At 43.5% G+C, this 144179-nt stretch overlaps 3 protein-coding genes across 4 annotated transcripts in view; 2 read left to right on the forward strand and 1 right to left on the reverse strand.

Annotated features, from left to right (window-relative positions):
- Positions 1–36324: 36324 nt before the first annotated feature.
- Positions 36325–72618, forward strand: LOC133465348 (ADP-ribosylation factor-like protein 8A). The gene is made up of 7 exons (XM_061748044.1): positions 36325–36718; positions 48133–48213; positions 48281–48354; positions 48442–48535; positions 57332–57399; positions 57487–57557; positions 71703–72618. Exons 1-7 carry the CDS (start codon positions 36596–36598, stop codon positions 71753–71755), a joined length of 564 nt encoding a protein of 187 aa, XP_061604028.1. The 5' UTR covers positions 36325–36595; the 3' UTR covers positions 71756–72618.
- Positions 72619–81716: 9098 nt separating this feature from the next.
- On the reverse strand, positions 81717–91596 carry LOC133465351 (G-protein coupled receptor 37-like 1). Of its 2 annotated transcripts, XM_061748070.1 has the most exons (4): positions 90834–91595; positions 83036–83335; positions 82565–82936; positions 81717–82420 (listed from the first exon to the last, which is right to left on the reverse strand). In XM_061748070.1, exons 1-4 carry the CDS (start codon positions 91377–91379, stop codon positions 82247–82249), a joined length of 1392 nt encoding a protein of 463 aa, XP_061604054.1. In that variant the 5' UTR covers positions 91380–91595; the 3' UTR covers positions 81717–82246. The 2 variants fall into 2 exon arrangements, with proteins under 2 accessions (XP_061604054.1, XP_061604044.1); XM_061748060.1 differs by having other exon boundaries at positions 82565–83335; positions 90834–91596.
- A 10303-nt stretch (positions 91597–101899) lies between these two features.
- The window catches only part of itpr3 (inositol 1,4,5-trisphosphate receptor, type 3), a 243398-nt gene continuing 201118 nt past the window's right edge, over positions 101900–144179 (forward strand). Inside the window, exons 1-4 of the mRNA XM_061748450.1 lie at positions 101900–102205; positions 112634–112704; positions 134062–134183; positions 142099–142185. Of these exons, the coding sequence (XP_061604434.1) occupies positions 102114–102205; positions 112634–112704; positions 134062–134183; positions 142099–142185 (372 nt within the window). The 5' untranslated portion in view covers positions 101900–102113. The remainder of the gene's footprint in view (positions 102206–112633; positions 112705–134061; positions 134184–142098; positions 142186–144179) is intronic.

A 144179-nucleotide genomic window follows, 5' to 3' on the forward strand; every position in this document is an offset into this window, starting at 1 on the left:
AACTAAAAAAAACATAGGTTGAGGGAAAAAGAAAGTTGGTTGAGAAAGAACAAAGAATGTCAAGGATTTTGAACCTTTAGATAAAACTGTCAAAAGTATGGAAATGTGGTTGACTGTTAGATTTAGATGCAAACAGGGACAGAAGTTTTCTGACAAAACTATGTGTAGGGCAAATTACCGATCGCCTGTGGTCTAATCTGTCCGAGTTGGCCAAGGGGAGGATGTCAGGTTGTGGTTGCGAGCTGGGTTCCACAGTGGCCTCACCCTATGACAAAGATCAAGAAGAGTGCAATCTGGAAAAAGACCAACAATGCAACCGCATTAGATGTTGTAGATGTTTGGTCTGGGACCTAAGGTGTAGCAGTTTGGAACTGCTTGAACAAATCGACAGTAGACAGGAGATGGTGTAACTTGGATTGGGGCCTAAGAGAAGGTGATCGAGGAATCACCCAAAATGTAAGACAATTTGTAATTTTTCAAGGTGTCGAGAAACTATTCACTCATGGATAGTTGGTCTGGGAAAAAGAATTAAAAATGCATATTTTTAATTGATGATTGAATGATTGAAATTTTTAAATAAAACTCCACTGATATAAATAAACTAACACAAATGTGAAAAGCAAAATGTTAACTACTTACTGTGAGGGGTGGAATATCGGTTTTGGGGAAACTAATGTGACGCTATGATATTGTAGATCAAGAGTTTTGTTTTGTTTTTATGAAGTAGTGAGAGGCGGCACGGTGCACGACTGGTTAGAGCGTAAGCCTCACAGTTCTGAGGACCCGAGTTCAATCCCCGGCCCCGCCTGTGTGAAGTTTGCATGTTCTCCCCGTGCCTGCGTTGGTTTTCTCCTGGCATTCGTGTTTCCTCCCACATCCCAAAAACATGCATGAATTGGAGACTCTAAATTGCCCGTACGTGTGAATGTGAGTGCGAATGGTTGTTTGTTTGTATGTGCCCTGCGATTGGCTGGCAACCAGTTCAGGGTGTACCCGATGATAGCTGCGATAGGCTCCAGCACGCCCGCGACCCTCGTGAGGAGAAGCGGCTCAGAAAATGGATGGATGGATGGAAGTAGTGAGAATGAGGTCTCAAGACCCGAACGGGAAAAGCCTACTGATAACGAAATAGATTCCATTGGGGGGAGGAGAAAAGGAGGCTCTTGGAATAGTGCAACTCAACGTTCAGACAAAATAATAATATTGATTGGATTACGTTATTAGATTGGGATAATTATCAGTGTGCATTCAAAGTTAAATATAGTACAATTTTAACAATTTCAACATCAAACAGATATTTTATCTTTAAAAGGATTGTTATATGCTGCAACCTGCAGACATGACTCTGCGCAGATGTGTGGTTTATTTTATGTTGTGTTGTCTGTGTGTTTATGCAATGCAGCCCTATGGGGGGCACAAGTCACTGCAAACTGTAGGCCGGTCCCAAGCCCGGATAAATGCAGAGGGTTGCGTCAGGAAGGGCATCCGGCTTAAAACCTTGCCAAACAAATATGAGCGTTCATCCAAAGAATTCCATAACGGATCGGTCGTGGCCCGGGTTAACAACGTCCGCCACCGGCGCCGTCAACCTGCAGGGCGCTGTTGGAAATTCAGCTACTGTGGGTCGAAGTCGAAGTCAAAGAAGAAGAAGAAGAAGAGGTGGAAAGCGGGTTCTTCGGCAGAAAGAGAAGAGGAAAACACAGAGCCTAGAACTGAATGTGGGGACTTTGAATGTTGGGACTATGACAGGAAAATCTCGGGAGTACGTTGACATGATGATTAGGAGAAAGGTTGATATATTGTGTGTCCAGGAGACCAGGTGGAAAGGCAGTAAGGCTAGAAGTTTAGGGGGAGGGTTTAAATTATTTTACCATGGTGTAGATGGGAAGAGAAATGGAGTCGGGGTTATTTTAAAAGAAGAGTTGGCTAAGAATGTCTTGGAGGTGAAAAGAGTATCAGATCGAGTGATGAGGCTGAAATTTGAAATTGAGGGTGTTATGTGTAATGTGATTAGTGGCTATGCCCCACAGGTAGGATGTGACCTAGAGGTGAAAGAGAAATTCTGGAAGGAGCTAGATGATGTAGTTCTGAGCATCCCAGACAGAGAGAGAGTCGTAATTGGTGCAGATTGTAATGGACATGTTGGTGAAGGTAATAAGGGTGATGAAGAAGTGACGGGTAAGTACGGTATCCAGGAAAGGAACTTGGAGGGACAGATGGTGGTAGACTTTGCAACAAGGATGCAAATGGCTGTAGTGAACACTTTTTTCCAGAAGAGGCACGAACATAGGGTGACCTACAAGAGCGGAGGTAGAAGCACGCAGGTGGATTACATCTTGTGCAGACGATGTAATCTGAAGGAGGTTACCAACTGTAAGGTAGTGGTAGGGGAGAGTGTGGCTAGACAGCATAGGATGGTGGTGTGTAAGATGACTCTGGTGGTGGGGAGGAAAATTAGGAAGACAAAGGCAGAGAAGAGAACCATGTGGTGGAAGCTGAGACAGGACGAGTGTTGTGCAGCTTTTCGGGAAGAGGTGATACAGGCTCTCGGTGGACGGGAAGAGCTTCCAGAAGACTGGACCACTGCAGCCAAGGTGATCAGAGAAGCAGGCAGGAGAGTACTTGGTGTATCTTCTGGCAGGAAAGGAGAGAAGGAGACTTGGTGGTGGAACCTCACAGTACAGGAAATCATACAAGGAAAACGGTTAGCTAAGAAGAAGTGGGACACTGAGAGGACCGAGGAGAGGCGAAAGGAATACATTGAGATGCGACACAGGGCAAAGGTAGAGGTGGCAAAGGCAAAACAAGAGGCATATGATGACATGTATGGCAGGTTGGACACTAAAGAAGGAGAAAAGGATCTATACAGGCTGGCCAGACAGAGGGATAGAGATGGGAAGGATGTGCAGCAGGTTAGGGTGATTAAGGATAGAGATGGAAATATGTTGACTGGTGCCAGCAGTGTGCTAGGTAGATGGAAAGAATACTTCGAGGAGTTGATGAATGAGGAAAATGATAGAGAAGGGAGAGTAGAAGAGGCAAGTGTGGTGGACCAGGAAGTGGCAATGATTAGTAAGGGGGAAGTTAGAAAGGCATTAAAGAGAATGAAAAATGGAAAGGCAGTTGGTCCTGATGACATTCCTGTGGAGGTATGGAAGCATCTAGGAGAGGTGGCTGTGGAGTTTTTGACCAGCTTGTTCAATAGAATTCTAGTGCGTGAGAAGATGCCTGAGGAATGGAGGAAAAGTGTACTGGTGCCCATTTTTAAGAACAAAGGTGATGTGCAGAGCTGTGGCAACTATAGAGGAATAAAGTTGATGAGCCACACAATGAAGTTATGGGAAAGAGTAGTGGAGGCTAGACTCAGGACAGAAGTGAGTATTTGCGAGCAACAGTATGGTTTCATGCCTAGAAAGAGTACCACAGATGCATTATTTGCCTTGAGGATGTTGATGGAAAAGTACAGAGAAGGTCAGAAGGAGCTACATTGTGTCTTTGTAGATCTAGAGAAAGCCTATGACAGAGTACCCAGAGAGGAACTGTGGTACTGCATGCGGAAGTCTGGAGTGGCAGAGAAGTATGTTAGAATAATACAGGACATGTACGAGGGCAGCAGAACAGCGGTGAGGTGTGCTGTCGGTGTGACAGAAGAATTTAAGGTGGACGTGGGACTGCATCAGGGATCAGCCCTGAGCCCCTTCCTTTTTGCAGTGGTGATGGATAGGCTGACAGATGAGGTTAGACTGGAATCCCCGTGGACCATGATGTTTGCAGATGACATTGTGATCTGCAGTGAAAGCAGGGAGCAGCTGGAGGAACAGTTAGAAAGATGGAGGCATGCACTGGAAAGAAGAGGAATGAAGATTAGCCGAAGTAAAACAGAATATATGTGCATGAATGAGAGGGGTGGTGGGGGAAGAATGAGGCTACAGGGAGAAGAGATGGCAAGGGTAGAGGACTTTAAATACTTGGGGTCAACCGTCCAGAGCAATGGTGAGTGTGGTCAGGAAGTGAAGAAACGGGTCCAAGCAGGTTTGAACGGGTGGAGGAAGGTGTCAGGTGTGTTATGTGACAGAAGAGTCTCTGCTAGGATGAAGGGCAAAGTTTATAAAACAGTGGTGAGGCCAGCCATGATGTATGGATTAGAGACAGTGGCACTGAAGAGAAAACAGGAAGCAGAGCTGGAGGTGGCGGAAATGAAGATGTTGAGGTTCGCTCTCGGAGTGACCAGGTTGGATAAAATTAGAAATGAGCTCATCAGAGGGACAGCCAAGGTTCGATGTTTTGGAGACAAAGTTAGAGAGAGCAGACTTCAATGGTTTGGACACGTCCAGAGGAGAGAGAGTGAGTATATTGGTAGAAGGATGATGAGGATGGAGCTGCCAGGCAAGAGAGCTAGAGGAAGACCAAAGAGAAGGTTGATGGATGTCGTGAGGGAAGACATGATGGCAGTTGGTGTTCGAGAGGAGGATGCAGGAGATAGGCTCTCATGGAAAAGGATGACGCGCTGTGGCGACCCCTAACGGGACAAGCCGAAAGGAAAAGAAGAAGTTGTCTGTGTGTTTATGCGCAGCTGTGTGTCTTATGTGCACATTTCTCTGGCAGACAAACTTCAGCGCGATTGGAAGAATGTAAGCCTTTTGCTTATCTGTTGGCGCATGACTAATTGGGCACGTTTTTTGTTTAACTCTGTCAAAGATCACAGATTTTTCACAACACGCATACGTGCGTTGCATTGCGTCCTTACAAATTGAACTTCATGCGCAATGTTCTTTTCCACTTCCTTGTCATTTCCCAAGTCAAATCCCACCAATTGGGCTACCAGCAAATATAGGGTTAATCAGGAACTATCCACCAATTCGATTGAACCTAAACTGCCCATCCCCCAACAATGCCAGCATCCACTTCACACGGACGCTGTTGATGGTATTTTTCCAGGTTTTGAGTCGATACGCATTGGGCCAAATTCTGTCCGGTTTTAACCACTTTTTGGTTGTTGGGAAAGTTTATTAGTTTTTGTATTTGGCTAAAGTGACCATGGATGGGACCATGTGTCACTTTATCAAAAAAGGGGGGAGTTTGGTCTGGAATTGTTTGGTTTTTCGGGGGGGGGGGGGGTTGTCTTGTGCTCTGGAGTACAAAAGTCGCATCACACGTTGCATTATGTTTGACACATAAATGAATCACACAAAATCTGAATTTATAGATTCACTTAGAGCCAGTTCAACAGGCTGCAAACATAGCACCAATATTGGCATTATCATAGTGATACATATGATGACTGTTCTACAAACATTTGTCTATAATTTTGAACTCATTATGGAACATTCACCTATTTGGGTTGACATGAAGCAATATAGACTAAATTGTGCACATTTGTCATTAGGTCAACATGGTATGATATAGTGGCTTTCCACATGCGGTATCTTCTTTTCCTTTTGGCTTGTCACCTTAGGGGTCTGATGGAAAAATTGTATATATTATTGCATAAAAACGCATTGTTGCTGTAACTGCATTAAGATGATAGCACCCTTGTTCACTGGAAACAAGAGCAGTTTGGAAAAGTACTACAATGTAAATTCCACAAGTCACAAACCCCCACACCTCTCCACACTGACCACATCTTGATAACAAACAAGTCCTTGGAATGGTCATGGAATGTGATACCACCTACTCAAGCTTTAATAAAAAGGGCACAGGGGAGGCAGACGTTAGAAGATTCCAGAACGCTGAGAGAGCGACTGCTTCTTCTTTTGCCGCAAAAGATAAGTCCTGACTCAAGTTGTGTTTGGTGTGTCTCCTGTCTCCTTTCGGTGCATGCTAATTGAGAATATCTGTAGATATACAGGATAACCCTAACATAAAAGTTGGTCCCTCGAGACATAAGCCAATATATCTGCGATCATGGGGGTGTTGCTGACAGCGACTGAAGACTGTGCACAGCCAGATGAGAATATTGAAAAAGAAGTCCACTTTCCGTGGCTGGTTGCGTCAGCTTCCTCCCCAGGTTCGTGGATTGACAGCATCCAGAACTAACGGCGCCAATTGAGACGAGGAGAAACGCAAGCCGTGAGTGCAGTTTTGTTGTTCATGCCCTTAGAACAAAAAGGAGGGTTCGAGTCCCTGCCTAGAAGAGTGGGGTTTTAGTCTCGCACTCAATACAAAAACAGGGTTAAAGTCCCGTGTTAGGTACGTACGATATTGTGTGTGAGTTTGAGTGATTGTGTGATTGTCTGCAACGAGTCACCAAAGTCTGAAGCAGTGAGACAGCTGGGAACCGAACAGTGTTAACTTAAAGCTGTCTGATCAGTTGAAGTAAGTGAATGGTGACAACACAACATCAATTTTCACTCTGTTTGCTGCAAGTATTGTCATAGTTATCAGAAAATGGGAAATTGTTGTTGTAAGAATCAGAGTGGCGATGAGATCACAGAAGATGAAAAGTGTGAAAGCTCAACTGAGTATGTGCTCAGGTGGAAAAAAATATATAATTTGAATGGAAAATTGACAATACCAGGGACCAATGAATTGGGAAATTTTTTTTGAAGAGAAATTCAGAACATCCATTTTCTTAACCGCTTATCCTCACTAGGGTCGCGGGCTGCTGGAGCCTATCCCAGCTATCTTTGGGCAGGAGGCGGGGTACACCCTGAACTGGTCGCCAGTCAATCGCAGGGCACATAGAAACAAACAACCATACACACTCACATTCACACCTACGGGCAATTCAGAGTCTTCAATCCACCTACTACGCATGCTTTTGGGATGTGGGAGGAAACTGGAGTGCCCGGAGAAATCCCACCCAGGCACGGGGAGAACATGCAAACTCCACACAGGCGGGGTCGGGATTTGAACCCCGGTCCCCAGAACTGTGAGACAGATGTGCTAAGCAGTCATCCACCGTTCCAGTGAAATAAATAGCAGCAGCTATTAGATGGGCAAGAGAAGCGCAAAAAACGGAAAAAAGGTCAGTTAGATGATAAACAAAGATTGTTAAAAGAAATGAAGACAATGAGATGCAGCAGGGACGCAGACAGCAGGGAGGGGCACCCAATGCCTCTGCTCCTCTCTTAACTGGCCCTGCGGGGGAGGAGAACCATATACTGGCTCTCCTCCACCTTCTGTAAACAAGAATGCGATAAGCCTGTATCCGCCTCTGCCAGCCACACCAGCACATACAAGAAGTAAAACTGGTGGTGTGGGTAATTGGAGTAGAATGATAGGTGGAGTATTAAGCCCAGACTCCTCTCCCAATTTGAAAGATTTAACTGAAGGGGACCTGTATCCCATGATCGAAGTGGCAAATCCTGCATATGAAGGTGAAGGAGGCAGACAAGGCAGCACAATTCTTGTTTACAGACCCTGGTCAAAAGAAGAGTGTCTGAAAGTGATGGAAAGCTTAACACCTTACAAAAGAGATATAGAAGAGTGGTGCCGTGATATGCAACAACTGGCTAGCACATACCACTGAAATGGAATGAGATCAGAAGTAAAAGAGTGGATTAAGAAACATGATGTAAACCTGGCCACTCAAGGCTTGGATGAGTTCATGAATCATGCTAGACATGCTGAAAGTGTAGTACAAAATAAAAAGAAAAATAATGTAGTGAAGAAGACAGAGACATTCTGGTGTGATGAAGGAGAAGAGGAAGTAAATTATGATGGAAATAGGGGAAGAGATAGAGGACGCGGCAGAGGCCGTGGTCGTGGTAAAGGAAGAGGGGGTTGTAATAGTGGAAGAGAGAGTTGGAATCAGTCAAAACTGAATGCAGAAGGTTGCTGGAATTGTGGCAAAGAGGGACATTGGGGAAGAGATTGTCATGTCTAGATAAGTCTGAACACAGACAAAATGTAAAAGATGACTGTGTTAGCGATATACAAATAGAAAATGATATAAACCAATTAGAAAAAGTAGCTGGACAAAGTTACATGTCTTTGTGTGATTCAGGAGCATGTAGAATAGTATTAATAAAAGAAAAAAAAACACAATGTAGAACTGTCTAAAGAGAAAATCATTGTTAGAGTTGCTAGTGGAGCAATAAATATAGACACCCTGACAAAACCACTAGTTATCTATGATCCAGAAACAGGAAACCATGTTAGAGCACCCCTAGTAGTGGCCCCACAGTTCCCAGTAAATGTATTGGGCAGAGATTTAATGACAGTATTGAACATTGCAGTTGTTCCATTCAAAGATGGAATGATGGCAAAAAGACTGGGCAAAGAAAACAATATATATGTGCGTGAGGGCCATGGGACTCCACATTTTTATTGGACTTTGGATTTGGTGAATGCGCCCCCTGTATGGGCAGCGGAAGAATTGCTTAGATGTGCTGAAAGTAAGGTTAACAAGCCTGAAGATGAAATGGCAAAAAACAATTTGCATATCATATTGAGATACAAGGAGACCCCTGGTCCTGATGACAAATATGCACACGAAGTCATGAAATTTGGGCCACAAACAGTGCAATTGCTATATTTGTCCTGGAATGAGACTAGTGCAGTAGTAGCAGTCGCTTTAAGTGACGAGGCAGAAAGACTGTTTTGTAATCATACAATTTCACACGTGTCTCTAATGAAAACTAAACATGAGACATGGGGAAATTTAGGCCTTATGGCAGCTAGAGAGCAAAGAGCTACAGATCGGGAGCCAAGGTCTGGAAAAAGAACAGACTTTAGCAAAACATTGCAGATGTGGAGAATGTACCCAGGATGGCCTATAAGAATTATGCCAGCGCAGCACATTGCAGACACACAAATAGAAGAGGTATGACAGCAATTTTTTTATCACAGAGCAGCTAAACCAGCTTCGTGATGAATTATGGACAAAAAGCTGCTCTGATGTTAGTTTAATGACAAAATCTGAGCCAGTGGAAATTAGAGCCAAAAATGAATATCGTCCATGCCAAAGACAATATCCATTAAAGCAAGATGCTAAAGAAGGTATAAGACAAGTAATTGATAGCTTGCTAAAAGCAGGAGTGTTAATTGAATGTTCAGATTTACCATGCAATACACCAGTATTTGCAGTCAAGAAAGCACCCCCATCGGTAGGATAGAGGATAGTCCATGATTTGTAAGCAGTAAATGCAGCAGTAATTGCTAGAGCATCAAGAGAGAGTAAAACAAATTTCTGTTGTGGATTTAAGTAATACATTCTTCTTTATACCAGTAGACCCAGATAGCAGATTCTGGTTTGCATTTACATTTGAACGAAAAAGATACACATATACCCGGTTACCTCAAGGATATTGTGAAAGTCCAACAATATTCTCCCAAGCAATCAACACTTGCTTGGGCACATTTGATCCTCCATGTGGAAGTCAGATTTTGACTTACTTGGACGACATTCTTGTGGCATCAAAAAATGAACAGGACTGTGAAAAATACACATTGGCTCTCTTGCAACACCTTGCCAAAATGAGAAATAAAGTGAACAAAGCTAAATTACAATTTTGTGTGACAGAAGGGAAATATTTAGGTCATATGTTGACTGCAAGCGGTCGTCGTGTGGACCCAATGAGAAAAGAAGCCATCTTGTCAGCTCCACAACCTGAAACAAAACGACAGATGATGTCTTTTTTGGGGCTGGGCAATTAGTGCAGAAGTTGGGTAGCTAATTATGCAGAGATAACGACACTGTTGCAAATTTGATTTATGAAACACCGATGACGCGGCACGGTGGCCGACTGGTTAGAGCGTCAGCCTCACAGTTCTGAGGTGCGGGGTTCAATCCCCGTCCCCGCCTGTGTGGAGTTTGCATGTTCTCCCCGTGCCTGCGTGGGTTTTCTCCGGGCACTCCGGTTTCCTCCCACATCCCAAAAACATGCATTAATTGGGGACTCTAAATTGCCCGTAGGCATGACTGTGAGTGCGAATGGTTGTTTGTTTCGATGTGCCCTGCGATTGGCTGGCAACCAGTTCGGGGTGTACCCCGCCTCCTGCCCGATGATAGCTGGGATAGGCTCCAGCACGCCTGCGACCCTAGTGAGGAGAAGCGGCTCAGAAAATGGATGGATGGAAACACCGATGACAATGTCAGACAAAATTCAATGGACAGAGGAAGGAGAGAATTTTGTGAATTGGAACAAGAGTATTAGCATTACCAAATTATGAAAAAACATTTGAACAGACAGGTGGTTGTCGAAATGGTCACATGACCTCAGTTTTGTTGCAAAAACATGGAGCAAAACGCAGGCGAGTAGCATACTATTCAACTAGGCTTGATGCAGTTGCACGAGTAACGCCAATTTGTGTGCAGGCTGTAGTTGCAGCTGCAACGGCCGTGCAGGCATCAGCGGATATTGTGTTGTTTCATCAGCTGACACTCAAAGTTCCACATGCAGTCTCAGTTCTCCTCCTGCAAAGCAAAATGAGGTTCTAATCGACTGCTAGGCAATTGTCATGTATAGCAGTGTTGCTATCACAACCACACATAACATTACAGAGATGCACAACATTGAAATCCAGCCACATTACTGCCAACACCACTAGATGGCGTGGAACACAAATGTTTGGAAGAGAGGCAAGCCGCTAATCTACCAAGGGAAGGATTTATGTGGATGGCTCATCACAAAAAAAGACCAAATGGTACGACTGCTACGGGATATGCTGTAACTACGACAGATAAAGTTTTAAAAGCAGGACAATTACCGCCAAATTATTCAGCACAAGCAGCCAAACTAGTGGCATTAACAGAAGCACGCAAATTGATGAAAGATAAAAGCGTGACTATTTGGACAGATAGTCAATATGCATATGTAGCGGACATGCACGCCGCAACTTTGAGGCGTCACAGAGACTCGCGACCACCTGAGAACCCCCACTCTTCCACGCTGCCCTGCTGTGAGACGGCGACTACGACAGGGCCTGGTGCACATCAAGTGGACCTTAACCTAATTAGCAGCTTCCCGTCAAATCTTGATTCCTGTCTTCAAAAGACTCCTTCCCCGACCAAAAGATTGGAGGGACACTCCCTTCAAGCAGACTATGTGGTTAATATTCACCCACTGGCGTTGAGAGGAACTGCAAGCAGAACTTGTGGACGTGCCTTTGATGTTTGTTAACGAAAGATAAAATGTCTGTTTTTATATCTTGCAAACTCTGTAGAAATATTCCAAATGTATGCCTTGGTGTCTGTGTCCCCATTCTCACTTTGACAGGTCCTCTGCAAGATTTTGAAAGCTGTTCAAGATTTGAAATCAAACAGTACGAAATGTTGTATTGAACAATAAGCAACCCATCTGCCACGGCCAAAGTTTAAACAATGATTCTATGCGTGAGAGTACAAAGTTGGGAGTGTTTGAGATTAATATTATTTTAAAAACACATTTACTCAAATTTGCAGACAAGATTCAGGCTGGTGGGCATGGTCTTCTCAAAGTCGGCACTCCCTCTTCCTACGCCTCGCCCCTTGGGTATTGAACTCTAAACTCACACCTGTCTGAGGAGAACTGGAGTAGAGTTGAGCTGAGTTGAGGCTTCTTTTTCATTCTGTGCTAGTAGCTCGCCAGCTGGGTGGCCTCCGGCCACCCCTCCCCCTTCTTTTGTTCCCTTTTTGTCCTCGGGCACCTCTGGGTGCCACCACGTGCGTGAACGCCCGCCGCAACCAACCTGGCGCCGTTTTCGATTGAAGAAGTCGACCATGCGGCTCCGATGGCTTTCCCAAGCCACGATCGGTCGGCGGGGCCTCAACGAGCAGCTGCCGGCATCCCGGACGGATCCCGCACGCCTCTGAGGGCCAGAGCTCCGCTCGCCACCAGGTCAACTGGCAGGGAAGTTACGAGCGCATCCCAAATGGAACAACAACTTTCCTTTCCTACTTCTTTTTATTTTTGTGCATCTGGTTTTGTTCAACTGAACCTGCTTCTTTCCCGCCTGAGGTCCGGAGGAAGACCACCCCAAAGACCAGCTGATCTGCGTTTGTGAGTCGACACTGCAAACCTTACTACGATGTAGAACATCAGTGCGTAATAATTGTGGGGAAATTACGAGCTTAATACGAAATCCCAACTTTGCCTTCTCTTGCTCTGACTCAACGCATTAAACGCTCATTTAGTTTAGCCCAGCGACCACACACGATGCCCTCTTTTCCATTTTCCTACGCCTTATTTTCTTTCTTTCGTTCACCCTTAGTGTTATGTTCTTGTTGTAGTTTGTAGTTGTAGTTGTGTGTTTCATTAAATAAACCATAAAATTCCACTTGTCGTATTTTGTGTGTGTTCTGAATTTAAGTAAACCTCTGTAACCTAGGACTCAAAATGTCATAGAGTGTAGCAACTTCCAGATTCTGAGACTGATTAAAAAAGGTTTGTCGTCATTTCGCCTAAAGTTAAACTTGAAAAATTTGACGTGGTGCCCTTTTCGAGACATTAGTTTGATTTTTAACAATTAAATTAAACTTATGATAAACCGGAAGTAACGCAAACGTCGCTCCCAGCTTATTACTTTATCCTAAATTAATTACAATTATTATTTCATAAATAATCGCTACACATATTTTTCCTTACATGTGTTTGCTGCACAATGGAAAAATAAATATGTAATAACAGATAATGAAGGAATCATATTTAAATCCATCCACCCGAAAGGCTTGTTTAAGTGGGCAGCAATTATGACTCATGGGCCTTGCCATTTCTCAACAGGAGGGATGGTACAGATAGTGGAACAACACTTTACTACATATGGATTCAATAAATTCTCTAAAACTTATTGTCGAGCATGTGTGACTTGTGCAAAACATAATTCAAGAGGTAATATCAGGCCCAAGAGAGGCCAAAATCCACAAGCACAGTATCCTTTTTAAGCGATGCATATGGATTGTATTGAATTGAATAAAGTCGGACAATAAAAATGTTGCCTAGTGCTGATTGAAGTGTTTTCAAAATGGGTTGAAATTGTTCCAGCAAAACATCCAGATACTATTTCTGTGGCAAATGCATTGTGTAAATATATCGTGCCCCAGTGTAGCATACCACAAATCATTTGGAGAGACAACGGGAGTCATTTTCTAAATAATGAAAAACAGGACAAATTTAGACATCCAGTTGAAGCACCATTGTTCATATCATCCACAAAGTGCAGGATTGGTAGAAAGAATGAATGACAATGTAAAAAACAGATTTAAAAAATGCATGACCGAGACAGGAAGGTCATGGCCGGATTGTTACAATCTGGTCAAAATGTACATAAGAATTGTGAAAAGAGCAGGACAGTTAAGTTAAATTCTGTACGGAAGACCATTTAAATTACCCATTGTAAATAGCCCGTTAAGTCCTGAGCAAATGGAAGAAATTGATTTAAGTGACTATATGAGGGAAGTATTTAACGACAGGGAAGTGACAATGTCTAATCGAATGCCAGATGAATCTCTACCCCTGCAGGAAGGCCAAGCCCCCATCGAACCTGGAGAATGGGACCTGATCAAAGTGATCAAATGAAAGTGTTGGTCCAGTCCGCGGTGGGAAGATCCATTCCAAGTGTGGCTGACGACCCCAAGTGCTGTGAGGATCGCTGAACGATCTTCTTGGATCCATTTGTCACACTGCAAGAGACGGGTACCACTGACAAGCAGCTCACCCGGTTGTGGGGCGGAGTCTGACTACAAAGGGGGTTAGGTATATAGAGCCTATCCGTCTCAATGTCAGTGAAGAGGGGGGCTTGCTCCCTAGAACACCCCCAACTTCTTAGGAGCTGTGAAGTCGCAGGACCTGAGAATCGAGCAGGAAGTGACTGAGGGGGTATTCAGTGCCCCTCCCGCATTAAGAGGAGGGTAAAGTGCGATCCAAACCATCGTGGGCCGTCCTTCTTTTGTCCTTCCTGAAGGGGCGAGAGTGAGAAGTGGCACAGGAGCAGAATAAGACACACATTTGGTCAAGTACGGGACAAGAATACTGTTCGATACAAACAGAGAGGTGACGTGCTCGTAACCTCTCCATCTCAGAAGATAGAAAGATGATTGCTTTCTGGCTGAAGAAGAAACCAGGAATTGAAAAGACCATGCGACATCGCATTGACTGTATGCCAAGAGCAATATTATGTATAGTATTGTTGTGTGTGGTGTTAATGATTCCACCACTGATATGGCTTTTGCATAGAAGGGAAGAAAATGGTATTGATATTATTGCCAAAATACCACGATTTGTGTCGAAAGAACATCATGACATACTCCATGAAGGTTGGAATGTATCACATATATACTTAACGAATACATGGTACAGGTACGTTTCAGTGATTGTAAAAGTAAAAAATGTATCCAGTTGTTACGTATGTACAAAGATGCCTGCTTCCTCAATGCACCCTACACGAGATGCAATGTCTATTTTTATAAATACTAGCATTAAAGTATGGGAAGCAAATAATGAGGAAATGACTGACATCAGGATAATTGTTTTATAAAATCGAATAGTTCTTGATTTATTAACTGCGGCACAAGGAGGAGTTTGCGCCGTGATCAATGAAACATGTTGTACATATATCCCTGAAAATGCTGGAGACGGACATATAATTGCTGAAGCCATATAAAGAATGAAAAATATAAGAAATGCTCAATCCCAAGATTATGTGAACAAAAGTTGGAACCCTTTGACATGGTTTACATCTGGTAGATGGGCAAGTGTATTGGTGAAAATTATAAATAATTGTTATATTGTTGTTGTTTTGTTTATTTACTGGATGTATCTTGTCATGCCTTCGTAACATGATGTCCAAATTGGTATATGGCACTGTCACTGGATTGATGTTGAGTGATGAATATATGACTTTGTTGAAAGTAGAACAATATGTTGATTGTGAGACAAGAGCTTAAAGTACATCAATGACAAAATACATGTTATGGTTATTGTCGTGAAAATAATTGTGAAATGTGACAGTATGATGAGTAATGTATTTTTATTTGATGAACAGGAGGGAAATGATGGAAAATTTGTATATATTATCGCATAAAAACACATTGTTGCTGTAACTGCATTAAGATGATAGCACCTTTGTTCACTGGAAACAAGAGCAGTTAGGAAAAGTACTACAATGCACATTCCACACCTCTTCACACTGACCACATCTTGATAACAAACAAGTCCTTATAAGGTCATGGAATGTGATAACACCGACTCAAGCTTTAATTAAAAAGGGCACAGGGGAGGCAGATGTTAGAAGATTCCAGATCGCTGAGAGAGCGACTGCTTCTCCTTTTGCCGCAAAAGATAAGTCCTGACTCAGATTGTGTTTGGTGTGTCTCCGGTCTCCTTTCGGTGCATGCTAAATTGAGAATATCTGTAGATTTACAGGATAACCCTAACAGGGTTGCCACAGCGTGTAATCCTTTTCCATGTAAGCCTAACTCCAGCATCCTCCTTTCTAACACTGCCCTTAAGTCTTCCCTCACGACATCCATCGAGCTACAATCAGTGCTAGTAACTGCATGTAGGTCATAGAGGAACAGAAGACAGGTCATAAAAGCCGAGCAACAACCCATCATCTGTCTGAACTGACACGCACGCACACACGCACGCGCAACACTTGCATAACTCAACAGAAGAAAAGAAAACGATGATGACATCTTTCGGGGGTCTTGGTGGTTTGGCATTAATCGCCATGGTTATCATGATTAAATTGTGTATTGACGCTCCCCACCTTGACAGTTGACACAATTTTGTACCTTACGTGACAACTATGACGAGCTTCTTTGCTTCTATACGATCGCCACTACTTCTGCTAATTGCACCTTCTACAGCATGAATGTTTGGTTTCTGTATGCCCTTCATGTGGCATGCTCTCAAAATCGTTCTAACTGCTATGTTTGTTCTTTCATGCTGCATGCTGCTGCAAACCCACGTTGTACCTTCCCCACATCCTAATGCATCATCACGCTTTCCTCGCACCTTATTTTCTTTTGTCAGTCCACAATACCTTAATCAAACAGTCTTTGCTGAAACAGGTTCTTCTCTCCCCGACATCAATGTGACCCAAAATTTTGATGGTTTTAAACCCACTAATGATTCGGGTATGGTGCCTTTGTTTGGCCCAGTTCACATTCGCCCCGGAGTGAAATTCAACTGGTTTGCTGTGAACAAGACACTATTTGCCCAACATGTGTATGTTGGAAAGGTACCAAAATCTTCAATCTATATATGTACCATGCAAGACCTTTGTCTCTAATTCCTCTCTGAACAATTCCCAAACTCTTCTTTATACTACCTGTCTTCCCTAAATGTCAGCACCTGACCGGTTGGGCACGCTGCCTTTTTAGGCCGTGTACTGGCTTTGTGGACACAGTATCTAGACTAGACTCGTTCGCGATTTTTCAGGTCAGTGCGGCGCTATTGCTTTGACAGAACACTCATACATTCTCTCTGCCACAACCCGTTCCCGTCGTCGCAGTCAGGCCCAATTTAAAGAACACGATCCAGTTTGGGGTACAGATGTCCCCACCAATCACAAGGTTTGGAGAACAGGTACCAAGGTTCTATTTCCTCAAATTGGGGTGGGTAAATTGATGTTATGATATGAAACTCGCTTTTCTAGTTTTGTTAACACTACCCTGACCATTCTTGGTGCTTCACATGTGGAAATTAATGCAATTCGTGGAGTAGCCCTCCAAAACCGCATGACACTTGATCTACTATTGGCTTCTCAGGGCGGTATTTGTACTCTCTTGAACCAAACCTGTTGCACATACATTCTTGACAACGTTGGTGATGCAGGCGTCATAGCCAGTATTCACAATTTCACTATTCAGTCTCTGATCAACATTTTCCTGACCGTTTCCCTCAATTCGACTGCTTGGATGAACGTTTTCCTGACCGTTTCCCTCAATGCGACTGCTTGGATAACAATGACGACTCAAATGATGACCATGATTCATATTCCTCAGTCTAACTTTGTCGCATGACTGACTTACAACCCGCTTATAAAGGATTTTCTTAAACCTGATGTGTGCATTTCTGGATGACTGTAGGGTTGTTTTGTTAATACATATTATACTGTTATATCATTTTGATTGTTTAATGTTTTGATTACGTAATGTTTAGCAATATGTAGTAATATTTAGTTTTATTAACTTGTAATCTTTTGATTACTTAGTGTTAACTTTTAGGTACTTAGAATGTAATAATGTTTCGCAATTTTTCTTTTTTATGTGATTAATAGTAGATTGTGTGATATAATCAAAAGGGGAGAGCTGAGTTTCATACATACCAAATATTACTTTTATTAGTTTCTACAACCTTCACATGCGTTATTGTTCCATGTTGTGACTGCTAGCTGTTTTCCGGCCATGCTGTGCCTCCTAGTTGTTTCCAGTCATGTTGTGACTACTAGCTGTTTTTCGATAAAGATAAGTTGAGTGCAGCAGGACAAAGATAATTGTTTTGCTTTCCTTTTCTTCTCTGTCTCTCTCACTTCTGTATAAAAGATTGTTTGCTTGGACTTCAGTAAGCGGTGACAACTCGTAAGACTTGTACCTTTTCCTCTCTTGGCAAATACTTTTCTTTTTTTCCTTGTAATAAAAACCCATAAAGAATGCAGCCCTATGGGGGGCACAAGTCAGTGCAAACTGTAGGCCGGTCCCAAGCCCGGATAAATGCAGAGGGTTGCGTCAGGAAGGGCATCCGGCTTAAAACCTTGCCAAACAAATATGAGCGTTCATCCAAAGAATTCCATACCGGATCGGTCGTGGCCCGGGTTAACAACGTCCGCCACCGGCGCCGTCAACCTGCAGGGCGCTGTTGGAAATTCAGCTACTGTGGGTCGAAGTCGAAGTCAAAGAAGAAGAAGAAGAAGAAGAGGTGGAAAGCGGGTTCTTCGGCAGAAAGAGAAGAGGAAAACACAGAGCCTAGAACTGAATGTGGGGACTTTGAATGTTGGGACTATGACACGAAAATCCCGGGAGTTGGTTGACATGATGATTAGGAGAAAGGTTGATATATTGTGTGTCCAGGAGACCAGGTGGAAAGGCAGTAAGGCTAGAAGTTTAGGGGCAGGGTTTAAATTATTTTACCATGGTGTAGATGGGAAGAGAAATGGAGTCGGGGTTATTTTAAAAGAAGAGTTGGCTAAGAATGTCTTGGAGGTGAAAAGAGTATCAGATCGAGTGATGAGGCTGAAATTTGAAATTGAGGGTGTTATGTGTAATGTGATTAGTGGCTATGCCCCACAGGTAGGATGTGACCTAGAGGTGAAAGAGAAATTCTGGAAGGAGCTAGATGATGTAGTTCTGAGCATCCCAGACAGAGAGAGAGTCGTAATTGGTGCAGATTGTAATGGACATGTTGGTGAAGGTAATAAGGGTGATGAAGAAGTGATGGGTAAGTACGGTATCCAGGAAAGGAACTTGGAGGGACAGATGGTGGTAGACTTTGCAACAAGGATGCAAATGGCTGTAGTGAACACTTTTTTCCAGAAGAGGCACGAACATAGGGTGACCTACAAGAGCGGAGGTAGAAGCACACAGGTGGATTACATCTTGTGCAGACGATGTAATCTGAAGGAGGTTACCAACTGTAAGGTAGTGGTAGGGGAGAGTGTGGCTAGACAGCATAGGATGGTGGTGTGTAAGATGACTCTGGTGGTGGGGAGGAAAATTAGGAAGACAAAGGCAGAGAAGAGAACCATGTGGTGGAAGCTGAGACAGGACGAGTGTTGTGCAGCTTTTCGGGAAGAGGTGATACAGGCTCTCGGTGGACGGGAAGAGCTTCCAGAAGACTGGAACACTGCAGCCAAGGTGATCAGAGAAGCAGGCAGGAGAGTACTTGGTGTATCTTCTGGCAGGAAAGGAGAGAAGGAGACTTGGTGGTGGAACCTCACAGTACAGGAAATCATACAAGGAAAACGGTTAGGTAAGAAGAAGTGGGACACTGAGAGGACCGAGGAGAGGCGAAAGGAATACATTGAGATGCGACACAGGGCAAAGGTAGAGGTGGCAAAGGCAAAACAAGAGGCATATGATGACATGTATGGCAGGTTGGACACTAAAGAAGGAGAAAATGATCTATACAGGGTGGCCAGACAGAGGGATAGAGATGGGAAGGATGTGCAGCAGGTTAGGGTGATTAAGGATAGAGATGGAAATATGTTGACTGGTGCCAGCAGTGTGCTAGGTAGATGGAAAGAATACTTCGAGGAGTTGATGAATGAGGAAAATGATAGAGAAGGGAGAGTAGAAGAGGCAAGTGTGGTGGACCAGGAAGTGGCAATGATTAGTAAGGGGGAAGTTAGAAAGGCATTAAAGAGAATGAAAAATGGAAAGGCAGTTGGTCCTGATGACATTCCTGTGGAGGTATGGAAGCATCTAGGAGAGGTGGCTGTGGAGTTTTTGACCAGCTTGTTCAATAGAATTCTAGTGCGTGAGAAGATGCCTGAGGAATGGAGGAAAAGTGTACTGGTGCCCATTTTTAAGAACAAAGGTGATGTGCAGAGCTGTGGCAACTATAGAGGAATAAAGTTGATGAGCCACACAATGAAGTTATGGGAAAGAGTGGTGGAGGCTAGACTCAGGACAGAAGTGAGTATTTGCGAGCAACAGTATGGTTTCATGCCTAGAAAGAGTACCACAGATGCATTATTTGCCTTGAGGATGTTGATGGAAAAGTACAGAGAAGGTCAGAAGGAGCTACATTGTGTCTTTGTAGATCTAGAGAAAGCCTATGACAGAGTACCCAGAGAGGAACTGTGGTACTGCATGCGGAAGTCTGGAGTGGCAGAGAAGTATGTTAGAATAATACAGGACATGTACGAGGGCAGCAGAACAGCGGTGAGGTGTGCTGTCGGTGTGACAGAAGAATTTAAGGTGGACGTGGGACTGCATCAGGGATCAGCCCTGAGCCCCTTCCTTTTTGCAGTGGTGATGGATAGGCTGACAGATGAGGTTAGACTGGAATCCCCGTGGACCATGATGTTTGCAGATGACATTGTGATCTGCAGTGAAAGCAGGGAGCAGCTGGAGGAACAGTTAGAAAGATGGAGGCATGCACTGGAAAGGAGAGGAATGAAGATTAGCCGAAGTAAAACAGAATATATGTGCATGAATGAGAGGGGTGGTGGGGGAAGAATGAGGCTACAGGGAGAAGAGATGGCAAAGGTAGAGGACTTTAAATACTTGGGGTCAACCGTCCAGAGCAATGGTGAGTGTGGTCAGGAAGTGAAGAAACGGGTCCAAGCAGGTTGGAACGGGTGGAGGAAGGTGTCAGGTGTGTTATGTGACAGAAGAGTCTCTGCTAGGATGAAGGGCAAAGTTTATAAAACAGTGGTGAGGCCAGCCATGATGTATGGATTAGAGACAGTGGCACTGAAGAAAAAACAGGAAGCAGAGCTGGAGGTGGCGGAAATGAAGATGTTGAGGTTCGCTCTCGGAGTGACCAGGTTGGATAAAATTAGAAATGAGCTCATCAGAGGGACAGCCAAGGTTCGATGTTTTGGAGACAAAGTTAGAGAGAGCAGACTTCAATGGTTTGGACACGTCCAGAGGAGAGAGAGTGAGTATATTGGTAGAAGGATGATGAGGATGGAGCTGCCAGGCAAGAGAGCTAGAGGAAGACCAAAGAGAAGGTTGATGGATGTCGTGAGGGAAGACATGATGGCAGTTGGTGTTCGAGAGGAGGATGCAGGAGATAGGCTCTCATGGAAAAGGATGACGCGCTGTGGCGACCCCTAACGGGACAAGCCGAAAGGAAAAGAAGAAGAAGAATAAAAACCCATAAAGACAAGATTGCTTCCTTACTTATTCTGTCAGAAAATCCTTATCCTCACTAGCGTCACGGGCTGCTGGAGCCTATCCCAGGTATCTTCGGGCGGGAGGCGGGATACACCCTGAACCGGTCGCCAGCCAATCGCAGGGCACATATAAATAAGCAACCATTCGCACTCACATTCACACCTACGGGCAATTGAGAGTCTTTAATCAACTTACCACACATGTATTTGGGATTTGGGAGTAAAGCTGGAGTGCCCGGAGAAATATATATCAGAATCAGAATCAGAATCATCTTTATTTGCCAAGTATGTCTAAAACACACGAGGAATTTGTCTCCGGTAGTTGGAGCCGCTCTAGTACAACAGACAGTCAATTTACAGAACACTTTGGAGACATAAAGACATTGACAAAAAACAATTGTGCAAAAAGATGCAGAGTCCTCTAGCACTAAAGGGTTAATAGTTATCTGGTAATGCCGGTACATTTTATTTTTTATTTTTTTGACAATTGTGCAAAAGATGCAGAGTCCTCGAGCAGTTCGAATGACTAATATTGCAATAGTCCGGTGCAATGACCATTGTTCAAAGGGCGCTGAGACTTCAAGGAGTGTATGCGGTTTAAAGTGACGAGTAGTGCGATAATCTGGGACAATGGTTGTGCAAATGTTACAGATACTCCTCAATCAGTGTGCAAATGGAGCAGATGCTACTCTGGCATGAGTGGCCAGTATATGCAAATAGTGCAGCATGGCGAGACAACTACAGTGAGTGCACGAGTAATACATAATTGGCCCCACAGAAATGTGACAACGAACTCAAGTCAAAACATTGCCAGCTTGTTGTAATGGAATAATAGGTTAGGTGTTTAAGAAGTTGATTGCAAGAGGGAAGAAGCTGTTGGAATGTCTACTAGTTCTAGTTTGCATTGATCGGTAGCGCCTACCTGAGGGAAGGAGCTGGAAGAGCTGGTGACCGGGGTGCGGAGGGTCCGAGAGGATTTTGCACGCCCTTGTCTTAGTTCTGGCAGCGTGCAAGTCCTCAAGGGTGGGTAGGGGTGTACCGACAATCCTTTCAGCAGTTTTGATTGTCCGTTGCAGTCGGAGTTTGTCCTTTTTTGTAGCAGCACCAAACCAGACTGTGATGGAAGAACACAGGACTGATTCGATGACCGCTGTGTAGAACTGTCTCAGCAGCTCCGGTGGCAGACCGTGCTTTCTCAGAAGCCGCAGAAAGTACATCCTCTGCTGGGCCTTTTTGAGGACGGAGTTGATGTTGGTCGCCCACTTCAGGTCCGGAGAGATTGTAATTCCCAGGAACTTGAAGGTCTCGACGGGTGACACAAGGCAGCTAGACAACGTGAGGGGCAGCTGTGGCGAAGGATGCCTCCTGAAGTCCAGGATCATCTCTACAGTCTTGAGCGTGTTCAGCTCCAGGTTGTGTCGGCCGCACCACAGCTCCAGCCGCTCCGCTTACTGTCGATATGCAGACTCGTCACCGTCCTTGATGAGGCCGATGACAGTGGTGTCATCTGCAAACTTCAGGAGTTTGACAGTCGGGTTCGCTGAGGTGCAGTCGTTCGTGTAGAGAGAGAAGAGCAGCGGAGAGAGGACACAACCTTGGGGCGCCCCAGTGCTGATGCTGCGTGTGGATGAGGTGGCCTTCCCCAGCCTGATCTGCTGTGTCCTGCCCGTCAGAAAGCTGTAAATCCACTGGCAGATGGCAGGTGAGACGCTGAGCTGGAGAAGCTTGGATGAAAGGAGTTCAGGGATGATGGTGTTGAACCCTGAGCTGAAGTCCACGAACAGGATCCTCGCGTAGGTCCCTGCACTGTCGAGGTGTTCTAGGATGAAGTGCAGTCCCATGTTGACTGCATCATCCGCAGATCTGTTCGCTTGGTAGGCAAACTGCAGGGGGTCCAGCAGGGGACCTGTGACACTCTTGAGGTGGTCCAGCACGAGACGTTCAAAGGACTTCATGACCACAGATGTCAAAGCGACAGGCCTGTAGTCATTCAGACCCGAGATTGCAGGTTTTTTGGGGACTGGAATGATGGTGGAGCGTTTGAAACAGGATGTAACTTCGCACATTTCCAGAGATCTATTGAAGATCTGAGTGAAGACTGGAGCGAGCTGGTCCGCACAGACTTTGAGGCAGGATGGGGATACGTGGTCTGGGCCTGCCGCTTTGTTATTCTTTTGTTGTTTGAAGATGCGTCTCACATCCTGTTCATGGATGGTTAACGCAGAGGTCAGAGGTGTGATTGTGGTCGCGGGTGCGGCCGGGTGGGTGTGTGGTGTGAAACTGTCCTTTTCAAATCTGCAGTAGAAGATATTCAAGTCGTTGGCTAGTGTGCTATTGTTCTCAGCTTGGGGGGATCATCGCTTGTAATTAGTCAGCAATTGGAATGCATGCCAGACTGATTTAGAGTCGTTTGCGCTAAACTTATTTTCCAACTTTGCTGCATAGATCCTCTTTGCAATGTTAATTTCTTTAGTCAGCTGGTTTCTAGCTCGATTATACAGGGACCTGTCCCCGCTCTGATATGCGTCCTCCTTAGCTTGGCGAAGCTGCTTAAGTTTAGCAGTGAACCATGGCTTGTTGTTGTTGAATGTGCGAAATGATTTTGTTGGTACACAAACCTCTTCACAGAAACTGATATAGGATGTGACAGTGTCCGTATATTCATCCAGGCTGCCAGCTGAATTTTCAAAGACACTCCAGTCTGTGCAGTCTAAACAGCATTGAAGTTCCATCTTTGCTTCATTGGTCCACTTTTTCACTGTTTTCACAGTAGGCTTCGCGCATTTAAGTTCTTGCCTGTACGTCGGTATTAAGTGAATTAAGCAGTGATCAGACGAGCCCAGGGCTGCACGAGGTATAGCACGGTATGCGTTTTTTACCGTAGTGTAGCAGTGGTCTAAAGTAATATTTTCCCTGGTAGGACAGTCGATGTGCTGCTTGTATTTTGGGAGTTCGTGGTTGAGTTTAGCTTTGTTAAAGCTATCCCTAGTTAAAGTTATATATATATATATATATATATATATATATATATATATATATATATATATATATATATATATATATATATATATATATATATATATATATACATCCATCCATCCATCCATCCATTTTCTGAGCCGCTTCTCCTCACTGGGGTCGCGGGCTTGCTGGAGCCATATATCTATATCTATATATATATATATATATATATATATATATATATATATATATATATATATATATATATATTTTTTTTTTTTATTGATTGATTTATTTATCAGAATCAGAATCATCTTTATTTGCCAAATATGTCCAAAAACACACAAGGAATTTGTCTCCGGTAGTTGGAGCCACTCTAGTAAGACAACAGACAGTCAATTGACAGAGAACACTTTGGAGACATAAAGACATTGACAAAAAAACAGTCACTGAGCAGTAAAGGGTTGCTAGTTATCTGGTAATGCCGGTACATTTTTAAAAAAATATGTTTTATTGTGTAACTGGTCTGGGTGTGAAAATGTGTGTTTATTGCAGAAAGTATAAAATTTAAATCAGATAAGTGGCAGATAAGACTTCAAACCTATCATGGATCCCAGTTCTCCTTTCGAAAATTGCATAAGGATTTGGATAGATAAGACAGGGTCACATCCCTCCTGTCTTAGGGAGGCAAATGTTATTTATAGAATTGCTTTGCTTGACACATTGCCAGCTGAAGTTAAGACTGAATTTATTAAAGACCCTGACCTCATGAAAGGGGGAGATAGATACTTTGTCTCACCATTTGAAACTTTTTGTCGACAGACACCACAAATCATCAGACGAGGTAAAGGACATGCAGGAACAACTTTTGAAGTTACAATTAGCACAGGGGCACCTGAGGCCTCTGCTCCTCTCTTATCTGGCCCTGCGGGGGAGGAGAACCATATGCACCCTGCAAAATCCTGCATATGAAGGTGAAGGAGGCAGAGAAGGCAGAACAATTCTTGTTTACAGACCCTCGTCAAAAGAAGAGTGTGTGAAAGCGGTGGAAAGCTTAACACCTTACAAAAGAGATGTAGAAGAGTGGTGCCGTGGTATGCAACAACTGGTTAGATATATCACTGAAATGGAATGAGATTAGAAGTAAAAGAGTGGATTAAGAAATATGATGTAAACCTGGCTTGGATGAGTTCATGAATATTGCTAGACATGCTGAAAGTGTAGTATGAAATTTAAAAAAATTACAACTTTTTTTTTTTTTAAATGGAAGCAGAAAAGCAGATTTGGATGGCGTAGGGGTTAACAGGGGGACGAGGCGGGAGTCTTAATAGGGGATACACCAAGGGGGGCAGAGGAAGCGCTCGCCGACCTCCACCGGACCAAGCATGCTTCAACTGTGGTCAGTATGGACACTGGTATCGTCAATGTAATGCTCCTCCACTGATGCAACAGAGACCTCCAGGGGGACCCGCAGGGGCCCCACCTCAAGGAGGAGGGTACAGAGCTCCACGCGGGAGAGGTGGATGCCGCCCGGCACCCTGGCAACAGCATCCGCAGCAGGCTTCACAGCAACAACAGCCATTTAGCCAGTTCTACTGCGATGAGGACTGGTCCGAATACCCAATGAGCCCGGAGCCAGGGGACGGAGGAAAGGCAGAGCCTCTTATCCCCGCTAAGGTGGACAAGATGGACATCCACATGCTAGTGGACACAGGTGCCACATATTCGTCTGTATGTTTACCACTTTCCGCATCCAAACAGTCAAGACGACCATCTTAATGAGCTTTGCAGGAGTGCCCATGAGTCTGCCGATTTCGACACCATTAAAGACTGAAATTTCTGGACAGACACATGAACATCAGTTTTTCCTGATGAAAGGGGGACTCCAGTGAACCTGATGGGCAGAGATCTGCTTATCAAAACCAGGGCTACCATCCTTTGCGGCCCGGACGGACTGACGATACGGTTCCCAGATGGGACCGTGATGAACTGAGAGTGGGAAATTGTCCGCCGGATGGAACATGGTGCAACATGAACTTCCGGAAGCTACTGCTGGCATATATTGGGCCCGACTTAAACCAGAAACAAAGGCGGGAGGCGGCGTCTACTCGGCCTTCCTGCGGTGGAAGCCCTGGATCGACTCTCTTGAGAACTGGGACCATGGTAAGGAAATGCTATTTGGCAAATGATTGGCAACAAGGTCAAATACCCAATGTGTTGTACTCTCTTAGTACTGATTTTTTTTGTATTCACGGTCACGCGCTGGACGAGGGGGTGTTGGAGCAGGTGACATTGGCGCGATTCTATGGCAGAGAGCTCTCGGACCATGAGGACGCCGTACAGCTGTTGAACTCGCTGCTGGACTCACTGTGGTCCGAGGGGCCTGCCGATGCTGGACTATGTAAATCCGTGACTCTGGTAACGTTCGAGGTAGAACCGACTGCTTTTGTTAATGTGCCGTAGTATCCCTGTAAACAAGAGGCCGCTGAAGACATCCCAGAGACCCAAATTCTGACTTCCAAACGCTTTGGTCCACAAATAATAATGTGAAACCCTCCGCTCAAGCTGCAGAACTGCTTGCCATGTGCAGGGCCCTGGAGTTATCTGAAGGTCAGAGTGTTACTATTTATTAATGGTGCAGCTGATGCCGCGGCTAACAAAAGTAGCAGGCTATCAAATGGATGCTGAAGGAATATATTTTGTTAAACAGGATCAGTTGATTGACTTTCTCCCTGCAGTAACAGTTGATGTAGTGCGACCTCCAAGAGGAAGACAAACGTGAGTGGCAAAAGAAAGATGCTGAGTATGACGACAAGAAGAAGCTGTGGTTGGGCGCTAGGAGAGGCCCTAGAAGTTCATGTGGTTAGTGGTTGAGGAAGCACACCCCCGACACATGAAGAGTTATGTGTCACTGCTGTACAAGCTGCGCTTTTGGTGGCACCCTGATCTTCTGCGTAAGGTAAAAGATTTTTGTCTTTTTCGTGATATATGTCAGAATTTCAGTGTTGGCCCTAGAACGAAGAGGGAACTGCAACACACTGAGATGGGCCGAGGCCCGAATGATGTGGTGGTAATGGACTAAACCGACAATGGTGGTCCCAGTCCAATGCATAAGGTACTTAATGATTGTCGACACTTTTTCTGGATGGCCCAAAGCCTATCCTTGTGCAAAAGAGGACGTGCCGTCTGTCATCAAAGCGCTGGTTAACCATTATATCCCGACATGAGTTTCCACGAGTAATCAGATCGGTGGTTCTACGTGTCACAGACACGTCCTGCGCAGGCGTCTATTGTAGAGTAAAAAAAACGTGGACTAAGTGTGAATGGTATAAATATTCTGTGTTATATGTCTTATAAATTGTGTACACAATATAAAGTAAACCCTAGGACTTTGATAAATATAATTATATGAATATATATGTAAGTATTTATAAAGTGCTTTAAAGGGTACCCATTATATTTATTACATAAATAAATAAGGTATACGTATTGTATGCAAATGATATTCTGGCTGTTGAATTTGTGGAGCCGCGGATGCGTTATGGCGCCTTTACAACCCGATCGGAGAGGGGCGCTGTAAGTCGGGATGTTCCCGGTCCGCTTCAGGCTGCTCGCGGAGTTTGAATGAATGGCGTGCAAGTTATATCTGAGATGGCACCAAATTGTTTATGTCAGGACACAGCTGGGGGGGTGCAGTTTTACGACTGGGCGCATATGCAAATTTATGATCGGCAGAGCAGGTGGTTGAGCGACATTTAGCAAACCGCTTCTTTTACACTTGGATAGTGATAAAAATTAATTATTATTAGCCTGAGCTATTTTTAAATCGTCACTCTAGCAGGAATATTGCTTTACTGAGGAGGAAGACTTAGTGTAGTGATTGTAACATTTGTTTCAAACCTATCAACATTCGAATACAAGCTGCGTGGTTGCAGGAGATGAGTCAACTGTTTGCCCAAACAGGAACGAGGGAAGTTGGATATTAATTGCGTTAAAGAAGCCTCAGGAGGCTGCGCAAGTTTCATAACTCGCAAATTATGGATGTAGATCCGCAAACTGGGTAAGAATGTCATGGCCCTGTGTTTAAAGTTGTTTTTCTTTGTGTTGCAGTGTCTGGGTGAGCGAAGTTGGGCGTTGACATCGGTGACGCACCTGTCATGCATTGTAATCATCAGCCTTTTTAGGGGGCACCGTGACAGTGTGTGGGCATCGGAATATTCACTCGTTTTTGCCCCGTGTTTTCCCCCATTCTGACCGCTGTCCAAATTTAGGCTCAATACGATTATACCACACGGACCGTTTGTCGTGGCTCCCTGCGTTATCTGTTTTTGATTCTCTCTGGTTGTGAGTTCCTTTAGTTTCGTATGTCTCGCCATCACATGCTCTGCCATTTAATTAAAATTGTTCGGACCTCTTACCTGGAGTCTATTTTTTGGGATCTGCCCTTACGGCATTGCCGCTCGTGACAAAGAACACAAATGCTTCAAAATGGGATGGTTAGGTGTTATGGTTCAACCAATAAGTATACTGTATTCAGTTTTGTCTTGGTGGTGTAAGTGGGAATGGACATCCCCTCCTGGGTTCAGGTCAATGTGATTCTCTGAGAAGTCTCGTTTGTCATGTCATGTTCATTGTTTATGATTTGTGTTAAATGTTTATGTTTTGTGTTTACTGTTTATGTCCAGTGGAGCAGAAGTAATGAAGGATGTGATCACGTGCAAGAGTAAGTCTCATCCATATTAAATATAGCATACCAGGATGTTGGTAGTCTGAGTTCGAATTAAGTACTCTTGTGCCATGACCCTTTGTTAGGACTACAGACCTTTAGTTACCAAGGACAGTGTGACTGACAAGAGACTACGGTCTACACAGACTGTTGAATGACTGACCTTTGAGACTGTGTACATGATGAAGACTCTGATTTGTGGAAATAACATTATTTTTCAGGATGCCCAGGAGGATGCAGCTTGATTGTGTTGTTGGATTGCTGACTTAACGCTGATTTTTATGTGATTCTTGGTCTATTGACATTAACACTTTTGTGAAACAGGTTAACGATTAATTGGAGAATAATATCAATGTTGGGTGACAATTGCCGACTTGTCCCTTCTCTGCAGTATGTATACAGGAATGATGTAGTCCACCCCTTTGGCAGGAGTATCTTTTGCAGAGTTGTGACTAATTTATATAAGGGCTTGTTTGCAGGATTTGTCAGCTGGGCCTCTGCGACGGAGAAGACGACCTGTTTAATTGTGGATGGTGTTGTGTATGGATATTGTGTTTTGATGTTAAATTGGTCATTTAACATGGGGGGAAATATGTACATCCTGTATGTCTGGGCGAAGAAGGTCATAATCATGACTTTGGTGATCTCCCTGATTGTAGTTACAAGAATCTATTTCGGAATGCCCTCAAAACAAGAAGAACGAGTGGAAAAGAGGGCCGTGAAGCCAACAGGGGCCCTAGAGTTAAACTACACGCTGGGGGAAAGGACGGTATACCAATTTTATTTGTGTAAGGTGGTAGATTGTGTAAGCTGGGGCGATCCGGCGGGAAACGACTTTTACTTGTGCGCTTTGAGTATAGGACATGGAGGAGCTAACCGGTACCCAGTGAACCATAAGTTCAAAGCGAAACACCAGGTGGATTTGTGTTACAGCTGGAAGCAGCTGATGACTAATGACAATCTGGAGGGTGAGTGCCAACGCTGGGACCACGTGTATCCTCTAACTAAGGTAAAGGGCGCTCCCCTCTATGATGTCGAAATGGTCCCGTCCCAACCTTGCATCTCCCAAAATAAGAGTAAGGTAACTTTAGGCCTCAATAACAAACTTTCCCGATCAATTGGCCACCTGGATGCACAGTTTTGTAATTTCACACTTTTTATTGACTATTGTGATGAGTAAAATGAGGTCTGAGTTGTGGTGGATGTGTGGTGATGGTCTGTTGTGGGACTTCCTGCCCAGTGAATGGACAGGCACTTGTTCATTGGCTTCTATGATAATCCCCACAGTGATCAAGCCTCTCTCTGAGCAGGAAATCAACCATATGGCAGATTTTACCTGGGAGCGTGACTGGTGGAGTAGCTTAACCCGCTCCCGCCGTGTGGTCAGTGGCTTCAACGTGGGTGGTAATCCTTGGGAAGCAGGAGAGGACCCCACCTACCTTGACGCCATTGGAGTTCCCAAATTTCCGCAGGTCTTGAGAGTATTTTTATATGGGTAACCCTGAATAAAAATGTTGATTTTATAAATTACCATCATTACCAAATTCAAAGACTGGTGAATTTCACCTCCCAATTGGCAGAGGGCATCCATGAGCGACTATCAGCTACCGCTCTCATGGCATTCCAAAATAGGCTGGTCCCAGATAGTATGTTAGCGGATGAAGGAGGTGCCTGCTCTGGAATCAAGGGTCACTGTTGCACGATTATCCCCATTAATATGGCACCAAGCGGAAAAATCACCAGAGCCATGAAAGGTTTGCGAGCCATGTCTGTTAAACCTATATCAATGTCTGGAGTGGATGACAACCCATTCCATAGCCTGCTGAATAGGATGGAATAGATGGAAAGGTCTCATGCTGACTTTGGCAACTACCATCCTGGCTGTCATTCCCGTGCTTGCTTTGCGTGGGTGTTGTATTATTCCTTGTTTTAGGAGTCTAATCCTCCGGATTGTTCTCAAGGCATTTGAGGGGAAGGACCCCCACGGCCAATATCTGCTGCTGCCACTGAAAGAGGACGTGGAGACCATGAGTGTGCTCGCTCCGTTGAACGACATCTTTGTATCCTCTCCTTAAGTTCTTTGATATTGGCTCTATTTAGTTTGGGCTTATTGAGTATTGTAGCGAACTAGGCTGCATGTTTAGAGGGTATTGATCTCTGAATAACAGAGATCAAAAGGGGGATTAAAGGGTTTTATTGTGTAACTGGTCTGGGTGTGAACATGGGTGTTTATTGCAGAAAGTATAAAATGTAAATCAGATAAAGGTGTGGGAGTGTGATGCAGGAAAGCTCCCAGCAGGGTGCATGTGTAGTCCACAAAGAACATCTGTTGGAGACGACAATGGCTGCGGGGGGGGGGGGTTGCTGTAAACTCTGAGAAGCAAGAATGTGGGTTCCTCAGGTTCCTTCAATATCCATCCAGCCATCCATTTTCTTTATATATATATATATATATATATATATATATATTATTATATATATATATATACAGGGTGATTCAAAAAGAATGCGCCAAAAATCAGCACGCAATATTTCAAAAACGAAAAACAATAGAAAACTCCAGCTTGGACACATATGTTCTACATACCTTAAAGTTTTTATTTCATGTTTTACAAGTGGGCGGCACGGTGGGCGACTGGTTAGAGCGTCTGCCTCACAGTTCTGAGGAGCGGCGTTCAATCCCCGGTCCCGCTTGTGTGGAGTTTGCATGTTCTCCCCGTGCCTGCGTGGGTTTTCTCCGGGCACTCCGGTTTCCTCCCATGTTGGATTTATCTTACCCAACATTATCAAAAATAGACACAAAAGGAATGAAGACACTGGTTTCTTTTTCTCATGAGGAGGGTGTATGGGAGATTGTTCAGATCACAGTCTCTCAACACGCTCTAAAATATCCCCCCCCCCTCGCTCCTGTATTTATTTGAAATAGGAGGGATTTACAAATCATAATGTTCTAAGCAATAAGACACAACACAAAATATTTGATAATAAGAGGGTTTTTCCCAGACATAGTATTCTAAGTAATAAGACACAACACATAATATTGAACCAACACCTGTCACGACACGACCACATCCGATCACGTCCTTGGTCCAGGCGCCCTTCCATCGGATGATGCTGAGTCATCTTTTCGAAGGCGAGACATCTAAAATCGTCCATAATACTAATGCAAGCTAAGCAAATAAATGATAACTTCTACAATTTATCTAACATCCCACATCCCAAAAACATGCATGGTAGGTTAATTGACAACTCTAAATTGCCCGTAGGTGTGTATGTGAGTGCGAATGGTTGTTTGTTTGTATGTGCCCTGCGATTGGCTGGCAACCAGTTTAGGGTGTAACCCGCCTCCTGCCCGATGATCGCTGGGATAGGCTCCAGCACGCCCGCGACCTTAGTGAGGAGAAGCGGCTCAGAAAATGGATGGATGGCACCACCGGCAGCACGGACAACATCAAGCCGATATGAGAATTCTTCCCAAACGCGCCTCAAGGTGTCGCGGTCCACCGTGTTGATTGCAGCTGTTATTCAATCTTGTCATTGATATTTGCTGGAAGTGGTGGAACATAAACTTTGTCTTTAACCCCCACAAGAAAAAGTCTAAAAGCACGCTGCACTGTGACAATGGCATTTGTTTTCGCAAACTCAAGCACAGAAAACGCTTTCTGCTGAGGAGTCGCCATTTTTTATGTAAAAAAAAAAATATTTTTTTGACAATTGAACGGCGTCAGAGGAGTACGTCACCACAACGGTTACGTTCAGCCCCAATCCAACTTGGATAACTCCCCTATCAAATGACCACTGATTCAGTCCATTACAATGCTTTTAAAACTTAATAAATGCGTAATGATTTTGACGTATTATTTTTTAATCACCCAGTATATATATATATATATATATATATATATAAAATAATTTAAGTTAATTTTTTTCCCTCATTAATGTACACACAGCACCCCATTTTGACATAAAAAAAACTGAATTGTTGACATTTTTGCAGATTTATTAAAAAAGAAAAACTGAAATATCACACAGCTCAGTATTTAGTAGAAGCACCTTTTTGAGATAATACAGCCATGAGTTTTTTTGGGAGTGAAGTTTTTCACACCTGGATTTGGGATCCTCTGCCATTCCTCCTTGCAGATCCTCTCCAGTTCTGTCAGGTTGGATGGTGAACGTTGATGGACAGCCATTTTCAGGTCTCTCCAGAGATGCTCAATTGGGTTTAAGTTAGGGCTCTTGCTGGGCCATTTACGAACAGTCACAGAGTTGTTCTGAAGCCATTCCTTTGTTATTTTAGCTGTGTGCTTAGGGTCATTGTCTTGTTGGAAGGTGAACCTCCGGCCCAGTCTAAGGTTTTCGTCCAGGATATCCCTGTACTTGGCCCCATTCATCTTTCCTTCAATCGTCCTGTCCCTGCAGCTGAAAAACACCCAGACAGCATGACGCTGCCACCACCATGCTTCACTGTTGGGACTGTATTGGACAGGTGATGAGCAGTGCGTGGTTTTCTCCACACATGCCACTTAGAATTAAGGCCAACAATTTCCATCTTGGTCTCATCAGACCAGATAATCTTATTTCTCACCATCTTGGAGTCCTTCGGGTGTTTTTTAGCAAAGTCCATGCAAGCTTTCATGTGTCTTGCACTGAGGAGATGCTTCCGTTGGGCCACTCTGCCATAAAGCCCCGACTGGTGGAGGAGGGCTGCAGTGATGGTTAACTTTCTAGAGCTTTCTCCCATCTCCCGACTGCATCTCTGTTGCTCAGCCACAGTGATATTTGGGTTCTTCTTTACCTCTCTCACCAAGTCTCTTCTCCCCCAATTGCTCAGTTTGGCGGACGGCCAGCTCTTCCATTTGAGGATTATGGAGGCCACTGTGCTCTTAGGAACCTTAAGTGCAGCAGAACTTTTTTTGTAACCTTGGCCAGATCTGTGCCTTGCCACAATTCTGTCTCTTAGATCTTCAGGCAGTTCCTTTGACCTCATGATTCTCATTTGCTCTGACATGCACTGTGAGCTGTAAGGTCTGATATAGACAGGTGTGTGGCTTTCCTAATCAAGCCCAATCAGTATAATCAAACACAGCTGGACTCCAATGAAAGTGAAGAACCATCTCAAGGATGATCAAAAGAAATGGACAGCACTCGAGTTAAATATATGAGTGTCACAGCAAAGGGTCTGAATACTTATGGCTCTGTGATATTTCAGTTTTTCTTTTTTAATAAATCTGCAAAATGTTCAACAATTGCATTTTTTCCTGTCAATATGAGATGCTGTGTGTACATTAATAAGGGAGAAAAATAGCTTAAATGATTTTAGCAAATGGGGCGGCACGGTGAAGGACTGGTTAGAGCGTCTGCCTCACAGTTCTGAGGACCGTAATTCAATCCCCGGCCCCGCCTGTGTGGAGTTTGCATGTTCTCCCCGTGCCTGCGTGGGTTTTCTCCGGGTACTCCAGTTTCCTCACACATCCCAAAAACATGCATGAATTGGAGACTCTAAATTGCCCGTAGGCATGACTGTGAGTGCGAATGGTTGTTTGTTCCTATGTGCCCTGCGATTGGCTGGCAACCAGTTCAGGGTGTACCCCGCCTCCTGCCCGATGACAGCTGGGATAGGCTCCAGCACGCCCGCGACCCTAGTGAGGAGAAGCGGCTCAGAAAATGGATGGATGGATGGATGGATGGATGGGGCGGCACAGTGAAGGACTGGTTAGAGTGTCTGCCTCACAGTTCTGAGGACCGTAATTCAATCCCCGGCCCCGCCTGTGTGGAGTTTGCATGTTCTCCCTGTGCCTGCGTGGGTTTTCTCCGGGCACTCCGGTTTCCTCCCGCATCCCAAAAACATGCATGGTAGGTTAATTGAACACTCTAAATTGGCCGTAGGTGTGAATGTGAGTGCGAATGGTTGTTTGTTTGTATGTGCCCTGCGATTGGCTGGCAACCAGTTCAGGGTGTACCCCGCCTCCTGCCCGATGATAGCTGGGATAGGCTCCAGCACTCCCACGACCCTTGTGAGGATAAGCGGCTCAGAAAATGGATAGATGGATGGATGGATTTTAGCAAATGGCTGCAATATAACAAAGAGTGAAAAATTTAAGGGGGTCTGAATACTTTCCGTACCCACTGAATATGGTGTTTGAGTTCGGCTGTGCAAGGTACACACATTACTGTCCATTTCGCCAATGAACCGTCGAGCAACTTTTTAAAGAGAAACTTTTCCCCTAAAAGTACGTCTTTGTCTATTTTCCTCTGAATTTGGGTGCACATTGTTATGGCAAAATGACAAAATATAGTCTATATACTCTTTTATTGTATTATCCCATAGTTTACTTTGATAAATAGTATTTTGTTATTGTGTGGCCTTTTTTAAATGTACTGAGTAGCTTAATAGTTTGATGCAACATGTGGTAACTAGGACAGCAACGATGTACAGCATGTGACAGAAATGAACCTGAGGTGTGTTAGAAAAGTATTTTTCATTTTCACTGATGAGTGCACTTACTTCCCTTCTCTCATCCTGTCTTCAACCTCCCAAGGACAAGATAACTGTGTGAATAGGACTTTCTTCTTTTCTCATCTCCCTCCCATTTTTTCTTTGGTTTAATAAGACATTGTTTTTCCATATGTGTATCAGAGACTGGCAGAGATGCGAAGCAACTGTAAACTCTCTTGACTCTTTCTCTCTTTGCAAAGATATTAAAACTACGAAAGACAAGATTATTTCCTGATTTAATTTCCAAAACAACATATATCCATCCATTTTCCGTACCGCTTATCCTCACTAGGGTCGCGGGCGTGCTGGAGCCTATCCCAGCTGACTCTGGACGAGAGGTGGGGTAGACCCTGAACTTATCACCAGCCAATCACAGGGCACATATAAACAAACAACCATTTGCACTCACATTCACACCTATGGACAACTTAGAACAGGGGTGTCAAACTCATTTTTGTCACGGGCCACATCGTAGTTATGACTTCCCTTGGAGGGCCGCTACAACTGTGAACCCATATAAATTAAAGATTACCTCCTATACTGTAATTACATACAGTATACACAACACATTGATGAAAAGCCAGTTTTGAAAATCAGAAGCCTATAAAAACATGTTTTTCAACTATTACATTTCTTTTCAAAGGTGGATTGGTAACAAAAAAATGCTTGAAAATATCTCAATTATATTACACCAGAACACAATGAGCAATTTTGATTTGCTTTCGCGCGCCACATAATACAATGTGGCGGGCCGGATCTGGCCCCCGGGCCACCAGTTTGACACCTGTGACTTCGAGTCTTCAATTAACCGACCATGCATGTTTTTGGAAATAGGGAGGAAACCGGAGTGCCTGGACAAAACCCACACTGGCACGGCAAGAACATGCAAACCCAACACAGGCGGGGCAGGATTTGAAACCCGGTCCCTAGAACCTTAGAACTGTGAGGCAGACGTGCTAACCAGTAGTCCACCAAGCCGCCATTTCATAAAACCAGTAAATATATTTACATTCTCTTCTATAATACTTTTTTTTATCAGAATATACTGCCACCTGTCATTATAAAAGCATGTTTCAAAAATTGTGATGTCTTTTGTGGGACTAGAACGGATTAATTGCATTTATTTTGGTCACGGAACGAATTAAACACGCATCTCAAGGGAGCACTGTGTATAGATACTGCATAAATCAGGCGTGTAGCTAATATAGTTACCGCGACACATCCTTGTCGACATCACTTCCATAACGGTGGCCGCGGTGCGCTGAAGTTATTTTTTGATGAATATTTAAAGGTTTTTTGTTTTTTTTTGCCTTTGAGAAAAACTATGTGGTGACCATATGCTTGTGCGGCGCCTTGTATTGACCAGCCACCACTGGATGTTTCTTTTTTATATGTTACTTGTCCTGCTGGCCTTTTACTTTGAAATAGCCGGAAGTAGATTTACACACTTTATCGGTTTCCTGTTTGGCAGAAAAGGCGTCGTTAGTAAACAGCAGTGAAAAGGGGGAAAAAAAGACGGAGTCGCTTAGCGAGTGAGAACAACACGTCTTTTTTTTTTATCGGTGCCGCTAAAGGTCGACGGTGTAGTTCGGTTGTCGGTCGCTGGCTTAGGTTGTCACGTTGACAAATCCTCGTTAGGGGCGTCAGCCAGTTTGTTCGCTAGCTAGCGTTAGCATTTGCATTTGCATTAGCAGCGGACGACGAAGATGATAGCGCTCATTAACAAACTGCTGGACTGGTTCAAGGCGCTCTTCTGGAAAGAGGAGATGGAGCTGACCCTCGTGGGCTTGCAGTATTCCGGGAAGACCACATTCGTCAACGTGATAGCGGTAAGAAGGCTAATGTAGCTATTAGCAAGCAGTTGTTAGCATCTGGCTTCATCCATTGTTGAGTTGATGACCTCACTGTCTTCATATCCTCCTGCTTTGCAATCATGGTCATACATGTATCAAAAGTATAATCATTGAATTTCTTTTAATGCTTTAACGCGTCTTATAGTGGACGACAGCCGAGTCATGTTGTTCAAAGCTAAACATTAAGTGTTTAAAGTGTCCTCACATCAGGACCGGTGGATGATGGGAGCCGGTCACATGCTGTCTCTAGGTCCGCAAAGAACCTAGGCATCCTATATACACAGACCTCGCCTTGAGTGGGTTGACCCATAGAAATGGCATATAGAATTTCCACGTGACGTCACCTACTGCCATGTTGGAGGTTGATGCGTAGATTTGTTCAGGTGCTTATTGAGGGCGGCTCTCATTTTCCTTAACTGCAATGTTCCTAGCGCACCTGACGTCAATGCTTCGAAAGCGACTCTGAAGTTTTCACGTTACCCTATTAAAGGGAAAGAAAATATTAACAATTTGGGGGCAAGAATACTGGATGTTGTATGTTCCCCACACTGTATTCTGATTAAAATTGAGGTTGTGGAATAGGAATTAAACAGATAAATTCATCAATTTTCAATGAACTCAGGGGTTGGGCACGTTGGCCAATATCGATCTCTGCTGTCGATTGAAATTAATCTCACAAGTGCCCTCACACTCGCATTGTAAAGTTCACGTGACCAAACCTGGAAATCAGGATTAAGGGGTCCCTGTATATGCTGACATAACTAGCACAATTATGGGTTGCTTACATGATGGTTTGAACAATATTCTAAGAAGTTGGGTTCATCTCTGCATCTCTGTCTGTCTCTGCATATGCACTGAAAATATTGAATGTTTTCCACAGGACCTGAATCTATTTGCAGTGGTGGGTATCCGGGGGTGTTGTTAAATTTAAATAAGCACTTGCATAACAACTCACCTTATAATAAATTCAAACATTTACTTAAAAAAAAATGCAGTTGCTCACTTTAAGTAAATAAATGCAAATATGCGAAATGTCATGTGACCAAACCCGGAAAACGGGATCACCGACTTCCTGTGTATAGTACGCTAACTAGCATGATTACGGTGTGATTACATGATTGTTTGAAAACGAATTTGCTATAATTTTGTTTTCTCTATGGCTGGTGTCTTTGGACAAAAGTTAAATACACGTTTATAATATATTTTTACAAATATGAGCTATGGAAACATGAGCAAAGCCTAAACATTTGTCTTTGGTGGCTCTGTGGTGACATCTTGTGTTTAAAAAAAAAAAAAAAAAAGACATGGACGTTTAAAATTCCTACAGTTGCTTTGTCATGGCTCCCTTCGCCATTCACCTAAACGAGGAGGAAGTGCTTAGATCTGTTTTGCCAAATGCCGAAGTCGTTTGCGCATATACTGGATTAATATAAAATGTAAAATCAAACATTTACAGAACTCTACACTAACTTTTCCATTGGTAGTACTAGCGTGACCAACTTTCACAGTTGGTCGCAACATCACATGATTTGGTCACACTCTTTTTCGTGGGTGGTACAGCATGACCATGCATTATGTAGTCTTACGTAATTGGCATACCTTACCTTCGTATGAAATAAAGATTGACAGTGACTCGAGTTAGAGCTGCAAAAAATTTTACTTCCAATATGAAGTTTGTGTGGCGGCACAGTGATTGACTGGTGAGTACATCTGCCTCACAGTTCTGAGGACCAGGGTTCAACCCCGTCTGTGTGGAGTTTGCATGTTCTCCCAGTGCCTGTGTGGGGTTTCTCCGCGTACCCCAGGTTCTTCCCACATCCCTAAAACATGCATGGTAGGTTAATAGGGTGCAATGTGTGCTGGGCGGTGGCCAGAGGCGGGGACCTTGGCGATGTGGAATGTCACCTCTCTGGCAGCCCGAGCTGGTGTGTGAGGAGAGCGCTCCCGCTCGGGATGCCATCGTTCTGCTGGGGCACTTCAATGCTCATGTGGGAAATGACAGTGAGACCTGGAAGGGCGTAATTGGGAGGAACGGCCCACCCGATCAGAACCTGAGCGGTGTTCTGTTATTGGACTTCTGTGCTCATCATGGATTGTCCATAACGAACACCATGTTCAAGGATAAGGGTGTTCATACGTGCACTTGTCACCAGGACACCCTAGGTCGCAGTTCGATGATCGACTTTGTGGTCGTGTCATCGGATTTGCGGCCGCATGTCTTGGACACTCGGGTGAAGAGAGGACCGGAGCTGTCAACTGATCACCACATGGTGGTGAGTTGGCTCCGATAGTGGGGGAAGATGCCGGTCCGACCTGGCAGGCCCAAACGTATCGTGAAGGTCTGCTGGGATCGTCTGGCAGAATCACCTGTCAGAAGGAGTTTCAAGTCCCACCTCCTGCAGAACTTCACCCACGTCCCGGGGGAGGCGGGGGACATTGAGTCCGAGTGGACCATGTTCCGTGCCTCCATTGCTGAGGCGGGCGACAAGAGCTGAGGCCGTAAGGTGGTCGGTGCCTGTCGTGGCGGCGATCCCCGAACCCGTTGGTGGACACCAGCGGTGAGGGATGCCGTCAAGCTGAAGAAGGAGTCCTACCTACCTTTTTGGGCTGTGGGAGTTTTGAGGCCAAGCGGAATGCAGCTTTGGTGGTCGCTGAGGCAAAAACACGGGCGTGGGAAGAGTGAGTGAAGAGTGAGGCCATGGAGAACGACTTCAGGATGGTTTCTAGGAAATTCTGGTGCATCATCTGGCGTCTCAGGAGGGGGAAGCAGTGCACCATCAACACTGTGTATAGTGAGGATGGGGCACTGCTGACCTTGACTTGGGACGTCGTGAGCCGGTGGGGAGAATACTTCGAAGACCTCAATTCCACCAACACGCCTTCCCATACGGAAGCAGAGTCTGGGGTCTCTGAGGCGGGCTCTCCTATCTCTTCGGTTGAGGTCACCGAGGTGATTAAAAAGATCCTTGGTGGCAAGGCCCCGGGGGTGGATGAGATTCGCCCGAAGTTCCGAAAGGCTCTGGATGTTGTGGGGCTGTCCTGGTTGACACGCCTCTGCAACATCACATGGACATCGGGGATAGTGCCTCTGGATTGGCAGACTGGGGTGGTGGTGAATCTCAGATTCAGGAGGAACAGTGTGGTTTTCGTCCTGGCTGTGGAACAGTGGACCAGCTCTTCACCCCCGGCAGGGTCCTCAAGGGTGCATGGGAGTTCGCCCAACCAGTCTACATGTGTTTTGTGGACTTGGAAAAGGCACTCGACCGTGTCCCTCGGGGAGTCCTGTGGGGGGGGGGGGGGGTGCTTCGGAAGTATGGGTTCCCGAGCCCCCTGATACTGCTGTTCGTTCCCTGTACGACCGGTGTCAGAGTTTGGTCCACATTGCCGGCAGTAAGTCGGACTGGTTGTCTGTGAGGGTTTGACTCCGCCAAGGCTGCCCTTTGTCACGATTCTGTTCATAACTTTTATGGACAGACTTTCTTAGCGCAGCCGAGGCGTAGAGGGGGTCCGGTTTGGTGGCCTCAGTATTGCATCTCTGCTTTTTGCAGATGTGGTTCTGTTGGCTTCATTATGCCGTGATCTCCAACTCTTACTGGAGCGGTTCGCAGCCCAGTGTGAAGCGGCTCGGATGTAAATTAGCACCTCTAAATCTGAGACCATGGTCCTCAGTCGGAAAAGGGAGGCGCGCCCTCTCCAGGTCGGGATGAGATCCTGCCCCAAGTGGAGGAGTTCAAATATCTTTAGGTCTTGTTCACGAGTGAGGGAAGAATGGAACGGGAGATCGACAGGTGGATCGCTGCAGTGATGCAGTGATACTTTGTATCGCTCCGTTGTGGTGAAGAAGGAGCTAAGGCGAAGCTCTCTATTTACCGGTCGAGCTCCGTTCCTACCCTCACCTATGGTCACAAGCTGTGGGTCCTGACCGAAAGATCAAGATCCGGATACAAGCGGCCGAAATGAGTTTCCTCTGCAGGGTATCCGGACTCTCCCTAAGCTTCCCTGCTAAAACTACTGCCCCCGCGACCTGACCTTGGATAAGTGGAAGAAAATGGATGGCTGGATTCACGGAACACATGCCAATTTCTACCTAATTTAAATAATAACAATCCTTTGGATTGTTTCTTATGCAGAGCTGCCAGATGTTACGGAACAACTGTATTTTACAGAAATCACTGAACGTTGACTCTTTACAGCCGTAACAAAAATCCAGCATCTGACATTTCCAGCACTACACATAGAACAGCTGCTTGGTGCACGCCGTTTTATTACCCCCAAGCTGCGGAGGCGAACGTTCTCTTTGAGTCTGTTGTCAATGCAGTGAAGTCACTGATCTTCGCCTCCATGATGGCGAATAAGCGACACTTCTTACAAAAGTGTCATAAAGGGAGAAGATGATGTCAAAGCCATGCTAATTGCTAAGCTATCGTGTCATGTAGTCGCAAAACATCAAATTAAGTGATTTGGTGAAACAATAAACTTGTCACCCACGTCTGGCTGGAACTGCGTTTTCGCGGAGAGTAACCACCTTTGAACAACAAAATAATTATTACGTGTTTAGAGGTGAATATAAAATAATACACATCCACACAGGACACCACGTCTGAACCGGAAATGAATTAGTACGTCAAGACACGCATCACATCAGAAAGTGGGCAGGTTAAAAATATATTATTATTATTAATAGTTATAATATAACTTTTATTTGTTTCACAATGGGGACATTTGAATTGTTTCAGCAGCAATTGTGGATATAGGAAATATGATATAAATAGCCTGCGATTGGCTGGCAACCAGTTCAGGGTGTACCCCACCTCCTGCCCGATGACAGCTGGGGTTAGGCTCCAGCACGCCCGCGACCCTAGTGAGGAGAAGCGGCTCAGAAAATGGATGGATGGATGGATGGATATAAATAGCATGCAAGAGGAGATGTCATAAATTTGTTTCTTCTTACATGTACTACTTGTACGCATACAAGAAGTACATTGCACAAAATAGAGACCAAGACTATTGCCCAATCATCCATCCATCCGTTTTCTGAGCCGCTTCGCCTCACTAGGGTCGCGGGCGTGCTGGAGCCTATCCCAGCTATCATCGGGCAGGAGGCGGGTAACACCCTGAACTGGTTGCCAGCCAATCACAGAGCACATACAAACAAACAACCATTCACACTCACATTCACACTTATGGGCAATTTAGAGTTGTCAATTAACCTACCTTGCATGTTTTTGGGATGTGGGAGTGCCCGGAGAAAACCCACGCAGGCACGGGGAGAACATGCAAACTCCACACAAGCGGGGCAGGGGATTCAACCCCGGTCCTCAGAACTGTGAGGCAGACGCGCTAACCAGTCGGCCGCCTTGCCCAATCATAAACTATCCAATTGTCTATCAGCAATGTTATTTCTTTTATTTGCAAAATAGAATGCTAAGTTTAAATTTTCACATTTGAGATCTGTTTTGTAGACTTGTTTTATTTATTTTGAATTAATCCATAGACACAGATATTTTTGATGATGGAATGTCAAAATCTCATATACTGGTACTTTGATTCAGGATAGAACTGCATCCACCATGAGAAGGTTGATGTGATAAAAATTAGGCTTTACATGATCAGGATTTTTGGGGCCGATCAGCGAGCTTAAAAAACGATAACCGATCACCGATCCGATCACAACATGGAGGAATGTGTCTATTGTGTGTACTTAATTGGTCAAAAAATTATAGTTACAATAAATGTATCTTTGTTCCTCTATTTATGCCGGTGAGGCATAGTGATAGACAGAACAAATGAATGGTCTTCTATTAGATGGCAGGAAGTAAATACAGTAATTAATGTATCCACTTTTTGTGACATTTTTGTTTGTTGGTGTGCCGTGAGATTTTTCAATTGTAAAATATTTTCCTTGGCTCCATAAAGGTTGGAAATCACTGCTCTCGTCAGATCATGTATTCTAATCAGTCAGGTCAAACCAACATTACATAACAGAAATAATAGTTGCAAATTTACTGTAATTAAATTACTTGATTTATAATTAAATGACTTCACCCACACCGAAACTTTAGAGCATGATTCGACAGAACGGCGGTATGTTTACGTCCAAACGTTTGTGCTACCACTCGCTTGCTATGCTACATAACGTATGTTGTTGTTGCCTGCTTGCGAGCCGTATCGTATTAAATGTACGTGAACATACCTCAAGCAAGCCTTAAACGAACGTCCTCTGCTGTCCTGCGCACTGGTGACCACCAACACACGTTTCCCCCCATTTTGTCCTCCTAGTGGGCGCGATCCACTCTTGTTGTCGTCGCCATGGTAACGACAAGATAAAGCCCAATGATCGTAAAAAACGGGATGCGGTGGTATCAGAATATAGGATTTTATTGCAGTAGTCTGACAGAGTGCAACGTCGAAGGAGCAAATTTGTCATGTAGTCTGATCCGGGCATTATGTGTTGTCTGTTCAACACTGCCGACATGTTTTTTTTAAATAACTTTATTGGCCGTCAGATATTTACAGGACTATACCAAAAGACACGCGACAAGGCTAAAAATAAACTAGCTTTTGGATTCAAATATACTGTGCATGATGGCGACGCGGAGTAAATGTCTTTTGCGGAGCGGATCGGCGAATTATGACATTAAAGCCGATCAGCAGATAAGCATAAACTACTAATTATCGGCCGATACAGATAAGGCCGATAAAATCGGTGTAAAGTCTAATAAAAACATTAAAAAGACAGATATTACAGCCATAATACAGTGGGTATGGAAAGTTTTCCGACCCCCTTATTTTTCTTTATATTGCAGCCATTTGTTAAAATCATTTAAATTCATTTTTTTTCGTCATTAATGTACACACAGCACCCCATATTGACAGAAAAAAACGTAATTGTTGAAATTTCTACAGATTTATTAAAAAAGAAAAACTAAAATAATCACACAGCCATAAGTATTCAGATCGTTTGCTGTGACACTCATATATTTAACTTGGGTGCTGTCCATTTGTTCTGATCATCCTTGAGATGGTTCTACACCTTCATTGGAGTCCAGCTGTGTTTGATTATACCGATTGGGCTTGATTAGGTAAGACACACTCCTGTCAATATAAGACCTTACAGCTCAGTGCATGTCAGCGCAAATAAGAATCATGAGGTCAAAGGAACTGGCTGAAGAGCTCAGAGACAGAATTGTGGCAAGGCACAGATCTGGCCAAGGTTACAAACAAAATTCTGCTGCACTTAAGATTCCTAAGAGCACAGTGGCCTCCATAATCCTGAAATGGAAGACATTTGAGACGATCAGAACCCTTCCTAGAGTTAGCTGTCCGGCCAAACTGAGCAATTGGGGGAGAAGAGCCTTGGTGAGAGAGTTAAAGAAGAACCCAAAGATCACTCTGGCCCAAAACTTGCATGGTAGGTTAATTGAAGTCTCTAAATTGCCCGTTGGTGTGAATGTGAGTGCGAATGGTTGGTTGTTTCTATGTGCCGTGCGATTGGCTAGCGACCAGTTCAGGGTGTACCCTGCCTCGCCCAGAATCAGCTGGGATAGGCACCAGCACACCTGCGACCCTGGTGAGGATAAGCGGTATGGAAAATGGATTTTAAAAAAACAAAGAAAGTGCAAGGAGTTTCCAGGGTAAGCAGTATTTCTTCTAAAGTTTACTGCAAACTAAGAAAAATAGATCTCTAAACTTTTATCAAGTAAATAATAGAGAGTTCGAGCTGTCACTTCCACCCCCTCTGCACCTGTCAATCACTGGCTCTTTGAGGTACAGATGTAGCTCATCCTCAACGCAGCTACTGGCCAGCAGGTCACCAGTGTGAGCTGAAAGACTCATCAACACAACTGCGGAAGGATGCATGTTCTCTCATTGCCTATTGTGGGTGTTTCTGTCATTCTCGTGTGTTCGTATGCAGCTGCAGGCTCCTCGTGCAGCAGCAGAAATAGTTAAACGGCAGTTATTTCCCCAAAGTTTTTGATGTGAATGCTTTCCTGTCGCACACGTGCATAATTCTCAAGCCATCCCTCGCAACCGTGTGTGCTTTTCTGCAGTAAAACTCACTGAAGTTTTCTCGCTCTCTCTCTCTCTCTCTCTCTCTCTCTCTCTCTCTCTCTCTCTCTCTCTCTCTCTCTCTCTCTCTCTCTCTCTCTCTCTCTCTCTCACACACACACACACAATTGCTTCTTACTTTGATCACTGACTATTTCGTTATTAATATTATTTGCAACCATGTTTCAAGTGGTTATACCTCTCCCCGGGCCCACTAATATGGTTGACGTGGCAAATAAAAGCTGGAATTCTGAACTTTTGTCTTATATTAATCTTTTGATATGAAACCCAAATGTCTTCAAAAACAAAGGAATTGAGGTTGCCATTCCAATACTTTAAGAGGGGACCGTAGATATGTGGTGGCCACTGGCCAGACACAACCGTGTACTGGCCTCTCTGTAACGCACATATGTGGTGAGCATTTATGCAACAGCGCTGTGGATAATTGTGTATGCCATGAACACTAGATACGCCATCGCGGCGTTATTAGTATTCCCAACTAGTTTCTAGGCAGGATACGTCCTGCTCCAATATTACAGACACGAGCCACTGCACTACGATTGGCTGTTGTATCCCTGTAGAATATGTCCTACTGCTTCTAGACTGGGAAAAGAAGTATGTGATTTAAATGTGGCGCCTTTGTTTCCCACTAACCTAAACCCACCCCAATGGGTAAAGGTTAACCCATCCTAAACCACCTTAAGACTCAAGCCTAGCCCTTAACCTAACCATAACAAACTTCTTTGTTTTTATTTCGCACAAATGTGATACATGTTTGGGATGGTCATCTCGTTACATCTGCGTAGCCTGTCCTTTCCCGCAACGCATGAGCCAATCATGTTGCAGTGGGGCATGTCCTGCCTAGAAACTATGTGAGAATCCTCATAATGTGCCAGCATGCTGTAGTAGCCCAGCTCGCCAACATGCGTACATGGCAGCAATGTTGGGGAGGTTGTTGTTCTTACAGAAGGCAATGCATGGACACTAAAATGAAGTCGTAATTTGCTCATTTCGCCATCGATTTTCATGAGGGATTACTGTTTTGTCAACACCAAAGTGTATGCTATCAATACAGAACATTTGAAAAAAATATATATTTCAAATATATATTTTTACATGTGAAAGGGACTCCCAGTTCCCCTTTCGTAATTGTAAGGCGTTTTACACAACCATATGCAGCACAATGTATAGACATCCTTGGTCTTTTGGTTTTCTTGCCATCCACACACATGGAATGCGCTGACGGCTTGGATCTCTCTAGTAAATGGTAAATGGACTGCACTTATTTAGTGCTTTATCTACACCATCACAGTGCCCAAAGCACTTTACAAAGCCTCACATTCACCCACACACACACAGATTCATACACCAGTGGGTGACTGCTGCCATGCAAGGCGGTGCCAGGCCCACTGGGAGCAAATTAGGGTTCAGTGTCTTGCCCAAGGACACCTCGACATGCGGACAGTCGTAGCCGGGACTCAAACCAGTCTGCACGACCTGCTTTACCTACTGAGCCACAACCGAACTTCCCAACCAATGTAGCTCAGAATGGGTGTGTCGTATCTACCAATACATACTGTATCTGTTCGACTTTACACCGATTTTATCGTCCTGATCAGCTGATAATTAGCATTTTATGCTGATCAGCTTTGATGTCATAATTGCAGATCGATCGGCTCCGCAAAAGACATTTACTCCGTGTTGCCATCATGTACAGTATATTTGCATCCAAAAACTAGTTTCTTTTTAGCCTTGTCGTGTGTCTTTTGACGACGTACTGTAAATATCTGACTGCCAATAAAATTATTTTAAAAAAAACAAAAACATGTCAGCGGTATGGGACAGACAACAAGTCTGAGACAGACAACAAGTAATGCCTGGATCAGACTACAAGACAAATTTGCTCTTTCACAATTGCACAATGCTAGACGACTGTAATAAAATCTTGTATTTCGATACCACCGCATCACGTTTTTTACGATCATTGGGCTTTATTTTGTTAACTCAAATGCGACCGGATACACTTACCGTTACCGTGGCGACGACAACGAGTGGATCGCGCCGACTGTATTATAAGGACAAAATGGGGAAAAACGTGTGGTGGTGGTCACCGGTGCTCAGGACAGGAGAGGACGTTCGTTTCAGGCTTGCTTGAGGTATGTTCAAGTACTTTTAATACGATACGGCTCGCAAGCAGGCAACAAAACGTTATGTAGCCTAGCAAGCGAGTGCTAGCACTAACGCTTGTGTGTAAAAATGCTGCCGTTCTGTCGAATCATGCTCTAAAGTTTCGGTGTAGGTGAAGTAATTTAATTACAATAAGTTAGCACCCATTATTTCTGTCATGTTGTTATGTTGGTTTGACCTGACTGATTAGAATACATGACCTGACTAGAGCAGTGATTTCCAAACTTTATGGAGCCAAGGCATATATTTTACAATTGAAAAGTCTCACGGCACACCAACAAACAAAAATGTCACAAAAAGTGGCTACATTAATCACCGTATGTACTTCATACCATCTAATAGAAGACCATTCATTTGTTCTGTCTATCACTATGCCTCACTGGCATAAATAGATCAAAGATACATTATTTATTGTAAGTATCATTTTTGGAGTAATTAAGTACACAAGTATATACAGTAAATGAACAGGTCATTTAAATCGACACATTGCTCCATCTTGTGATCGGTTATCGTTTTTTTTTAAACTCGCTGATCAGTGATTGGCGCCAAAAATCCTGAGGTGGGTCTTCTCTGTTGAGTGATGTGCAAGTGAACGTATGATTATGTCCTGTAGATAGGCTTTTTTCTGGCTATAGCATTAGCTACTGTGGTTTACAGTGATGGTGTTAGATGAGGCTACCAGCAAGTGTACTTAGAATGTTTTTGAGTACTGTATTTTGTTACAGTTTGTTTAACAAAACGATGTTAAGTGCACCAGCGGCTGTTGTGCTAACTAGCGGGTGGTAGGCTATATTCAATTAGCTTACAATGTTTATCGGAGACATGCAGTTGAATAACTGCACTGTACTGTACAATTTTAAAAATTGCACTGAACCTGCAATGAGTTGTGAATTGTGATATAGCGAGGGACAATTGTACTTTGTTTGGACTTTATTATGCACATATGGCTTTGATTGTAAAATCGTTGGTACATCTTTAAAACAGCAAATGAATGAGGTGTCTTCACAGATCTCTCGGCAAGGCTGGGTCCATGTTTATGATGTCTATTGTAAAGATCGGTCACACACACACACAAATGCACGCACACACGATTCCAATCAATGACTGAATGATAGACTGACACATGAATGCTTTGGATGTTATAATTCTTCTAGTCAGGTCAGTTCAGTGAAGACATGATTCCCACGGTGGGCTTCAACATGAGGAAGATCACCAAGGGCAACGTCACCATCAAGGTGGGTCCTCGCTCTGTCACCATGACAACGTCCTCAATGGAAGTGTAATGTGCGCGTGTGTGTACAGCTGTGGGACATAGGCGGGCAGCCTCGTTTCCGGAGCATGTGGGAGCGTTACTGCCGAGGAGTGAGCGCCATAGTGTAAGCGTTCCTTAATGGTTCACGCTTTCTCCTCCTCTTTATCGTGTGTGTTGTTCTCAGAGAAAAAGGCTTGTATTGTGTTTGCAGATACATGGTGGATGCAGCTGATGCAGAGAAGATTGAAGCCTCCAAGAACGAACTCCACAACCTGCTGGACAAACCACAACTGCAGGGAATTCCTGTGAGTGTGTGACAGAACCTATCATGATGTATCGATGTTTGGACGTGTGCCGTACCTTTTAGCCACTTAGTTTTCCTAATACAGTGGAACCTTGGGTTACAAACTTCATTCGTTCCATGACCCCATTTGTAACCTGAAATGTTCTTAAACCTAGGTAATGTTTCCCATTGAACAGAAATGCAATTAATCCGTTGCAGCCTCAAAATTAAGTTATACTTAGCCTTTTTTATCAGTCTTTGTTTGAAAATAAATATAGTACAATATAGAAATAAGTGAAAACCCACTGTTATAAACAGGGATGTCCCGATCCAACTTTTTCACTTCCAATCTGTTATCGCAGAGTTGAATTTTGGCCGATATCGGTCCGTTCCGATATCAGCAATGATTATACATACTTTATTTATTTAGTAGTATAAAATGTTAGAAAAGGCATGATGAAGTGATATTACTCAGAACAATAATCCGCAAAGTAGGTACGAGAAAAACTGAACGATTTATTGTAAACCAATGGGTAACAAAAAGTAACTTTAAAAATGTCCTACAATTGAATAAAATGTATACAATGAAAGCTTCACGAAAAACTAACCCTAACCAATAAAACCAGTAACAAAATATATATTTAAATTACAACATAACCACTGCTGAACTTAAATGTAAGCATATTCTACATTTAAATAGATTAAATAAAAAAATAAATAAATACAAATTATACTTTTAAAGTGCAAAATAACAAAGTTCAAATAATTTTTTTTTTTTAACTTTCAGTGTATGATGGGAACATCATTTGCTTTCTCTACATGTGCGGCAATACACTTTTGAACTTCTGCACGCAACTGGGGTTTACCGTAATTTCTCGTGTATAATGCGCACCCAATGTATAATACGCACCCCCAAAGTTGACCTAAAAATTATGGAAAACCCTTCAACTTATGTATAATGCATTTTTACAATGCATGATTTTGCTTCTACCCATATGATCAAAACATGAAGTACTATCTGTATTTAGGTAGTTTTTTCAAAGAATTTTTCTGAAGTTAAACACTTTATTTGAACACATACTTTATTTTTATTTACTTGCTCTTATTTTGAAATTTACAGCCCTACTTTAATTTGGTAAATGAGAAAACACACAGTTGTGCTCATATGGGTAATTTTAATTACCCAGGCAGAATTTGTAAGATGGGTACAATTCTTTAAAGAAAACAAAGATTTAAATTTTATTTTGATGGGATTCAAGTTAAACGTTCAAGCATTTCAGAAAAGCATGATCATTTAAACATAACATAACCATAACCAAGATGGGGCCAGGTTCACCTCTTTGTCAACAAGTCTGTGAGAAAATAGTCGAACAGTTTAAGGACAATGTTCCTCAACGTACAATTGCAAGAAATTTAGGGATTTCATCATCTACGGTCCATAATATCATCAAAAGGTTCAGAGAATCTGGAGAAATCACTGCATGTAAGCGGCAAGGCCGAAAACCAACATTGAATGCCCGTGACCTTCGATCCCTCAGGTGGCACTGCATCCAAAACCGACATCAATGTGTAAAGGATATCACCACATGGGCTCAGGAACACTTCAGAAAACCAATGTCAGTAAATACAGTTCGGCGCTACAGCCGTAAGTGCAACTTGACACACTACTATGCAAAGCAAAAGCCATTTATCAACAACTCCCAGAAATGCCGCCGGCTTCTCTGGGCCTGAGCTCATCTAAGATGGAGTGATGCCAAGTGGAAAAGTGTTCTGTGGTCCGACGAGTCCACATTTCAAATTGTTTTTGGAAATTGTGGACGTCGTGTCCTCCGGGCCAAAGAGGAAAAGAACCATCCGGACTGTTATGGATGCAAAGTTCAAAAGCCAGCATCTGTGATGGTATGGGGCTGTGTAAGTGCCAATGGCATGGGTAACTTACACATCTGTGAATGCACCTTTAATGCTGAAAGGTACATACAGGTTTTGAAGAAACATATGCTGCCATTCAAGCAACGTCTTTTTCATGGACGCCCCTGCTTATTTCAGCAAGACAATGCCAAACCACATTCTGCACGTGTTACAACAGTGTGGCTTTGTAGTAAAAGAGTGCGGGTACTAGATTGGCCTGCCTGCAGTCCAAACCTGTCTCCCATTGAAAATGTGTGGCACATTATGAAGCGTAAAATACGTCAACGGAGACTCCGGACAGTTGAACAGCTGAAGCTGTACATAAAGCAAGAATGGGAAAGAATTCCACCTACAAAGCTTCAACAATTAGTGTCATCATTTCCCAAACGTTTATTGAATGTTAAAAGAAAAGGTGATGTAATACAGTGGTAAACATGACCCTGTCCCAGCTTTTTTGGAACGTGTTGCAGCCATAAAATTCTAAGTTGATTATTTGCTAAAAACAAGAGTTTGTCAGTTTGAACATTAAATATCTTGTCTTTGTAGTGTATTCAATTAAATATAGGTTGAACATGATTTTCAAATCATTGTATCTGTTTTGATTTGTTTAACACAACATCCCAACCTCATTGGAATTGGGGTTGTACATATATGCAGTCATATGTACCTCTGTCATATTGAAATGAAATTGTAGGCTACACCTTTTTCATAACCTCGAGGTGGCATGCTAGAATGAAAGGGTACAACATTTTCATAACCTCGAGACGGCGGTGGCATATTGGAATGAAAGTGTACAGCTTTTTCATAACCTAGATGGCGGCATACATTTAAAAAATGTAAAAGTCTTTCATTTTCTCCTATACCTATGTATAATGCGCACTATTGACTTGACTAATTTTTTTGAGGGGAAAAAAATGCATTATACATGAGAAATTACGGTAGTTTTATTGATAATCACTTTTTTTTGCTGTGCACGTCTTGGCCTCTGAGGGCCAGTGTGATGCATGCAATGAGCTACACACAGTAACAAAGAAATAAGAAGTCACGATAAAATATTATCATACCTAGTTTTTCACAGAATTTGAAGAATATATACCAGTGAGTTTTATGTTGCCTGTTGTATGTGGTTATACAGCGCTTGTGTACCAATATTGATTATTTTGAGAGATATGTGTCGTGAGTTCATTGCTAATTTTCGTTAGCTCGTTAATGGTGTTTTTCATTAATTTTGTGTATTAGCTTTGAGCTAGCGATTGCTGTCAACAAAAAGGATGGCTGTGATGCATTTGAACATTCAATAGGTGTAATTCATTTGTTATGTGAGAAAAAAATCTGAAAGTGGGACGTCACATTGTCATTTAAAAGATAAATTGCTCTGGGCCAATTTGTTGCACATTGCTTTTGTTCATTGTCAGTTGATTCATAGTGTATTTTTTTTTGTTAATTGCCCCAGTCACGCTATCACCAGCGAGCGCTTTCTCTTTTTTGTCAGTCAAACAAAGAGCAAAAAACAAGGAATGTATGCAGTTTAAAGTGACTAGTAGTGCGATAATCTGGGATAATGTTGATTGTGAGAATGTTGCATATACTCACTCCTCAGTCAGTGTGCAAGTGGTGCATATGGTACTCTGGCATGAGTGGTCAGTATTGGTCAACAACAGATATGCAAATAGTGCAGCGTGGCGAGATTACGACAGTGAGTGCACGAGTAATGTATAATTGGCCCGACAGAAATGTGACAACAAACTCAAGACAAAATTGGCAGCATGTTGCAATGGAATTGTAGGTTAGCTGTTTAAGAAGTTGATGGCAAGCGGGAAGAAGCTGTTGGAATGTCTGCTTGTTTTAGTTTATATTGTTTGGTAGCGCCTACCTGAGGGAAGGAGCTGGAAGAGCTGGTGACCAGGATGTGGAGGGTCCAAGAGGATTTTGCACGCTCTTGTCTTAGTTCTGGCAGCGTGCAAGTCCTCAAGGGTGGGTAGGGGGGTACCGAGTTTTTATTCTCCGTTGCTGTCGGAGTTTGCCCTTTTTTGTAGCAGCACCAAACCAGACTGTGATGGAAGAACACAGGACTGATTCGATGACCGCTGTGTAGACCTGCCTCAACAGCTCCTGTGGCAGGCCGTGTTTCCTCAGAAGCTGCAGGAAGTACATCCTTTGCTGGGCCTTTTTGAGGGCGGAGTTGATGTTGATCGCCCACTTCAGGTCCTGAAGTGACTGCAATTCAAGGAACTTGAAGGTCTCGACGGTTGATACAAGGCAGTTGGAAAGCGTGAGGGGCAGCTGTGGCGAAGGATGCCGCCTGAAGTCGACGATCATTTCTACAGTCTTGAGCATGTTCAGCTCCAGGTTGTGTCGGCCGCACCACAGCTCCAGCTGCTCCACTTCCTGTCGATATGCAGACTCGTCACCGTCTTTGATTAGGCCGATGACAGTGGTGTCATCTGCAAACTTCAGTTTTACAGCCGGGTGCGTTGCGATGCAGTCGTTCGTGTAGAGAGAGAAGAGCAGCGGAGCGAGGACACAACTTTGTCTCTACGAGCTTGGCACACCTGTTTTGGGGTCTTTTTTCCCATTCTTCTCTGCAGATCCTCTCAATGTCAGTCAGGGTGGATGGGCAACGTCATTGGACAGACATTTTTAGGTCCTTCCAGAGATGTTCGATTGGATTCAAGTGCAGGCTCTGGCTGGGCCACTCAATGACATTCACAGGCTGGTCCTGAACCCACTCCTTTGTCATCTTGGCTGTGTGATTTGGGTCATTGTCGTGTTGGAAGGTGAATCGACACCCTCGTCTGAGTTCCAGAACTCTGAAGCAAGTTCTCTTGAAGAATTTCTCTATATTTGGCAGCTGTCATCTTACCCTCTATGCGGACTAGTCGCTCAGTTCCTGCAGCAAAAAAACATCCCGCAGCATGATGCTGCCACCACAATGCTTCACAGTAAGGATGGTGTTAGCAAGGTAATGAGCAGTGCCTCTTCTTCACCAGATATGACGCTTGCAATTCAGGCCAAAACGTTCTATTTTGGTTTCATCAGACCAGAGAATTTTGTTTCTGAAGGTCTGAGAATCCTTAAGGTACCTTTTGGCAAACTCCAAGCGGGCTGCCGTGTGCCTTTTAGTGAGAAGTGGCTTCCGTCTGGCCACTCCACCATAAAGGCCTGATTGCGTTAGCAATGGTTGACCTTCTGGATAGTTTGCCTATCTCCGCAAGGGAAGGCTGCAGCTATGCCTTGATCATAGAGTTGTTCACCTCTCTGACCAAGGCCCTTCTTCCCTGGTTACTCAACTTGGTCGGACGGCCAGATCTGGGAAGGGTGATGGTGGTTCCAAACTTCTTCCATTTCCAAATAATCAAGACCACAGTGCTTTTTGGGACCTTCAATGCTGCTGAAATTCTTTTGTATCCTTCCCCAGTTTTGTGCCTTGACACAATCCAGTATCCGAGGTCTGCAGACAATTTCTTAGACTTCATTGCTTGGTTTCTGCTGTGATATGCACTGCCAACAATGAGACCTCATATAGACGGGTGTGTGCCATTCCAAATGATGTTCAATCAACTGAATTTACCACAGGTGGACTCCATTCGAGTTGGAGAAGCATCTCAAGTATGATCAGTGGAAATCAGATGCACCTGAGCTTAAGTTTGAGTGTCATAGTGTCATTTTTCTGATGAAAACTATACTGAAATGTGGAAAACGTGAAGAAGTGTAAATACTTTCTGGTGGCACTGTATATGTACCCTGTCATTTACTGTCGCAGAGCTGCCAAATGTTACGAAACTTACGTATTTTGTTACGGAAATCACAGAACGCTGACTCATTCTGACCATAGCACTGATTGTTTTGGATATTGGGGGGATAAAAATCCAACGTCCGACATTTGCGGCCAGTACTCCATTGTGTCAGGCCACTATGATGAAAATTTCATAAATGAATTAAATGAAATAAACACTGGCGGCACGGTGGCCGACTGGTTAGAGCGTCAGCCTCACAGTTCTGAGGTGCGGGGTTCAATCCCCGTCCCCGCCTGTGTGGAGTTTGCATGTTCTCCCCGTGCCTGCGTGGGTTTTCTCCGGGCACTCCGGTTTCCTCCCACATCCCAAAAACATGCATTAATTGGAGACTCTAAATTGCCCGTAGGCATGACTGTGAGTGCGAATGGTTGTTTGTTTCTATGTGCCCTGCGATTGGCTGGCAACCAGTTCAGGGTGTACCCCGCCTCCTGCCCGATGACAGCTGGGATAGGCTCCAGCACGCCCGCGACCCTAGCGAGGAGAAGCGGCTCAGAAAATGGATGGATGGATGGAAATAAACACTATACTACTTTATATATATAAAAAAAAAAAGAGGGGGTGTGGCTGCTTGGGGCATGCTATTTTATTATGCCTCCCTAACCACCGGCTGGCAAGTTGTAGAGGTAAAAGTTCTCTTTGCGTCTGGTGTCAACGCATTGTAAGTTACTAATCATCGCTTCTATGGTAGTGAATAAACTACGCTTTTTACCATGCATCTTACACGTATCGTTTTTGTTATCACGGAGGGCGAGGAGTTGGTAGGAAAAACGGAAAACCATGATGCTAATTAATAAGCTATCGTGTCATGAAGTTGCAACGCACCTAAATAAGTGATTGGGTGATTCAAATACACTTGTCACATTGGTCTGGCGGGAACTGTGTTGTAGCAGAGAGTAACCAAGTTTGAACAGCAAAATTACAAGCCAATGAATACACGAGAGATATAAGTGTAAAATAATTAGAGCTATAAGTGTAAAATAATTCACGGCTTCACAAGATGCCCACTGAACCAGAAATGAATTGTCACTGGAGATGTCATCTGAGAACGGGGTCAGGTTAAAAGTATATTATTATTAATAATAAATATTGGTAATATAAGATAGCCTTTATTAGTCCCTCAATGGAGAAATTTTCATTATTTCAGTAGCAATAGTGGATGTAGGAAATGTAAACATGCACGAAAAGACATCTATACAAGTACATTCACAAAATAAAGATCTAAACTATTGTCAATGCATAAACTATCCAATTCAATCCATGAGCAGTATTATTTATTTTTTTGCAAAGTGCTGAGTTTTCATTGATTTATGAGAGCTTATTAAATCTGATTTAATCGACCAAAGTTGAAATTGGTAAAGATGAATCAATCCATAGACACAGATATTTTTGACGAGGGCATGTCAAAATCTCATACTTTGATTCTGGCTGCAACTATGTCCGCCATTACAGGGTTGATGCAATGAAATCTTACATCCATCTTCCATACCGCTTATCCTCACTAGGGTCGCGCGCGCGTGCGTGCGTGCGTGCGTCTCTCTCTCTCTCTCTCGCTCGCTCTCCCTACACTCGCTCGACTCCCGGCTTCTGCTGTGCAGGAAGGCTGTGTGTCTCATCAGCGGTCCAAAAACCTTTGTTTTACATCTTTTACAAAAAAATAACAAACAAACACACAGTAACAACATTTGCACCCCACATTACATTACAGTTCTTCTTTAAATAATGTTTTGCATGCTGATCGATCTGCTCCGAGTGATTCCTCCACATCAAATGATCCTGTCTTCTACAGGCGTATCTCTTGTCCACGGCTTTAAATTGCCGTTAGCCCGCATGGCGGTTGTGTTTTCCATCGCATGCTTGAAGGAGGCTTTGGTTGTTTCAAATACACGTGTGATTCTCTTTGTTTTATAGTTAGTTTTGAAGTAATCTCAAACTGGTAGTGGCAATGTACAGCTTGAAGTGTCTTTTTTTTTAAAGAATGTTTACTAATTATATCAGCCAAAGTGGTGCTTGTTGTCAAGTCAGTGGAGACCCCTGCTGCCATACAGCACTCGTTTCTCAAGTTTGGGCTCGCGAGTCATAGCAAAAACTCGGCCAATGGACGGCTCGTATCTCGAAAAACCCATAAGACGAGTCACTCGTATCTCGAGGTACGACTGTATACTGTAATAACCTTCCCGAGTTAATGTTCTTGACAAAATATGGAAATTTGGACAAACTGTTCTGGAAGTGAATTTCTATAGGTTGGCAGCTCTGCTGTCGACCAGTCAAGGGTGGACTCTGCCTCTTTCCCAAAGTCAGCTGGGCTTGATTTCAGCTCACCCTGTGATAGGGACCAAGCCCTGGTGCGAATACAGAATATCCATCCATCCATTTTCTGAGCCGCTTCTCCTCACTAGGGTCGCGGGCGCGCTGGAGCCTATCCCAGCTATCATCAGGCAGGAGGTGGGATACACCCTGAACTGGTTGCCAGCCAATTGCAGGGCACATACAAACAAACACAGCTGAAATCTAGCCCAGCTGACTTTGGGAAAGAGGCAGAGTCCACCCTTGACTGGTCGACAGCAGAGCTGCCAACCTATAGAAATTCACTTCCAGAACAGTTTGTCCAAATTTCCATATTTTGTCAAGAACATTAACGCGGGAAGGTTATTGCAGTATACAGTCGTACCTCAAGATAACAACCATTTGCACTCACATTCACACCTACGGGCAATTTAGAGTCTCCAATTCATGCATGTTTTGGGGATGTGGGAGGAAACCGGAGTGCCCAGAGAAAACCCACGCAGGCACGGGGAGAACATGCAAACTCCACACAGGCGGGGCCGGGGATTGAACCCGGGTCCTCAGAACTGTGAGGCTGACGCTCTAACCAGTTGGCCGCCGAATACAGAATAAAGATACCACAAGACGGAGGCAAAGCAATACAGAGCACAAAAAAAGCGAATAGATTAGTTTTTCAACAAATAACAGAGGATAGGTTCCAAATAAAATCTGTTTGGTAAACTATGAATATGCGGAGGAACGCCGTTCCCCATCATTTCTAGAAAGCATGTGCTGCCCATCATGATGACTGTGAAGTAATGGACAGCTGTCACATGGTGTCATGTCTTCAGGTTCTGGTTCTGGGCAACAAGCGGGATCTGCCAGGAGCTCTGGACGAGAAGGAGCTCATCGAGAGGATGTAAGAACACCATGAACCGTATGAACGCCAAGCCCCACCCTGGATGCCAACAGTTTCTTGATTGTGGTTTGTGTATGTGTTCTCTAGGAACTTGTCGGCCATCCAGGACAGAGAGATCTGCTGCTACTCCATTTCCTGCAAGGAGAAGGACAACATTGGTAACACACAAACAATGTCCTAATTTCTCACACTGCCAGGACTCACATTCAGTGCCATTGGTTGGAAAAAAAGTATTTGCCCCCTTCTCAAATTCTTGTTTTTGCAGAATTTCTTCACTTTAATGCTTAACATCAAACAAATGTATCAAAGATAACCCAATTAAGCATAAAGTTCTGTTTTTGAATGGTGATTTTATTTATTAAAGAAAAAAATATTCAAAGCTACCTGGACCTATGTGAAAAGGTAATTGCCCCCCTTAAATCATGAATTAACTATGGCAGTCACATTCTTTGGTTCATTTTCACTGACCACATGTAAGACTGATTACCTCCAGACCTGTTCAATCAAGAAATCACTTTAATAGAACCTGCCTGACAAAATGAAATGCCAAAAAGATCTCAAAAAGCTGCAACAAAATGCCACAATCCAAAGAAGGTTAAGAACAGATGATAAATAAATTGATATCAATAGGTCAGGAAAGGGTTACAAATCTATTTCTAAAGCTTTACGACTCCAACGAACCGCCATGAGCGCTATTATCCCCAAATGGAGAAAACATAGAACAGAGGTGAACCTTCCTAGGAGTGGCCGGCCTCCAAAATTTACTCCGAGCACAGTGACGACTCATCCAAGAGGTCACAAAGAATCCCATGACAACATCTATAGAACTGCAGGCCTCCCTTGCCTCAGTTAAAAGTGTAAATGTGAAGTAATGCCAGATAATGGTCATTTTTGTTAGATGTGATTCCTTATGTATTTATATATTGATATCTGTTAGAAACATCACTGAAAAAATCCCATTTACCGTAATTTTTCATGTATAATGCGTAATTTTTTCCCCCAAAAAATCTTCAAAAGTCAGTAGTGTGCATAATGCGTAGCTATAGTAAAAGTTAGAAAATTATTTCACAGTGAATTGAGGTATATTACTAGATATATATTTTAAAATAAGACACACATTAGTTTTAATATAAAATGATCCTATACGTTTGCATTCTTTTGAGGTATACATTAATACATTTAATATCATGGCTGCGATGCACCCTAATATTTACTTTTGACATTTTGGCTTTATAGGGCTTTTATTTTCCCCTTCCACGTGCATATTGACACGTGACCAGTCTTGCATACTGCAAAAACAACTAGAGAGGTAATGTGTCTGGAGGCAAAAAACAAAAAAAACTGTAACGATGGCAGCACTGTCAAAACATGGCTGCTTTTTATCCTAGGATGTCCCAGCATGCGTAGTATTGTTGTATATCGTTTTTAAAATGCTGTTTTATGTCATTCCCTTAAATAGTTAGACCTTGTGTGTATTTACCCCCCCCCCCCCCCACATCTTGTCTTCATTTTTTTTTGTTGCACCAGGATTGAAAGTTTGCCTCCAGACACATTACCTGTCTTGTTTTCACTGCCATTGTACAAGACTGCTCACGTGACAATGAGCATATTGAAAGGGAAAATAATACCCTATGAAACCGCAATGTCAAAACCAAACACTATTGCGCACCACAGTGTTGAACACATTATTAAAAGCAAGTACATCCCAAAATAAATGATATAACTGCTTAGAATTGACGAAATCACCACTAACTTTTACAACATGTAACCAAATGAATGGATAGAAAGTCATGGTTGTGTGTTTTACATGGGTAGAAGACTTTTCTTGATTTTTGGGGTCAACTTTGGGGGTGCGCATTATTATCAAGAGCATATTTCAGATAAGAAATTATGACAGTTTAATTTTGAATTATTTGATGACTTTTCCAAAGTTGACGGGAAATTTCAATTCAAACATGTAAATTCAAGGAAGAAGAAAAAAAAAAAACCTTAACATTGGGCTAAAACTTAACCGTAGCAACTAAACGTCACAATGAATTGGGACAAAATTCACATAAACGTCTCACAGTATCACAAACACTAACCTTGTGCCTCATCAATGGGTAGGGAAAGAATCCAGCGTTTTGTAACATTTAGTTCCATCCGTTACATTTTTTTTTTTTTTAAACTACTTTTCTTGCCAAAATGCTGAGTTCCAGTGCGTACCCTTCAAAATAAACGGCTACAAGCTTAAAACAGGAATTCAAGTTAAAACTTGCACATATACACCATTTGACGTGATGAAACAGTCCCAAATAACTATTTTAACAATGCTATATATAACTTTTAGCTGAAACATTAATTCATGAATATTACGTCAATTGGGTTAGTTCCAATCATGTTGTCTTTAGTTCATAGGTTTGATATTGATAGTGGTTATAAAGAACCTCGAGTCAAATGTTCATTTTAGTCTATGCTGCGGGATGCTAAGAAAATGGATGATCATAATTTGGACAACTTTTATTTAAACCATGCAAACTTTTTTTGAACCAGCCCCCAAAAAGAATTGGAATCGAGAATCGTTTGGAACCGGAATCGAAATAAGGAACTGGAATCGGAACCGGAATCGCTCAAATTAAATTCATTTGTTGTGGCAATTCTCAGAACACATCAGAGATGTTCATCACTCAGCTGGGATCCATAGAATGTTTTGTTGGTGTTCATCACACTAAAAGTCTGTTCACACACACATGTAGAGCCAAACACCATCAGCATCCTCTGTGCCATCTTCCGGATTTTGGGAAATGTGTCTGCGCTTAATGAAGCATAAAACACATCCAGTTTAACTTCTCTTTTAAGAAGTATCACATTGAAGATCAATCAGTTCCATCTGCAGCTGCCGTGGCGCTGTTTCAGGGTCTTGTGTGACTGAATCTTGGATGGCAGTTTTTCAGATAAAGGTGTTTTGCTGAGCCTGCAAGCTTGATTTTAACCGCTGAGCCGTAGCCATCAATGGTTTCTCAACAAATTAGACATACATTTTTTTTTTTGCTTTTTTGAACAATTGTGCAAAAAGATGCAGAGTCCTCTAGCACTTAGATCAGTTCGAATGACTAATATTGTAATAGTCCGGTGCAATGACCATTGTGCAAAGGGTGCCGAGACTTCAAGGAGTGTATGCAGTTTAAAATGAGAAGTAGTGCAATAATCTGGGACAATGTTGATTGTGCAAATGTTGCAGATACTCCTCAGTCAGTGTGCAAATGGAGCAGATGCTACTCTGGCATGAGTGGCCAGTATTGGTCAACAACAGATATGCAAATAGTGCAGCGTGGCAAGACTACTACAGTGAGTGCACGAGTAACATATAATTGGCCCCACAGAAATGACAAAAAATTGCCAGCATGTTGTAATGGAATTGTAGGTTAGGTGTTTAAGAAGTTGATTGCAAGAGGGAAGAAGCTGTTGGAAATGTCTGCTAGTTCTAGTTTGCATTGATCGATAGCGCCTACCTGAGGGAAAGAGCTGGAAGAGCTGGTGACCGGGATGTGGAGGGTCTGAGAGGATTTTGCGCGCTCTTGTCTTAGTTCTGGCAGCGTGCCAGTCCTCAAGGGTCGGTAGAGGGGTACCGACAATCCTTTCAGCAGTTTTGATTGTCCGTTGCAGTCAGAGTTTGTCCTTTTTTGAGAATTATTATTTGGCCCACTCATGGTTGAAGAAGTGTTCAGAGCAGTAGCAGAGTAAAAACAGAACAGCCAAAGTCAAGTCAATGTATCACTGTACCTACTGCGCTACCTGGTGGAACCACTGGGCATTACAAGACAACCTGGTGGAACCACTGGGCAGTACAGCATAACCTGGTGGAACAACTCGGCATTTCAGGACAAGGTCAAATTAATGTAGTCATGATTTTGATATGATTTGGACGATTCTGTACCAATCTTTGGCGAGCCGGATTGAAATGATCAACGGGCCGGATGTGCCCCGCGGGCCGAAGTTTGCCCACACATGGTATAGACCGCCCTGGCTTGTCAGTCACAATGTCACTGGTCGTCATAAACATACCTGCCGTGACAGTCTTCTCAGGTGACATAATAAAGTGCATAGAAGCCTTCTCCACATGGACGAATTTGACCCATTGGTGCTTCAAATCACACGCAAACTAAAAGTCAAAGATCCCAATAAGGAGGCATGGCCACAAATGTAGCTTGATTCGAACTCAGGTTCCCAACGTATCATTCTTTAATATGGGTGAGAGACTTACTGTTGCGTGTGATCACATTCCCACAAATCACTCCTGTCAGCTGGGTCTCAATTTCTGCTTTCAATTAACATGAAACATAAACATTTAAAGTAACAAGCAAGACTTCTCAGACAATACCATTGACCTTGACCCAGAAGTGGATGTCCACTCCCACATACACACCACACAAAAACTGAACACAATACTCAGTGGTTGAATTCAGCGCCTTCGTGTTTCTACCTGATTAGCAGATCTAAATCTGTATTTTGAGAGTTATGAAACTTGTATAGCCACCTGAGGCCTTCTTTAACGCAACTAACATCAAACCATCGTTCCGGTTTGGGCAACCAGTTGACTCATACACTAAACCACGGAACTTGAATTTGAAATCTGCTAGGTTTGACATAAATATTACAATCATCACACTTGGTCTTACTCCTCGATAAATCGATAATCCCGCTAGGTTGACAATTTAGAAATATCTCTGACTAATAATGTTTCACTTTTATCACTACCCAAGTTTAAAAGAGACAGCTTGATTAGACGTCACTCACTTAACCGCACATCCATCCATTTTCTGTACCGCTTATCCTCACAAGGGTCGCGGGCGTGCTGGAGCCTATCCCAGCTATCTTCAGGCGAGAGGCGGGGTACACCCTGAACTGGTTGCCAGCCAATTGCAGGGCACATATAAACAACCATTCACACTCGTATTCACACCTACGGGCAATTTAGAGTCTTCAACTAACCTACCGTGCATGTTTTTGGAATGTGGAAGGAAACCGGAGAACCCGGAGAAAACCCACGCAGGCACGGGGAGAATATGCAAACTTTACATAGGCGAAATTCATGCATGAATTGGAGATTCTAAATTGCCCATAGGTGTGAGTGCGAATGATTGTTTGTTTGTATGTGCCCTGCAATTGGCTGGCAACCAGTTCAGGGTGTACCCCGCCTCCTGCCTGATGATAGCTGGGATAGGCTCCAGCATGCCCGCGACCCTATTGAGGAGAAGCGGCTCAGAAAATGGATGGATGAATTAATGACAATTTCTGAGGAGTTTTTGGCCATGGAATCCCTGAAGGGAAAAACGCGAGGAGAGGATTTGTATGACAGCGTGTCGGGTATCATCAAGAGGCACAAGCTACCTTGGATTACGCTTGCCAACATTACCACAGATGGATTGCCAAATTAGTCACTGATGGTGTAGTGGTGCACTCGCCTAACTTTGGTGCGGGCAGTGAGGGTTCAGTTCCCACTCAGTGACGGTTTGAATGTGGGTGCGAATAGTTGTCCGTGTCTATATGTGCCCTGCGACTGAATGGCGACTAGTTCAGCGTCTAGTCCGCCTTTTGCTCGAAGTCAGCTGGGATAAGCTCCAGCGCCCCGCGACCCTGAACTGGCTAAGCGGTGTTGAGAATGGATGGACAGATGGATTGCCAAATCTGACTGGAAAGAACATCAGGTTGCTAAAAGAGGACAACTCTGAGCAGGAGGTAATTTTCCTACACTGCATAATCTACCAGGAAGCACTTTGTAAATATGTAGTGCAGCTTCACCATGGAGTACAGCCAGTTATAAAAATCCTTAACTTTATTCGTGCGACGGCATTTCGGCATCGTCAGTTTATTAAGTTTCTCGAAGAAACTGATGCTGATCACCAGACTTGATTTACCACTCAAATGTCCGCTGGTTAAGTTCGGGGAAAGTGTGCCATCGAGTGTGGGAGCCTATCCCAGACCCTGAAACAGTGCCACAGGAGATGCACATGGAACTGATTGATCGCCAATGTGATACTGTCTTAAAAGAGAAGTTCAACTCTCAAACTGGATGAGTTTTATGCTTCATTAAGCGCAGACACATTTCCAAAAATCCGGAAGATGGCACAGATGATGCTGATGGTGTTTGGCTCTACCTGTGTGTGTGAACAGACTTTTAGTGTGATGAACACCAACAAAAGATCCTACAGATCCCAGCTGAGTGATGAGTACCTCAGATGTGTTCTGAGAATTGCCACAACAAAACCAACACCAGACATTGATGCACTGGCAAAAAAAAGGTGATTAACAAAACAACACTGTTCCCATTAAAAGTAAATAAGTATTAACAAACACTACAATGCCCTTTTTTTTGTTTTGTTTATTTTTTATATGTAAGCATCTGGTCCTTTATTTCTGTCCTTCAAGGGCAGGTGACCTGTTTAATACCAATTACCAAATTATCTCAAGTGTGTCCCCCACCAGATTCTGACCAGCCACCGATCACCAACCAACTCCGACATCAGCCAAACAGCGTCCTCGATTGCTTCTAGCAGTGTCCATTTTGTCCCCCAATGAAACAGACTTTCATCACATTATTATGAACGACTTAGTAAATGTTGATTCATATGTTAATTCTGCTCTCTTCTGGTCATCTGTCTACTGTCGTCTCCTCAAAGGCCTTGGATTTGCTCATATTGTGCAATGAAAGACACTTTCTTTCATACAGACACAGTCATGTTGAAGAGTCTCTCTGATTTGTTCATGACAAAATATCAACACAGTCAGGCCCCTCTTCCTGGCCGCACAGCGCTGCTTAGTCTCGGTCAATTTCGAGGGTGTTCTACCCTGGCATGACCATGACGAAAAAGGCGAATGACTGGCTGCTGTAACAAAATATGAGATGGGACACACTGGGTTTTCAATTGTCAATAAAGTCAAGTTAGCACTAACGTGACCTCCCGTAGCCACCTGTTCAGCAAAGGGTGTTTCTGTCTCGTCCATACATTCTGAGTTCTTCCTTACATCCGATTACCAACCTCGTTCAAACAAAACCCCCAATGTTAAGGTATAGTTAACCTTTGTTCTTAACCTTCTACTTACGGTCATAAATGTTCTGCAACCATTCTGACCTCAATCTCTTCCGATCAACCATCTGCTCCCCCTATCGTAAACTCGCAAGTCGTAAATTTGTCCCCCCAGCTGGGACCCCTGCGTCCTGTCGTAAGCATTTACTATGCTCATTTCCCTGCTAATTTAGGGGCTCTGTGACAAAGAAGTACTTCTCCTCAGGTTCTCCTGTCTACTATGAACTCAAGAGTAGTATTAACTAGTACCTATTAATTAATATACTGTGCTCTATTACCTTTCTTAATGTATTATTACTTCATGCCATTCATGATTAACGCCTTCAATGAGCCTCCCCATCCACTATTGTTCTACTCTTCTAAATCACTCCGGCTTAGATTTAACCAGCCTCTCTTCAATGTTTATTACCTTCAAGCCTCTGTTGTCCTACTTTACCTCTGAACTCCCTTAAAAATGACTGTGCCTGCCAAAAATCCTTTTTTTTTTTTTTTTTTTTTTTTTTTTACTTAGATTGTACTACCTTCACTTTGTGCAACAGAATACCTCCCTCTTATTTTACAATTCGCTCTCCCATCAACTGTTCAAATTGGTTGTAACAAGGAACTGAGTCTATACATCTGCGATTAAAGTATTCTCCAAATGGATCCTTGAACCAGAATCCAAAGACTACTGGAATAATGTTCACGCAAGATAGAATACAAAGGTACAATGTTGCCAGTGCAAATGCTGCTGTCTGTCTCATCACTTGGTCACCGAGAACCGATTGGAACCCGGACTAACATTGCGTTTCTCCCGGAATTGTTCAAATTGAAATGTCTGTTCCCAATGTTGAGACCTACAGTCCGCTGACCCCGAAGAAGAGAGTGGCGAAAACATCCGAAGAAGCACACACACAAAAACGTGCTTGTGCCCAATGGCGGCGGCAGACAAAAATGTCTTAACTTGGTTTAAAATGACCAGTTGCCTCAGTGCAACACTTGGAATAAGATTATATTGTGCAAAGGAGGCTTTCATGATGTGTAGAAGTCTGACACTCTCGCTCCATCCGCGCCTCAGCCTACACGGCGTGGACTTCAGTCAAGTCAAATTGGGTGAGTGAAACTATAAATTGCGTCTATGCCAACATTGAGGCAGCTAACAAGATAAACAGTTGATTGCAGATTAACATTGAGCTAAAACCTCAAGGGTCAAACTAGCAACTTTACATCACAATGAATTGGGACAAAATTTACAACGTAGTCTCGCAGTATTACAAACACTAACGTTGGGCCTCAGTGGTGGGAAGGTAAAGGAATAAACGTTTTATAGGCGTTGGTTCCTGTTATTAGTCTTCTTCCTACCTTCTTGGTCTACTCTCGTTTGCAAACCTCACTGGTGCCGTGTGAAGTTACTTTTTGTGCCAAAATTCTGAGTTCCGGGTGTACCCTTCAAGTTAAAAGGCCACAAGCTTAAACAGGAAGTCAAGTTAAATTTGCACATATAACTAGACTTTACACCGATCTGATCGGTATCGGCCGATAATTAGCATTTTATACTGATCGGCCAATCAGGTTTACGTCTTTTGACATAGTACTGTAAATATCTGACAACCAATAAAGTTATTTTTTTAAAAACGTCGGTGGTGTGGGACAGACAACACGTCTGAGACAGACAACATGTAATGGGTGGATCAGACTACAAGACAAATTTGGTCTTTCACGATTGCACAGTCAGACTACTGCAACCTTTATGGAGCTAAGACACATATTTTACAATTGGAAAATGTCACAAAAAGTGGATTCATTAATTACTGTATGAACTTCCTGCCATCTAATAGAAGACCATTCATTTGTTCTGTCTGTCACTATGCCTCACTGGCATAAATAGATGAAGATACATTATTTTTTGTAAATATAATTTTCTGAACAATTAAGTGCACATGTATATACAATAAATTAACAAGTCATTTAAATAGACACATTGCTCCATCTTGTGATCGGATCGGTGATCAGTTATCATTTTTTTAAACTCGCTGAACGGTGATCGGCCCCAAAAATCCTGATCATGTAAAGCCTAAGAACAAGTACTCCAGATCATTTCCCCTGTACATAATGCAAATTAGGCGCCATCTCATGGTGTTGGTGGTCACTGCAATCACCATAAATCCTTCTCTTCTCCTCTCACGTGTTTTCCTTTTTCCTTCCTAAATCCCCGGAAAGTCGCTATGTTAGAACAAGAAGAAGAATCACCTTTTATTGTCATGAACATGCATGCATGCACACGAAATTTGTTCTCTGCATTTAACCCATCACAGTGAACACATACACATGTTAGTTGAACACACTGGAGCAGGGGGCAGCTGAAGCAAATGTGCCCCTATGTCTCCTACTTTAATTAGCGACACTGGAAATATTGCTAGCTAACGAGCAAAACAACTTGAAATCCCCTCCTGACATGTCCCTCCATTTTATGAGAATGGAAAGAAATTAATTTACTGTACTAATTTATTATTTTATTTCTGCTTACTGTATTTTCACGACCATAAGGTGCACCGCATTAAAAGGCGCAGTCTCAGTTACGGGGTCTATTTCTGTATTTAACACACAAGGCGCACCGTATTATTGGGCACAGGCATGGTAAAACATACGCTAGCTTAAAACATACGGTAGCATGCATGCTTGATAAAACAATGTTTTTAAAAAGGCAGCGGGAGCAAAACTGAGTTCGGTTGTACTTTATTGAAGTATTTAACAATGTACTGACGTTATTTTTTTATCAATCCTCATCCACAAATCCATTAAAGTCCTCATCTTCTGTATCCGAAATGAACAGCTGGGCAAGTTCTCCATCAAACAAGCCAGGTTCCCTCTCGTCATTGTCGGAGTCAGTCTCGTTGCCGTGCGGCTCCTCAGAAATGATGCCCGGTTTTACGAAAGCTCGAACAACAGCCCAAGCATTCACAATCCATTCACATATGGTGGCATAACTCGCCTGGCGCTGCCTCCTCGTCTTACTAAAGCTGTGTTCGCCATCTGTCATCCATGGCTCCCACGCCGCTCACAACTTCACTTTGAACGCCCTGTTTGCACGGATGTCCAGCGGTTCGTCAAACCTCCCGCAATGATGGCAAGCTCCGAGTTATTGCCTTGAGTCGAATGGTGTTGCTGTTCTTTGCTCATTAATCCATTGCTCGTGTTGGTCTTCCAACTCGGGGCACCTCGCCTTGTTTCCGCGTTTTGTTTTTCTTTTTTTTCCGGGGAAACTCTGCTTTGTCTTCTTGACTTGGCGAAGCTTGTTTTCCTGCTTCCTTCACTTGCATTCTCTCGCGGCTGCGGCTGCTCGATTCCCATGTTCCTCCGTGTAACTAATAGCTAGCAGTTTAAACTGTTTCTCGTAAGCGTGTATCTTCGTATGTGCCATTTTCGGGGGTCCTTAGCCAAACCGATGTACATACCGGAACTACATACTTACTGGGGGCGTGTCTTTAGCCTCCTCTGTCACGCGCACCCTTCCCCTTTACGTCCATATGCTGTCCTCAAGTCACGTCCGCCTTCCTCTATATAAGCAGCGTGTCGGCAGGAAATGCTCCCAGTCAGTCAAGTGGAGCGCTCATTAAAGTCACACAACAACAATTACAGATTTTGGAACTCTGTGCACACATAAGACGCGCCGCATTATAAGGCGCCCCATCCATTTTGGAGAAAATTTAAGACTTTTAAGTGCGCCTTATGGTCGTGAAAATACGGTAGTCACTTTCACTTTCCACAGTCAGATTTATGCTGCTACAACCACGAGATCTTCTGTAATGCGTCTTCATTCAGTCCACAACAAACAGAGCTTCCAAAATGTTGTCCTCGTGAGGCTTTTAACACAGAACGCTTGTCTAGACGGGCAAAACAAATGCAACCCGCTTTGCTTTTACAAAAGCAGTCGACTTTGCCGCTGTAACTTTATCCTTTGGCCACGCAAACTGCTTTGCCGAATGGGAACAATACATAGGAACACAGCGACAAGGCATCTTGGGAACACTGATAAATAAAGTATTCAAGAGGAAGACAATGAATAGCTTTCTTCACTATAACCAGCGTAGTCAACTGAGTCTCCTGGAAGTGCCTTAACTGCAGAAGATAGACTTTATTTATTTTTATTTTTGGGGTAAATTTGTTGCCAAGATCTAATAATACTAGGTGGATTGCAAATACGTTTTAAAAATTTTTGTCTTTATGACTTTCTGGAAGAAACTAGGCAAAAATGGCATCCTTGATAGAGTTCCAAGACAAAAGCACTGCTGACCAGAAAAAAACATAAAGGCTGGTCTTACTTTTGCAAAAAAAATAAAATAAATAAAAAACATGATGATTCCCAAGACTTTTGGGAGACTATTCCATGGACTGATGCGACGAAAGTTGAAATATGCGTGTGTTTCGTAACATCTGCCATAAATGTAACAGTATTTCAGTAAAAGAACATCATACCAACAGTCAAACATGGTGGTGGTAGTGTGATGGTCTGGGGCTGCTTCTCCTTCAAGACCTGGACGACTTATGATTGATGGAACTATGAATTCTCCTTACCAGAAAAATCCTGAAGGAGAATGTCCAGCCATCAGTTCGTGGCCTTAAACTGAAGCACATTTGGGTTCTACGACAGGACATGAATCCAAAACACACCAGCAAGTCAACCTCTGAATGGTTTTAAAAAACAAAGTGAAGGTTATGGAGTGGCCTCGTCAAAGTCCAGACTTGAATCCAATTGAAATGCAGTGGCATGACCTTAAAAAGGCCGTTCATGCTCGAAAACCATCCATTGTTGCTCAATTAAAACAATTCTGCAAGGAAGAGTGGGCCAAAATATCTCCATAGAGATGTGAAAAACCCATTGCCAGTTATAGAAAATGCTTGATTTCAGTTGTTGCTGCTAAGGGTGGCCCAACCAGTTAGTAGGTTTGGGGGTCATAATTTTTTTCACACGGGGCCAGGTAACTATGATTTTTTTTTTTCTTCTTCCCATTAATAAATAAAATCACCATTCAAAAACTGCAATTTATGTTTACTTGGGTTATCTTTGTGTGATATTTACATTTGTTTCATGATCTTAAACAATGTGGGGAAACTATGCAAAAAGAAATAGGAACTTGAGAAGGAGGCAAATACCACAGCACTGTAACCACATTGATAACGTGACATGACATCATCAGCGCGCCAAACACAGTGTCTAAAACACGTGTATCAAACTCAAGGCCCGGGGACCAGATCCGGCCCGCCACATAATTGTATGTGGCACAGCAAAGGAAATCATTTGTATCAACTTTCATGATTCTTGCTAAAATCTGTACCAAATTTTGAAATCGTCATCCAATTCCAATGAAGTTGGGACGTTGTGTTAAACATAAATAAAAACAGAATACAATGATTTGCAAATCATGTTCAACCTATATTTGATTTAATAAACTACAAAGACAAGATACTGAATGTTCAAACTGATCAACTTTATTGTTTTTTAGCAAATAATCATGAACTTGGAATTTTATGGCTGCAACACGTTCCAAGAAAGCTGGGACAGATGGCTAAAAAAACTGAGAAAGTTTAGGAATGCTCATCAAACGCCTGTTTGGAACATCCCAGAGGTGAACAGGCTAATTGGGAACAGGTGGGTGACATGATTGGGTATAAAAGGAGCTTTCCTGAATTGCTCAGTCATTCACAAGCAAAGATGGGGCGAGGTTCACCTCTTTGTGAACAAGTGCGTGAGAAAATGGTCCAATAGTTTAAGGACAATGTTCCTCAACGTACAATTGCAAGGAATTTAGGGATTTCATCCTTTACGGTCCATAATATCATGAAAAGGTTCAGAGAATCTGGAGAAATCACTGCATGTAAGCGGCTAGGCCGAAAACCAACATTGAATGCCCGTGACCTTCCATCCCTCAGGCGGCACTGCATCAAAAACTGACATCAATGTGTAAAGGATATCACCACATGGGCTCAGGAACACTTCAGAAAACCAATGTCAGTAAATACAGTTCGGCGCTACACCCAGAAACGCCGCCGGCTTCTCTGGGCCCGAGCTCATCTAAGATGGACTGATGCAAAGTGGAAAAGGGTTCTGTGGTCTGACGAGTCCACGTTTCAAATTTTTTTGGGAAATTGTGGACGTCGTGTCCTCCGGGCCAAAGAGGAAAATAACCATCCAGACTGTTATGGACGCAAAGTTCAAAAGCCAGAATCTGTGATGGTATGGTGCTGTGTAAGTGCCAATGGCATGGGTAACTTACACATCTGTGAATGCACCATTAATGCTGAAAGGTACATACAGGTTTTGGAGAAACATATGCTGCCATCCAAGCAACGTCTTTTTCATGGACGCCCCTGCTTATTTCAGCAAGACAATGCCAAACCACATTCTGCACGTGTTACAACAGCGTGGCTTCATGGTAAAAGAGTGCGGGTACTAGACTGGTCTGCCTGCAGTCCAGACTTGTCTCCCATTGAAAATGTGTGGCGCATTATGAAGCGTAAAATACGACAACGGAGACCCCGGACTGTTGAACAGCTGAAGCTGTACATCAAGCAAGAATGGGAAAGAATTCCACCTTCAACAATTAGTGTCCTCAGTTCCCAAACGTTTATTGAATGTTGTTAAAAGAAAAGGGGATCTAACACAGTGGTAAACATGACCCTGTCCCAGCTTTTTTGGAACTTGTTGCAGCCATAAAATTCCAAGTTAATAATTATTTGCTAAAAACAATAACGTTTATCAATTTGAACATTACATATATTGTCTTTGTGGTGTAGTGAATTATATATAGGTTGAACATGATTTGCAAATAATTTTATTCTGTTTTTATGTTTAACATAATGTCCCAACTTCATTGGAATTGGGGTTGTGTGTAATAAATAATGTTGAGAAAATTGCAGTTTTTTTATGACCAAACTCCTTTTTACAGTAACTTGAACAATAGTTGAACAAACTATTGTCCTGATTTCAAAAGTAGTTATCCATGAATTTCATGTTTACTGTATATGTGATACTGTGGTGAGGCGATGAAACATTTATATGGTTTCACAGTCAAAACCATACCAACAACGTGGCCTGTGACAAACGTGACACCCCTGGACTCTACAGTATGATATGCTGCTGGCTGCCAATTTAGGCGGTGTTGAAAACCAAGCACCTTATTTTGTTAATCGCACCATGTTGCAGTGCTTGGCAACTTCCTGTTCGCCCCCCTTTGACTTTCTGTTTCCTGTGTACAGACATTACCCTCCAGTGGCTGATCCAGCATTCCAGGACAAAGAGGAGTTCCTGAGAGTAGACAACCTCAAACCTCCCCGCTAAACCTACTTGACCAAGCCCTTCCCCCCTCATCCCTCCATTTTCATGTTTGTTTCCATGTTGCATAAACTACACTATTCATGAGCCCCCTGCACCTCACGTGACAAGCTCCAAGATCGTGGCAAACACACAGGAAGCAGGAAACCTCACAAATAAATCCCGGCCCCTCCTGGTCTTCCAATCTCAATTAACTAAGTCAAGTTTTTCTTAACAAACAAAAGAAGCAGCAGCGTTTTAAACTTTGTTGTCAGGTGACATCAGCATGTTGGCCATTTTGACTCATCCTTCTCGAACCACGAGAAAGATGAACTTTGTTTCGTCTTCTCATTTTCATTTCTTCACCTTTCTCTTGTCTTTTTGTGTTCGTTTCCTTCCCTTCAAAAAATGTTTTTATTGCATTCTTGATTTTGTCTTTGTAAGATAAGAATAATGACAATAATGTTGATAATCTTTTCATGTGGAACAACTTTTTATTTGAGTTTTGTATTTTTATGATTGTTATTGTGTTTTTGACTTATTGGACACCGGAGTCGTGATGATCATGCTATTTATCTCAATAGATCAGCCTAGTTTATTTATCAATCATTTGAATCAGACCCGTTGATTTTTTTGAGGAGATGTCGGCCATTTTAAACGTGGTCCGCTTGTTTCTTCGGCAGCGCAACACGGTGTCAATTTTGTCTAACTTCTCGCCAAAATAATGCATCAAATGAAGTGTGTCCACGGTAACAAAAAAGCTTTTTAAACTCTTAAGAACAGAATGAACGTAGACGATGTGGGCTTTTAGGTGAAAATGCACAACTGAAATGAGAAATTAAAGTATGACATGAAAACTTGTCTTTTCTTCCTTGCGTACCCTTTATTTTGAAGGTTACTTTTCAATATTCACTAGACCAGTTGAGTAGAAACTGAGATTTACTGGCCAAACTTCTTGAAGATAACGCTAGTAGAGATTGAGATTTAGTGTCCAGACAATTTAGTGACCAAACAATTGTCCTCGAAAGTAACACCAATAAAATAATTTAGATTTACCCACCTGTTCTTGAAGGTTTACACCAGTAAAATGATTGTGATATTAAAAGATTGTCCTAAAATAACTTTAGATACAATGTCCTCACCACATTACGGTCGTGTCATCGAAGGCAACATCAGGGGAAACGAGATTTACTGATCAAATGACTGTCCTTGAAAGTAACATGAATAAATGAGTAAAATCTTTGAGGTTTACCTGCAGTGTTGGGGAGTAACGAATTGTATGTAATTAGACTATGTAATTACAAAATTTCTGTAATTGTAATCCATTGCATTACTGGAATAAAATGTGTAATTAAATTAGTTGGTCTTGGAAATTGCCATGATTACATTTTTAGTTAGATTTGAAACACAGTTCTGAGGTGCGGGGTTCAATCCCCGTCCCCGCCTGTGTGGAGTTTGCATGTTCTCCCCGTGCCTGCGTGGGTTTTCTCCGGGCGCTCCGGTTTCCTCCCACATCCCAAAAACATGCATTAATTGGAGACTCTAAATTGCCCGTAGGCATGACTGTGAGTGCGAATGGTTGTTAGTTTCTATGTGCCCTGCGATTGGCTGGCAACCAGTTCAGGGTGTACCCCGCCTCCTGCCCGATGACAGCTGGGATAGGCTCCAGCACGACCGCGACCCTAGTGAGGAGAAGCGGCTCAGAAAATGGATGGATGGATGAAAAAAATGCTGCCAAAGCTCAGATTGTTTTTCACATCACCTTCTAAAGCCGACACTTGTGATTGGCTTTCTGATCATGTCATGTGCCATTCTGCCATAGTATCAAATATGAAATTTTTCCAAATATGATCTTGAAGCCAGCACAGAACACATAAAAGAACATTGACTTTCACTTATTCACTTATCAGGGTTGTCATATGAAGCGCTATTGTCTAAATTGTGCACATTGTCAGTAGCTCAACATCGTATGGTGGTTTTCCAAATGCTGTAGCTGTTCACATAAAATGCAAGAAACACTTTTATGTCCATCATGTTTTGCTATCAGTTTATGATTTGAAGAAAAAATGTGGTTAATTCCAAGATAATGATCTATGGTTTCAATCCACTCTTTTAGCGATAACATTTAACAGTCATTCAAAATTAAGAAAAGTAATCAAAATGTCCCGCGGCCCAAGGTCAGAAAATGGATGGATGGATAATCAAAATGTAGTCCAATGTAATTAGACTGAGAAAATATTTGAAATAGTTACACTCCTATTACATTTTTAACAGGGTTACTTGTAATTTTAACCAACTACTATTCCTAAGTAATCTCAAGTAGACTTGACTTTTGTAATGGTCTTTTGACTAGACTCCCCCAAAAGACCATTAAACAAATGCAGCTCGGGTTTTGACCAGAACAAAGAGGTCAGAGCATATTACTCCAATTCTAAAGTAGAATTTAGAATATATTTTAAAGTTCTCCTACTGGTCTATAAATCACTAAATGGTGTAGGTCCAGAATACATGAAAGAAATGCTAATGGAATATAAACCCAGTAGGGCTCGGAGATCTACAGACTCAAGTCAAATAGTGGAGCACAAGAGTCCAAATCAAACATGGTGAAGCAGTACTTACCTATCATGCTGCAAACAAATGGACTAAGTTGCCAACAGAAGTGACAGCAGCCCCAAGTGTGAATGTTTTTAAGTCCAGGTTAAAATCTCTTGTTTCTTTCTCATGCTTTTTAGAGCATTTCCACTTTTAAATGATATTTCTTGCACTGTACACTGTTTTAATTGTACTTTTATTTTTCTCTTTGTTTTAAATGGTGATAAGCTGTTTTTCTTCTTTGTTTTTAAATGCTTTTAATCATGTAAAGCACACCGAGTTACCTTGTATATGAAATGCGCTATATAAATAAATTTTCTTTGCTTTGCTTCCCAACAGTTTACCTCTGAAAGACTTCCTTCTTAAGGTGACACGAGTAAAATCGTTCTCTTGAGCTGCAGTGTGAGCAATGGACCAGCGGGAGGCACGCACATAAAGTAACGTTTATGGTTTTATTCAGTCATAATTGCAAATATAAACACTATTGCAGTATATTTGATTAAAAAAAAAACAGACACACTGGTGATTACAGCAGTGATTCCCAACCAAGGTGTCTTAGCACAAGTGTGCCATGAGAGCTCATCGATCAGCAGGGTGCTGCGGGAAATAATCCAATTTTTACTTCATTTGTCCCAAAATTATTATTTATTAATCACAAATATACATTTGTTCATCTGTGTCAGTGACGAATAGTGACAGGCAACAATTAAATGTTTGCCCATTGGATGGCAGATCTGTGTGGTATTTCAATTTGTGAGTAAATTGAGATGAGATCATTATTTCAGTATTCAGACTTTTGTAACATTTTTGTTTCGTGGTGTGGCGTGAGATTTTTCGAATGTAAAATGGGTACCTTGGCTCCAGGGGTGAGTCTAGGTCGAGTACTTTGGATGGGCTGAGCCCATGACCTAATTTTGGAAAATGCCCTTCTGAAATTTGATCGAACTATTTAGACCTTGCAAAATAGGGCTAGCTTCGCAACTAATAGATAATTCATTTATTCATTCATCTAACGTACTGCTTATACTCACTAGGGTCACAGGTGTGCTGGAGCCTATCCCAGCTGATTCTGGGCGAGTGGCGGCGGTACACCCTGAACTGATCGCCAGCCAGTTGCAGGACACATAGAAACAGGTCACCTTTTGATTTGAAACAAAGACAAACTCATTATAATAATGTATTTTTTTCTTACAGTCTCTCACCTGCACCTGGCTGACTTCTTAAAAAAAAAAAAAAAATGCTATTTTTTACTTGAAATAAGTAGACAAAAAGTTTACCAGGGGAGTAAGTTTTTATGCTTCTCTGGCAGTTTTTTCATCCATCCATTTCCCCTTCTCATTAGGGTCACAGGTGTGCTGGAGCCTATCCCAGCTGTCTTCAGGCGAGAGGAGGGGTACACCCTGAACTGGTCGCCAGCCAATCGCAGGGCACATATAAACAAACAACCAATCGCACTCACATTCACACCAACGGTCAATTTAGAGTCATCAATCAACCTACCATGCATGTTTTGGGGATGTGGGAGGAAACCGGAGTACCCGGAGAAAACCCACGCAGGCATCGGGAGAACATGCAAACTCCACACAGGTGAGGCCAGGATTTGAACCCCGGTCCTCAGAACTGTAAGGCAGTGCCAACCAGTCATCTACCGTGTCGCTGGCAGTTTATTTATTTTTTATATTTTTGTTGTTGTTTTTAAGTGATTAATTAAAATTGCCTACGTGGTATGGAGAATGAATCAATGAATGAATGAATCAAATTGCCTAATTAGTTTATTAGCTAAAAACGCATACGCCCCTGCCGAGTCAGTGCCTACACATAACAGAGCAATTCAAGAGGAGACATTGAAGCATCGCCGTGTGGCCAGCTGTCATTTCATTGATTGTGTCAGAGTTGTATAAATCAAGCATGACCTGGTCATGAGCGTTAACACAGCTGGAAATGTGTGTAGCGGTTCTGACCATAGATATGAAGACTATGCGCCAGCATGCTAAAGCAGCCTTGGCTACCTGACGTGCCTACTTGACAGCCATATTGGGTAGGTCGATGTTCCCTTCAAGGCAAGGCATCGACATTGAAATTAAGTCATAACTTGCTCCTTTACTAACCTATTTTCACGAGGTTTACTTTTTTGTCAATGCCAAAGCGTGTGCTATCACCAAAACGAGAGAAAAATAATTTTTTTCTAATTATTTTGAGGATGAATTCACAGGGTGGGCCAAGGCAAGTTTTGAGCCCAGACAAAATAGGGCTGGCCTCGCCACTGCTTGGCTCAATCACGGTTGGAAAACACTGGATTAGGGTCCTCAAAATGTGTTAATAAATTTGTAGGTTACTTGATCGACCAGCGGGGGGCGTCTGCGGGTCCGTTTTGGTTACCTTCGACCCGCTAGTCGCGTCCGATGAGAACTTTCTCACACGCTCAAAACAACAACAGCACAAATAAAGAAACTTGTCTGCTCGTTTTAGTGCTGACGTGATCAAACTGATAAAATGTTCATCTCGCCTTCCTTCATCCCTCCGCTGGTACATCCCCCTCAATCCTCCGTCCTGTCACATTGCCAAAGAGAGCCTCCGCTTTTCTTTCACTGTGTGTGTGTGTGTGTGTGTGTGTGAAGGAGGCCTCAGTGCACTGCTTCCTGTCCCAAACAAATTCGCTCGCCACGGCGACCCTGTGATCATTGTCATGACAACAGTAGCCCTCCTCGAAGGGCATCCCCCTGCCTCTTCCACATCCCTGCTTTTCCCACACAACAAAACCAACAATGTGCTCCTCGCACACGCTGTGTGTGTGTGTGTGTGTGTGTGTGTGTGTGTGTGTGTGTGTGAGAGAGAGAGAGAGAGAGAGACAGAGACCTGTAACATCAAAATTAAATAAAATGATAAAATGTAACGGCGGCACGGTGACCGACTGGTTAGAGCGTCTGCCTCACAGTTCTGAGGACAAGGGGTTCAATCCCCGGCCCCGCCTGTGTGGAGTTTGCATGTTCTCCCCGTGCCTGCGTGGGTTTTCTCTGGGCACACCGGTTTCCTCCCACATCCCAAAAACATGCATAGTAGGTTAATTGACAACTCTAAATTGCCTTTAGGTGTGCATGTGAGTGTGAATGGTTGTTTGTTTATATGTGCCCTGCGATTGGCTGGCAACCAGTTCAGGGTGTACCCCGCCTCCTGCCCGATGATAGCTGGGACAGGCTCCAGCACATCCGTGACCCTAGTGAGAAGAAGCGGCTCAGAAAATGGATGGATGGATGGATGGATAAAATGTAACATGAATCATGCTCAAGCCCACCCAAAACTTGTTTTACCCCACCCTATTAATTCATCCCGAGATACGAGTGACCCGACTTACGAGTTTTTCCAGATACGAGCCATCATTCCGCACAATATTTGGTTTGACTTGCGAGCACTAACGAGATACGAGAGCTTTATGGTGGCAGTAAACTCAATTCAACTCACTTCACAATAAGCACCACTTTAACAAATGGTGAACATTTCATTAAAATGGGCAATTTAGAGTCTTCAGTTAACCTACCATGCATGTTTTTGGGATGTGGGAGGAAACCGGAGTACCCGGAGAAAACGCACCCAGGCACGGGGAGAACATGCAAACTCCACACAGTTGAGGCCGGATTTAAACCCGGGTCTTCAGAACTGGGAGGCAGATCCGCTAACCAGTCGCCCACCATGTCGCCTATATACTCTGTGTGTGTGTGTGTGTGTATATATATATATATATATATATATATATATATATATATATATATATACATAAAAAGTGGGGCAAATAAGTATTTAGTCAGCCATCAATTGTGCAAGTTCTCCCACTTGAAAAGATGAGAGAGGCCTGTAATTTTCATCATAGGTAAACCTCACCTGTCAGAGACACAAAATGAGAAGGAAAAAAAAATCCAGAAAATCACATTATGCAAATTATGGTAGAAAATAAGTATTTGGTCAATAACAAAAGTTCATCTCAATACTTTGTTATATACCGTTTGTTCCTCCATGCAGATCTCCTCTCGAGCAGTCATGTTTTGGGGCTGTCGCTGGGCAACACAGACTTTCAACTCCCTCCAAAGATTTTCTATGGGGTTGAGATCTGGAGACTGGCTAGGCCACTCCAGGACCTTGAAATGTTTCTTACGAAGCCACTCCTTCGTTACCCGGGTGGTGTGTTTGGGATCATTGTCATGCCACGTTTCGTCTTCAATGTCCTTGCTGATGGAAGGAGGTTTTCACTCAAAATCTCACGTTACATGGCTCCATTCATTCTTTCCTTTACACGGATCAGTCGTCCTGGTCCCTTTGCAGAAAAACAGCTCCAAAGCATGATGTTTCCACCCCCATGGTTCACAGTAGGTATGGTGTTCTTTGGATGCAACTGAGCATTCTTTCTCCTCCAAACACGACAAGTTTTTACCGAAAAGTTATATTTTGGTTTCATCTGACCATATGACATTCTCCCAATCCTCTTCTGGATCATCCAAATGCTCTCTAGCAAACTTAGATGGGCCTGGAGATGTACTGGCTTAAGCAGGGAGACACTTCTGGCACTACAGCTCTCTGCAGGTCATTCACTAGGTCCCCCCGTGTGGTTCTGGCATTTTTGCTCACCGTTCTTGTGATCATTTTGACCTCACGGGGTGAGATCTTGCATGGAGCCCCAGATCGAGGGAGATTATTGGTGGTCTTGTAAGTCTTCCATTTTCTAATAATTGCTCCCACATTTGATTTTTTCACACCAAGCTGCTTACCTATTTCAAATTCAGTCTTCCCAGCCTGGTGCAAATCTACAATTTTGTTTCTGGTGTCCTTTGACAGCTCTTTGGTCTTGGCCATAGTGGAGTTTGGAGTGTGACTGTTTGACGTGGACAGGTGTCTTTTATACTGGTAACGAGTGGAGGACAGAAGAGCCTCTTAAAGAAGAAGTTACAGGTCTGTGAGAGCCAGAAATCTTGCTTGTTCTTAGGTGACCAAATACTTATTTTCCACCCTAATTTGTCTTTAAAAATCAGACAATGTGATTTTCTGGATTTTCTGGATTTTATTTATTTATTTATTTTTCTCATTTTGTCTCTCATCGGTGAGGTATACCTATGATGAAAATTACAGGCCTCTCTCATCTTTTTAAGTGGGAGAACTTGCACAATTGGTGGCTAGCTAAATCTCTCTCTCTCTCTCTCTCTCCCTCTCCCTCTCCCTCTCCCTCTCCCTCTCCCTCTCCCTCTCCCTCTCCCTCTCCCTCTCCCTCTCCCTCTCCCTCTCCCTCTCCCTCTCCCTCTCCCTCTCCCTCTCCCTCCCTCTCCCTCTCCCTCTCCCTCTCCCTCTCCCTCTCCCTCTCCCTCTCCCTCTCCCTCTCCCTCTCCCTCTCCCTCTCCCTCTCCCTCTCCCTCTCCCTCTCTCCCTCCCTACATCCCTCCCTCCCTCCTCACACTGATGGTGTAGTGGTACACTCGCCTCACTTTGGTGCAGGCAGCGTGGGTTCAGTTCCCTCTCTGTGACGGTGTGCATGTGAGTGCGAATGGTTGTCTGTGTCTGTATGTGCCCTGCGGCTGACTGGCAACCAGTTCAGGGTGTCGTCCACCTTTTGCCCGAAGTCAGCTGGGATAGGCTCCAGCGCCCCGCGACCCTAACCAGGATAAGCGGTGTTGAAAATGGATGGATGAATATATATATATATATTCAGCGACTGAAATACGTATTTAACACGTCACCATTTTTTCACCAGATGTTGGGAACAACCCAATGCATACAAAGAAAGTAGAACAAATAAACTCAGAAATTAAGTTGTGTATAATAATGTTAAATGACACAGGGGGAAAGTATTTAGTAGTAGTAATTAAAAGTAATCAAGTAAGATTATTATAGTAATATAACTAGTAACTATATTGGAATACATTTTTAAAGTAACCCTCCCAGCCCTATCTATATCTGGGCTGCGTCAGGATGGCCGTATGGACAAGCCAACAGTCACAAAAAATCTTTTGACCACTCAGTAAAACAAAACAGGAAAGAAGCTGACATTTTTATTTAAAGAGCGCAAACACCAGTAAAATCACTGAGATTTACTGACCAAGGTACTTTCCTTGAAGGCAACACCAGTAAAATAATTGATGAGGGACCCGAACCTGTGACCTTGTAGTTGCATAACGCTGGTCTGCACCGGCACACAGGGGGATGAATGGTAGGAGGTTTGCTGGGCGCCGTGTTGGCGGCTTCATTAGAGAACAGAGGCTGACTGTTTCGGGGGTTAGGACCAGTGGGGGAGAGCTCATCACTACTAATGAGCTTGCTGCTGCTCCATGGCCCAGCCCTCTTGCTAGTGTTGGTTTGATGATGTCACACACAGCCTTTTGTCACCTTCAGAGTGCCCTTCAAAATGTCAACTGTCAACAGATGACTTCCTGCTTGTATTTCTGTCTCCCCCCACCCCCAACACCACCCCCACTGCACACAGCAAAAAATGTATAGGCAACACTGTTCTAAAAAATAATAAGAATAAAAAAAAACTGTCCTAATATGGCACTTTTACTTTAGGTCGGTTTAATGACCAGGGATATTTTCTTTTAGTTTTTCTACTGTTTTGTATTGAAATGCAATTGAATGGATTTTTCCATCGTTAACAATATTCCTGTCTGTGTCAATTTGATTTAGTCTTCCACTAAATCCATTTAAATTAAATCATGTTGCTTTTTAGGACAAATATTGTTATACGATTAAAATACGATTCGATTATTTCATTACATCTAATTAATTAGCTACAGGCGGCACGGTGGGCGACTGGTTAGAGCGTCAGCCTCACAGTTCTGCGGACCCGGGTTCAATCCCCGGCCCCGCCTGTGTGGAGTTTGCATGTTCTCCCCGTGCCTGCGTGGGTTTTCTCCGGGCACTCCGGTTTCCTCCCACATCCAAAAAACATGCATTAATTGGAGACTCTAAATTGCCCGTAGGCATGACTGTGAGTGCGAATGGTTGTTTGTTCCTATGTGCCCTGCGATTGGCTGGCAACCAGTTCAGGGTGTACCCCGCCTCCTGCCCGATGACAGCTGGATAGGCTCCAGCACGCCCGCGACCCTAGTGAGGAGAAGCGGCTCAGAAAATGGATGGATGGATGGATGTTTACATGTGCCCTACGATTGGCTGGCGAGGTGTACCCGCCTCTTGCCCGAAGATCGCTGGGATAGGCTCCAGTACGCCCGCGACCCTAGCGAGGATAAGCGGTACAGAAAATGGATATATATATATATATATATATATATATAATAATTTTAGAATATTGTTATTATTATATCTTTACACTGCGCCCGTAGATTATGATGACGGAATTGTGGGACATAACTGTAAAGTGATGACATCATCACTGGTGAAATTGAAGTTATTTTTTATTTCACATTTTTGACAGTCATTCTTTCACATAACCATGGCCAATGCGTTGAATGTCGCTTTGATCACATGGTTCAAAGACGAGAAACCTTAGCCACCTTGACGTTGTGACGGTTAGTGAGCCGTTAATCTTCAAATGTAAGCAATCTACTCTGATGCTCAAGTCAGTATGTTAAAGTCCAATAAAGGTTTTCAATCAACATTTATTGCGTAAAAAACAACAAACAAAAGTCATATGTTAATTTAGGTTTAGCTACCTCAACTTTGTTTTATTTTTCACGCTTAATATAAACAATTATTTAAAACTGCTACATGAACATCACTTTTGTGCATTTCTGCCACACAAAGTAATGTTTTTTGTGACCTTGTCAAATCTTTTCCCAAATTTTCAAATGTCTCTATGATGACTACAGATGACACTTCCTGTGCAAACGGGAAGTGGAGCGACCGTGAAGAGGAAAGTGAAAAAGCTGCATGCATGATGGGATGAAACCCAACAATGAAGTATCATCTAACTGGAGATAGACAAGATGGCCGACGTGTCTTTCGCTTTGTCGAAAAAGATGGCCGCCTCTTTTGCTACCTTCAGCGGGACATGAGCAGAGCCCGGAGAACCTTCAACCAAGTTCTGCTGACACACTCGGCAGCAGCAGCAGCAGCAGTCCATGAAAACCTGACCCAGCGCCTGTGGATCGCACAGAGAGTAGATTTGCAAATACTGTAGATGAGCGAAGATGTTCACATAATTGTATGTAGACGTTCAAAGATGTGTGTAGATGTTCACATAGATTTGTATAATTAGATCAATAATGGTAAAGACATACCATACCTTACATAAACATAACAGCACCACAGGGGTAATAGAGGACTTGAGGAACAAAAAGAAGTGATGCAAGAGCGTCAGCATGGCCACCGTGTCCTCAGAGATGGTGACGTGGGTGTAGGCTAGCGTGATGTTGCTTATGTGTTCAGGCAGCACGCATATGGTGTACACCAGCGCTAATGCTAACAGGGTGCAGTTGAGCTGTCGCTCCAGCGCGTGGTGATGATGTCGCTTGTGATTGGAGGAAGGGTCGTCATGGCTACGCTGCTTATGGGTGGAGCTGGAGTCGCTGTGGACGTTGCGGGTCGCCATTTGGCAGAGGACGGTGAAGAGGACGGGCAGGCAGAAGTAACAACCGAATGTCCACCACATGCGAGCCTGAAAAGTACACAGATTACTCGGCCCTGCAGCGAGTATTGGAAACACATTTACGGAATCCGGTGGGCGTGTTAACTGGTGAAGTGGGCGTGGTCTCACCTGGTGGTACCTGTGCAGGATTGAGTGCAGGGAGTCCGGCAGGAGGAGGGACGGTGGCGAGGAAGCACTAATGGAGCAGGAGTCAGCAGTGGCAGGTGGCGCAGTTCTTGCGACCTGCCACAAGAAGAGCTCAGGACTGGCCAGAAGAATGGCGGCGACCCATACCACGACCAGTTTGACCAGCACCGAGCGACAGCGCTCCACTCGCCGCGTCTTTGGTTGGAATGAGCTGGTGGCGGCGTGGAACCGGTCGATACCCAGAACGCACAGAGTGAAGGAAGTGACGCCCAGAGACACCACCTGAGAGATGCCACAGTCAGCAGATCTGTCACCACTCTTCATGTCAATACAGTATTTACACCTGATGACATCATGCACTTGCAAAAAGCATCCCAAAAGATCATATTCACTCAAGATGCGTTTATTGTTGCCAGAGGTGGTTCGTAATGGGTGTTGTTAGGGCAGCACAGTGACCGACTGGTTAGCACATCTGCCTCACAGTTCTGAGGACCGGGGTTCAAATCCCGGCCCTGCCTGTGTGGAGTTTGCATGTTCTCCCTGTGCCTGCGTGGGTTTTCTCCAGGTACTCCGGTTTCCTCCCACATCCTAAAAACATGCATGGTATGTTGATTGAAGATTCTAAATTGCCCGTAGGTGTGAATGTGAGTGTGAATCATTGTTTGTTTATATGTGCCCTGTGATTGGCTGGCGACCAGTTCAGGGTGTACCCTGCCTCTCACCCGAAGATAGCTGAGATAGGCTCCGGCACACCCGCGACCCGAGTGAGGATAAGCGGTACAGAAAATGGATGGATGAATGTACTTGTTAGAGTAGTTTTGTTTTAACTTTTTACTTTTACTTGAGTATTTATGTTAAGAATAAACAGTACTTTTACTCTATTATAATGATCTACATGCCACTCGCTTTGTTTTTGGTTCGTCAGTGAGACTTCATGATCAGGTGTTGTTTCACCAGTCCAACATAACCACTTGTGACGTTTGACTCCAGCTCACCAATTAAACGGCATGCGGCAGTCACATGATCACACACAAAGGGCTCTATTTTCGTGACTAGCGCAAATCCAGAGCTGCGATTGGCAACTCTGCAATGAGGCCGGTGAGACCCAGTTTTGGTAATTTCGTGGACTGGCTTAGCCCCGGCACATTTAAAAGTGAGACATCTGCACTTGTCTGGTCATGTTCACAGTCAACTTCAATCCAGTCCAATCAAAGTGAGTCCTTTCATTCCCTTTAAAGTGAACAGGTCTGCCGATGATGCAGTCAACATGGAACTGCACTTCATCCTTGAATACCTCGACAGTGCAGGGACCTACGCGAGGATCCTGTTCATGGACTTCAGCTCAACGGTCAACACCATCATCCCTGAACTCCTTTCATCCAAGCTTCTCCAGCTCAGCGTCTCACCTGCCATCTGCCAGTGGATTTACAGCTTCCTGATGGGCAGGACACAGCAGGTGAGGCTGGAAGAGACCACCTCATCCACACACAGCATCAGCACTGGAGCGCCCCAAGGTTGTGTCCTCTCTCCGCTGCTCTTCTCTCTCTACACGAACGACTGCACCTCAACGCACCCGGCTGTCAAACTCCTCAAGTTTGCAGATGACACCACTGTCATCGGCCTCATCAAGGACGGTGACGAGTCTGCATATCGACAGGAAGTGGAGCAGCTGGAGCTGTGGTGCGGCTGACACAACCTGGAGCTGAACACGCTCAAGACTGTAGAGATGATCGTGGACTACAGGAGGCATCCTTCGCCACAGCTGCCCCTCACGTTGTCCAGCTGCCTTGTGTCAACCGTTGAGACCTTCAAGTTCCTGGTCTCTCAGGACCAACATCAACTCCGTCCTCAAAAAGGCCCAGCAGAGGATGTACTTCCTGCGGCTTCTGAGGAAACACGGCCTGCCAGAGGAGCTGTTGAGGCAGTTCTACACAGCGGTCATCAAATCAGTCCTGTGTTCTTCCGTCACAGTCTGGTTTGGTGCTGCTACAAAAACGGACAAACTCCGACTGCAACGGACAATCAAAACTGCTGAAAGGTTCGTCGGTACCCACCTACCCACCCTTGAGGACTTGCACGCTGCCAGAACAAAGACAAGAGCGTGCAAAATCCTCTCTGACCCTCCGCATCCCGGTCACCAGCTCTTCCAGCTCCTTCCCTCAGGTAGGCGCTACCGATCAATGCAAACTAGAACTAGCAGACATTCCAACAGCTTCTTCCCTCTTGCGATCAACTTCTTAAACACCTAACCTACAATTCCATTACAACATGCTGGCAATTTTTTTACTTGAGTTCATTGTCACATTTCTGTGGGGCCAATTATATATTACTCGTGCACTCACTGTAGTAGTCTCGCCACGCTGCACTATTTGCATATCTGTTGTTGACCAATACTGGGCACTCATGCCAGAGTAGCATCTGCACCATTTGCATACTGATTGAGGAGTATCTGCAACATTTGGACAACCAACATTGTCCCAGATTATCGCGCTACTCGTCACCTTAAACTGCATACACTCCTTGAAGTCTTGGCGCCCTTTGCACAATGGTCATTGCACCGGACTATTGCAATATTAGTCCTTCGAACTGCTCTAAGTGCTAGAGGACTCTGCATCTTTTGCACAATTGTCAAAAAAAAAAAAAAAAAATGTACCGGCATTACCAGATAACGATTAACCCCTTATTGCTCAGTGACTGTTTTTTGTCAATGTCTTTATGTCTCAAAAGTGTTCTCTGACAATTGACTGTCTGTTGTTGTACTAGAGCGGCTCCAACTATCGGAGACAAATTCCTTGTGTGTTTTTTGGACATACTTGGAAAATAAAGATGATTCTGATTCTGATTCTGATTAAATGCGGTGCAAAACTCTCGCATGTACGCGCCGATCCATGCGTGACTGGAGCATTGAATGTTAGTGGGTACCTCATGTATCGATCCCCACCAACGATCATTCATCTGCACCCACCCCCACACCCTATAGCTGCATGCTGGCCAGTACGTGGGATGATTTGAAAACATAAAAATAATCATAATAATGTGTGCAATTAATTGATTTTGACAAGGATTAAGAGGGTGGTGGCATGGTGGACGACTTGTTAGCACATCTGCCTCACAGTTCTGAGGACCCGGGTTCAAATCTGGCCTCGCCTGTGTGGCGTTTGCATGTTCTCCCCGTGCCTGCGTGAGTTTTCTCCAGGTGCTTCCGTTTCCTCCCACATCAGTAAAACATGGTCAATTGAAGACTATAAATTACCCGTAGGTGGGAATGTGAGTGCGAATGGTTGTTTGTTTATGTGTGCCCTGCGATTGGCAGTTGGGATAGGTAAGCGGTACTCTGAATACAGCAAGTCAACCACATGCTGCTGGCTGGGCACCCTTGTGTAACCAGAATATTTCAGTTGTTTATTTTAACCTCCCTTCTCAAAAAAAATCTAATTAATCAATTGAGTTGTACACATTGTAGAGCACAATAATGATGGGAAAAGGTTTTTCAATTATTTATTTTGATCTCATTTTTTTTTACATCACAAAGACCTGGCATTTGAACAGGCCAAGTGAGTCTATTGTGCTGTTTAACAAGTGTAAACAATAGTGTAAGACCCTTTCTTGGAGCATAATTTTCCTTAATTTATGTTATTTTATGAAGATGTTATTTGTCGTTTTTATAAAGTGTTTCAAAAGATTTTATTGTTCAAATTGATTGATATATTAATATCCTTAAGTGATATCTTTAGCTTTTATTTGACGTTCATGCTCTGATTTAAATAAAAAAATCTGAAGTTATTAGTTAATCACTACTTGAGAATAGGTTTTTGACTTAGTACTTTCTTACGTAATTATTTGGAGGTCTACTTTTTACTTTTGCTTGAGTCATATTATTCTAAACTAACAGTACTCTTACTTTAGTACAATATTTGTCTACACTACGCACCTCTGATCGGCACCTTATCTCAAATGATTGGTCGCCATTTTCTCATGTCAGTTAGTCCACATGATGGTATCATTTGATACATTCACAAGTAGACATCGCAAAAGAACACTTTCACTCAAAATGTTTTTAGCTTAGCCTAGCACAAGCCGAGCCTACAGTACCTCTAATAATTGGTCGCCACTTGTCAATATTTCCCTATGATTAAATCAAAATGTTCTTTATTTGAAGCACTCACCAATAAACATGGTAAAAGATCAATTTTACTCAAGGGGCTCTATATTCGTGGACTGCGGTGGAAACGAACTTTTCGATGTCACCATATGGGAGACTATTTGCACCGCTTTTAAAGGGTATGCCATGACTACTTCGATTCGAGAGTATTGGAACCGGCTGTGTTGACGCAGATACCAGCGTAGATGTCCCATTTTAAATCCGCTGGTCGTACACCGGTCCAACTAAAGTACCAAAACAGAGTCTAGCCCACCTCCTCGCAGAGTAAGCAGACGATACACGAGTGCCTCAGATGCGGGGTGGATCAGACATATTACTCTTACAAAGGTGGACGACCACCCCAGTCTGCCAATCCAGAGGCACTGTCCCCAATGTCCACGTGATGTTGCAGAGGCGTGTCAACCAGGACAGCCCCACAACATCCAGAGCCTTTCGGAACTTCGGGCGAATCTCATCCACCCCTGGGGCCTTGCCACCAAGGAGCTTTTTAATCACCTTGGTGAACTCAACCCCAGAGATAGGAGAGCCCGCCTCAGAGACCCCAGACTCTGCTTCCGCATGGGAAAGCGTGTTGGTGGAATTGAGGTCTTCGAAGTATTCTCCCCACCGGCTCAAGACGTCCCAACTCAAGGTCAGCAGTGCCCCATCCTCACTGTACACAGTGTTCATGGTGCACTGCTTCCCCCTCCTGAGACGCCAGATGGTGCACCAGACTTTCCTCGAAGCCGCCCGGAAATCGTTCTCCATGGCCTCACCGAACTCCTCCCATGTCCGTGTTTTTACCTCAGCGACCACCAAAGCTGCATTCCGCTTGGCCAGCCGATACCCATCAGCTGCCTCAGGAGTTCCACAGGGCAAAAAGGCCCGATAGGACTCCTTCTTCAGCTTGACAGCATCCCTCACCGTTGGTGTCCACCAACAGGTTCGGGGATTGCCGCCACGACAGGCACCGAATACCTTATGGCCACAGCTCCAGTCAGCCACCTCGGCAATGGAGGCGCGGCGCATGGTCCATTCGGACTCAATGTCCCCCACCTTTCCTGGGACATGGATGAAGTTCTGCCATAGGTAGAAGTTGAAACTCCTGACCGGGGATTCTGCCAGACGTTCCCAGCAGACCCTCGCAATACTTTTGGGCCTGCCAGGTCGGACCGGCATCTTCCCCCACGGAAGTTAACTCACCACCAGGTGGTGATCGGTTGAAAGCTCCGCCCCTCTCTTCACCCGAGTGTCCAAGACATGCGGCCGCAAGTCCGATGACACGACCACAAAGTCGATCATCGAACTGCGACCGAGGGTGTCCTGGTGCCAAGTGCACGTGTGGACACCCTTATGCTTGAACATGGTGTTCATTATGGACAATCCTTGGTGAGCACAGAAGTCCAATAACAGAACGACACTCGAGTTTTGATCGGGGGGCCGTTCCTCCCAATCACGGCCTTCCAGGTCTCACTGTCATTGCGCACATGAGCATTGAAGTCCCCCAGCAGAAACAAACAACAGTCAGGACTTGTCCCCCCACCCGAAGGTGGAGGGAGGCTACCCTCTCATCCACCGGAGTGAACCCCAATGTACAGGCACCGAGCCGGGGGCAATCAGTATACCTACACCTGACCGGCGCCTCTCACCGTGGGCAACTCCAGAGTGGAAGAGAGTCCAACCCCTCTCAAAAGGACTGGTACCAAAGCCCAAGCTGTGTGGAGGCGAGCCCAACTATATCTAGTCAGAACTTCTCAACCTCACACACTAACTCAGGCTCCTTCCCTGCCAGAGAGGTGACGTTCCACGTCCCTAGAGCCAGCTTCTGTAACTGGGGATCGGATCGCCAAGGTCCCTGCCTTCAGCCACCGCCCAGCTCACACTGCACCCGACCCCTATGGCCCCTCCCACAGTTGGTGAGCCCATGGGAAGGGGGACCCACGTTACCCTTTCAGGCTGGGCCTCATGGGTGCAGGCCCGGCCACCAGGCGCTCGCCTTCGAGCCCCACCTCCAGGCCTGGCTCCAGTGGTTTCCCTTGCCCAGTGACTCGCGTCCGGGCAAGGGAAACCTAAATCCATATATATTGTTCATCATAGGGGTCTTTAGCCGTGCTTTGTCTGGTCCATCACCTAGGACCTGTTTGCCATGAGTGACCCTACCAGGGGCGTGAAGCCCCAGACAATTTAGCTCCTAGGATCATTGGGACACACAAAGCCCTCCACCAGGATAAGGTAGGAGGGTATATTTATAGGGAAAAAAATACTAGAAAAATGTTGGTTTGGCAAAATATGGGACCTTTAAAAGAAGTGTTGTGTCCATCCATTAGAGTAACAGTTTGCAATACAGTATGATCCCTCTCTATTCACGCTTCACTTATTGCGGATTCAGTACAGATTATTTTTTTTTATATAGGTCAGTAGTGCAGTTACTCACCTGCCATCTCTGCTAATGTTAGCTTTATTGGCTATATTTCAAATGGTAGTAAAGACTCACATAAGGTCAATTGGGCTCTTTCTCTCAACAAAAAAAGAAACTTTACTGAGTAATCTCCGCTCATACATTTAGTAAAGCACCAAATTGTTTGTGGATACAAAGAACAAGCCTGGAAAGCCACTGTTTAAAACGGAAGCCACAGTCAGAGTTTTATGTAATAAATTCACAAATACCAACCTGAGCCCAATGAATATCTAATGCACACACTCATAACAATATCGACAGGAACAAATGCAAGTAAAGAGCAACGTTTAGCTAGATTTTCTTCAACTACAGTACTGTAGTTGAAAACATCATGAATGAAAGAATTCTGCATACCCATAATGCTATTGGCTGACTACAATGCCAGAACCATCAGTGTGAGCAGGTAGGGAAGGTAGGGAATTGTCTGTTCGCACCATGGGGTGTTGTTCAAGTCATTCAAGCTGAGCACATCCGCTTCCAATAAACATGTGCTTGTGTGGATGGTGACCTTAGGTGGACAAATACAGTTCCTGCAAAGCATAACATATTGACATTGAACTGCAACTCATAAATGTATTTAATATTATAAAAATTCATTGGTTTTCCACTTCATCAATTTCATTTACTGCAGGGTTTTTCCCCAACATAACCTCCATGATAAAGGGCTTACTGTATTGCAAAAACGTCATTCTAATGTAGCACAGACAAAGCTGTTTTCACTCATGGTTAGCATTAATTAGCACTGAACAAAAGAGCTGATGGCGGCACAGTGAGCGACTGGTTAGAGCGTCTGCCTCACAGTTCTGAGGACCGGGGTTCAATCTGCGGCCTCGCCTGTGTGGAGTTTGCATGTTCTCCCCATGCCTGCGTGGGTTTTCACCGGGCACTCCGGTTTCCTCCCACATCCCAAAAATATGCATGCCAGGTTAATTGAAGACTCTAAATTGCCCGTAGGTGTGAATGTGAGTGCGAATGGTTGTTTGTTTCTATGTGCCTTGCGATTGGCTGGCAACTGGTTCAGGGTGTACCCCACCTCCTGCCTGATGATAGCTGGGATAGACTCCAGCTGTCCTGCGACCCTTGTGAGGATAAGCAGCTCAGAAAATGGATGGATGGAAAAGAGACCATCATCCTGACAACACACATGGTCTCATGACCACACCCGTCGAAGCCCCGCCTACCTCCATGTAGGGTACCAATCGGCAGGTGACCTCGGGCAGGATGCGACGGTGTGACAACCAGTTGAGCAGCTCCACGGGCAGGCAGAGCAGCAGCAGCAGGAAGTCCCAGAATGCAACACTGGCCAGCAGGTAGTTCCAGGCAGACCTCATATAGAAGTTGTTCCACACGATACACATAATCGCCATGTTGCCCACCACACCGACCGCCAGCAGCAGGCCAGCTGCCAGCGCAGTGACATAGGCAGTGTAGGAGCCAGGCCTCAGTGGATAGAAAGGGTTGAAGAGTCCAGGGGCGTGGTCGTGGTCACCCTCGGGATCTGTAATGTTGGAGAGTCTGGTGACTTGCGGCGGTGTCACGGAGTCATTCTCGAAGGATTGGTTGAAGGTGGACTGTTGCTCCTCTTCGTCAGTACCACGGGACAGGCGCCGGTGCTGATCCAGGTCTACATTCGTGACCTCGGATGCAGGGGACTCACTGAGGGTTTTGGTGGCCGCAAGCATCTGCCACAAAAACAGAACCAGGACCATTGTGATCGATGGTGCCATGGTGGAAGATCCAAGGAGATCAAGTTCAGGAATCACTGCAAGTGTGTTCACAGTTGGACCTCAGCACGCCATCCGTGGTCCTGAAGATAGTCTGGAGGATGGATGATGATGATGATGATGAGGATGACAATGACGATGGTGGCGGGGGTGGGCAGGGGCCGGAAGTTTGTGGCAGGACTGCTCTGTCTGGGATGAACACAGCAAAGTGACTGAAAGTCGTGCATGAAGTCTGTGGGAAAAACAGCGGCACACCCACCCAGGCACCCACACACAAAGATTAAACTGCAGGTTCTGCTGCCCCCTGCTGCTCTTTCAGGTTAAAATTGACATTAACAAGCTACTCTCTCTCTAACTTTATTCTATTCTGCTGCAAGATAGCAGAGAGAAATTAAGGATTCATAATTATGAAACACAGGCTCAATCAGTGTTGGGAACATTATTTTGGAAATGTAGTTGGTTACATCTAAAATGGTGGATTAAACCCATTGATCATGTTGTAATTATTTGTTCTTTACACAAATAATGAATCGATAACAACACATGATAAAATGTAAATGCATAATTAAAAAAATGTGGAAAACCACCATACAATACAATGTTGACCTATTGACAAATGTGCAAAATTTAGAATATCCCTTCATATGATAAATGAGATAAATGAATGTTCCATAAAAAAAGATTCCAGAGATGAAACTATTCAAAAGTCAAAGTTCTTTTATGTGTTCAAAAGCATAACTATGAGTGTAACTTTTTCAAAATCTTGAACAAACTAATAGATTGTTCCACAAGGTGTCATTTCGAGGTCATGATTGGAAAAAATATAATGTTTTGAAACTACCGCAGTCAGTTTTAGGACGAAATGATATGAGAAAAAAAATCTGAGCTTTTGAGGGTACTTTTCAAATGTAAATAAAATTGTAATCATGGAAATTTTCAAAAGCAAATGTAATTTAATTTCACATTTTCTCCCAGAAATGTAGTGGATTACATTTACATTCATTTTATAATAAAATTAAATAATCTTGTTACATGTATTTAGTTACTACCCAACACTCGCCAAAAAAGTGAACAAGTGTCTGTGACAGTTGTCAATCAATAATAAATATATGTCAGTGACAGGTGTCAATAAATACTGAGAATATATCTAAGACAAGGCGGCACTGTGTAACGACTGGGTAGCACATCTGCCTCACAGTTCTGAGGACTGGGTTTGGAATCTGGCCTTGACTGTGTGGAGTTTGCATGTTCTCCCCGTGCCGGCATGGGTTTTCTCTGGTTACATACACGGTAGGTTGATTGAAGACTCTAAGTTGTCCATAGGTGACGATGTGAGTGCGAATGGTTTGTCTATGTGCCCTGCGATTGGCTGGTTCAGCTCAGGGTGTAGCCGGCTCTCGCCCAGAGTCAACTGGGATAGGCAACCGGTACTGAAAATGGATGGATGGATGGATGGATGGATGGATGGATGGATGTCTAAGACAGGTGTCACTCAAGAATGAGCATATATTTTTGACATTGTTTCCATCCAACGCGAGTAAATGTGTGTGACAGGCGTTAAATAACAATGAACAAACGTCTGTCATTGGTGTCATTTAAAAGTGCTCTGACGTAGTATTTGTATTGGAGCTGATAAAACAAGGCATCTAATAAAGTGGCCGCTGAGTGACGCTGTTTGTTATTGTAGTTGCATTTCATCTTTATTCCACTAGATGTCAATGTTCATCTGTTTGAGATGAAGAGGTGACCTTTCCTCGGCCCTGGCAGTTCTGGTTTACACTGACCCAGAATACAACCCACAAGTCATTTATGTACATATTCCCCGAAGGAATGTATTTTACAATTATTCAAAACCCAAATCGAACTGTTGTGTTGAGGTGTATGTTATGCAGTATGTATATGTAGTCTCTCCTCTCTCCTCAACTGCTACCTCATCAGCCTGGCTTGACAACACACAGATAGGGAGAGATTATTGCAATGTATGAAGTGGTGAATTGAAGACATAATTCCAAAATAAAAAATAATAGAAATATTTCAACTTCTTGAAAAATCTAAACCTTTTAAACCCTGTAATATGGGACTATCCAACAAATACCTGCTGCTTCATCATTTGGGCTCTATCTACTCAGTATCCTAAGGTTACATTTGTATTTTTTGATAATAATTCGAAAAGTCTAATAATCATGCATGACACCAACCAAAATATCCCCCCCCCCCCCCCCCACACACACACACAAAAGGGCTGGAGTTGGCTTCAAGCATGCTGATAACCAAATAAATAATAGCAGAATCATAAATAGTTACTCATGACTTTAGAAGTCTCTCAAATAATAATAAATAATTATTTAACAACATTTGACACTTACCAAGGGGAATGGCAACAGCAAAATTTACATTCACTTACAGTAAATTTTAATTGAATTGAGTTTTTGGTCTGTTTTTTTGCGTGAAATTCAACTTTTGTTGGTTTTGTTCTTTTAACAATGATTTGTGTGCAACTGATGCGTGGTTCATTTTGTGAATGACCTGGATGACTGAGAATCGACACAGACAATAAAATATATACCCGTTTTTAATGGGAAATAAATGATATTTTATTTTTCAAATTAGGAAGGGTTCCTTGAACTCCAGATGAAACTGGTGGGGTTCCGTACCTCCAACAAGGTTAAGAACTACTGATCTAAGATGAGATTCTTGATTTTCACTTCTTTTTGTTTTTCCGCATTACGATCTTCGCTCTACACTATGAAATAAGCAGATTCTCGTTTTTGCTTCGGAACTTGCCTTTCCTATACTATCCGAGCGAGATGAACTGGAAGTACTTGGAGGATATGTCATTCAAATTCTACAAAATGCTTAGGAAAAGTGCCTCGATGCCATCTTTAAGCCACCTTTAGCATAGGTTAATCCTGAGCAACCTTTTCGAAAGGAAATGAGATATATTATCCACAATCCTTTACGGCAGCCATATTTAAAACAACAGCAATGTATTTCCTACTAAAACATGGCATACACTCAAATCCTGAAAACGTCGTACGCACAAAAAGATACAAATGTGTGAAACTCTGCGTACTCATGAATCCAAGCACATTTCCTTCGTACATTCCAATCAACGTGGAAATGAGCGCACATGTTTAAGTGGTAGACTCCTCCCTGTCCACGCCAACATTTGAATATGCAAATCAGATTTAAATGAACCCTGCACCTGAGATGCCGATGTCTGCATGATCAGGAAAAAAAGGAAAATGAGCAAAGTAATGAAGAAAAATATTTTTTTCTGAATGTGAAGTTGCTCAATGAAGTGGAGCTGCGCAAGAAAATCCTCTCTGGCACGCTGTCCTCTGGCGTTTAACAACACGTGAAAGAGGAGTGAATGGGACAGCGCGTGTGCGGCTGTCAATGCTGTGGAGTCAGATCAGCGCACACGCGCTGAACTAAAAACGAAGTGGTCAGACATTAAGGTGGATGTGAAGCGGAGGACAGCTGCCCACCGCCAAAGTGTGGACAAAACAGGCGGAGGAACCGACGCGGAGGGCCTCACTCCGTTCGAGGAGAGAATGGCTGCGATCATGGGTGACACAGCTCTCACATGTGGCTGACTCTGATCACCCGACAAGGTTAATACCATGTATTTTTATAACTCATAACAAATGTGCTTCAACAGTAACCTACACTCAGCCCTGTGAGATAAAACTTTATGCGTAAATGTTGTATGTGTGGTATATGTAATAAATCTTTTGAATTCAAATAGACTCACATCTGCATATCAAAGAGGATATCAAAAACGTTGACTCCTTTTTGATTATCCATCCATCCATTTTCTGAGCCACTTCTCCTCACTAGGGTCGCGGGCGTGCTGGAGCCTATCCCAGCTATCATCGGGCATGAGGCGGGTTACACCCTGAACTGGTTGCCAGCCAATCGCAGGGCACATACAAACAACCATTCGCACACTCACAGTCACACCTACGGGCAATTTAGAGTCTCCAATTAATGCATGTTTTTGGGATGTGGGAGGAAACCGGAGTGCCCGGAGAAAACCCACGCAGGCACGGGGAGAACATGCAAACTCCACACAGGCAGGGCCGGGGATTGAACCCGGGTCCTCAGAACTGTGAGGATGACGCTCTAACGAGTCGTCCACCGTGCTGCCTCCTTTTTGATTATTCAATTTATTATTTTAATACACAGGAGTGTTTTTAGGAGAAGAGGGGTCAATTATTAGGTCAATTTAAACACATTTTAATCATGTGCAACCGATGCACATGTTCAAATGAAGTAAATTCAAAGGACTTTTTTTCAGTGCATGTGCTGGAGTCACGAAGCGATTGTGAGGGCTAAGGGCTAGAAGACTCTGCATCTTTTTGATCAATTGTCAAAAAATTTTTTTTTACCGGCATTACCAGATAACTAGCAACCTTTTATTGCTCAGTGACTGTTTTTTGTCAATGTCTTTATGTCTCAAAAGTGTTCTCTGTGTATTGACTGTCTGTTGTCGTACTAGAGCGGCTCCAACTACCGGCGACAAATTCCTTGTGTGTTTTTTTGGACATACTTGGCAAATAAAGATGATTCTGATTCTGATAAATGATCGCCTTGATCAATTAATAGGTTTCCTCACAAATATCAGTGGTTCATTAAATACACTGGTTAACAAATGAATGAAACTAATGAATGAAACAAATGTTGTTGGCATGAATTGTTCATCAGTGCTAATTGTTCACATTTCCACGGTCATGTCACTCTTGATACATCTGAACTTTGCTGTGAAAAAGACCGGACGCCACGTTTTTGTGCGTACGCACCTTTTGTACATGAGGCCCCAGGTCACCGACGAAGTTCACAGACTTCATGAAGACGGTCGAGAGTCTCACGCTAGAGACTTTAGAAATAATTAAATAAAACTTATTTTAATAACAAAAAATAGTACAGAACGGTATACATAAAGAAACATCAAGAATACAGTCTTCGTGAACAATGGCAATTAAACATACAAATTTGCCTCAAAGACAAACGTTACTTTCCATCCATCCATCCATTTTCTGTACCACTTTATCCATCCAGAAAAATACAACTGTAAACGCAAAATATAAAATACAGAAACATATGCAAAGGATAAAAAGGAGGGGAAATAAAAAAAAAAAAGCAAGCTAGAGATTTTTTTTCATTGTACATAAAACAGAACATACAAACACAATCACCAGGGGGTGACATACAATCAGTGGAAAAAATACAAGACCAGATAGATCCAAAGTTTTAATGGCTTTCGCAGTGACTCATAGTCCTAATGTATTGTTTGACTTCATTTTAGTATCTTTATCAATTTCAATCATTGTAGAAACATTTTCATGGTGAGCATCTGAATTACTCCAAAAATATATCTTATTAATAAGAAAATATTTCGCAATAAAGTTAAACACATTTATATCATCCATCCATCCATCCACCCATCCATTATCTGTACCGCTTATCCTCACTAGGGTCACGGGCGTGCTGGAGCCTATCCCAGCTATCTTCTGAACCGGTCGCCAGCCAATCGCAGGGCACATATAAAGAAACAACCATTCACACTCACACTCACACCTACAGGCAATTTAGAATCTTCAATCAACCTACCATGAATGTTTTTGGGATGTGGGAGGAAACCGGAGCACCTGGAGAAAACCCACGCAGGCACGGGGAGAACATGCAAACTCCACACAGGCAGGGGCGGGATTTGAACCCCGGTCCTCAGAACTCTGAGGCAGATGTGCTAACCAGTCGTCCACCGTGCCACCATTTATATCATTTATTTACAAATTATATGTATATATTCATATTTATATATTACAACCCCAATTCCAATGAAGTTGGGATGTTGTGTTAAACATAAATAAAAACAGAATACAATGATTTGCAAATCAACCTATATTTCATTGAATACACTACAAAGACAAGATATTTAATGTTCAAACTGATAAACTTGATTGTTTTTAGCAAATAATCATTAACTTGGAATTTTATGGCTGCAACACGTTCCAAAAAAGATGGGACAGGGTTATGTTTACCATAGTGTTACATCATCTTTTAACAACATTCAATAAACGTTTGGGAACTGAGGACACAATTGTTGAAGCTTTGTAGGTGTAATTCTTTCCCATTCTTGCTTGATGTACAGCTTCAGCTGTTCAACAGTCCGGGGTCTCTGTTGTCGTATTTTACGCTTCATAATGCGCCACGCATTTTTAATGGCAGACAGGTCTGGACTGCAGGCAGGCCAGTCTAGTACCCGCACTCTTTTACTACGAAGCCACGCTGTTGTAACACGTGCAGAATGTGGTTTGGCATTGTCTTGCTGAAAAAAGCAGGGGCGTCCATGAAAAAGACGTTGCTTGGATGGCAGCATGTTTCTCCAAAACCTGTATGTACCTTTCAGCATTAATGGTGCCTTCACAGATGTGTAAGTTACCCATGCCATTGGCACTAACACAGCCCCATACCATCACAGATGCTGGCTTTTGAACTTTGCGTCCATAACAGTCCGGATGATTCTTTTCCTCTTTGGACCGGAGGACACGACGTCCACAATTTCCAAAAACAATTTGAAATGTGGACTCGTTGGACCACAGAACACTCTTCCACTTTGCATCAGTCCATCTTAGATGAGCTCGGGCCCAGAGAAGCCGGCGGCGTTTCTGGGTGCAGCGCCGAACTATATTTACTGACATTGGTTTTCTGAAGTGTTCCTGAGCCCATGTGGTGATATCCTTGACACATTGATGTCGGTTTTTGATGCAGTGCCGCCTGAAGGATCGAAGGTCACGGGCATTTAATGTTGGTTTTCGGCCTTGCCGCTTACATGCAGTGATTTCTCCAGATTCTCTGAACCTTTTGATGATATTATGGACCGTAGATGATGAAAACCCTAAATTCCTTGCAATTGTACATTGAGGACCATTGTCCTTAAACTGTTCGACTATTTTTTTATGCACTTGTTCACAAACAGGTGAACCTCGCCCCATCTTTGCTTGTGAATGACTGAGCAATTCAGGGAAGCTCCTTTTATACACAATCATGGCACCCACCTGTTCCCAATTAGCCTGTTCACCTGTGAGATGTTCCAAACAGGTGTTTGATGAGCATTCCTCAAATCTTTTTTGCCACCTATCCCAGCTTTTTTGGAACGTGTTGCATCCATAACATTCTAAGTTAATGATTATTTGCTAAAAACAAAAAAGGTTATAAATTTGAACGTTAAATATCTTGTCTTTGTAGTGGATTCAATTAAATATAGGTTGAACATGATTTGCAAATCATTGTATTCTGTTTTATTTATGTTTAACACAACGTCCCAACTTCATTGGAATTAGGGTTGTACATAGAAATATGGTACGATATAAATATATAAACACAAGGGGTACGGAAAATGGATGGCTGGATGGACGTATGAAGCCTAAACGTCTTTCATCCAATATCCTGATTAGTTCAGTCTATTGTCTATATTAAATATGGACCAATCGGCCGTGCCCTTTAAATTGAGTGCCGGTCTACTGGGCTTGTGACCGGTGTGCCCGATGGCCAGTCCACCACTGGTTGTGTTGTAATGTATTATTAGCCGTGAGCATGTGAAGCAAAAAGCATGACTCAGTCACGTGATGGCACGTATTATTACTTTTCCCTGTATGACAACCATCTTTTATGTTTCCAAAACACCTTAGTATCTTTTGATTGGCAGGTGTGCATGTGTCCTTTTATAGCTTTATATTCTGTAAGTACTTCAGCCGAGCACGCATGCACACGCGCACACAAAGACAAACACACGCACGCACACACACACCCTATATGGGAGGGAACTTGAATGGAAAATGTTGGAGATTCCATATTTGTGTCAAATCCTGCCTAAATCTGCTCATCCTGGCGGCTTGATGGAGATCACACAGACATTTTTAGCTTGAAAGGACTTTCATGATTATTCAACTGTGTAGGTAAAGTTGAGGAGTACATTAGCTGGGATGTGTTTGGTGCAGTGGGTAAGAGTATGCCCTGAAACCAGAGGGTCACCGGTTCATATTCCCACCTCAGCGCATGTTGTCGTTGTGTCCCTGGGCAAGACACTCAACCCACATTGCCTACGAATGCATGTGGTTGAATGTTTGGTGGCGGTCAGAGGGGCCATAGGCACAGAATGGCAGTCACGCTTCCGTCAGCCTGCCCTAGGCTGCACAAGTAGCTTACTACCACCAGGGTGTGACTGAATAATGTATGAAATTGTACAGTGCCTTTGAGTGCCTAGAAAAGTGAGGTATAAATGACCAATAAATGCTATTTCCACATTTCAATAAAAACATGGAAGTTTACTCCTATAGCTATACTTATAGCAAATATATAGCATATAGATGAAGACCATCTTGCTTTACATTTCATTACTGTATGACTTCATTTTATGCGCTCACAATCACAAATAAACATTGCAAAAGATCACTTCCACACAAGATGAGTTAAGCTTACCACAAGGCTAGCCTGGGCACGCTTTTTTGTAGGGGTGGGACTTTAACGCATTAATCATGATTAATTAATTACAAAGAAATTTATGCAATTTAATCACATTTTGTGTTCCAAACAACGCAAAACGTTTGACAGTGCACGATTTCCTGGTACACCCATTACACTGATGCAGACGTCAAAATGGAGGAATTGGATGAAACAATTGCTAGGATTGATGGGAGGCAAATTTCATTTTAAAAAAATAAAATATTTTTAGTCACTGATGGTGTAGTGGTACACTCGCCTGACTTTGGTGCAGGCAGCATGGGTTCAGTTCCCACTCAGTGACGGTGTGAATGTGAGTGTGAATGGTTGTCTGTGTCTATATGTGCCCTGTGACTGACTGGCGACCAGTTCAGGGTGTAGTCCGCCTTTTGCCCGAAGTCCGCTGGGATAGGCTCCAGCGTCCCGCGACCCTAACCAGGATAAGCGGTGTTGAAAATGGAAATGGATAAAATATTTTTAAAAACTACCTGATTGAAACCTTGATTAGTGTGGTTTTGTGGCAAAAAGGAGTTTTCATTCCACCGAAGAACTTCAACCATCCGACATGTGATCCAACTGCAGAAACCATTTAAAGGAAAAACTGGTCTAAAAAAATGTCCTAAAATGGCACTTTAACTTTAGGTCTTTCTATTTGCACACACACACACACACACATCTGTAGATCAGCTATATGTCTCCGTGAACAATCACACTGTTGGACTGTTGTCTGCATAGCCATGGAGACCACAGAAGCAGTGTACAACACACACACGCATGGACTCACACACTGACACACATGCACACACTCACGCATACACACAGACACGCACACACACAAATACACACAGACACACACACACAAATGTAGATCAGCTTGTCTTTTCACGAACAATCACACTTTTGGACCTTTTGCTGCATCGCCATAGAGACCACAAAGGCACACACACACACACACACACACACACACACACAGGGGCATAGTCAAATGCCTTCTGCAAGTCCACAAAGCACATGTAGATTGGCTGGGTGAACTCCCATCCACCCTCCAGGACCCTGCGGAGGGTTTAGAGCTGGTCCAATGTTCCACAGGTGACTCTGCCAGACCTTCCCAGCAGGTTTTCACATTACGTTTTGGTCTGCCATGTCAGACTGCTGTTTGTTATGGACAATCCCTGATAAGCACAGAAGACTAATAACATAACTTCGCTTCTGCTCAGTGTTTATGCCAAATTTTTACGGTAAATGCTTTTACTAAATGTGGTCTATGCTAAATCTATTTAGCAGAATCAATGTAAAGACACACACACAGGATGAAGGGCAAAGTTTATAAGACAGTGGTGAGGCCAGCCATGATGTACGGATTAGAGACAGTGGCACTGAAGAGACAACAGGAAGCAGAGCTGGAGGTGGCGGAAATGAAGATGTTGAGGTTCGCTCTCAGAGTGACCAGGTTGGATAAAATTAGAAATGAGCTCATCAGAGGGACGGCCAAGGTTCGATGTTTTGGAGACAAAGTTAGAGAGAGGCTGACATGGAAAAGGATGACACGCTGTGGTGACCCCCTAACGGGACAAGCCGAAAGTAAAAGAAGAACGTAAAGACACACAAGTTGTACCAAAACATCTATTGTAATTGTTATCCTAAATGCTTATGCAAAATGTTATTTGTGCTAAACCTATGTAGCATAAACAACACAATGAAAAAACAAGCCATTTCAAAACATTCTATAATAGTGATTCTCAAAGAGAACCACTGTCCTGTAGCATTAAAAACATTGTTTTGCCTACCCTTTAAAGTTAAGTGCCTTCTAGTTATAAATGTTTATTATTTACAGTTCTTAACTTAATTTTACACTTCGTTCAGATCATAAAGATTTTAGGAGGTTGGTCCCCTGTAACTGAGTCAAGGCTAGGTGCCGCCCATCTCCTCGTGGTCTCTTTGGCGCAGAAGTGCTTGAGGCAGGTCACGTGCCGTTTGAAGCAGGGGGCGTGTCCCGCGACGCCCGCGGCCCCTCGGTCTCGACACCTCTGTTCATTTCCTGGTTTGAAGCAACAGGGTGGTGCGGGCTATTAACTGTGCCGCGCAAAGTGCGGGACTTGAACACCTACCTTCAGCTGCTGCCAATCCAAGCATGAGCGAGCAGCTGCCGGTCTGAAGAAGCGCGCGGCACGGGTGGCCGGGGACAAGTTTGTGATCGCTCCAACTTTGTGCCTCACCTGCAGAGCCAACATGTCGGATTCTGCGTCCAGTTTCCTACACATCGGAGACCTGGTGTCCCTGTACGCCGAGGGCACCGTCAATGGCTTCATCAGCACCCTGGGGTGAGCGGACGCACACGTATCATGCTGTATTTATAAATAAAAACAGTAAAGGAAAAAGACAATTAGAGTACAATGCACAAGTGTGTAGTATTTATGTATGTATGTATGTATGTATGCACTGTATGTATTTATGTTAGATGTGGGACAGTATAGATAGACAGATTCTTTATTCATCCCGTGAGGGAAATTAGAGGATTTCGAGGAATATTCATCGTTAGGCAAACAAAATATAAGAGCAACCAACAAAGTAAGAAGAGAAAAAAGCAGTATTTGAGGGGGACCCAATGAATATTAACATCTAATCTAAGCAGGGAGAAAAGGTGACAAATTTAAGGTTTTGCCTGTTTGACCCCAGAAAGTTATAAATAATAAAATAGAGGTATAGTCCAATTTGCGACAGCAGTAAACATACAACTAGTGCAAAAGGAAAGTATTGTCGTGCCAGTGAATCTATAATGACATGCTGATGAATTCAGTACATCTGGTTTGTATTTAGCATCCAGAGAAACCTTTAATATGCATTGTATAAATGCAGGATATTGCACAGTGAATAATATTGATTGTACATATGAAAAATGTATACAGTACGCTATCGCACAGTGTCCAGGAGTATTTTCCTCACACCCAGTGGGGAATTGTTATATAAATGAATACAGAACGGTATGAAAGATGACTTGAACCGCTGTTTACAGCAGCAAAGCTGAATAAGTCTGTTTGAGAAAGAGCTCCTTTGCTGCTCCACTCCTCGAGGAGAGGATGTGAATGATTGTCCAAGATGTGAGCAGTTTGCTCAGTGATCTCTGATTCAAACGTCTCCCTCTTCAGTCCCATGATGTCACCAGCCTTCACTGTAAAAGTTTCCAAGTACAATCAATCATTACCCAGACATTGTAACACATTGTAACTTAGCTTGTTAAGTACACTATAACTAGATAATTAGAGTATCCTTAATCTACTATTCATTTAACTCTGCTTATTAAGTACACTGTAAACCCTATATAAGTAGACGCAACAACAACAGTGTCAAATCAATGTTTTTATTCTTTGTGGTACTGATAATGGGGCTCTTTTGGCTTGCAGAAGAAGTAGACCAAATTGAGGAAATGCAGACCAAACTCTGACACTGGTTGTACAGGGACCGAACAGCCCGCATCAGGGGGTTCGGCACGTCGTACTCCAGAACTCCCCAAGGGATATGGTCGAACGCCTTCTCCAAGTCCACAAAACATATGTAGACTGGTTGGGCGAACTCCCATGCACCCTCAAGGACCCTGCTGAGGGTGTAGAGCTGGTCCACTGTTCCACGGCCAGGACGAAAACCACACTGCTCCTCCTGAATCTGAGATTCGACCTCCCGACGGACCCTCCTCTCCAGCACCCCTGAATAGACCTTACCAGGAAGGCTGAGGAGTGTGATCCCCCTGTAGTTGGAACACACCCTCCGGTCCCGCCTTTTAAAAAGGGGACCACCACCCCAGTCTCCCAATCCAGAGGCATTGTCCCCGATGTCCACACGATGTCGCAGAGGCGTGTCAACCAGGACAGCCCCACAACAGGAACTCCGGGCGAATTTCATCCGCCCCCGGGGCCTTGCCACCGAGGAGCTTTTTAACCACCTCGGTGACCTCAACCCCACAGATAGGCGATCCCGCCTCAGAGACCCAGACTCTGCTTCCTCATGGGAAGGCGTGTCGGTGGAATTGAGGAGGTCTTTGAAATATTCTCTCCACCGACTCACAACGTCCCGAGTCGAGGTCAGCAGTGCCCCATCCCCACTATACACAGTGTTGATGGTGCACTGCTTCCCCCTCCTGAACACGGTCCACTCAATGTCCCCCGCCTCCCCCGAGACGTGGGTGAAGTTCTGCCGGAGGTGGGAGTTGAAACTCTTTCTGACAGGGGATTCTGCCAGACGTTCCCAGGAGACCCTCACAATACATTTGGGGCTGCCGGTCGGACTGGCATCTTCCCCCACCATCGGAGCCAACTCATCACCAGGTGGTGATGAGTTGACAGCTCTGCCCGTCTCCTCACCCGAGTGTCCAAGACATGTGGCCGCAAGGCCGATGACACGACGACAAAGCCGATCATCGAACTGTGACCTAGGGTCTCCTGGTGCCAAGTGTATGTGTGGACACCCTTATGCTTGAACATGGTGTTCGTTATGGAGAATCCGTGGTGAGCGCAGAAGTCCAATAACAGGACACCACTTGGGTTCTGATCGGGGGGCGGGCCGTTCCTCCCAATAAACGCCCCTCCAGGTCTCACTGTCATTGCCCACATGAACATTGAAGTCCCCCAGCAGAATGATGGAGTCGCCAGCGGCTCCCGCTGGTGACTCCATCGCTCTCCAGCCCCCCCTCCAAACATCAGTCAGGATCCGTCCCCCCACCCGAAGGCACAGGGAGGCTACCCTCTCGTCCACTGGGGTAAACCCCAATGTAGAGGCTCCGAGCCGGGGGGCAATAAGTGTACCCACACCTGCTCGGCGCCTCTCATCATGGGCAACTCCAGAGTGGAGGAGAGTCCAACCCCTCTTGAGAGGAATGGTAGCAGAGCTCAAGCTGTGTGTGGAGGTGAGCCCGACTATATCTAGTCGGAACTTCTCGACCTCGCACACCAGCTCGGGCTCCTTCCCTCCCAGAGAGGTGACGTTCCACGTCCCGAGAGCCAGCTTCTGTCCCTTCGGTCACCGCCCAGCTCACAATGCACCCGACCCCTATGGCCCCTCCCACAGGTGGTGGGGCCATGGGAAGGGAGGACCCATGTTACACTTTCGGGCTGCGCACTCTACCTTTCTCACTGTATATATGGACGGGTGTTGTCCAGAGTTTGTGTCCGTTTGGCTCCCCCACCCCACGCTGCGTTGCTTGAACGCGGCATGTTCCTCCTCGTGTACATTCTTCAGGTGCCCGATCAAATTTGTTGTGTTGAAGCATTTATATGACGTTCCCCACGACGTACTTCAGTTCTGCACAGACTGCAAATAACTTGCGTGTTGTTTGTCTGAGACACCGCTAAATAGTCCCATGACTTGTTTTTTCACCGACAAAATTGAAAAAAACTTTCTTGGCCGTCAGATTGTTACACTACTACGCCACAAGACACGTGACAAGGCTAAAAATAAACTAGCTTTTGGATTCATGTGCGACGGCGACACGGAGTTAAATGTCTTTTGCGGAGCCGATCAATGACTTTCTTGATCGGATCGGCAAATTATGACATGAAAGTCGATCACCCGATCTGCATTAAATGCTAATTATTGGCCGATACCGATCACACCGATCCGATCGGCGTAAAGTCTACTTAAAAGTATGTGAACATACCTCAAGCAATCCTTGAATGAACGTAATCTCCTGAGCACTGGTGATGACCAACGCACATTTTTCCTTATTTCCTTATTTTTTTTCCCCCCACACAATAAATTTGCACGATCTATTGTTGTTGTCGCCGCCATGGTAACGAGTGTTTCCGGTCGCATTGACCAGTGATCGTAAAAGATGGGATGTGGTGGTATAGGAATACAAGGTAGTATTGTAGTAATCTGACATAGTGCAATCGTGAAAGACAAATAAAAAAAAAAAAAAAAAAAAACCTTATTGGCAGTCAGATATTTACAGTACTATGTCAAAAGACACGCAACAAGGATAAAAATAAACTAGCTTTTGGATTCAAATATACTGTACACGATGGCGACGAGAGTAAATGTCTTTTGCGGAGCCGATCAATGACGTCATTAACCGGCCGAGCCAAAGAACTGTTAGAAAACTGTAGAAAACTAGAAAACTCTTTGATTACATTCAACGTTCAGTTGCTGGCATACAAGCTGTGATCGGTAAGATTATGATTTCAGCCAAATATTGAAGGCTGCTTGTTTGTGTTCTTTTGAGAGGGCCCCTAGGGTATTCCATCAGAACTACTGGTCGCCTTTGAAGAGTTAATAAGAAGATCCTTCGGTTGTGTCAAACCAACAATCCAATCAATTAAAATACTTATAAGGTACTTATTAGCATTTGTATAATGTAATTCAGGACAATTGAAGCTCGGTTCACAGACTTAATTTGTTCAGAGACTCCGGTCACAAAGCAAAATGTTTGCTACGTTTAGCTTGTTTTAAATCTGTGTGCAGTTAAAAATAAACAGGCTACAGTACAATATAGAAGTGAGTGAAAATACACTTTTTATTATGAAAAAAAAAACCAAGGTCTGTTTTTGCTCACTGAGCAACGTTGCAGCCTTCTCGAAATAAAGAGGCTATACGGATACAGTAGTTATCGCACAAATGCTATCAATATCATCATCAAGGTCTTGATCCCCAGCAACAATTGTTTTCCTAACTTCAGTAATTTAAGGTTGTTGCTTCGTCAAAATAGTTACAGGCTGCCTTTATTGCCTTTTTGTTCTTAACAATACTTTAAGAGCTGGATTCAGCGTAAGTCAGCTTGTCATGTCAAGAGTGTGTGGTGCTAGATGTAATAGAGAGGCGACTGTTGTTGAGTTATGCTGAATCTTGCGGCTCACTCTCCGGGCATGACTTGTCAACTTGTGCTGCATCCAACTCTTACAATAGCACAGATGGTAGATTTTGGTGAGCCCAAACTGCGCAGCAAGATCACTAACACCACTGTAATTTTAGTTATTTATTCCTTTTTTTTTTTTTCTTCAAAACAGTAATACAGTTGAGCTTCCCAATGACACTATTGCTAGAAATTTTGATTTCCTTTAGAGCTATACTGACCGGTAATTTAGAACAAAAAACAAAGATACTTGCAATGTATGTTGCACGGAGAGAATTATGTTTTCAAGAAAAAGCCAAATTGAGCTTCCGGGTTGATGCCAGCACTGTTAATGGCCCAAAAAATAGTGTGAGAACTGAGGCAATATTTCTTTGACAATTTTATTTGTCAACCAAATTGTTAGTAAATTGGCACATTTGTGAACCGAGGTTCCAATGCAGATTATAGTATTTTCAGTAAAATAATGCTATGCTACCACTAACTCTTTAAGAAACAAGTTATGCTACTAGCGTAAGGCCTCGCAACTTAGCATGAGGTCCACTGATCTGCTAGAAAAAAACAAACTGTGAAGTGATGTAGAAAAAACAGCTAGCTACCTCACATTACAGGTCTATAGCGCATTAACGTGCTAATGACTATTTGTCAGCAAACATCCCTCAGCTGAACCAAAAGCTTCCAGCGTGTTGTCTTCAGGTATGAACAAGTCAAACCTGTGAGACAGGCCGCTTGGACCATACAAATCAAGAAACCTCCAGAATCTTGTTGCTAATTTGACTTTTTAAACATACATTGTGTTTGCTTTATAGCGTCAACCATCACTACTGACACAGTCAAACACAAACACACACATGCACACGATGGAAATCGCTCTTGGACATACTCATGACCACATCCTGTTCCTGCTTTACAGTTGTGTGTGTGTGTGTGTGTGTTCTGCTCCATACTTTGTAGCATAGCAGCCGTTAAACATAGGGATGGGCGATACCACCCCTTTAGTAGTTGATATGATACCGGTACTTTTTCTTGCAAATTCATCGATACTGACACTGATACTTTCATAGTGGCAATTTATTTTTTCAGTCAATATTATATTATTATACTTAAAGGGGTCATATTTTGCCAAACCAACTTTTTCTAGTACTGTAATTTCTCGTATATAATGCGCACCCATGTATAATACATACCCCCAAAGTTGACCTCAAAATTCTGGAAAACCCTTCTACCTTATTTATAATGTATTTTTACAATGCATGATTATGCTTCTACCCATATGATCAAAACATGAAGTATTATCTGTATTTTGGTAGTTTTTTCAAAGAAGTATTCTGAAGTTAAGCACTTTATTTGAAAACAATACTTTCTTTTTATATACTTGCTCTTATTTTGAAATTCACAACTCTACTTTTATTTAGTAAATGAGAAAACACACAGTTCTGCTCATATGTTTGTTTACCCAGGCAAAATTTTAAGATGGCTACAATTCTATAAAGAAAACATGAAGGGCCAGGCGAAACACATTTATTTTAATGGGATTCAAATTAAACTGTCAAGCAGTCATAAAAGCATTATCATTAAACATAACATAACCATAAAGATATTAATGATGGTTGCGCTTCAGTCATCAGTCGTATTAAAAAAAAACAACAATATTTTACAAATTCTGCCAGGTTATGTAAACTTATGAGCACAACTGTAAATCCAAACGTTTCTCGATTCCGATTCTTTTAGGGGTTGGGTCAAACAAGTTTGCATTGTTTAAATAAAGGGTGTCCAAATTATGAACATCCATTTTCTTAGCAGGCCGCAGCATAGACTAAAATGAACATTTGACTCGGGGTTCTTTATAAACAGTACCAATCAAACTTATGAACTAAAAGGCAATGTGTGTGGAACTAACTCAATTGACTTACTATTCATTAGTTAATGTTTCAGCTAAAGGTTAAATATAGCATTGTTAAAATAGTTATTTGGGACTGTTTTATCACATCAAATGGTTTTCATGTGCAAGTTTTAACTTGACGTCCTGTTTTAAGCTTGAAGCCTTTTATCTTGGATGGTACGTACTGGAACTCAGCATTTTGCACGAAAAGTAACTTCACACGACACCGATGAATTTTGAAAACGAAAGTAAACCTAGAAGGCAAGAAAAAGTAATAAATGGAACCAAATGCTATAAACCGTTGATTCCTTTACTTACCCACTGATGAGGCACAAGGTTAGTGTTTGTGATCCTGTGAGACGTTTATGTGAATTTTGTCCCAATTCATTGTGATGTAAAGTTGCTAGTTTGCCCTTTGGTGAAGTTTTAGCTCAATGTGAAGCTTTTTTGTTTAGTTTTTTTTTGTTTAGTTTTTTTCCTGTCATTGTCTCGTACGTTGGTTTGAAGACTAAAATAAACGCTAAAAACCATCAGTGCAAAACTGCAACCAAGTGTTTACCTTGTTTGCTGCCTGGCATAGACGTAATTTATTGTTTCACTCATCGAATTAGATTTTACTGAAGTTCCGCGCGGTGTAGGCTGAGGCTCGGAGCGGGAGGGAGCACATCAGACTTCTACACATCCTGAAAGCTTCCTTTGCACAATAGAATCGTATTCCAAATGTTACACTGAGGCGACTGGTCATTCAGTTTAACAATGTTATGACAGATTTTTGTTTTCCGCCACAGTTGGGCACAAGCACGCCTTGGTGCGCGTTCTTCTTCATTGGTTTTCGCCACTTTCTTCTTCAGGGTCGGCGGACTATAGGCATCGAAACTGGGAACTGAATTTTTTTAATTTGAATGATTCCGGGAGAACCGGAATGTTAGTCCCGGTTCCAATTGGTTCTCGATTCTCAATGCCCAACCCTAGTGATCAGGTCATTTAAATTTCTCGATCTTCTCTACGTCACTAGGGAAGATCACCCCTCTTCCCTTTCCGCCCTGGAGCCAGCGCTCTCAACATAACAAACACGTGCTCTCACAAGTGAGTCTTCTACATGGAGGCATCCAATCAGAGGAAAGGGGGCGGTCTGATCAAAATATGGACAACGCGGCTACAGAACTGGGTCAAACAGAAGTAGCTGTCAGAGGGGCCTTTTCTGGACAAAACCAATGTGTTTTTGAAATGAAATTGATAGCCAAGATAGAACTTCAAGGCTGTTTCGACTGCAAAGACACAAGTGTCATTGAAACTTCAACTGGCAGCCTGGATGAGGGCTATTTCCCCCAAAACACTGGCATTTAATTTCCCCTTTATTGCCACCCATTCAGTTCATACTAGAAACCAACTGCAGTTTTCATCCTACATTCTCAAAAATACGAGGAAAAACGTGTTGCTTGAATGGTCTTTTTTTAAAATGAGGAATTAAAACAAAAACAGGACTTTTGTCTTTAATGTGCAAACAAAAATACGCAACCCAGTATGACAGGAATGACATGGTGAAAGGACATTGATAGCTTTGCAGGCCCCGCAGTTCTGGCTGACTGTACAGTATTTACAAAATATTTTTCCTAGTCTTATATTAATATATTATTATTAATAATATAATCCATACATCCATCCATTTTCTGAGCCGCTTCTCCTCAATAGGGTCGCAGGCGTGCTGGAGCCTATCCCAGCTATCATCGGGCAAGAGGCGGGGTACACCCTGAACTGGTTGCCAGCCAATCACAGGGCACATACAAACAAAGAACCATTCGTACTCACAGTCACACCTACGGGCAATTTAGAGTTGTCAATTAACCTACCATGCATGTTTTTGGGATGTGGGAGGAAACCGGAGTATCCGGAGAAAACCCACGCAGGCACGGGGACAACATGCAAACTCTTTTCTACATGCAAATATGAAACAAAATAAATTCCATATCATAACAGTGTGATCGTACAGAGGTTTAACTAAATACTTTTCCAAGTAATCAATTTTACAACTATGTACTGTATTACAAAAGAACCACCAAAGAACACATTCACTCACATTTACAGAGTGTCCCTGAACGCATCTCACATTCTCACGCAGCTACGACGTGGCTGCCACGAAAGGCGGCCGTGGCCGCACTGAATCAGTTGCCAAATACAGCGTTTATCTGTCGACATATGAAGGCTTGTATATAGTGTTCAGGCGGGTTTGTCCTGCAAGTCCCTAACAAAACCGGGCACTCTTAAATGAAAATGAACTTTCGTTCGAAAACCGTTCTTTGACGCCAGAATGAGCACATTCTCAATTACGTTCATCAGGCAGAAATGAATTAAGTTCAGTTCATGTTTCCACAAAATATGAGCTAGTTCATTAACTTTCGTTAATTGAACTCATTCAGGTACAACACTGATAATAGAGTTAGTGGAACATTTTACGCTGTCATGTCTTAAAAAAATAAAACTCATGAAAAAGGAAAAAACGTAGATCTCATTTTCATCTTTTTTAATACTTTTTTTGTCTTCTTTAATACTCTGAGCCAGACGTTTTTGGGCATGGAAATCAACAACTTAAATTCTTTGTGCAGAAGCGTTTGACTCTTACTTACCCGCACACACCTAAATTAAAATGGGAATTTTATATAATAATAATCAAGTGTTCAGACTTCTGCAAATACATGCATATTCAGACGTCAGTTTTGCATAAATAATTTAAGCAAACAGTACGAAAACCAAGGTTTGTTATAAATGGTAAAATGGTAAATGGAAAGCACTTGTATAGCGCTTTATCTACACCATCACAATGCCCACGTTGCGCTTTACAAAGTCTCACATTCACCCACTCACACACATATCCATACACCAACGAGCAACTACTGCCATGTAAGACGCTGCCAGGCCCACTGGGAGCAAATTGGGATTCAGTGTCTTGCACAAGGACACTTCGACATGCGGACAGTCGTAACTGCGATTCGAACCGACCCTTCGGTCACTGCACGACCTGCTCTACCCACTGAGTCACAGCCGCCCAGTAATTTAATTTAATTTGAAGTAATCAACAACTGCATGTAATTATCTACTTCACCCAAAGTTAGTTAGATTGTGACCATAATCTTTAAGGTAAAAGGACACTGTGAAGAAATTACTACCATCTAACGTTGAAATTGTGTATTCCATCCAAACACTGTAGACCCTCAGTTTTTCAACCACGTATTGTAGCCATCGTATATCAAAAAATCTCGAAGAACAACAACACTGTCGAACAAAACTGAATGGAAAAAAGTTAGCTTTAGGGTAATTTAGGCAGTGTTGACTTACTTCCATCCATCCATTTTCTGTACCGCTTATCCTCACTACGGTCACGGGCGTGCTGAAGCCTATCCCAGCTATCTTCGGGCGAGAGGCGGGTACACCCTGAACTGGTCGCCAGCCAATCGCAGGGCACATACTATTCGCACACATACATTCACACCGACGGCCAATTTAGAGTCTTCAATCAACCTACCATGCATGTTTTTGGGATGAGGGAGGAAACTGGAGTACCTGGAGAAAACCCACGCAGGCACGGGGAGAGCATGCAAACTCTACACAGTCGGGGCCGGGATTTGAACCCTAGTCCTCAGAACTGTGAGGCAAATGTGCTTCCACTGTGCTAAGTGTTGACTTACTTGTCAAGGAGAAAGCTGGGAACTTCAGTTTCAAGATTGCAGACTGTCATGGCACTCCCCTACTGGGTCACCACTCTTACGTATAAATAAATCTAAAATCTTTCATTTAGCATCACGTTCGACAGCTCCGGCCTCGGCTGTGTGGAGTTTGCCTGTTCTTCCCATGCCTGCATGGGTTTTCCCCGGGGACTCCGGTTTCCTCCCACATTGGTACGTTAATTGGAGACTCTAATTTGCCTGTAGGTGTGAAACACTGAAAGTTATTTTTCTACTGCATGTTTGGCTCCCAATGCTAATTGTATACAGTGATAATGATTACTAATCTGTATGTACGCGCGTTTGTGTGCAGGTTGGTGGATGATCGCTGTGTGGTGGAACCAGCTGCTGGAGATTTGGAGAACCCCCCCAAGAAGTTCAGAGGTCAGATGGTCACCCGCCACTATGTGTGTGTTTGTGTTTCAATACGTTTGTCCCATGTTCCAGTGCTTTTATTTTAAGAAAGATGGGGCATACACACACACACACACACACACACACACTGCCCAAGTAGCTTACCACCCCCAGTGAATGAATAATGCATGGAATTGTAAAGCGTCTTTGAGTGCCTAGAATAGCGCTGCAAAAGTGTGATTAATTATTATTATTATTATTATTATTATTGTTGTTGTTGTTGTTTGTGTGTGTGTGTGTGTATGTTTGTGTGCCTGCGTGCGTGTGCAAAGTAAAATGTTGTGAGTCGACAACAATCACAGTCCACAGCGTCATATTGAAGTGGGTCACATGACTCAAGTGTTGATGCAAATGGACCATCAGCAGGCAAATGTGTGGCCGAGCATGGAAGCAAGCTGATTTCCTGCTCGCTGCCAAGGACGTTCATATTTGGTTGCGCTCATGTTAGATGCTGGAGTGCTTTGACAGACCAAAACATCCAATTAAGGGAGACAAATTATGCTTTTTTTCTCATTTAAAAAAAGTTCCCAGGTCTTAATTAAAGCCCGACCCTCTCGTTTCAAAATCCACAAAGCATAAAATACAGCACACTTAACTCACACTTGAAACCATTGCGATTTGGGGGCAATTCTGTCTCACGCAAATATGAAGGACTGCTTGTGTTGATGACCTAGTGGTGAGCTAGCATGTTGCGATAAAGCGAGGGCTCCTCAGTGTTGCCAACTAAGCGACTTTGTTGCTAAAATTTAGCTCTCCAGCAATTATTTTGTTTTAAATCTGACAACCAACAAATCTAGGGATTTCTTTTTCTAGTGGTGTTGGCTCCTCCAGAGCAGACGACGTTCACACCATTCACTGCAAATTGAAGCCACCACTTGCTAATTTGGCAATAAATTTGAACTTTTCATCATTGATCCCAAATCGCTCCTCCCCTTCACTCAGGACTTAACGCTCTCCATTGATGGGCTCACACTCCCTCCCTCCCCACAGATCAGAAACCTTGTTTTCACTTTTGACCCCACACTCTCCACTCTCCTTCCAACCCCACATCTGTCAAATCACCAAAACAGCCTTCTTTCACCTCGCAACATTGCCGCTTTCATTCCACCCTCTCTAAATCTGCTGCTGAAACTAGGCCTGTCACAATAACAATTTTTTTAGACAATATATTTTCCTAATAACTATCATGATAAATTATGTTTTTTAAATGGCTCTGAAATCATGAAAAATAAGGCCACCCTTATTATTACTATTATTATTATTATTTAAAATATTTTAAATCAGTATTGTTGTAATTATTATTTATAATAATAACAATAATAATAATCAATCCATCCAAGCACTCACATTCACACCTATGGGCAATTTAGAGTCTTCAATGAACTTATCATGCATGTTTTTGAGATGTGAGAGGAAACCGGAGTACCCGGAGAAAACCCACGCAGGCACGGGGAGAACATGCAAACTCCACAGATGCGGGGCTGGGGATTGAACCCGCGTCCTCAGAACTGTGAGGCTGACCCTCTAACCAGTCGTCCACCGTGCCGCCTGCTTAATTTATGTTAAAATAAAAAAAATCTCTGCGGGGGCACCTTTTTCATGCCTTTGGTGTTTGCATGTCAGAGCACAAGTAATTAAAGTCTATAATGTTCCTATCAAAATTATTAGTGAAGGAACACCACGTCACATGCATGTTAGTCAATTGGTGTACGAAATTGCTGAGCCGACAGATTGAGGAAGGGTGAGCCTGGCCCCGTCCACCCACAAGGGGGGGCTAAACCAGCGAGCCCGTCCAGCAGGGGACCAAATCCAAGCCCAACCGAAGTGCCCAGACCAGTTCCAAGGGGCACGGGCACCGCAGAACCGCCTCCCCCACCCCGACCCAGCGGGCCCCACTGTCATCATTGCCCCCACCACCCCCGGAGAGCATGGGGGCCCAAGCCACCAACAGGGCCCAACGCAGGAGCCAGCCGGCATCGAAAAAAAAACAGTCATAGCCCGCCAAAGCGAGCCCATGATAAGTGCCCTTCGTGAGCAAGGACAAGCGAGGGCACCATGAGAATGGAGAGGGGGGCGGACCCTCATCTCTCCGCGGCCTAACAAGGGGAGGGGGGCGCTGGCCCCAGGAGTCAAGCCAAAATAAATGTGAAAACCCACCACCCACCCTATTACTATGGTTACCAGGTCCCCGACTGGCAACCATTATCCCTGTACCGTGATTGTTTGTGTTGGGGTGTAGTGCATTAAAATTGGAGAGACTGGTGGGGGTTTGGCGAGACAGTCACAGGGAAATAATGACCCGTAACTGTCACCCCCACCCAGGCCAACCAGGTCTCCAAAGGATGTGTGAATGTATGTGGTGTATTAAAAATCTGCAGGGAAAAGCATGGCGGGCCAGAGAGCAGGCTGGGGTGGGGTGGGGTGCGACCAGACCGAAAACCCGCACAGATGTGCCAGCACCCGGCCCGGGACCTGGCCCTTCATGCCTAGTGCCAGTCCCCCAGGGGACCCTGAATGAGATGTGAAAGGTCCCAAAGTGCGCAGTATGTACAGTGTGAATACTATAAATGTGCAGTGTGTGTGAAGTAAGAGGCTAGACTCCTGCGGGTCTGGCCCAGCCTGACTGGCTGGCAGACCACAGAGAAAAAGGGGGCACCCCCTCCATACCCAACAGCTTATCCCCCACCCACCCACCACCACCCAAAACCGACCATAGCCTAGTGACCATAACAGGGTCCAGAAGGCAGGCCTGTCCAAGGCAGGAGGCGCTGACATCCTACCATGAGCCCCAAGCCAGCCGGGGACCACACACAGCCCAAGAGAAAGCCAATAAGGGAGTATTGCCCTGGGGAGAGGGAAGAGCAGGACACAGGCCCGGGATGCAGAAGCACAGCCACCAAACCCCACCCGGAGACCAGGACGAGACCCCCGGAGTGGGGGCCAACGGGAACCTCCCCGGCTCCCAGGAACGCAGAGCAGCCCCAGGACTGACAGCCCCCAGGAGGGCAAAACAGACACAACTAAAAATGAAAACCCGAAATGATTAAAAATTAAACAAGCAATTAATTAATAGCTCCCTTCGGAAACGACCGTTAAATAATTTACTATTAACGTGAGGCAGTGTTTAAATCAAGTTGTGTTGTGTAGGGAACGTCTGCGAACGGAAGCTGGTGCTACTGCGTTAGCAATGCAGCACCTCTCGTTGGCACAGCTTGATGTAACTGGTTAAAAATACCAGGCATAAAGCTTTAAAACACAATCGCAGCGTCTGCGTTTCGAAAAATGAGTGAAAATTGAGGCTTTTAAATTAATAAGAGCACTTTTTCGTGATAAAGGCAGCTAGTTACCCGTGCTCTCGAGGGGTGGTCGGTTGATCGGTGACGTGTGGCGCAAGATTGCACGTCACTCGCAGCAGAACACTTGTGGGAGATCAGCGCACAATGAAAGCTTAAAACCAGCCGGAAAAAGCACTTGGCGGTGCTTGTAGGCAAGCTAAAGTTTATTATTTCTCCAGCAGCGATCAAGAGGGGACACACTGTCTCGATGCGTGATCGCTAACAGCTTCCTAGCAGCTGAGCAGCGGCCAGGCAGTTTACAGCTTCCGGTTTACCGGGAGCTGCGTAATGGCATGAGCGTCCGTGAGGGGGCACTCTAGGATAAACCGAAGCCTGTGGAGTGGTTCAAAACCACGAAGGGATGAACCAACGTGGTGACGTCACGGTGACGTCTCATCTTCCGTGAAGCGGAGACAGCGGATTACAAAGCCTTAAGTCAAAAATGACCAAATGGCGGTCTGCTTTGAGCGTTTCAACACAAAGCAAAGATGACGACCGTTACGGGCATCACGTGTTTTTTCAGACACAAAGAGCTAACACTTTAGCTCAGAGTTCGACTGACACAAAACAGGGATTCTTGGTGTACCACGCCCTTAAGGGTGGCCTGTCACTTCCCAAATCTCTTATTTACGCAGTGAAGCTTGGAATAAGATTTCGCAAAACCACAACGGGCATATGAGTAGTCTGGTTAGCTACTCAAGAAGCTATAAGACGGGGAAAAAAAAAGGGTATCGCACAAACTCCCAGAATTCGTGACCGATTTTGCGACCCTCAAAGGCCTTTTTAACAAGAATTTACGTCGAAACTCTTCCCACAGTTCAAAGTATGCAACGCACAAAACACGGATATCTAAATAACATTTATAATTGCCATAAATTCACTCCGGCGGCACGGTGGCCGACTGGTTAGAGCATCAGCCTCACAGTTCTGAGGACCCGGGTTCAATCCCTGCTCCCGCCTGTGTGGAGTTTGCATGTTCTCCCCGTGCCTGCGTGGGTTTTCTCCGGGCACTCCGGTTTCCTCCCACATCCCAAAAACATGCACGTTAATTGAAAACTCTAAATTGCCCGTAGGTGTGAATGTGTGTGCGAATGGTTGTTTGTTTGTATGTGCCCTGCGATTGGCTGGCAACCAGTTCAGGGTGTACCCCGCCTCCTGCCCGATGACAGCTGGGATAGGCTCCAGCACGCCCGCGACCCTAGTGAGGAGAAGCGGCTCAGAAAATGGATGGATGGATAAATTCACTCCAGTTTCACTAGAGGGTTAGAAGGTTTGTTTCCTTCACGCTCGTAAGTGCTCGGGAAACTGCGTTGCCATGGTAACGAAGTCACACACACACACACACACAGACAGGCTGCAACTACGAACTGCCTAGTTTTATTGCAAAATATCATTAATCTTGTGTGTTTGGGTTGGACGAAACTTGGTATCGCCTCACGCGGGCTTGACCACTATGTAGCGTAAATCGGCCTGCGCTACTTCCGGTTTAGCGTGATTTTAAGTTTCAGCGTTAAAATCGAATTATTTTATCTCGAAAATATCAGGACAAAGTGACGAAATCCTCTATGTCTCGTAATCTGAAGGTTGCTACAGGAATTAGATAAGAGTTCTCGATAATCAGAGGTCTTTTGTCGAACCCAAACACACATAAATGATATAGGTAGTGATTTTTTTATAGAAAATTTAATGAGATCTAACAGGGGTGTCTACAGGGGAATAATGCAGAGAAAAGCAAAACAAAGGACAGACATTGGCAAAGGAGACTGACTTGTGATGTGAGGGTGGAAATGAGCATGGGATGACAATATATAGAGCTGGGGGTTCCTGTCCTCGTTAATTTAAACCCAAATATGCACCAATCTATACTTTTAGTAGACTGCAAGTTGGACTTACGTGCGTGGAACACAATTTAGGCAGGCTGTTTAGCCAGTCCGATCCGCATGGGGATTTGGCGGAAAAAGGAGGAAGGAAAAAAGAAAAAAAACAAGAAAAAGAGTTCCAAGGCAGGGTGGCTGGAGCAAGGTGCGCTGCCCGCTTCCTTCCCAACGGAGTTTGCCCGTGAGCTGCCAAGGTACCCGCAAGGGTAGCTCGGGGCGCTGGCAGGGGAAAGATCCGATGTGTCATCCCCACCTCCCCCCTCTTTCTCAAGAATAGATTTTTGTCTTTCAAACAATTCAGCAGCTCGAAGAATTACCCCCAAAATACATACAATCATCATCAGCGACCATCCACCAATTTCTCTCAATCTAAAAGTTGAATCAAGTTTGGGACCCCCACCAACATGGCGCTTCAACACGTCCCTAATGAAGGACCCGGATTTTGATTCTTTCGTGAGGAAGGAATGGGTTGAATGTCTTTTTGAAATTCAACGACTTCCCAACCATATCCCCATTTCTGTTGTGGGAAACCGGGAAAGCTGTATTGAGAGGTCGAATCATAACATACTCTTCGTATTAAAAAAAAACAAAAACAAAAATTGGAAAATGGAATTGAGGAAAAAATTAAACACCTCACAGAAGAATATGCAATTAATCCAACAGATACGCTTAGAAACTAACTTCAAAAGGCAAAACATCAATTAGACGTTATCCAAAAGAACAGATTTTATACAACATGTTAAGATACACTAACTTTGAGTACAGTAATATATCAGGAAAATTCCTTGCAAACCAACTTCAGCGCAATAAAGAAAAGTCATCAATTACAGCCATTCAAGATTCAAACGGGCAACCGTACACAGTCACCGCAAGAAATAAATAAAAATGTTTACAATTATTACAGGAGCTTACACGCATCTTCGAACAACCCAGACCAAAAAGAAATTGAAACTTTTATCCATACATCCATCCATTTTCTGAGCCACTTCACCTCACTAGGGTCGCGGGCGTGCTGGAGCCTAACCCAGCTATCATCGGGCAGGAGGCGGGGTACACCCTGAACTGGTTGCCAGCCAATCACAGGGCACATACAAACAAACAACCATTCATACCTACGGACAATTTAGAGTTGTCAATTAACCTACCAAGCATGTTTTTGGGATGTGGGAGGAAACCGGAGTGCCTGGAGAGAAAACCCACGCAGGCACGCGGAGAATATGCAAACTCCACACAGGCGGGGCCGGTATTTGAACCCGGTCCTCAGAACTGTGAAGCAGACGCTCTAACCAGTCGCTCACCGTGCTGCCCTGAAACTTTTATTAAGGATCGAAACATTCCTAAATTAAATACACAAATTAAAGACAGCCTTGATGTTCGTTTAACCATCACAGAATTACATCACGCGTTAAAAAATATGCAATCGGGACGAGCGCCTGGCCCGGACGGAATCCCCGTTGAATTCATTAAACATTTCTGGCCAATACTAGCGCCTCTATTTCTCAGTCAAGGAGATAAACGATAAAGGTCCAATTAGTAGCCATGTGAACACAGTTTCAATTAAGTTATTACTAAATTCAGTTAAAGTCCCCACTCTCCCAGCTAACTATCAGCCGTTATCACTGATTAATGTAGATATCAAGATTATCTCGAAAGCCCTTGCAGCGAGATTTGAAAAGGTACTCCCGTCGATAATCCACTTTGACCATACAGGATCCATTAAAGGTAGAAGTTCCACAAATAAGGTCAGACGTCTGTTAAATTTAATAAGCATGTCACAGCATAAAAATCTAAACGCAATCATCATGTCACTTGGCGCAGAGAAAGCTTTTGATAAAATTAACTGGGTTTTCCAGTTTGCAGTACTTTGCAAATTTTGCTTCGGAGATTCATTTATACATGGGATAGCAACATTATACAATTCGCCGAAAGCGACAGTCACCACAAATGGGATTACTTCAAAGTTTTACATTACAAAGAGGAACCAGACAAGGATGTCCACTCTCACCAATGCTATTTGCAATATTCTTCGAACCTCTTGCTGCTGCTATACGTCAAAATGCTAATATTAAAGGTATCTGCTCACTTGTGACAGAACACAAAATCAATCTATATGCTGATGATATTCTTCTTTACTTACACGGACCCAAGTATTCTCTTCAAGCAGTCTTCAACCTCATTAAAACATTTTCACAAATATCATACTACTCTATCAACTTCACAAAATCAACAATACTCCCAATAACAGCAAACTCATGGACTCCTGCAGATCAAATCCCAGATTACCCTATTCCTATAGGAAACATTTAGGTATTAATATTTCGTCAAACTTCACAGCTAACCAATCTAAATTACACACCACTTTTGGGAAAAAAATCTCATCTGATTTAAGACACTGGAATAACTTGCCTATGTCACTACTGGGAAGAATAGCTACAATAAAAATGATAACCTTAGCTCAAATAAATTATTTATTTTCAATGATTCAATTTAAGATCACATTTAAATTGTTTCAAACATTAGATTCTGGTGTGATAATTTTTTATTAAAAAAATAAGAAAAATAGAATTAGTCATTCCACTCTTCAGAAAAGTAAACAAACAAGCTATTAACATCAATCGGTAGCTAAATCTCATCATAGAATATATTCTATAAAAATATCAGCAGAACGAAAAAATCAATTACATATATACTTGGATAGCTGGTCACCTTTCATCAACATGCTACATCTCGACTTTTGATTCCTTTGCCTGGGTAGGGTGACTAAGTGTGAAAGTAAACTTTTTAATTTTGTATTCTTTGTTGTCGAGGTTGTTGTTGTTGTTTTATTATTATTCTATTTATTTATTTTTATGTTCCCACACATTTTAAATCAGTTTGCATGGTGAGAGGACACATGCATGGAGTGGGGATCTTCTTCTATTGTCCCTGTGTTTGCGGTTCCGGCGTCTGTGGGGGCTTCAATCCTTCCCGATCTCGGGGGTTGGGTGGAACCACTGGGGTGACCTCCCGGGGAGTGTTGGTGGTGTGATGTTGACCCGCCCATGTTCCGTGGGTGCTGGAGCGGTCCCAGCTGGCGCCCACCTGGGTCCCCCGCTCTGGCTGCTGGTGGGGGAGGTGGGGCCCCTCTGTCGCTCCTCGGGCTTGCTTCCTCCTCTTCTCTCCGTTCCTGCCGTCCCGCTGCGGTCGAATCTTCCTCTTGCTGTGGGGGAGCCGGGTGGTCCCCTGCGGGCTGTGGGGCCTGCTGCGGGTTTTTTGTCCCTGCCTGGTTGGAGGCACACTCCCACACTCGGGGGGACGGGTAGTGGTTGCTGGCGGGAATATGGGGGGGTGGGGTCCCGGGGTCGGTGCTGCGGGTCTGCGGGGGGCAGCCCTCTTCGTTGGTGGTTGTCCGGCCTGATGGGACCGACCTGCAGAAGCCATATGCCTCTTAATCACTCACTTAGCACACGCTCACACCACTCTCTGTATATATTTTTCTCACTCATCACATCTGGTCACATATCTATATCAAAGGGTTTCTGGGGGACTGGTATGGGGTCGGGAGGGTGTGGGTGTCGGAAGGGTGTGGGTGTCAGGCTGGGTTGCAGCATGTCTGTGCTGTTTCCCGGTCCATGCGCTCTGCCCCTCTGCCCTGCCTGCCCCCCTGGATTTTAAAGGCATCACACACACTCATCCCCACATTTTAATGCACCACATACACCCATCTCTGGGGGACCGTGTGTCATGGGTGGGAGACGGGGGTACGGAAGGTGGGGTTGGCTGTTAGGCAGCAGTGCCTGGCAGCCCTGCCCCCCCATCCCCTCGGCTCACTGGCCTCTCCAGATTTTAATGCACCACACCACTCGTGGGGGCACTGATACACGGGGTAGGTCCAATGACTGCCAGTCGTGGACCTGGCAGTCATAGTAACAGGGGGGTGGTGGGTTCTCACTTAGCTGCATGGCGGTGCTCCTGAGGCCGGGCCCCCCCGGGCTGGATGACTCCTTGGTGTTGGGGCTCCCTTCTCATGGCCCGCAGCTTCTCCCTGGGCCCCCCCCACTCTTATCGTTCCCTTGTCGTGTGCCCCTATCCACCCTCCTTTCCAACAAACAAGGGACACTCTCCTGCCCTCGGGCCCTTGGACTGGCTTCATCGCGGGCCCTTCAGGTTGCAGGGGGGGGGCTCTCCTGGCTCTCCTGGGGGTCGGGGCGGGGCGCGTGGGGCGGTGGATTGGCTGGGGGGCTGGTATTGGGCCGATCCTGCCCCTCGATTGATTGGGTTGGGTTCTCAGCCTCCGCGGTGCAGACACGGCAATTACAGGACACTTGTATGTGTCTGCAGGCACACACCCCTGGGACTCTTTCACTGGGTGTGGGGCCACTCACTTATTGCGACAAATATCTAATGAATATGCAAATTGCTTGAGTATCCCCTCACTCATACTCTCGTCCTATAGACTTTTTATAATTTACATCGTCAATCCCACCACACACCGGGTTCACGACCCTTGTCCTGCATGCTTCTTCTCCTGTCCTTGTCCAATTCTAGCTTGTCCTGTCCTGCCCTCACAAGGTGTAGCACTACAGCCTCATGCAACACTCATATTTAATGTTTCATTTTTGTAGATTATGTAATGACTTACTTTTCTCATCCTGTTTGCAATTGGTGCATTGTCTTTTGTCTTTGTTTCTCTCTCCCCTCTAGAAACTTTGTTCTGTTCGACTCTGATTCTCAATAAACCTTAATTATAATACTAAGAAACCACAGCGGAAGCTTAAAAACTCCACTGTGACAGTAAAACTGTTCCGGCATAAAAGGGATACAGATCTTCCATTCTGCTTGACCTAACAGCCGAACAATAAAAACAAATGAATAAATAAAAAGCATTATCAAGTTGGTTCCTAAGTAGGTTTGTCGGATTCATTGCGTAGTCTTCTGTGAGTTGTTTGATTTTCATCTCCAATTTGCTTTCGATTTTTTTTTCTTGTTTTTTCTCGTAGGGAGAGTATGAAATGATTTTGCCTCTAATTACAGCTTTCCCTGTTTCCCAAAGTAAGGATGGCGATATAGTTGTGGAATCATTCATATCCAGAAAATCTTTCCATTCCTTTCTTCCAAATATATTGAGATCTTTCAGTAGAGAAGTATGAAAGCGCCAGGTTGGCGAAGGTATCATGTTTGATTCAAGTTTGAGGCAGAGAGAAATTGGAGCATGATTGCTGATCATTATTGGATCTAGACTTTACGCCAATCTGATCGGTGTTATCGGTATCGGCCGATAAATAGCATTTTATGCTGATCGGCTTTCATGTCATAATTCACCGATCCGATCAATGAGGTCATCGATCGGCTCCGCACAAGACATTTAACTCCGCGTCTTCGTCGCGTATGAAACCAAAAGCTAGTTTATTTTTAGCCTCTGGCAGCCAATAAAGTTTTTTCAATCTTGTCGGTGAAAAAACACGGCGTCGGTGTGGGACTATTTTGCGGTGTCTCAGACGAACAACACGTACGTTATTTGCAGTCTGTGCACAACTGCAGTACGTCGTGGGGAACGTCATCTAAATGCTTCAGCACAACAAATTTGATCGAGCGCCTGAAGAATGTACACAAGGAGGAGCATGCCGCGTTCAAGCAACGCAGTGTGAAAAAAAAAAAGAAAAAAAGGAAAAGCCAAACGGATGCAAACACTCGACAACACCCGTCCATATTGCTGGGACAGTGAGAAAGTTAGAGTAAGCATGTCATTAACAGTATTTATTAAAGTAATTTAATTACAGTAAGTTAGCACCCATTATTTCTGTCAGTTGTAATGTTGATCTGACCTAAACTTATGTCAGTGGCCAATCCTTGATTGCCCCCTAGAGGTCATTGGTGTTTTAACTTTTGTCTAAAATGCTAGAGAATAATTTTGAGCTGGAATGGGCTCCAGCACGCCTGCGACCCTTGTGAGGATAAGCTGTACAGAAGATGGATGGATACAGTATACAGTACACAAGTATAGTAGACACGTTAGCTCAAGCATCCGCAATCCATTCACAAATTGTCGTGTAACTCGCTGTTGGATTTATCTTACCCAACATTATAGAAAATAGACACAAAAGGAATGAAGACGCTGGTTTCTTTTTCTCATGAGGAGGGCGTATGGGAGATTGTTCAGATCACAGCCTCTCAACACGCTCTAAACAATCCCCCCCCTCGCTCCTGCATTTATTTGAAAATAGGAGGGTTTTTCCCAGACATAATGTTCTAAACAATAAGACACAACACAAAACATTGGACCAACACCTGTCACGTCCCCGACCACATCCGATCACGTCCTTGGTCCAGGCGCCCTTCCATCGTATGATGCTGAGTCTTCTTTTTGAAGGCGAGACATCTAAAATCGTCCATAATACTAATGCAAGCTAAGCAAATAAATGATAACTTCTAGAATATATTTAACACTCGCCCGGCGCTGCCTCCTAGTCTTAGTAAAGCTGTGTTCGCCATCTTTCATCCATCGCTCCCACGCCGCTCCCAACTTCACTTTGAACGCCCTGTTTACACCGATGTCCAGCAGTTGGATTTCCTTCGTCAAGCCTCCTGGAATGATGGCAAGATCCGAGTTATTGCACTCAGTCAAATGGTGACTGTAGAGATGCTTCTCCCTAGCTAAGATGGCTGTTTAGATGTATTTAACGTGTTATATATGAGTTCAGCATAGCAAAAACATGGAAATGAAAGACAAGGGAATATATTTCATGAGTTATGCATACAAGCAAAAGTAGCATGCAAATACGTATGTGTACGGTGGGGGCAGGGATGGGGGAATGAGCATTCGGTAAGTAGGGGATGGGGGAGTGCCATAAAGAAGGGAAAAGGAAGTACCGTAGAGCAATGATTCCTTCCCAACGAGTGTGCCGTGGCACATTAGTGTGCCGGGAGCGATTTTCAGGTGTGCCGTGGGAAATGATCAATTTTTACTTAATTGCTCAAAAACTTATTTACAATAAATAATGTATCTTTGTTTATCTATTTATGCCAGTGAGGCATAGTGACAGACATAACAAATAAATGCTCTTCTATTAGATGGCAGGAAGTACATACAGTAATTAATGTATCCACTTTTTGTGACATTTTTGTTTGTTGGTGTGCCATAAGATTTTTCAAATGTAAAATATGTGCCTTGGCTCCATAAAGGTTGGAAATCACTGCTGTAGAGAAAGAGAAGTAAAAAGAAAACAAGGGCAATGTCCCATGTCAGTGAGCAGAGGATGCAATAGGATGTTCGCAATTCCCTTTTTTTTTCTTCCCCAAAACAAATTACTCCATGGGTTTTCTACACTACATACCAAATATTAGAGCAAACTTGAAAGGAATACTCAACTATTAGAAGAGTCAAGGGGTGACTTTGGAATCACGAAACAATTGACCGTCTCCATATAGTTTGTCCACAACCAGTGAGGCGCGTTTTTCTTGTTGCCGGTAATTCTTCATTAGACGGTAAAAGACGCTCGTTGATTTTGCATGGAAACTGGTCATTCAGCCCAAGCTGTGTACCCTTAAGCTCCCATCCTTTTGATTTTACAAAGATTTTCTGCTGGTAATGTTCGTTGGAGAGGATTGGACGGGAATGAATCCCTCCTCGTCTGTGTACTCAGTGAAAGGTGATGTTAGCGAATGTCTCCTTCGGGATTTTCAGAATTTTTGGGTTTTTTACTTGAGCCTCTGGATTATCAATTGTACTCTCGGAAATGCCGGAAAAGATGAGGTTATCCCGCATGCTTCTTGACTGTAGGTCCAGCATTGCTTCTTTGAATTTTGTTTTTTTTCTTGAGAACGTCTACCTCAGTTGTCATCACTTTCATGGCTGAATAAAGTTCGGCATTGTATTCCTTAAACTCTTTGACTTGCTGGTGCGTGAACTCCAAGATAATTTTGAGCTCCTTAATCTCGTGGTGTAACAGATCGAGAAGTGATAGCTTCTTCTCAATGGAGGAGAGGACTTGAATATGGCTGTCGGGCGAGCTGGGTTGCAGATCTTCAGTGCCAGTGGAGAAGTTAGCCTTTCGTCTTTTCAGCAGGTTGCTGCGGTCGTCATCAGAATCTTTTTTTGCCATATATGTCAAGAACACACAAGGAATTTGTCTGTGGAAGTTGGAGCTGCTCTAGTACGACAACAGACAGTCAATTGACAGAGAATACTTTTGAGACAGAAAGACATAAAAAAACTGTCACTGAGCAATAAAGGATTCCCAGTAATGTGGTAATGCCGGTACAATTTTGTATTATATATTTTTTGACAATTCTGCAAAAAGAGGCAGAGTCCTCTAGCAGAGCAGTTCGAAATGAATAAGAGAACAATAGTCCGGTGCAATGACCGTTGTGCAAAGGGCGCAGAGACTAAAATAAATTGATGAAGTTAAAAATGACTAGTAGTGCGATAATCTGGGAAATTGTAAATTGTGCAAATTGTGCAGATGCTACTCAAGCTCATGAGCGGCCAGTATTGGTCAACAACAGATATGCAAATAGTGCAGAGTGGCGAGACTACTACAGTGAGTGCACGATTAATGTATAATTGGCCCAACAGAGATGTGACAACATTCGAAGCCTCCTATTCGTGGATGGTCAACGAAGGAGAGGGAGTCAGTGGTGCGATGGCGGTAATGCGGCTGGGTCGGTGTGGGGTGTGAAAGTGTCCTTTTCAAATAGGCAGTAGAAGGTCTTCAAGTCGTCGGCTAGTCTTTTATTATTCTCAGCTTGGGGGGCTGGTTGGTTGTAATAGGTTAGCGATTGTAATGCATGCCAGACTGATTTAGAGTCGTTAGCGGTAAACTGTTTTTCTAACTTAACTGCATAATGTGTCTTTGCCATTTTAATTTCTTTAGCCAGCTGGTTTCTAGCGCAATTATACAGGACTCTATCCCCACTTCGATATACGTTCTCTTTAGTCTGGCGAAGTTGCTTAAGTTTGGGAGTGAACCACGGCTTCTTGTTATTGAACGTGAGAAATGACTTTGTTGGTACACACACCTCTTCTCAGAAACTGATAAAGGATGTCACAGTGTCTGTGTATACATCGACGCTGCCAGCTGAATTTTCACAGGCACTCCAGTCTGTGCAGTCTAAACAGCTTTGAAGTTCTATATTTGCTTCGTTGGTCCAGTTTTTCACTGTTTTCACCGTAGGCTTCGCGCATTTAAGTTTTTGCCTGTATGTTGGTATTACGTGAATTAAGCAGTGATCAGACGAGCCCAGAGCTGCACGAGATATAGCACGGCATGCGTTATTTAGCGTAGCATAGCAGTGGTCTAAAATGTTATTTTCCCTGGGAGGACAGTCGTTGTGCTGCTTGTATTTAGGAGTTCGTGGTTGAGTTTAGTTTTGTTAAAGTCGCCTAGAATAATGAGGGGTGAGTCTGGGTGTTTTTTTTCAATTTCGTTTACTTGTTACGCGAGCGTTAGCAGTGCGGCATTTGTGTTAGCTTGAAGAGGAATGTAAACACCGTCGAGAATGAAAGATGCGAACTCACGCGGTGAGGAGAATGGGTTACATTTCAAAAACAGCGACACCAAATCAGGGCTGCAGTGTGTGCTGAGCATACAGAACATATATGAACATATAGAACATATCCCGCCACCTTTTGTTTTCCCCGATAACTCCGTGACGTGGTCTGCTTGGTGAAGTTACGGCGCCATCGGGGACGCATTCACAAAGCCATGTCTCCGTAAAGCACAGAGCGACGGAATGTCCAAAGTCTTTACTGGTCTTTGTCAGAAGATGAAGCTCGTCCATTTTGTTGGGTAGGGAGCGTATATTTTGCAGGTGGATCGATGGGAGCGACAATCTATATCCTCTCTTGCGGAGCTTCACTTGGAGGCCAGCACGCTTGCCCCTCCGTTGTCTTCGCCTCCATGTGCCGTAGACTGTAGCTGCCCCACCGGTGAGTAACTCGAAGAAAAAAACTGAGTGGATTTGCGAAAGTTGGTGAAAGAAAGTCCGGGGTCGACTCCCTAATGTTAAGCAAGTCTTCCCTAAGTGAGTCGCGTAATGTCTCCAAAGACAAACGAAAAGCACAAAAACATAGACAATACTAGAGAGTACGTAACCGAGGCGTCCACATGGGTAGGCGCCATCTTGTAAGATCACGGTGGGATCCACTAGCTTGCATGACGAAGCGATCGAAAGGTCTGTCGATGAAATCTTTGAGTGGCTCCACAATGGTATCTTGATGTCAGCAGGGATTGGAAAAAAGTAATCAATAATAATCAGCCCTGCCATAACAAAAAAGTGGATGAGGAGGAAATTAAGTCTCGAGTTTGCTAATCTGGTTTTGCAGCGTAGCCGGCAAAATTTTGTCTGGGAAATGTCGCTGTCTCTCGCTGTGTCAGAGCATGTCTCTGTCAGTAACCGCCTTCAGATTACATCGTCTGCACAAAATGTAATCCACCTGCGTGCTTCTACCTCCGCTGTTGTAGGTAATCCTATGTTCCTGCCTCTTCTGGAAGAAAGTGTTCACTTTTGCCATTTCCATCCTTTTTGCAAAGTCTACCACGATCTGTCCTTCAAGTTTCTTTCCTGGATTCCAAACTTACCCATCACTTCTTAATCACCCCTGTTTCCTTCACCAACATGTCCATTACAATCTGCACCAATTACGACGCTCTGTCTGGGATGCTCAGAACTACTTCGTATCGCGCCTTTATCTTTCACCTCTAGGTCACATGGGCGGTTCTTGGGTGGGGGGGGGGGGGGGGGGGGGGGGGGGGGGTCCTAAGGGGCATAGCCACTAATCACATTATAAATAACACTCAATTTCAAGTTTCAGCGTCATCACTCGATCTGATACTGTTTTCACCTCCCAGACATTCTTAGGTAACTCTTCCTTTAAAATAACCCATTTCTCCATTCAACTCCATTTCTCTTCCTTCCCATCTACACCAAGGTAAAATAATTTTAACCCTGCCCCTAAACTTCTAGCCTTGCTGTCTTTCCACCTGCTCTCCTGGACACACAATGTATCAGCCTTTCTCCTAATCATTATGTCAACCAACTCGCGATATTTTCCTGTCATAGTCCCAACATTCAAAGTCCCCATATTTAGTTCTAGGTTCTGTTTGAAGGATAGAAATACAACCCCAATTCCAACAAAGTTGGGACGATGTGTTAAACATAAATAAAAACAGAATACAATTATTTGCAAATCATGTTCAACCTATATTCAATTGAATACACTACAAAGACAAGATATGTAATGTTCAAACTGATAAACTTTATTGTTTTTAGCAAATAATCATTAACTTGGAATTTTATGGCTGCAACACGTTCCAAAAAAGCTGGTACAGGTGGAAAAACAGACTGAGAAAGTTGAGGACTGCTCATGAAAGACCTGTTTGGAACATCCCACAGGTGAACAGGCTAATTGGGAACAGGTGGGTGCCATGATTGGGTATAAAAGGAGCTTCCCTGAATTGCTTAGTCATTCACAAGCAAAGCTGGGGCGAGGTTCACCCCTTTGTTAATAAGTGCGTGAGAAAATAGACGAACAGTTTAAGGACAATGTTCCGCAATGTACAATTGCAAGGAATTTAGGGATTTCATCATCTACGGTCCATAATATCATCAAATGGTTCATATAATCTGGAGAAATCACTGCATGTAAGCGGCAAGGCCGAAAACCAACATTGAAAGCCTGTGACCTTCGATCCCTCAGGCGGCACTGCATCAAAAACCAACATCAATGTGTAAAGGATATCACCACATGGGCTCAGGAACACTTCAGAAAACCAATGTCAGCAAATACCGTTCGGCGCTACATCTGTAAGTGCAACTTGAAACTCTACTATGCAAACTATTTTTTTGGAAATTGTGGACGTCTTGTCCTCCGGGCCAAAGAGGAAAAGAACCATCCGAACTGTTATGGACGCAAAGTTCAAAAGCCAGCATCTGTGATGGTATGGGGCTGTGTTAGTGGCAATGGTATGGGTAACTTACACATCATTAATGCTGAAAGGTACATACAGGTTTTGGAGAAACATATGCTCCCATCCAAGCAACGCCCCTGCTTATTTCAGCAAGACAATGCCAAACCACATTCTGCACATGGTACAACAGTGTGGCTTCGTAGTAAAAGAGTGCAGTTACTAGACTGGCCTGCCTGCAGTCCAGACCTGTCTCCCATTGAAAATGTGTGGCACATTATGAAGCGTAAAATACGACAACGGAGACCCCGGACTGTTGAACAGCTGAAGCTGTACGTCAAGCAAGAATGGGAAAGAATTCCACCTACAAAGCTTCAACAATTAGTGTCCTCAGTTCCCAAATGTTTATTGAATGTTGTTAAAAGAAAAGGTGTAAAAAGAAAAGGTGATGTAACACAGTGGTAAACATGACCCTGTCCCAGCTTTTTTAGAATGTGTTGCAGCCATAAAATTCCAAGTTAATGATTTGCTAACAACAATAAAGTTTATCAGTTTGAACATTAAATATCTTGTGTTTGTAGTGTATTCAATTAAATATAGGTTGAACATAATTTGCAAATCAATTTATTCTTTTTTTATTTATGTTTAACAACGTCCCAACTTCATTGGAATTGGGGTTGTAATTTATAATAATAATAAGAAACAATTGACTGGGCTTCGCTGGCGCTCCGTGCAGTGTGGGCTGGGGCTCGGGGTGCATCGGGCGCTGTGCGTCGTGGTGGCCTCCTTTGCGCGGTATGGTCTTGTTCTGGTTGTTGAGCTGGGGCGACTGGTCATTGATTTTGGGGGGGTTGGTGCATGCTTTTGTTCGCTGCTGTTGGGCGGGGACGCTTCTTCGTGCGCGGTCTTCTTCGCTGGTTTTCTTCTTCGGGGTGGGCGGACTGTGAGCGTCGGGGCCGGGGTTTTTGGGTTTGGGCGGTTCCGGGTGGGGGGGTGGTCCTGGTTCCGGTCAGTTCTCGATTCTCGATGCCCAACCCTATTCACGACGGGTGCTTAACTTGGGCTCGCTTTGGCGGGCTTTTTTTTTTCTTTCTGGTGGTGGCTGGCTCCTGTGTTGGGCCCTGTTGGTGACTGGCGCCCCCGTGCTCTCTGGGGGTGATGGGGGCGGTGGCAGCAGTGGGGCTCGCTGGATAGGGGGGGTGGGGGGTAGGCGGGGGGTGGGGGGGCAGAGATCCCATGCCCTTGCCCCTCGCCTTGGGACTGGTCGGGGTGCTTTGGTCGGGCTCGGGACCTCCCTGGGTCCTGGGTGGTCGGTGGCGTACCCCTGGTTGGTCCCCTGCTGGACGGGCTCGCTGACTCCCCCCCTTGTGGGTGGGGGGAAGCGGGCTCACCCTTCCTCGATGTGCCGGCTCACCAACTCGTACACCAGTTGACTAACAAGCTTGTGATATTGTGTTAATTCACTAATATGTTTGATAGAAACACTATAGAATTTAATTACTTGTGCTGGGATCACTAATAACAACACAGGTTATACTAACATGTCAACTCACAGGTTCTTACAGGTGTTTTGACACTAAAAAATAATCCCACCGCACCACTCGACAGTAGTACTGCCTTGCTCATTTTACCACATTCTCTCCTGCCCTTTTCTATCCTCTCTTATCTGGTTCTTTTGGTTAGTTATTGCTTGTCCTCACCGGGTGTCCCCCTCCCACCCCCCAATCTACAAATAACTGTTATAATGTTACTTGTGTTCAAATATCTCGACTGTCTCACTATTGTTCTGCTGCGGTTTTCAGCCCTAGTCCCCTTGTCCATTCTTTCCCTCTGTCTGTCCCCTAAAACCCTTTTTTTGTCCGGCTGCATTTTCAATAAACATCTGATTAATTCAAAAATTTAAAAATAAGCAGAGGGAATATTTCAAACTCCCCTGCTGCACAGCAAAACTGTTCCAGCACAAAGGCATACCGATCCACCATTCTGCAGCAAAAAAAAAAATTGTAACCTTGGCCAGATCTGTGCCTTGCCACAATTCTGTCTCTGAGCTCTTCAGGCAGTTCCTTTGACCTCATGATTCTCATTTGCTTTGCACCGTGAGCTGTAAGGTCTTATATAGTCAGGTGTGTGGCTTTCCTAATGAAGTCCAATCAGTATAATCAAACACAGCTGGACTCAAATGAAGGGGTAGAACCATCTTAAGGATGATCAGACGAAAAATACAAAATAAGTAGAGGGAATATTTCAAACTCCCCTGCTGCACAGCAAAACTGTTCCAGCACCAAGGCATACGGATCCACCATTCTGAAAGGCCATGAAGCTGAACAGGACAGGTTTAAAAAAAAAATAAAATCAACAAAAACATAAAACTTAAAAACGCTTTCCACCTCTCCTTCGTCTTCGACCCACAGTAGCTAAGTTTCCACCAGTGCCCTGTAGGTTAACAGTGCCGGTGGCGGACATTGTTAACCCAAGCCACGACCGATCTGGTATGCAATTCTTTGGATGAACGCTCATATTTGTATGGCAAAGTTTTAAGCCGTATGCCCTTCCTGACGCAACCCTCGTTAGCGGAGCATACACTGATAGTCATTTATCCTGTTTTCCAGATTTGGTCATGTGAAGTTCCACATATAGCGGGTTAAAAGTCACTATGACATAGGGTACCTTTGGAAATTCAATCTGACGCTCTCACTACGCTCTGAGAGTGCAGTGTTTAGAGGGGCAGAGTGTGCTCCATTTTCTATGAATGTATGAACAAGCGTGTTGGCCATTGGCAGGGATACGTCAGTGCGTCCACCATATTGAATGTGTCAGTTCTGCCTGTAAACCTCTTGTCCTGCCTGATGTTTCGGACGCTCTGTCTCACACTGACACTCAAACAATGACTTTCCAAACGTTCGGAAGTGTAGAAGCCCGTTTGGAGTGAATTTCCGAACGTACCCATCATGCCCCTTTTAAGCCCGGTCTGCTCTTTTCAATGACTGATTATTATTATTATTAATCAGTTTATTTGAAAGGGGACAATGCAATTTCATAAAACACATGAAGTACACATGGTTAAAAAAGCCAGAATTAGCCAGAAGGCTAGTTTTCATCTGTAGTCCCCTGGCCATGATGTAAAAAAGCAGTAAAATACATCTACAAGACGATATAATACAGGATACATAATCAAACTATACTATTAAGAGAGAATAAAACCCAAAAAATTTTGATCATAACAAAAAACAACATAACATACTTGTCTTTTAGTGTTGGCAGCTATAGGTGTTAACTAGCCACATTTTCAGTTTTTTTGTGAAGGCCTTGCATGTTGTAAGCAGTTTAACCTCCTCAGGTACTGAGTTCCACTCACCAGCGCTCCTCACTGACCAGGCTGACTTACTGAAAGTGCTCCTGCTCAGAGGAATGAGACAGTCACCTCTGACAGAGCCTCGAGTGACACGCTCAGAGTTGTTTCTTTGGCTGATGAACTCAGCCAGAGGAGCTGGGGCCAAATCATGCAGTACTTTATAAATCAAATTTAAATCTGCAAATATGTGAAGACTGTCCCAGTTTAAAAGACTGTATTTTTTTTTAAATTGCACAGTGATGATAGTGCCTTGGTTTTTTATCCATCACTTTAATTACTTGTTTGTACAAAACTTCCAATGGTTTTTTTGCATTCTGACCAGCCTGGGACCAACTGGTTATGCAATAGTTAAAGTGACTAAGAATCATTGAATACAAGTAAATTTTTGCGGCTTCAGTTGACATTTCATTTCGAATTGCACGAAAATTTGCGAATTTGATCAGCACACTGGAATGATTCCAGCCAATCAGGGCACAGCAGACACAAGATCAGACTAACTGGCTGTAGCAGTGTTACAGTGTTAAAAATTAACACATTTTCAGTCACGTTACGGTTGTAATGAGGGACATGTCAATCATTAAAACAGCATGGTTTTCCTCCTTCAGACTTCCTGTTCAAGGTCTTTCTTGATGCCAGGATGCTAACATATGTTACCATGTGCTAATACATCTTGTCGTATGTTCCTTCAGACTGCCTGTTCAAGGTCTGTCTTGATGACACAAGCTAATGTGCGTACCTTCAGACTGCCTGTTCAATGTCTGCTTTTACACTATGATAGCAGGCTAATCTGTGCTAACGTGTGTTCATTCAGACTTTCTGTATTTATGACAGTATGCTAACCTATGCTAACATATGCTAACATTTATTCCCCTGTTCAGACTGCCTGTTCAAGGTGTGTCCGATGAGTCGCTACTCGGCACAGAAGCAGTTCTGGAAGGCCAAACAGGCCAAACATGAGAAAGACAAGATTGGTGACGTGGTTCTGCTGCAGAAACTTCAGGTAACATTTACATTTACACCACTTCCTTTACAAAATAAAAGCTCATTTTAGAAGTACAATTTCATGTTTAAAGTGCAACCAAACAGGAGAAAAAAAATGTCTTTAACACATCACAGAGAAGTCTTGTCAACAAGCTGGGCAATGAATGAATGAATTAAAAAAATGCTAAGTGTTAAATAAATTGTCGAAGTTATCATTTATTTGCTTAGCTTGCATTAGTGTTATGGACGATTTTGATGGTTGCTTGCTGACCGTGGTGGAAAGGAAGATGTCTCGCCTTCAAGGAGATGACTCAGCAGGAATCATAAGAGAGAAGGGCGCCTTGACCAAGGACGTGTCCGGGTGTTGGTCTCATGTCTTCACCTTGAAACCCTCCCCTTAGTGTGTTGTGTCTTGTAACTTAGTATGTTATGTCTTGTAACTTAGCTACCTCCCTATTTCAAATTAAATACAGGAGCAACGGGAGAGATTGTTTAGAGCGTGATGGGAGACTGGATCTGAGCAATCTCCCATACATCCTCCTCATGAGCAAAAGAAACCAGCGTCTTCATTCCTTTTGTGTCTATTTTTTATAGGTGTTGGGTGAGATAGATCCAACACTAAGTATTTGAAATCAGGCTTCAAAATCGTAAAAAATAAGGAGCACCTGTTAGGTCTCAAACGCTGTGGGCATGTCGCTGAGAGCTCTGAAAATCCCACATCTCCTGTCAATCAAATACACGTAAATGTATTTGTACACAAAAATGTAGAGTGTGAAAGAGTTTTAAGCCATATCTCAACAATTCAGCGCTATATTGTTCTCAGTCTTTGCACATATATTCAGCACTTACAGTATCTTCAAACATCCATCAATCCATCCATTTTCCTTACAACTTATCCTCACTAGGGTCGTGGGCGTGCTGGAGCCTATCTCAGCTGACTCTGGACGAGAGTCGGGGTACACCCTGAACTGATCGCCAGCCAATCGCAGGGCACACATAGACAAACAACCATCACACTCACATTCACACCAATGGGCAATTTAGAGTCTTCAGTCAACCAACCATCCATGTTTATGGGATGTGGGAGGAAACCGGAGTGCCCAGAGAAAACCGACAGGCACAGGAAGAACATGCAAACTCCACACAGGGGAGTCCGGATTTGAACCCAGGCCCTCAAAACTGTGAGGGAGATGTGCTAACCAGTCAACCGTGCCGCCCATCTTCAAACATATTTAATATATTTAGAAACAAAACAGGAACATTAGTTTAGTTTTACTGTAAAAACAAATAACTAAATATAATAATCTGTTTCAAGGTTGACTTGTCATTAAAGCTTTCTTAACAGTCACATTGTTGCATGCTTCACTGTAAAGTGTGAAGAAATGGTCATTGCTGTGCTTCATGGTAAAAGTAAAATGAGAAAATACTCATCCTTTAACGACAGCAATAGAGACAGAACTGTAAGGTGTTTGCTAAACGACGGTATCACCTGCTGGTGTTTTATAGGTACTACTGGAATGAATAACTTATGTTGGCGTGGAATGGTTTTTCAAAACCGTCCAAATAGTTTGATTCAGTCCGCATGTGTCCCGTTTGTTCTGTTGGCATGTGCTCTTTTTTTTCACATTTACTAATGTGGTGATTGATTTGATTCCTACTGGCCGCGTATGTGTTTGAGAACTCTGCGCCATTTGCAAAATCGTCACTGTACCAGATCATCGCACTATTAGTCACTTCAAATTGCTTGAGGACTCTGCATCATTTGCACAATGCCATTATATCAACATCACCACACGACTGGCACACTTTCATTGCTTAATGACTCTCCATACTCATGTTTTTATATCTCCTAAATGTATATTTTTTCATAGTGGCTGTTTGTTGTCGTACTAGAGTGGCTCCAACTAACGGAGTCAAATTCCTTCTGTGTCTTACTTGCCCAATATAGTTGATTCTGGTGAAGTGGTTTACAGTAGCGCTAATGCTAGCCAAGATTGGGGCATTTATGATTGCCGTGGCACGTTCTTATGATTCACACTCGAGTTCTAGGCACCCCACACACACCATCTGCATCATACCCTTCCAGTGATGCATCAGCCAGTCATGTTGCAGCAGGGCGCGTCCTGTCTAGTACTCGAGATGGATTTACGATAACACCTAGTGAGATCATCATAAGCCATCTCTACCGAGTCTGTATCTCCCCATGCAAGATCTCTGGTACATACAGTAAAATGGACGAGTTGCAATTAAAACTTGCTGGAAATCGCTATGTTCGTGACTGAGCTGTTTTGATTGTCACAGAAACATGGCTTAACCCAAGGATAGATGATGCTAGCATGCAGCAACTGGTCTCATTAAAAAGTGGGAGGCATGTACACGACTGTTATAATTCCTCCACCGTTTACCTGGTTTTGATGTAAATACCCTCAAATTAAAGCTGAAAGTCCCCCGTTAGAGCACTTCTTGTTCGTTTTATTGTAAATCCATTGTGGTGGTGTTAAGAGCCAAAAAGATGAGAATTGTGTCCGTGTCCATGAATGACGAGATGAACAAGTTTATAGAGGGAACGATATGCATGAGCTGAGCTCACTCACGTATGATTATCATCAGGTAGATAATAATAATACACATAATAATCCCTGGCGGCACGGTGGCCGACTGGTTAGAGCTTCAGCCTCACAGTTCTGAGGTGCGGGGTTCAATCCCCGGCCCCGCCTGTGTGGAGTTTGCATGTTCTCCCCGTGCCTGCGTGGGTTTTCTCCGGGCACTCCGGTTTCCTCCCACATCCCAAAAACATGCATGCATTGGAGACTCTAAATTGCCCGTAGGTGTGTATGTGAGTGTGAAGGTTGTTTGTTTGTATGTGCCCTGCGATTGGCTGGCAACCGGTTCAGGGTGTACCCCGCCTCCTGCCCGATGACAGCTGGGATAGGCTACAGCACGCCCGCGACCCCAGTGAGGAGAAGCGGCTCAGAAAATGGATGGATGGATAGTAATCCCTCCTCTACCTGTATTGGATATGAATTATGAAACATGTCAGTCTACAGTATGTGCATCATATAGGACTTACTTAATAACTTGAGCTTTTATTTAGGAGTATAATGCTGCCTCACAGTTCTGAGGTTCCGGGTTCAAATCTGGCCTCCCTGTGTGGAGTTTGCGTGGTCTCCATGTGCCTATGTGTGTTTTCTCCGAGTACTCCCACGTTCCAAAACATACATGGTAGGTTGATTGAAGACTCTAAGTCTCTTCGACGTAGACGTGAATGTGAGTGTGAATGGTTGTTTGTCTGTATGTGCCCTGCAATTGATTGGCAACCAGTTTAGGGTGGAGGACACCCGCGGCCCTAGTAAGGATAAGCGGCTCAGAAAATTAGTACCTGGAGAAAACTCATACAGGCATAAGAAGAACATGCAAACTCCACACAGAGGAGGCCGTATTTGAACCCGGGTCCTCAGAACCAGTCGTCCACCGTGCCGGCCAATTTGGAGTTCAGAAGTAATTAACAATCACCGTGTGGCATCCAAAGGATTTAATCCCACTTTTTATTTGGCTTTTTTTGTTTTTCATCCGACACCCCTTTACCGGTAAAGGCGAAGAGGGGACGTGTGATGATAACCATTGAACCTGAAATGGAGCTTACTGCAAAATACTGTAGGAAAGGCTCAGCTTGCAACCAGTGGACCCCTGCCTTGGCATCTGTGGACTCACCTGCTTGCGGATTAAAAAAAAATATATATATATATATATATGTTTTTTTTTTTTGCGTGTGGGTGTGTATATGTGTGTGTGTGTAAACTATATACTGTACAGTATTATGTCTTTATATTATTATAATATCCATCCATCCATCCATTTTCTGAGCCGCTTCTCCTCACTAGGGTCGCGGGCGTGCTGGAGCCTATCCCAGCTATCATCGGGCAGGAGGCGGGGTATACCCTGAACTGGTTGCCAGCCAATCGCAGGGCAGATACAAACAAACAACCATTCGCACTCACATTCACACCTACGGGCAATTTAGAGTCTCCAATTAATGCATGGTTTTGGGATGTGGGAGGAAACCGGAGTGCCCGGAGAAAACCCACGCAGGCACGGGGAGAACATGCAAACTTCACACAGGCGGGACCGGGGATTGAACCCTGGTCCTCAGAACTGTGAGGCTTACGCTCTAACCAGTCATCCACCGTGCCGCCTTATTATAATATATATATTATAGTATTCTTCTTTAATATGAGTGAGAGACTTACTCTTGCATGTGATCACATCCTCATTGGATCTCAATGTCTGCTTTTAATTAACACACAACACAAATATTTGACATAACATAACATAAACAAGACTTCTCAGACAATAACAGTGACCTGGACCCAGAAGTGGATTTTAAGTATTCAGCGCCTTGGTCTTCATACCGAATTAGCAAATTTAAATTGTTTATAATCCTGAGAGTTATAAAATTTGTGTAGCCCAAAAAGTCAATTAACTTAACTGATATTCCAGGAGGAACCTCTTTAGGCAAACAGTTGACTCTCACACTGCAACTACGGAAGTCTGTTCTGAAAATGTTTGAAAAAAATTGTTACACTCATCACACTTCATCTTTTACTCCTTGGCAAATTGATAATCCTGCTAGGTTGACAATTTAGAAATATCTCGGACTAATAATATTTCAATACTATCACTACCAAATGTAAAGTAAATGGCTCGATTGATTGTCACTCACTTAACCACACATAACGCTACGAATACTTTTCCCCCAAATACCTTCTTGATTCTACAGGTGTCATTCATGGCTTCTGCTAATCTGCCACAATTAACTACTTGCTTTAGTCCCCCGAGTCCCACTATCCTATCTTGGGAACTATCAAAAGTCAACATCAACTATAACAAAACAGACTTCTATTAAATTTCAATAGACTTTTGCTCCCCCTTGAAGCCCTTGCAAAAACTCCCAGTCATAAATTTGGCCCCCCTGCTGGGACCACTGCGTCCTTTCATAAACATTTACAGTGGTCATTTGCTTACTAATTCAGGGGCTCTGTGACGTAGCAATAATTCTCCTCAGGTTCTCCTATTTGCTATAAACTGAAAAGGAGTATCAACCAGGACCTAACAATTAATATACTGTGCTCTACTATTAAACTTCCTTAATTTATTATGACGTTATGCCAATTATGACCATCACCTTGAATAAGCCTCCCTATCCATTATTGTCCTACTCTTCTAAATCACTATGGCTTAGACTTAACCACCATCTCATCAATAATCATCTTCAAGCCTCCATTGTCCTAATCTACCTCATAATTCCCTAAAAAAATAGCCATCATATCTACAAATGATTCCCTTTCTTTAACTCAAATCATACTTCTTCACTGTTCAACCGAAGACTTCTCTGTTTACAATTTGCACGTCCATCAACTGTTTAAATTGGCTGTAACAAAGCACTAAATCTGTATGTCTGTGATTAAAGTATACTCCTAATTGATGGTTTTGTCAGAATCTAATAACTACCGGAATAATATCAGCGCAAAAATAGAATGCAACTGTACAATGTTGCCTCTGCAAATGCTTCTGTCTGTCTCACTCTGTGCGGCAGGTGACTTGAACTTTGTGAATTTATTAATAAAATTTGACCCCTTTCATCAAAAATAAACTGTACAATTGAACATAAAGAATCTCAACAGACCTAAATAATGAGTCTGAATGCAAATTAATAAAAAACCCACTCTACAACAACAGTACTATACTAGCATCTAGTGCATTTCCTTCTCCTCACCTCTCGTGTGGAATCTGGGGGAGAGAATGAGACAGATTAACGTTCATCCAAAAATTAGTCATTCTCAAAAAACAAGTACTTATTTAGTGTTATTTTCCCTCTACATAATGCAAATTAGGTGCCATCTCATGGTGTAGCTGGTCCCTGCAATCACAATAAATCCCAAAATCACTCTTTGCTATGCTAACAGTTAAATGGAAAACCCTATTGATAGGCTAGCTAATATTAGCATTTGATCACGGGAGGGATTTACCTTTAAATATTGAATATTCACACAGAAACGGCGTACTAAAACATTCTTCCTAATCTGTGAAAAACGACTTTATTTAAATTATAACATGGCTTTCTTCGTCTACTCTTTTTTTTTTTGTAGCTTCCAGTAAACCAGTAGCTCCATGTATGCACTGCACCACACTGCCCCTAAGAGGCCAAGGCACACATAGCAGAAACAGCCCACAGTCATTGACTGTATAAAAAGACATGAGTTTCTTTCCTGACTGTGACATGAAATCTGACTAAACTTTTCCTGTTTTAGGTCAATTAAGATGACAAAATTATGAAAATAATTATGGGTGTTTTTTGTTTTTTTTTGTTTTACACATATGATAGACAATACAGTCATGGCTAAAAACATTATCTTGTTTTTATTCACTCCTTATTTTTCAGTTTTTTTTATTTTCTATTATATTAATATATTATTAATGTATTTGTTACACATTTATTTTCTGGTTGTTATTTTAAGTTATATTTAATCATTATTCATTTATTTTAAAATAAATGAATAATCATGTTTATTAACCGTGATGATGTGACAGCACCTGCAAAGCAAACCCAAACAAACGTGAGCTCATATAGCCAGTACCACTCACCATAAATAAATTTACAGCTAATCCATATGAACAATATCGGCAGTGATCGGCAGATCTCACTTATGGGTGATTGGTATCAGAATCGACAGCATAAAACGTCTAATATAGACACAGTTTTTAGGTCCTGGTTTCAATACCGACCTTCCTGTGTGGAGTTTGCATGTTCTCCCTGTGTCTGCCAGGGTTTTCTTGGGTTCTGTGGCCTCCTCCCACATTTCAAAAACATGCATTGTAGGTTAGTTGAAGAAAAAAAATTGTCCGTAGGTGTAAATGGTTGTTTGTTTACATGTGCCCTGCACCTGGCTGGCGATCAATTCAGGGTGTACTGCTCCTCTCGCCCAAGTCAGCTGGGATAGGTGCCAACACAATCGCAACCCTAGTGAAGTGATCCTAGAGAGAATGGATGTATGTTTGCAATGGATATTTTATTTATTTTTTTGGGTGGGGCTACCCTTTTTTCTTCGCGTAAACCGCTTATTGGAGGTATTGGAGGTTCATGCTTTTTTTGAAAAAAAAAAGGTTTCTTTTGATTATTTTTTTTTCATGGCAATTATAATGGCTGTCAATTATTAGCGGATTTTTGCTATTCGCGGTCAGGCCAGATCCAGTAAATATAAATTTCTGTATTTTTACTGTATTTCTATAAAACGTGTTCCTGCTCCTGTCCATTCTGTGTCATTACTTTTGTTTTACTTCAGCTTTAATTTGTTTTGTGATACAGGGATTAAACTTTGTGTTGTGACAGTTAAGACAATGTGAAAATGTTAAGATAACTTACCACAATGTCTGAACAGTGAATAAAGCTTCTATGATGTTAGAATTTGACCCAGATCCACTGAACATAAATTTATGTATTTTTACTGTATTTCTATAAAACGTGTTCCTACTCCTGTCCATTATGTGTCATTACTTTGCTGTTTTACTTCAGCTTTGCTGTTTTACTTCAGCTTTAATTTGTTCTGTGATACAGGGGTTAAACTCTTGTGTTATGACAGTTAAGACAATGTGAAAATATTAAGATAACTTAACACACTGTCTGAATAGTTAATAAAGCTTCTATGATGTTAGAATTTGATGCTGAAACAGATGAGAACAACTTGGAAGTCAACCAGCAATTCTGAATGGATTGTGTTCCACTTTGGATCTTGTGCTATATAACTTTTGAGCAAACATTTGTTCAAGCGGTTATTTTAACATGAACAAATGTGTGTGTGTGTGTGTGTGTGTGTGTGAGAGTGTGTGCCTTCATGTGCATGTGTGCGTGCGTGCATGTGTGCATGCCTGTGTTGTAGCATGCATCCAACTTGGAGCAGAAGCAGAACGAGACAGAGAACAAGAAGGTTCATGGAGATGTGGTCAAGTACGGAACTGTCATCCAGGTACTTTTTTTTTTTTGGCCACTTTCATATTAAATGTTGTGTTGCGTGTAAACGTTGAAACTACCAACTGCACTGTATGCACACACTGACCCCTCCCTCATCACCATGGTAACATGTATCTTCTGCTGCAGCGGATGTGTGGTCATTTACTAAACACACACACACACAATGTTCTTTTGTTGAATTCAATATTGACTTTGTTTCAATGCGCACGCACACACACACACTGGGTGTGGTCGGTGCTCAGTGAGGTGATAAAGATTCCTGTAGAAAGGTGTGTGTTTGTTCATACATGTTTGTGCATCACTGGACAGATAGTTTGATTGACAGACAAATGTCTTTAAGCCCGCGAGGGAATTGAAAAATAGTTGGCTAAAATGTTCTGTCTGTGACTGTGAAATGGTTAACTGGAATGTGTTCAACTAACACTGAACGGGGGCACATTTAACTGTGCAAACAATGCACTTTGTTACTATTTATTTAATGTGGAATAGGGTTTGTGTGTTTTTATTTTGTGTTTTACTAAATCTGATTTAATTAAAATAAAAACAAAATAACAATGAAATATTGTAATTATGTAAATACACACACATACCAATGGTCAGAGTGGTACCACTTCCGCCTCCATTTGAGCCAGGAAAAACCCTGTAAAGTAATCTGTTTTTTGTGGGGTAAAGGGAACGAGGCATGTTATGAATAAAAAAAAAAATCAGCGAGTAATTGACGCCCCCACCCCGAAAAAGGTTTACACTTGGCTATGGCAAAGCACTACCTGTGTATTAGACAGGGCTTTGGCCTTTCTCATTGAAGCTTCTCCGCTCACTTCAACATAGTTTCTATCTACCAAGATGCCTGAAGAGGACACCAAAACACGAATTTTATCTTAAACTGAACACAAAAACAGCAAAGGATAGTTAAAAAAAAAAAATCATAGAATAGGTGAATTGTGGATATGAGGTGGAACACAGAACATCTTTTCCTTCCGCCTTGTCCCGTTAGGGGTCGCCACAGCGTGTCATCCTTTTCCATGTAAGCCTATCTGCTGCATCCTCCTCTCTAACACAAACTGCCCTCATGTCTTTCCTCACGACATCCATCAACCTTCTCTTTGGTCTTCCTCTAGCTCTCTTGCCTGCCAGCTCCATCCTCATCACCCTTCTACCAATATACTCACTCTCTCTCCTCTGGACGTGTCCAAACCATCGAAGTCTGCTCTCTCTAACTTTGTCTCCAAAACATCTAACCTTGGCTGTCCCTCTGATGAGCTCATTTCTAATTTTATGCAACCTGGTCACTCCAAGAGCGAACCTCAACATCTTAATTTCCGCCACCTCCAGCTCTGCTTCCTGTTGTCTCTTCAGTGCCACTGTCTCTAATCTGTACATCATGGCTGCCTCACCACTGTCTTATAAACTTTTCCCTTCATCCTATCAGAGACTCTTCTGTCACATAACACACACCTTCCTCCACCCGTTCCAACCTGCTTGGACTCGTTTCTTCACTTCCTGACCACACTCACCACTGCTGTGGACTGTTGACCCCAAGTATTTCAAGTCCTCCACCCTTGCTATCTCTTCTCTCTGTAGCCTCACTCTTCCCCCTCGACTCCTCTCATTCATGCACACATATTTTCTTACTTTGGTTAATCTTCATTCCTCTCCATTCCAGTGCGTGCCTCCATCTTTCTAACTGTTCCTCCACCTGCTCCCTGCTTTCACTACAGATCACAATGTCATCTGCAAACATCATGGTCCACGGGGATTCCAGTCTAATCTCATCTGTCAGCCTATCCATCACCACTGCAAACAGGAAGGGGCTCAGGGCTGATCCCTGATGCAGTCCCACCTCCACCTTAAATTCCTCTGTCACACCTACAGCACACTTCACCACTTTTCTGCCTGCCCTCGTACATGTCCTGTAATATTCTAACATACTTCTCTGCCACTCCAGACTTCCGCATGCAGTACCAGAGTTCCTCTCTGGGAACTCTGTCA

This window comes from Phyllopteryx taeniolatus, chromosome 1, assembly GCF_024500385.1.
Source record: "Phyllopteryx taeniolatus isolate TA_2022b chromosome 1, UOR_Ptae_1.2, whole genome shotgun sequence".
Lineage (NCBI taxonomy): Eukaryota > Metazoa > Chordata > Actinopteri > Syngnathiformes > Syngnathidae > Phyllopteryx > Phyllopteryx taeniolatus.

What these genes read in the sequence shown, in the direction of transcription:
- LOC133465351 (XM_061748060.1), bottom strand. Translation starts at nt 91,379, where the DNA reads ATGGCACCATCGATCACAATGGTCCTGGTTCTGTTTTTGTGGCAGATG. An exon ending in GATTGGTACCCTACATGGAG is followed by an intron (nt 83,336 to 90,833) that starts GTAGGCGGGGCT and finishes GGCATCTCTCAG; the next exon opens with GTGGTGTCTCTGGGCGTCAC. An exon ending in TGCTGTTATGTTTATGTAAG is followed by an intron (nt 82,421 to 82,564) that starts GTATGGTATGTC and finishes TGCGATCCACAG; the next exon opens with GCGCTGGGTCAGGTTTTCAT.
- LOC133465348 (XM_061748044.1), top strand. Translation starts at nt 36,596, where the DNA reads ATGATAGCGCTCATTAACAAACTGCTGGACTGGTTCAAGGCGCTCTTC. An exon ending in CACAACTGCAGGGAATTCCT is followed by an intron (nt 48,536 to 57,331) that starts GTGAGTGTGTGA and finishes TCATGTCTTCAG; the next exon opens with GTTCTGGTTCTGGGCAACAA. An exon ending in AAGGAGCTCATCGAGAGGAT is followed by an intron (nt 57,400 to 57,486) that starts GTAAGAACACCA and finishes TGTGTTCTCTAG; the next exon opens with GAACTTGTCGGCCATCCAGG.